Source organism: Centrocercus urophasianus, unplaced genomic scaffold, assembly GCF_019232065.1.
Source record: "Centrocercus urophasianus isolate 14NV4802_14NV808 unplaced genomic scaffold, USGS_Curo_1.0 seq_14, whole genome shotgun sequence".
Taxonomy (NCBI): domain Eukaryota; kingdom Metazoa; phylum Chordata; class Aves; order Galliformes; family Phasianidae; genus Centrocercus; species Centrocercus urophasianus.
Window position 1 is genome coordinate 14,811,210 of NW_024884586.1, and position 142,971 is coordinate 14,954,180.

The window sequence follows — 142,971 nt, forward strand, 5'->3', positions numbered from 1 at the left end:
TGAAGCCCTCCTGAAGCCTGGTCGGTTGCGTGAGAACAGCAGAGCTGACGGTGTTATTTGGGATTTTCCCATTAAAACATGCAGAGGATAGGATGTTACAGAAGGGCTGATGTGTTTGTTAGCTGGGGTGTGTGTTTCAGTTCACCTCGTATTAAAATGCAAAGTGAATTTGAAGTGGATGCTGTAGTTTGTGTTTGGTCAAAGACAGGGCTAAAAAGAAATAATTCTTTCTAATTGTTTGTGGCTTATTTTCTTGTGCTGACAAATATATTTGGTGTGGTCGCAATTAAAAATATTCTGTTTCGATTAAATTGAGGGACGGATACTTGTTTTGGAAGCATGCTGGTTAATTAAACAAGAGTTAGTAAATGGCAAAAAAGCTACAGGCAGGATGCTTTCTGACGATATGCAGTTCCTCGGGCTGAAATTAGTCACGAAGCAAAATTTTCTGATGAGGAAGGAGACGATATTTTGAAGATATTGTATACTTTGTGTGAACTTCTTATACACCAATAGAGAGAGGAGCTGTGTTAAAGTGTTGGTCGTGCTGTTGTGTTGCGTACGGTACCTCGCTTGTTCTTTCTGGTTTGGATTCCTTGTCCAACTCTGATAATTTAGACAAGACAGAAATGTAAATTCTGTTTACCAAATCAGATGTTTGCAGCATTGAAAAAAGAGAGAGATTAAAAATGGTTTGAAGTCTTTAAAATCTGTAATGTTGTTCTGTAGCCTTTCAAAAGGGGGAAAAAAAAATCAAAATAGCCAAATTTTCACTACCAAAATAATATACAATATCTAAAAACGATATAAATTGCTATTAGAAGGGCTTTGAAATAAACGATACGTTCAAACAGAAAGACAGGGCTTTGCAGTATTTTTCTTCCCAAATTCTCCCTCCTTTTTGGAAAGGCAAATTGGAAGATTTCTTTCAAATATCACATGAAAAAACAAATACAATTGAAATGAAACGTTACGCTCGGTATTTGGTGAAATTTGTTGTCTTCTAAGTATTTAGTTTTTTAACTGCAAGCGCTCTGGAACAGTTCATATCTCAAAGTTTGTGGGGAGAAAATGTTTCAGCATTTTTATTCATACCTGGGGAATCCATTTTAGAAGTCCATTTTCTCTATTTGCAAAATACATTTTTATTAGATCAATGTATTTGGGTTAAGACTTACTTAAAATTACTTAATTAGGTTACACTGAAATTCTAAGTGATTTAAAAAGAAGGATTATGGTAATATGACAAAACATAACACTATTTTCATTGAGATCCTTAAATAAAGCCCTTTTAACATGCCAATTTAAAAAATCTATAAATTTGGGGTGTTGAAACAGTACAAAATATAAAAAGGCCGAACTCGTAGTAAAATATATAATCCTGTACCAGTGCAGGGATTTTGGAACTATGTCTGGAATATGGGAGGAGGTCATTGACATCTTTGGTTTGTTCTGGGGCATTTCTCTCGCTGTATCATCCTCTGTAAGTCTTTGCTATATATATGTAAAATACTTACAAAATGTTTGTGGCTGTTTGGTAAGGAGAAAATGCAGAGAAAGAGATGACAGTGTAAGTGCGCTGAGCTAGATGGAATCGGCTGTGTTTTCCAAGGAAATTTTGGAAAATCTGCCCAAGTAAAAATTGCTACAACGAGGGATAAATTCTAAATAATTGTGTTTGTGCTATTTGGAATAGCGTGGCTGCAAATTGTCATTAAAAACCTTCTTGTAAGTCTCGGAAACAGGACAGCAGAAAAAGCCTTTCCAATTGTGCTTTCTGTGGATTAAGTTGTTGGCTCGTAGGCTGATTTTTGGGAGCAAGATATTAAAAAATACACTTTAAAAAAAAAAAAAAAGCTGTATATGAGGTTCTATTATCAGTGGGTTTGTTTTGTTTTTTTTGTTGTTGTTGTTTTTTGGGTTTTTTTTTTTTGTATTTTGAGAAAAGGAAAATCCGTGAGTGTTACTTTGCTCTGTATTGTTTATGGTCTAAGGCAAATAATAAATCTGTGGAGATATTTTTTTTTTTAAGCAATATTTATGCGAAAAGCCCAGCAGTCAGCTTCCTTTAGTTGGTGTCTTAATTTCGCAGACGTAGCAGAACATTTCTGGCTATTCGCGTTTGTTGCAGGGCCGGAGCAAGAGGCAGCCCTGTGTAGTCTGTCAGGCAGCACACGTCTGAGCATGTTACAGTTTGTAGCACTACGAATTAGAGCCGTTGGAGTTGTATTGCCGTACGGTGTTCTTTTAAAAATGCTGGTAGCCGGGAAGGTGTGCGGGACAGGGCTGGGGCACAGCAGGGGGTGCCGGGGCAGGTGACCCCGTGGCTGTCCCGGTGCGGTGCTGCCGGGAGGGGTCCTGCCGTCCCCTGCGCTGGGCCAACTCGGAGCTGGGTGCCGGGGGCGTGGGTGATTTTTGGCTGGCACCGGGCAGTTTGCGTGCTCGTACCCGGTGCTTGGCGTAAGGCAGGAGCTGGGAAGCGCTGCACGTGTGAACGGTACGTGTGCTGGGCACCTGTATGGAGCGTTTGGGAAAGGGGAGAGGGCACGACAGCTCGACGGAGCCTCGCGCTGCTCTCGCTGCAGGAAAACACAGCGTTCCTGATAACTTTGTTGCAAAGTTTTGGGGGGGCTCGCCTGGCTACTTCCGAGTTAATTCACTCAGCAGCATCAGTGTCGTGAAAACAGTTCGGAACAAAGCAAAAGATGCGGAGCAGGATCCGTCACCGGTCGTTCGCTAACCGGGGGGAGCGGGCAGTCACCGAGCCCGGCGCGGCCCGCACTGAGCGGCCGGGCTGCTAGGAGCAGAGCCGCGAGCAGAGCACAGCACAGCCGCCAGCGTGGCCGGGCCGGGCCGCTCGGAGCACGGACGGCGGGCCGCACAGCACAGCACCGGGCCGCGCCTCCAGGGCCCGCGGGGAGCAAGGCCCGGTGCCGGCGGCCCAGCCGAGAGGGAGCGGGGTCGGGGGGGGCGGCGAGAGGCCGGCCCGGCCGCGGGGCCAACCCGGCGCCGCAGAGGGTTAACGCGGGCGGCTGGGAGTTGTAGGCGCCGCGGCATGCCGGGAGCTGTCGTAAACGCCGCCGCCGCGCCGCGCCACCGGCATGGCGGCTCGGGAGCTCGGTGGAGGGGGAGCGGAGCCTTCCTTCCCTGTGCTGGGAGTGGGGCTGCCCGGCCCTTCCTCGGCGGCTGCCCGGATCTCGACCGGCTCCGCGGCGGGGCCGAGCGGGGGGCTGCGGGCGGCGGGCGGCGGGAGGACGGATCCGAGAAGCTGGCGGGACTCTGCAGTAGGGATGTTTGGTCTGAGGACGAGCTGAGGAGGGAAGCGGCTTGTAAACAAGAGGAGTTAGAGTGAGGAAATGCTGCAGCGCGAAGCTGGGAGACGGCATCTACAGAGGGGAGGCTCGGAACGTCCGTGTGCCGACAAGATGAAGTAAAGCTAAGATTAATGGGATTCGGTGATGCAAATAGAAGGCAACGGCGATCTGTTCAAGTAGAGCTCCCCGGCTTGGCAGTGGATTAGGGGTCGGAGCGGTAGGCAGCAGGATGGCAGCGTGCTGCTGCTGTGAGGGGCTCAGAAAGTACGTGAGTAAAAAGGCCGCCCTCTGGAATGTGCTGCGGGAGGGCCTCCGTCGGCTGTGCAAAATATGGATGTCGGAGTGCATGGCTGCCGAGTCCTTATCTGCAGCCCGGCTGATCGCCCACGTTCAGATAAACGGTTCTGAACAGATGCAGAATAGGGCTGTGGATGTTAAGAAGAATGAAGAGTCTGCTTGCTGGGAGACAGGAAAGTTGAAAGTTGTGTGGTTTTTATGTATGGGAGGAAAGGAACTTGCAAGCTCAAGGTTAGCATAAGCAAGCTTAAAGAAAGTGAATGCAGTTCACTGGAAATAGCAAGAAAAGTTCTCACTGTTGTTCTGTAAATGCTCTGGAGAGGTTTCAAATGGGCAAGAAAACTCAATTGCTTTTGAAATAAAGTTTGAAAAATTCAGAAAAGAAGATCAGTGTGTGGCTCTGCAGAGTAGTGGGGAGTTTGGCTCAGGAATCCTGAATTTCCCATCTATTAGTGCAGTGCTCTTGTGACCCAGCAAAATGGACTATGAGATGGATGAGTACTTCTGCAGTGGGCCCATTTTGATACAGCTGTTGTCATCATGCTTTCCTTTTCCATTATTCAAGCGTTTTTTTTTTTCCTTTGGGACCCTTACCAGAAGCAAAGTGCTTCAATTATATTCACTCCCAGATGCATCTCGTGTACGTTCGGCATTATGCTCACAGCAAGGAAGCTGTGTTCTTTACCTTGTTCACTTCAACGTGTGAAGTTTCTGTACATTTCCCCCCTTATATATCGAATAACTGTTGAGGTGTACTCACACAGCTCTGCAGGACTTTCTGTCCCTGGATGTGCTATTAGTAGAAGTCCTCATGGAACAGTTTTTAGGAAAACATTTAAATGAAAAACTTGAAGTCTTCTAGGGCAAGGCAATATTGCATTCATGAATGTGTATACAGTCAGCTCCCTTGTGATGTTACCTGAGACCTTATATCTTTCTTCTGCTTTTATTTTTAGTGTCTGTAGTTTTTACATTCCGCACTTACTGCAGCATCAAAAAGTTAACAGAAGAACGTTGGCATTACAGAATGTTGCTCTTCAGACCAAGCCTGCCATGGTTCAGGCAGACATTTTAGATTCCTTCCTGGCACCATTGCTATCCGGGAAATCTCCATAACACAGGAAATTAAACAATCATTGCTCAGCCGTCCTTTTTCATTTTTATCTTATAGTCCAAAACTGATCCAGGTTATTCAGAGAGAAAAAAAAAAAGTGTTATGGAGGTAACATCCCACTCGGTGGTCAGTAGAAAACTAAGTGATCGCATCACTCTCTTCATCAACGCATGTGTTAAGTGCTTCCAGTGGCTCTTTTTCTAGTTGCTGAAACCGAGTAGTGAATAGATTATAGGGATTAAACTTCTTTCATTCCCCTGGAGGTGAGCAAGTCATGTGAAAATGAAAGGCTTGTTTGGTAGGAGACAGTATGAAAGACTGGGAATACAAATATATATATATATTATCTCTAAATGGCTTCTTGCACACTTTGTCTTTAACAGACGGTAGTATGTGAGCTGCAGATAGAAACTTCAGGCTTACAGGGCAGAAATGTGACTGAACTAAATCTATGAGTATGGAATGAAACGTGCTTGGTCATTATTGAAACTGGGTTCCTGAAACGTTTTTCTTTTATCGTAAGTTTGATTTTTCTGAAGAAAAATATACCTGTCCATAGCATATGCTTTCTCTTCTCCTGACCTTTTTAAATTAGAAGGAAGTTGTTGTCTTTCCCGTTGTAATGCTGGGAACACAGTACAAGGGCTACAGCAAAGGAAGGTTTTCTGACTTGATGTGCTCAGATCATCCTACAAGGCATTCCACTGCAAAAGGAGGGACTTTCACTGGTGTCACCACTTACTGTCCTCCTCTTGTGCTGATGTTTCCAGGGGGATAGTGTTTCTTACCCCCTGAATAGGTGGCCTTCTGCATGGGAGCATTATTACGGTGTCTTTTGTCTTTTATGTAGTTTACTTCCTCATACTCCAAGAATGAAAAAACAGTCAAAGGAGAGAGGAAATGATAGGGTAGCTCCCTTAGAAGAGCCTCTCCTAGGAAAAAATAGCTCAGAACCCCTAAAATGATCATACAGTTGGTACAAAAGCTGCTGGTTGTTGTTGTTATAGCAGCATCTACAGGAATAGAAATAGCAAGAAGAGAAATAGGAAGGCTGGCATTCCCTCGCTTTCCAACTTGTGAAAATTTTAGGAAGGAAATTTACATATTTTGGAGCTACTATTTCTGCAGTGCCTTCTTATGCAGAAGCTTACCTCGAAATTTAATCAGGCTGTCTTATTAGGTGAAAATACTATCTGTACTCATTTAAGAGTGGGGGTGGTCGTTTCTGTCTCAGGTGTTTCTGTGGGAGGAGTTCAAATGATTGCCACCATTCTTAACTGTTGTTAAGGGAGATGGCAGTTTGATTTAAGCTATGAAGGTGTAATGAGTTTTGCTCTCCCACCATCTTGCACAAAGAAGCACTCAGAGAGGACAGACTTAAGCAGTTTGAGCCAGGCAGTGATCTGCTACCATAAATTCCCCAGCGTTGTATTGCCCTTTGATGCTTCAGTTACAGTCCATGAATGGAAGACTGGAACACGTGGATGACTTTTTGGCATCTGAAGCTTGCCTGCTTGGGATGTTGGAGAAAGGACCTCCTCCTGTTCCGGACCCCACATTTAACTGCCTCTTAAGGATGTGCAACAGATTTTCTCTTCTGTCCCTATTAGTGCTGTAGTTAATTCTGTGCCCTGCTGTTTCCTCACATCTAACCATGAGTGACACATCTTGCTTTATGGGCATTCTTTGAAGCATAATTCATGGTTGTGAAATACCGGCAGTGGCCAAGACAGAAAACTTTCTCAGATTCTGGAGGGGCATCCAGTATGTGAATGTTTGTATGTGAATGTCCTTTTCTAAAGGATCTGATGACAAAGCTACTCCGCTTGAATATGGGAAAAGGGTAGTAGTTATGTGGAAGAGATGAAGCGCTGTGTGATTCCTGCCCCAAAGATAGGATCCAGCTGGTGCTAGACAGAGTCTGTCAATGACAGCAGTTGGATTGGGTGGAGGTGGGTGGAGGGCTTGGGCACAGTTTCACACTCAGTACACTCCACAAAAGGATTCAGTGGAAGAGGGATGAGAGTGGCGAAAAGGTGGTCACAGATGAGGAGAAAAAGGTTTCTTACCAAACGTAGTCCACCATCTGGGTCTGAAAGTGACTTCATCATGCAAGATGACACTGCGTGCTGGTAGTGGCATGAGGAACACACATTCCTGAACTTTGTTCATTTTATATGGACAAATATCTGTATCCCTTATCTACAGTTACGAAACTAGATAGCAGAGACATCAAGGATTAAACAATGAGAACACAATATTTTGTTTCTACAGATGATATTTTCAGCTCAAAATCAATACAATTCAATGGGCTGTAGGATTGAGAAAGGTTAATCTTCTATTGCTTCAGCCTGTACTGTGTCTCTTTGTTGAAGACGCTCTGTGCTTGGATTTCTGCAGCATGCACAACTATTAGGGTTGTTTGGAAGAAATACTTGCTTGATTTTTAGCGCTGTTGGTGATTGAAAAAACAAACCACCAAACTTTCATATGTATGTTTTACTCAAAGTTTTTCCAGTTTTGCATGAGGAGTGGATCTGGAGCCTTGTAATAATCTCATTGTAATAATTTATGAGAACTCTGAACAGGGAATGGAAAAAAAAAAGGAATTATGAGGTTTAGCAAGAGACAGCAGAGCTCACTTGCTAACTAGGGTGGGAAGAAGTCAAAAATCCCTATATAAAGTACTAGAAGGTTATAGTGCTGTTAATGTTGTTGTTCTATTTAAAAAGAAATGGAGTGGACCTATTTATAAAGATCAGTGTTTACCTGTATGATGAATTACAAGCTGTAGACTTGACTAGTTAATATGCAAACAACTGTCTTGCTTTCATTTCTGATCAGCTTCCATTGGTACGTTTATCTGGCGTGATTAGTTGTTGAGAAATATGGGACTGTAATCCCTAAAGCATAAGGGTGTGCTGATGATGCCTCCATTTCTTTTAAGAAACAAGAAGATATGTGCATTTGTAGCACAGTGTGGTAACCTAAGAAGCCTCAATGATTTAGTTTGAAAGACTTGTGTTTCAGGCTTGTGTTTAAAGGTTCCTGTCCTTCTGATAGAAGCTATAGTCAAAGGTGTGAAAATGCAGGGTTAGAGAAACGTTCCAATGAGAAATTGTGCCTGTTTGCTGGTACAGGTGCTTTCAGGAAGGGAAAGGAATACTGATTTTTTGAGTTCTTTTTGCATGAGCCCTGTAAAAGGGATGGAGGAGGTGCCTAAGAAAAGTCTCAGGACTGGGAATCCCAAGCAAGTTAGCTTACTTCAACCTGGAGCTGGGATCCATGTATGAAGAGTCCTGAGAAATGTATTGAACTGTCCATCTTGGTTCCTGTAAAGAGTTTTTCACTTTAACTAGGCTTGTCAGATCCCATTCTTATATGCTCTTCTGCATTATACACTGAGGCAGGGTGTCTAATTTGGAGCTTTGGATTTGGGCAAAGAAAAAGTGCAGGGCTCAGCGGTGCAATAGCCGGGCCCTGTACTGGATCTGGCCTCACTGCAGTGTGTGTGAGTAATGGTAACGGAGTCATAAGAACAGAATGACTGTACAGGGGAGACAGCTGCACTTGACTTGCTAGGGTGAAAAACATATTTGTAAAGGGATTCAATTAGTGTTGGGTACAAGAATGCCACTTAGTGAAACAAGCGACTGTACCTCTTTTTCAGCGGCAGAGAAAAGTGACACATCCTGGATAACCAGCAGTCCCCGTTCCTATTCTCGGTGTCCCTGCAGAGCTGATGGCACCGCGGGCTGGGTTAGTCAGAGCCGAGCGAGGGATGAGTGCCAGCCCCAGTGTGCTGTGCTGCCTGGCCACCCGGCTGCGTGCCCAGCCTGCCAGTGCGGGGGATTCCCGGCTGTGGGCCCTGCAGGGAGGGGCCTTCAGTATTTTGGGAGCAAGGTGGGAGGGAGTGAGCACGTGTGAGGGGCCGCAGTGTGATCTCACCGAGATGTGGGGCTGCCTAGGAAGTACTTGCGTGCCAGCAAGGTCACAGGAGATCTTGAAAGTAACAGTTGGATATCTCTAGTGTTTGGCTGTGCCCTATTCATTCTGGTTTATTTCTCCTTTTCGTCTTCTTTAGACTTCTCCCTGCCTATAGCTCTGCCTCCCTATAGTTCATTTTTATTTGCTGTTTTACTCACACGTGTACTTACCCCTTTAGCTTTCCTAACTTCTTTCTCTGTTATCTCTCCTCTGATCTGCCACACAGTTGGGCCACCTTCCATGTGATGGAGCAATGTAGCTAAGCTGTAGGTTGCCTTACGCTTGCAACACTGCAACCCCGAGGGAGATTGCATCTGCAGAGATCTGCCTTCATGCCTGGATTGATAAGTGACGCTGGGGAAGCATCTTGGCAAGGTATTCCCATACATGTGTGTGCATGTTGCTGTGTGAGCTCATTCAAAATGTCCGTCAGCTCTATCAGCTCAGCTGACTGGAGGCTCTTTCAGGCTCTGCAGCAGCTGGGGGAAGTGAGAGCAGGGCTGCAGGGCTAGGGGAAGAGCTGAATGCACCCTCAGAAGGGAGATGCCTGTTCCTAGGAATGTATGATGACCTTAAGCCAGAGATCCAAACCCCCTCGCCTGACCTTTGTTTAATTCTTTCCCTTCCAGTGAGTCGCGCTCCCTGCCTGTGACTCATCCTTGTCTAAATGCAGCCTGCAAGCTCTCGGAGGACTGCCTTTCTCTCTGAACAGAGCAACATAAAAAATAGCAACGCTGTTGAATAACCAGTATTATTTTTTAACACAATTTTTTTGAGGACCGCCTTGCTGTATTTGTGCTTCTCTGTCAAGAGATTTATTGGTTCCCCGAGAGAACAGTGGAGCAGCTTCTGTCGTGACCCACAGCAAGAAGGTAGTTCAGGCACGGGCTCAGGGGCAGCACCATGGGCAACAGACATTAAAATAGAAGGTGGTAGGCTCTGACAAAGGCCAGAAAATCTTAGCACCCACGTACTTCCTTCCCCATTTCTGACCCACTGTCCGCATCCCTCTGGAAAATGCGGTGGCCATTATGTGGACATGCAGCTGTTCAGCAGGCTGCCCAGCTTCCTTCTTCGAGCTCATGCCTACACTGTGCTGCCCAATGGGCTGTTGTTCTCCACAGAGACCCTGTCTGTCCAATTACCTTCCATCCCGCGCCTGAGCTCTGGTTCTGTCTGTAACTGGGAGCAGATCTCTTACTGAGCCACAGTGGTTTCTCTTTCCAGATGCTGCTGCAGTATCCTGTCTCCTCATCACGTCGCCCTCTGGAAGACAGAAGTGACGATCAGCGGCGTGCTGCTGTCCTGCAGGCAGTTGAAGAACCGCTTTGACAGCTAGCAGGAGAAAACTATGCAGTGTAATCACAGCCTGTCTGTGCTCTTTCTAACAATGTACGGTAGCACCCTATTCCCAGTGAGGGGATGCTGTGTCCTCCCTCTGATGATCTGTATTCTTCTCCGTTACTGTAACTAAGCTGTTTCTTTCCCACAGCCATGTGTTCCTGCAGAAATAGCAAGGATACCCCACGCAGATTAAGGTTTACAAATTCAGGAGGGGCTTGGACAGAGCAAAAGGAGAATGAAGTAATTCCAAAATATTTGTACTCCGGCTAGCAGGAGAGCTAATGTTGTGTGGGGTTTGCTGTAGGGTAGAAGGAAACCCGGGGACAAACTGTCTCCTCTTAGACCTGCTGTAAGTGCTGTATGATAAAGGCGAATTTCCAAACTTAGCCATAAAGCTGCAGGTCAGCCAGCAGGACGGCGGCTTGTCCCAGTTCCCACTGCAGGCTGTATAGAAGCTGAGTGTTGGATCCGATGGGGTTTGAATCCTACCACAAAAACAATGGCTGTTCTCAAGGTCGGGAGCACAGCTTTCTGCTATGTGGTTTTGAATGGAAGAGTTATTGTGTATCTATTTATGTAAAATGGAAAATGTAAATATATATATATATATATATACACACACTTTTCTTTAATAAATCTACGAAACGAGTCAACCTTTGTTTCCGTTCAGTGTCTTCGGGTTTGGTCCCCTTTTCATTCAGCGACCCATCGCTGGAACCGCGCCAAGGCCACATTCTGCGCAGCGCAGCGCCCGTAGCGCATCGTGCCCGGCTCCGAAAAACGATCCCTGCCCTAAGGGCGCTCTTTGGGGTCCCGCGAAAGACGCGGTGGGTGGGGGGTGGTAAGTGGGAGAGACGCTGTGCGCGGGCAGGGAAGGGGGGGCCCCCCCACCAGGTGCGGAGGCAGCCCGCGAGCGCACGGAGGGGGAAGGGAGAGCCTGGGGACGCGCTCGGGCCCGAGGCGGGGCTACGGCATTTTATGAATGGGCTCATATGACGTCAGGAGGGGCGGGAGGAGAGGTTCCTCTTATCGCCAATCCCGCGGGGCCCTCGGAGCGGAGGGCCAACCGGAGCGCGTCCGCCGCGTGACGGCCATCTCCCGCGGCCAATGGCGGTAAGGGAGCGGTGCCGACCACGTGGGGCGCAGGCCGCAAGTAGTACGGGGGCGTGTGGCCGCGCGCTCCCTCCCCCCTCCCTTCCGGCCGCGCTAGAGGAGGGTGGGCGGGGCCGACCGCGTTGCCAGGTTACCGCGTGATCGAGCGGCCCTTCAGCCAACGGCAGCGCGGCGGGGGCGGGAGCGGCGGCGGCTGCGGGCCGGCGGTGGCCGGGAGGGTTCAGTCCCTTCACGGCCGCCTCCGCAGGCAGCATGCTGGCTCCCGCCGCGCTGCCGGCCGCCGGCCTGTTCTACTGGGTGGGCGCGTTGGGCGCCCTGTACGCGGCGGTGCTGGGCGCCTTCCGCCTGCTGAGCGGGCTGCGCGTCTGGGTGCTGGGCGGCGGCCGCGCCGTGGGGCCCCAGCTGGGCGCATGGGCAGGTGGGTGCGCTCCGCGGGGCGGGGGGGGGTCCGCGTTCTGTCCGTCTGCGCGTGGGGGAGGCGGTGTCGGGGCGTCGGGGGCGGGAGCGGGGCTTTGAGGGGCAGCGCCGGGACTCGGCGAGGCTGTGGGCGCGCTCGGGACCGCCCCGGTGTCCTCTTGCTCTCCGCTCCCCTGGCTCCGAAGCGCTGCTGAGCGGGGGCAGCCGGAGCGCTGTGGGTCCTCGGAGCCCGACCGACGGTTTCCTGCCGCCGCTCCGTCCCGGTGCTCCGGCGGCGCAGCTCCGGGCCGGGGTGCTGCGAGGAGCCGGCGCGGCCGTAACGCGCGGGGCAGCTCCTGTGCGTGGAGCTGGAAGGGGCCCTGCTCAGAACTCGCTTGTCTCTGTACGGCCCCTCCTGAGCGACCACAAGGAGTTGCGAAGTTCTGTGCCGCGGCACAGCGGCTCGGATCGAGGCCGCTCGTAAGCCGTCGGGCAGCGGGAAGGCTGGCGTGAGGTTTGTGCAGGCAGTGTGAGAAACTGCGAGCGGTGCCTCTCAGACGGAGTCCTTAGGAAGGCTCTGATATGAACTTTTTTCCTGCCCGGTAGGGCAGCGGGGCAGCCTGCGGGTGCTGATGCGCTGTGGGCCCGCAGCAGTGTGGTGGTGCGGGGCACAAAGGGCCCAGCCAGATCTTATCGTGGTCCCTGCGGCAGCCGAGGAGGATCCATACGTGGGTGGACATCGGGCAGTGAGCACCTGCTCCTGGGAGGCGTGAGCTGATGTTCTGGTCAGATTAGTTATGGTGTGACCGCAGCTAGCTAAGGCCCACGCCTTCCTTCCGGGTAGGGAAGTGGAGTGCTGGTTGGTAGTGTGGCTGGGAAGGGCCCCCAGCTCCTCTCTCTGCTGTGCACTGCTGTGCCAGCCCTGCGCCTTCGTGAGGCACATCATATGGAGCTATGTGCTTTGTTGTTCCCCAGCCACGTCTTCAACCAGTGTGGAGCCCTATGAGAGAGTTCTCTGTTAGTGCTGCACCCGATGGCTGCTGACAGAAACGCTTTCTTTCCCTTTGTCACAGTCACGATCTCTGAGCATGAAAGAAGAGGCACACTGGCACAGCTCAGTCCCCACTGCTGTCACTCCCCCTCAGAAGCTTTGTGACCACCGCTCACCCCTTCCTGCCTTCCGGCCCTTCTGTGCTTTTGGGACTGATTTATGAGTTCTTTCTTTGTTTTCTAAGCGGACTTGTGGTTGCATGCATGCAATTGGCTGTGTGCTGTGTCTGGTTGCTGGTGCTTAGGAAGAGGGGATGTGAGGAGGAGGAGCTACTTGAGCCGGTATTGTACTCGGGGAAAATGAAGTTTGTGCTTCTTTAAATAGCAACTGTAGTTACAAAAGGGTTGTTTCTCCACTATGACACAAATGTTTGAAGGTCTGTGTGGGGCTGTGCTTTTTTCTTCTCCCCTTGTAGCTCACACTGGCTTGGTTTTGGTTTCTCTTTAGTGACCTGGGTTGAGTGGATGTTGTCCCTGTATGGGATCTCTGGGTGCACCTTATGAGAATACACTGAACTTTGGGTCAGCTGCTCCACAGCTTTAATTTGCCTCATAAATCGATGGCAGAAGCTAAGAATAATATCTTCCTTCTTTGTAAAACAGTTTAGCTAAATAAACCTCGGTAGGAGTGTGGTGCCAGGGAGCGCTCTGGTGGATGCAGCACAATGAGGCCATTGCCCTCCCCTGCTCCAGCCAGGCAGGTCAGAAGGTGGAGGTTCTGAGTAAACGGTGCTGAGCTGGGTAGATGTAAATCATCAGCTTTAGGCATTCAAAATACTCCAGTACTCCAAGTCAGAGTGATCATTGATGCCATAAGATTTCTAAAATCTTGGTTTTGTCAATTACTTCATCTTTTTTTCCTCTCTTAAAGTGGCAAAGATTTTAATGAGGACTTTTAACTGGAAGCCAGGTTTGTTTCAGTGAGGCTCTGAGCACCCTGATCTAGCTGTAGGTGTCCCTGTTCATTGCAGGACAGTTGGGCTAGATGGCCTTTAGGGGTCCCTTCCCACTCAAATGATTCTATGATTCTAAAACCCCAGTTTTCTTTCAGGCCTCGTGATTCCTTAGGACAACGTGCTCTTCTTCCCCACTGCCTTTGGTACAAACGAGTACAAAATAACGAGCAGACATTTAGTGATTACAAAACGTCTGATAGCAATGATGCTTTCTCATGTGGTGAATACAGCTGTACAGTTGTATTGGGGCCAACAAATGTTTGCAAAGATGAGCTTGCCTTAATTAAGCTTCTTGGAGATTTTGCAAAAATAACCAAATGTGGGCAACTTGCACTAGATTTCTTAAAAAAGTATCTGTAAAAGGTCATTAATCAGAGTGGCGCACTCAGCTGCCTCCAATTTTGTATAGGTTGCTTTTAGCCAAAATCCCCACACTCAGCACTGACCCATTCTTTTCCTGCATAAATGCTGAGCAGTAACTTCCTCCATCAGCAGCAAGGATGGGTGAGCACTCTGCCTGCTCTTGCTGGTTTTTTCTTCTTAATGTAGTCCAGGCTTTGGTATGCATAGTCTGACATCTGAAAATAGCGACTTCTGGGGGATCACTAAGGAAGATGTGGAAGACAGAATTAACTGGGTGCCCAAGCAATGAAGTAGGTGTTGATCTCTCTTAGCAGTTGGGTTCAAGAGCCAAGACATGTCAGGTGATTCCCAAGCTCTGGTTGACAAGGAAGCAGAGCTAATAGCCAGCTCTAGAAAGACCTCAGCTGTCATCTTATTATCATTTCTAATACAATGAGATGCTTATGGGAAGATGAAGTGACAAGCTGGATACTGTGCTTGTCAAGAGTTTGAGTTTGATTCCATGTAGAGGAATTTGCTTCCTGTAGTCCCTGGAAACTGTGCACTATAAAACGGACCCCAATCCTAATGAGGATATTGGGGCAACCATAATGAAATCTCTCAGACGATAGATTATTTTAGTGGTAATTGAAGAGGTCTATGCAGAGGACATTGGCTGTAGTCCTGGCTGGAGTGCTCACCAAGTGCCAACTGGTTGGTACCTTTGAACAGCTTTCGCAAGCACTGTCATTTTCTCAAGCTCCTTAGCATTACGTGAAATAAAATTCTGCTACTGGAAGGGTGTTTTCCTTTGTTTGGTGAAGAGAAATTTAAATCACTGTTGCACAAGTGAGTGCAATCATGCTTTGCAGGCATTTGGTGCTACGCAACTAGTTGACAGACCACATCGTAAATCTGTTGCAGATGAAAGCAGCCAGTCCAGTACTGTGCGTGGGAAGGGTGTAGGTAGTGGTGAAATGAGGAGGGATTCAGCCCTCTGTTAGCCCTGCTCGCTGCAGGGTGGGAGAGGAGGGGCTTGGAAAACTCCTGGTTTTCTTGCACCTGAGTGCCTGGCTGCTGTGGGCAGAGCTTTGCGGCAGTTTTCTGTTCTGTCATTCTCTAGCAGAATCCTTTGCTCAGGGATTTGTCGTCTTCAGCACTTTAGATCTGTGGCAATATTATTATTTTTTAATGCTTGTGTTTCTGGACCCTGTGCAAACACTTCTACACTAGTTGAGATAAAGCATGGCACTTGTCAAGCCAAAAAGTAATGCTGAGAACATATGAAAATGCACCAGCTTACTTTTAACCCCTGGTTGTGACAGCTCAAGTCAAATTTTCAGACTGGAGCATGTACTGTTTTCTTGTATGGTTGTTTGCAAGATGTTTGTGTGGGGTTACTGCACTGAATGTGCCAGCGGCTTCCATGGGGCTCGATGAGTGCTGTGCTCCCAGTGAGGTCGGGCAGAGCTGGGTTCTCTGACCCTGTGGCTCCATCCTTTCCTGCCTGTGGAACCTTGACAGCTCCTGGCCTCTCAGAGAGGCTCTGGAGTCTTTAACATGGGCTGCTGCTTTCGTACACCGACGTCTGTCTGCTTCCTGGGCAGAATAAAGGAGTGAACTGTACTCTGTCATGTCTTCTACAGTTTTGCTGCCTCTCTGCTTTCAGCTTTTAGGTGTTTTACTCCACACTTGCTGTTACCGACCGTTTAAAATGTCTGCTTGGTAGCATTGCTCAATGCTTGTGAAACTCTCCTGCTTGCACACGGCTGTGGGAGGAGGAGAGGCAGAGCGAGCGCTGAGCACCAGGAGCGCACCATCCCATCCCCGAGCTGCTGCCTCCCTGTGGACGAGCTCCTGCAGATCGCTGCCGCTCTCATCTTGGCACCTGCTCAGCCTTTGTGCTGGTGTGCAGAGCCGCCTCCGCTCGCGGCATCAGCCAGCTCGTCGTCCCCAGCTCAGAGCTTAACCCGGTGCGATCGCTTCCCTTCTGCTGTTTTTTTCAGATACCATTTTTGTTTTTCAAGTGAAATTCTGGGTGCAATTTTTTCAGTAATGCGGATCTAGTGTCACTGAGGAAATTTAATCAGAATACGAGTGGGCTTTGCCTTATTTAGCAACAGTGAAGGACAGTAAAAAGCTCCTACTACAGCTCAGGCTGGAAAAGAGCCGTATGCACACTTCCTTGCAGAGATTCCAACTTACTCCTGTGCCCTCAGCAACAGGCAGTGACACCTGAAGTCCGGGGTTTGGAAGCCTCTGGTGTAGCAGCATAGAACTGGAGGTGAGAGGCGTCCAGCAAAGCAGAGGCTGAGGAAATGGTGCTGTTCTTTTGCTGCTTGTGCTTTTTTCGCTTTTGTAGAATCATAGAACGATTTGGGTTGGAAGGGACCTTTAAGATCATCTAATTTTAATGCCCATGTAACTCCCGCCCGTGCAACTCCCACCCAGCTTATCTTTTCCAGAGCCCTCTTGTTATTCACAGTTGCTTGTCCCAAAAAGGCTGGGAGATGCCCCTGTGGCTCAGGTTGAAGCACAGTCTCTGTGCAGTGGTTGCCTTCTAATTGATGATAAGCACCTTGGGTTTGAGAGCTTTATTTGTTGTTGGCGGTGGTTGTGTGTTTTTGTTGTTGCTTTTTTTCCTACCTCCTTTCTATTTGTCTCTTCTTGTGCAACTGTGAGTTAAGATGTTGTGGGAGCATATATCCCATCAGTCATGGCAGCTCCTGCGGACAGCTGTGCCTCTGCTTCTAGCAGGACGCTGTACTTACTGGGCAAGGGCAGGGCTGGGGAGCTGAGCTCTTGGGATGTTAGCCATATAGACTTCCCAAAGGATTTTCATGTGTGTTAGAAGACTGCCACCAGAGCGGAAGGGAGAAGTGCTGGAGTGAGGGTGGAGGAATGAAGAGCAGGATATTCTCAATGGGGTGAAGGCTTATTTTATTGAAGGAAGAAATTGGTGCAGTCTCTCCCATCTGCCCCAGCAGCTTTCAGCCTGCATAGCAGGGCGCAGTTCATTGCAGCTCTGGAGTCAGGTCTCTATCAGGAGGATAGGACAGCAGAGCGTCACTGAGCCTTTGGAAGAAGTGTCTGTCCCATCAGTAGCTGAACAAAACTGCAGTTGATTGCGTTTCTTGGTGTTCCTTTCTGTCCTCAGATAATCCAGCTGTATCCAACCCAGTCTCTGGCGCTCAAAAAGGAACCTGCACTCTGCTGAAGTTACGGCTGTGCTAAAAGCAATGTTAGCTGTTTTGATACCAAGTCTTTACATTAGCCTATTGTTTCAGTAGTGCTCATTCTGTCATTGCATCTCCATCGAACCTTTTGGTACTCCATACCTTTGTATTTCTTCCCAGATTCTCCTCGAAGATCTTCCATCCAGTGGGTTGTTTCTTCATCTTTGTTGATTTTTGCCAGCTCTAGCTTTTTTTTGGCTGTTTGCTCCAACCTTGAGGGCCTTGTTCATATTCCTTTGCACTTCCTGTCCTGTGTGATGGCAGCTCATAGGTGAGGTATCATCAGTCTCAAGAAGCCAGTGTGTGGTTTAACAGCATGCCTTTCTCATCTGTTTGGCACGGGGAGAGGAGACATTAGATAGAGAGCTTTTCTCCTCCTTGAGCTGGCACTGATGTTTGCACTGTTCTGTCCCGGCTGAGGAGTCTGCCCTGCAGAAAATTGCTTGGTTTTGGCTGCTTGTGGCCCTCAGGCTGCTTTGCTGTGGGTCAAATGAGCTCCAGTGCTGTGGCAAACTCAGCAGCATCATGAAACTGTGTTGAGGAAGTCACTTTGACTTAACTTCCTTGGTTCACCAAGAAAGAGGTGGATTTTTGAGCTGCCAGCTGTGCAGAATTGTGGCAGGATCTCACCCCAGCTGGAGCCTTCTGTTTCATGCTGTCTCTGGTTGTGGTTAAAAGTAAAGTGTGGAAGCTCTGATACAAAACACTGCCTTGCCAGTGTACGAAAATAATTTATTTGGTAAGGGAAATATTAGTGTGACATACAAATGTAGTCCAACTTGTTTCAATCGCCGTGGGTAAGCTTTGGATTGAAACTGTCTCTTATACAGTAATCCAGAATGAGTCGGTGGGAGCTGCAGCAGCTCAGGAGACTTGCTGGCAGCCTTGCTCCTATGGGAAAATCTGGGGAGGCTTCTGCCAGGGGAAGAAAATACTGTGAGTTTTCAAGGGCTCAGAGTGAAATATAGAAGGCATCTGTGGCTGTTTCTTTATTTAGAGATGGGAAGGAAAAGGGAATGTCGTCTGAGCTTTTCCTTGAGTCTTTAACACAAACACTTATTGCGAGACAGAGCCGATCCAAATAAAACACTCAAGTATTTCTAAAGCGCTTTAGCGTAAGTCTCCCCCTAATGTTTGATGCTAAGATATCAAGTAACCTTCTAAACTGATTAATTTGGGTATATTAACATCATTTAACATAATTCCCCCCCCCCCCACCCCCCCCGGGGGGGGTTGGAAAAAATGAAAGAAAATTTTATTAAGGGTATGAGGTGGAAGAGACGTCAGTAATCGCATTGTAGATTGAGCACTGTACGTATCCTAGGGCCAGAAAGCAGGCTGGCCTTCCCGCCTGGTTGGTCTGCACTGCTCTGCCTCTGTCTTTCAGCTCCGAGCAACCCCTTTTTATGAATGGCAGCTTTAGCTCGATTGAGCCAGCTCTGTGTTCCTGCTGGAAAATCTGCGGGTAGAGGGTGCTGGCGAGCACCTCAGTGATCCTTCTGACAATGCGGAGAGGAAAGACTTTTCCGAAAGGTGTGGTTTGAGCTTCTTTCAGCTTCTGCTCAAGAACTGCAGTGCACAAATGCAAGATAATCTGATGACTTCTAATTGGAACAAAGCTGCCGTTGCGTATCGGTTCCTAGAGCATAAGCTTAGATGTAAAACACAGGCTTTAAGCACAACACTGCAGAGAGTCTCTTGCTTTTAGTTGAAGGCAGGGTGTTTTTAGAAGATAAGTTTAATGGCTTTTCAACAACCTTAAACCCGGATTTTTTTGTATGAGCCGTCTGTGTGAATTGATCACTCCTCATCATCATTAGGTAACTTCTATTCTAAAGACTCAAGAAATTAAGATTCTACTTCTTTTACTTCTCTACATTTTTAAGACTTATCTCTGTAATATCTTGGCAGCTGAATAAAGGCTTGCCAGCTACATCAGCTTTATCTGTGGTTGCCATTGCATCTTTTTAACAGCACATTATCTCCTAAATATACTCTTAAGCCATCTTTGTCTATGATAACACGAGCAGCTATTTCCAGTGTGCCTGAGAGGGCTTTGCTTTTAGCAGGAGTAACAGCCGTGTTCAGAGGGAGAGATAGCAGCAGGCCGAGAGCTGTTACTGGGATAGCACAAAGATGCTCACCAGCCCCTCCTGGAATGCAGAGCATCTGCCAGTGCTTCCTTCTCCCTAGGAGCACTGCTGTAGTGGTTGGTGGCAGCAGGAGGGCATGAAGCTGCCTTTCTGGGCAGGGAGAAGTGAGCAGCCTTGTACCAGGCGTTGGTCTTGAGTAGCAACAGGCAGCTCAGGGGATCTCGTTTGCTCCTTTCTGTGTTTGGAAACTGGAAATGGGATGACCTGAAATGTTGGATCTTCCCACTCGGTGGGAATAGCAGCATTGCATTTTACTAGAAGATACAAAATCTCTTTCACAAGAAGATACCACTTAACATATGCTATTGTAAGTAACCATCTGGGCTAATTAGTGTTCTAAAGTCTTTGTTCTGTTGCCTCATTGATGTGCGAGAGACTTACCTGTAGTCATCAGACAAGTTTCAGTCCCACTTGTACTGGATAGGCTGCTGCAGTTTGATAGGTGTGCAGTGGGCTGGCCCTCCTGCTTGGGTGCTGCAGGTACTGCCAGGTCTGCGTTCCTGCCAAGCATTCACACTGCTGTGGTGTTTCCTGTCTCTGCATGCAAGGTTGTGTGAAATTCCCACGTACTGCTCCCATACAGCTCTTCGAAGGCTCTGCTTGTTGAAATTCCTGTGCTCCAACTTCCCGCTGGAGCAGGTTGTGTGGTTGAGGCACAATCTTTGTCATTGCTTGTGCTGTTCTGCAAGTCCTTATTTTCCTACCTCAGTGTCCCTAGAGCAATTGCAAACTTCTCAGTGTACAGCTTGTTTTAATGTTGCTCCTAGCCAAAATGAATAAAATATCACTGTCTTCCTGCCTCAATTTCTGCTCTACTTTTGAGCAGTTGGGATCTCCAAGAGAGCTAAACTCCCTGTTCTGCATATGGCTTCTGAATGAGGTTTGTCTGTAGCCACATTCCCTTTTCCCCAGGTAGCCTCCAGACTCTGAGTTCTACCTGAATCTGTGTCCCCACACATGTATTGGGTGGGGAGGAGGTTTGTGGCAAACCCAAAACCACCATTTTTGGAGATCAGAATTCAAACAGGAATAACTTCTGGTGTAGGTGAATACCTCCTGGCTTCAGGAATACCTCCACTTTTGGAAAGGGGCAGGTGGAGTTTTGATTTATGAGGGATTGGTGCAAAACCTACCAGGTTGCACGTTGTGTTATGCAGAGGTCCCTATGGCTACTGGGGAAACCTAAAGGGTGCCCAGATGAAGGACTGAAAAATCCTTGTTCTACTTCAGTACAACATTTTTTTTTTAAAAAAAGGCCATAGCATTTCTGGAACTCTTTCCATTTCGAGAATTTTTAGCTGTTGAAACAGTCACCCAGCAGCAATGTGTCTTAACGGTTGTCAGTTATACACGAGAAGGTTTTGAAAGATCTCTAAGAATGGAAATATCTTTTGGAAGGATTAAGCTTTGAATTAGCTTTGTGGGCTTTTCAAAGTCCTCACTGGAATTCAGCAAGGAACTCGAGCTGCTTCATGTTCCGACTGAAAATCAAGAGGTCAGAAAATCCCTGCACAGCATTGTGTAACTTCTTGTCATGCACAGTGCAGGGCAGGTGTGTGTGCTGAGAGATGTGCACACATTTTATCCCTCCGTGTATAAAATGTGATTCTTTTTTAGGGTATCTGACACGAGAAAGGGTTATTTCTGTGTGTAATGTGCTGGTGCAGAGTGGAAGGTGGCAACACGGGGTTATTATATTTCTTATAACGTGTTTTAATACGGCTTGAGCTCTCAAGTGAAAGGCTCTGGGAGAGCCCTTGCAGCTATTGCATCACTTGCCAAAAATAGAATCTGTGCTGCATAAGGCCGCTTGTCTGCAGTGTGGCTAGGCTTGAGAAATTAGTGCTTCTTGTGAATGATGTTCGGTCACTTCTGCTTCTCAGCTAAGCAGGTTTTTAGTCTAAATTTTGAGGCAAAATGAAATAAGAGCTTTTCTTTTTCTGTCCCTGGGGGTGGGGTAGGTGTGAAAGTAGCGGTGTCTACAGTTCTGTCTGCAGCTCGACTCTAAAAATACATTTTTAAGCTTACTAAAACTACAACCTAAAGGCTCTGGTAAATATATTATTATGCTGTAATTTTCTGAGGAAGGAGAGAAGAAGAATCTGCTTTGTGCAGCACAAAGTACTCTACCGCTCTCATTGAAATTTAGGAGTGTGTTTTGTTTTTTTTTAATTGCAATTATGCAATGCAAGCAAAGTATAAAACTAATCTAAATTCTTATGAAAAAACAAATCCAAGTCCTTTCCCCTGAAAATAGTAGATATGTTCTCTGGTGTTTTGTTCTGAAGTCTCAGTCAAGCTGTACCAGCAAGGGAGAGCGTTTGTATTCCGGTGGTGTTGCTGAACCAGACAGGTCTGCAGCACAGCGTTTTATTTTTAGACTCTGGGTTGCCATTTTTATCCTGTAAAAAATATTCATCAGCGTCTGGGTGACAGGCCATCAGTTTTTATAAATGTGTCAGACCACGTTTTCTCCACCTTTCTCTCTCTCCTTCTCCTTTTATGTCCTGATGTACACTATTCTTTTTCGAGGGGGGAAAGGAGAGGGGTTGCGGGTTTTAATTCATGCATTGGATTTTTCAATTCACAGATCTTTAGCGTCACCCGGTTCATTCATCTTCTGCACTTGGCTGCTTACGCAGCTTTGCTCATTGTCTGTCATGGGTGAAGTGCTCCGATGCACGGAGCCGAAGGTGCGGGCAGGGGGAAGCAGGGCCAGTGCTTCACTGATCTCCTTGGTTTCCCCCTCCCTCAGTGCACCCCAAACCACACTGGGGTGGCTGCAGTGATGCAACTGAGAAATGTCTCCAACATGTACCTAACGTCGTGTATGTGTATCTATATATCTACACACACATGATAAAGGTATAGAAAATTACTTCCTGGTTCTCCTTGCAGTATACCTGTAGAGATCAGGTGATTCTTAAACACAACTGGGGACACAATTCTTCTGGTTTGGGATGCGAGGAGGTAGCTGGTGCCTGCTGGAGGGAGCTCTGAGCCAAGAGGCTTTCGGAACATTAGGCAGCAGCTCTCACTGAGCCCAAACCTATAGCCCACGTTTTCGGTTGAAGTCAGAGTGCCGTGTGCTGCCGCTGCTTCCTTGTGTGCTGGATTTGGATCTTCCATAGCTTTATGAAGGAATTTCTTTTTGAGCCCTTGAAGAGCCTTCCAGGTTGGCAGGCAGCTTGAGACCCCAAAGTGGGACAGGAGCTTGGCTTTGAGTGGCTTTCAGCTGCTTACGTGTGCTCAGTGGAGGAATGGTTGCGTAGGAATGTGGCAGACAAGGATCAGCTTGCTGACCTGAGTTTGCTCACGGCCCAGTGGGACCTGCCTGGAATGGCTGTGGGTCGCACAACACTGAATACAAGCGCTGGGAGACCGACAGTGCTGGGTGAAACCAGGGAAAGTGGTGCCAGCATTCTGTCGATAACTGAAGATCTGAGTCAGCTCTGTCCTGATAAGTTTGGGTTTATTCATAGTTCTGAAAGCTTCTGAGATCCTGGGAGCACTGGTACCCAAGATGGCTTGTTGGGACAGGGGCAGGCTTTAGTGTTATACTGGTTAATGATAGGTAGTCACAAATGGGAGAGCAGTAAATGGGTTAGAGTGACTGGTCATGTATTTTCCAGCTTAAAAATGTGGATTTGGTATGCTTAGACTGTACATAAACACATTGGTAAGCTTTCTTAAGTAGTTGGGGGTAAGGACTGGATTTCCATCTTATTTTAAAAGCAGTGTACAATGAGACCTTCCTAGGGTGGTTCTTGGGTCCAGTAATGCATCTTTGGTGTATGGGCACATGATACACATAACATGTAGGACAGCTTAGATGATCACCTCCCTATGTATGTATGTATGTGTAACTAAAAGGTAGCTTACAGATTGGCTTTTTCAGTTTTCTGCTGCACAAGATAGTACTATGAATTTCTCAGGGTTAAAACTTGTCTTTGCTTCTACACAGATAGGTAGCTAAACTGATTTATGATGTTTGTTCCTAAAAATCAAATTTCCCCTTCTCATTTTGCATACTGTGAATTGTAAGCTTTAGGAAAGTGGCCTTGTGGGAGCAGGTAGAGCGATAGGTGGTATCCCAATGCAAATGAAGTAGCCCATGTATTTCAGATTTTGATCTTCTTTGGCTGAGTTTGAAATCACTTCTGTAAATAAGAGATTAAGAATATGGGCCATATGATGTGCTCTGACATGACTGGTCTGAGTATCATGTGCATACATCTGGCTGTTCTTGGGCAGAGATGAAGGTGCTGAGTGGGACACTGCAGCCGTGGCTGAATTTTTGATTACTCCAGAAGGCTGCGGAGCTCGGTGGGGAGGACCAAAGGGTTCTGCAGGGGATGGCATGAGGTCTGGATAGCAGGCTCAGCAGGCTGGTTGATGGGGGGGGATGAAGTGTCTGAGCAGCTCTGCAAGGTTGGAGGTCCAAAGGAGCTGGAAGTTTAAGGAAAGGAAAAAGCAAGTCTTGCCAATCACCTCCTACAGCGACACTTCTCTAGTGAGTGCTGTGCTTCCCAGTTTGCTTATTTTTGGTACATTGTTGACGTACTGATGTTTCTACTCTGACTTGCATTTGAAATGAAGATGTTAATCCTGAAGATGGAAAAGGAGCATAATTTTGGTATTTAAAATGTATTTAATGATTTTAAATTCATTTTTCTAACTGCAAATGTCTAGTCAAAAGACATTCTGATAGACAATAAGGAGTTGCCTCATGTGTCATATGTACCTGTTAAATAACTGAATTAAACTACTGGGAAGTCCATGACTTTGATTCGGAGGACAGAAGGAAAGTGAAATGATCTGCATCTTCTCACAGTGATTGGTAGCTGGTAGAGAAAGCGCCAAATCTACAACTAGAAGATCAGTTCTGAAGAGGAGGAAATGGTGCTGTTTTCTCTATGCAGACTGTAGGTAGCACCGTAACTTCCTGCCATAGTCGTGTTCCTCAGTGAATATGGAAGTGGTTGGGTAACGTGCTTTAAGTTATTGCCAGCATGAATGAATGGTGGTGGTATAACTTTGGTTTGCTCTGCTGTGTGTAGAATGTACACTTGGGAAAATGTAGCAGGATCCTATCCCTAGCAGTGTGCTTTCACTGCTTTCTGTGTGTGGGCTCTTATGTCTAGCTGTGATCTGTTGGCTAAGTCCAGTTCAGTGAAAAATTTTTCTGTGCATGCCTATCCGTGAAGCAATTGATAGAGATGTCAACAGCTACCCAATAGCTCTGCTTCGCCTGCTGCAGGTTGAGCTCAGTGCTAGGAGCTGCTCTCCACCTCTCGCCCTCTGCAGCATGCTTTCATTGAACTGGAGGAATATCTTTGCTGTACGTAGAATCATAGAATGGCTTAAGTTGGAGGGAATCTCAAAGATCATCCAGTTCCAACCTCCTTGCTGTGGCCAAGGTTGCCAACCACTAGATCAGGTTGCCCAGGGCCCAACCTGGCTTTGAGCCCCTCCAGGGCTGGGACGCCCACAACTTTGGGCAGCTTGTGCCTCACCAGCCCTAGAATAAAGAATTTCTTCCTAACATCTAATCTATATCTCTCCTCTTTTAGTTTAAAACTGTTCCCTCCTGTCCTATCACTGTCAGGCCATGTAGAAAGTCAGTCCTGCTCCTGCCTGTAAGCTCGTTTCACAACATGTAGCCTAGGAGCTGCACTTACCTTTCTTTAGGGACTCCTGAGGATTTTCCTTGGTTTTGAGAGGGAATGTAGGAAATGTTTGTGCTGCCTTCTTGCACTTGTTCAAATGCAGAATGGGTAGGTCACCTCTGTCATCAGCTGTTGTGTGATGGACACAAGTCCAGGAAGATAGGGAGAAACTTTTTTCTTCCTGTCTTCTGCCTGTAAAAGCTTCCACCAGCGTCCTGTTATAAATTTATGAACATGGCTATTTTCAAGGCTTTTGACCTAGGAAATTCTTCAATTGCAAGAAAGTTGCTCAGATTATGCTGTTCTTGAGAGAAGAGTGCTGGTTATCCAAACCCTTCCTGATTCGAATCTTGATCATGCTAACAAGCTCCAGAAGTCAATCCCAGTTCTGTTAGGGGCACTGTGCATTTGTCTCTTCTGTGTCTAGCTGCAGCTGGCCTCTTTTCTGAAGAGAGGAGCAGAGACACTCTGTAAGTCTAAATATACATTGAGATAGGTGGAATTTATTTATTTATTTTTTTCTGCTGTCTTCTGACAACACAAGGTAGTCTAAAAGCGTGGGATTAATATAATGTTTCAAAAACAATCAACAAACTGCGGTCAGGCTTGTTTTGTTTCCCATTTTCCCTTTGATACATGGAATTGGCCACTAATGAGCACACAGGTTTCTACTGCAAGTTTTTAGTTCTGTTTCCTGAACCATGTCTACCTTGCCCTGCATTGCTGTCTGTATCTCAGAGTTCCTTCAGCACTTCAGCTTCCTTAACTAGCATTCTTCGAATTAGGGAATTTTTCCTCTTTTGAGACCTCCTAATTTCCAGGCATGTTTATGATCAGCCTGTGTTGTCTTCCCAGTGTGAATCTGGGCTTTTTGTTTTCTGGTGATTATACTTTGTGAGCTTATGAAGAGCAAACCAAATGCTTTCAAACTCATCTCCCCAAACAGGTAACTCTTAATCATCTTAGCAGGCCTTTTTCAAAACTGTTCTTATTTAAATTACTTAAAATGTATTATTGCTTTCTGTTGCGATAGGAAGCACCTCATCAGTCCATTTTACATTTAGCCACTGCACCTCAGGTACCTCTCTACCATCACTTACAGTTGTCACCTCAACTTCAAGCAAAGTTAGTCTCAAGAGCATGGCTTGGCATCTGGTACTAATATGTCACCAGGCAATATCTGGTGGCATTATGTTTTTATTACTCAGGTCTATGAAATCATCTCATTCTATGGGATGGAGTGCTGTGATCCTTTTTCAGTGGTTAGGTTGCCTGCAAATTTCCTAAGCACGCTGGTCAGTAATGATGACACCAAACAAGATCTACGCTGTGGTCAGTCACTGAGGAGCCCACCTACGTAATTTTTTTTTAATCCTAATGAGTTACATTTTTTTTTTTTTTTAAGACACCTCCCTGCCAAGTTCCTGACGATATACTAAGATTCTTATGTTCAGTCTCAGTCACCTTCATGCTAGTAGTTTCCGATAGTCATAACATAAAATGATTTTCTTTTGCCCCATGTGTTTGGAGCATTATCCTTGTCTAAACTGATGACACTTTCTTGAAGCTTGACACAGATTGCCTTTTGATTAAAAATGGATCGCGTGTTGCATTTGATCCCAGTCCCTGCTATTTTCTGTGCTCTTGATTATTCCGAGAACTTGCACAGCTTTGAGTCCAATCAATCCATGCTTATTTCCAAGCAAACACGCAAAAGCCTTCAGCTGGTGCCAATTCTGAGCCATCTGATCTTCAAAATTTCACTGCGTTCATCCCCTGCTAGAGGCAGGAAGACCAACCAGCCTCCCTGTGTGTGCTTCCTTGGTGCAGTCATGCTTAGTGTGACAGTGAGCATCTGTCACGTATTTCTCAATGAAGAGCAAATGAGAGCTTGGTTTTACCTAATGCCAGCGATGTTCAGTAAGCCTTGCGATAAGCCTACGGAGCACAGAGCGGCTTTCGCGTATGCTTAGATTGACCAGCCCTGCTCAAGGTACCCTGCACAGCTCCCACACTGTTGCAGAACTGAAGTTCAAGGCAGTCCTGGCGTGCTCTTCATGGCACTTCCAAGATCCTTGCTTCCTAGCCTTGAAAGCAACATGGTTCCTGAATCTGTGGCAGGGTGCCGTGAGAGCTCTGCAAGCAGGAGAGAAGATGATGGAGTCCCCTGCCCCCATTGCGCAGCCCCAGGCGGTGGGCCCCGTGGTGGAGGTTTGAGGGCAGTGTGGGTGATAAGGGGCACCTGGAGCACTGGGAGGTGTTGTACGGGAGCAGTGGGAGCTGGTGGTGTGTAGGCATTGCCTGTGGCTTTCCTGAGTTGCTCTTTGTTCTGGTTGAGATTTCTAGATTGCTTCTAGCTCTAGAGTCTAAAGAAATCTGGGGAGTGCACTGCTTTCTTGCTGTAGTTCTAGATGAAGTGGGAACTTGTCAGTGCTGTGATATTTATAGAATATTTTTCTACCCACAATCCTAGCTCTTAGACACAAGCTGTTACCAAGTAAGTGTGTGGTTCTGGGAATTGAACCTCTTGCTGTAGCCTGTCTTTTCAGAGCCTGACCATTAGGCGTTAGCTGCTTTGTGCAGGAAAAAAAACCTTCATGTGAAAAAAATATCCAGAATTTTCATGATTTCAGATTAGATGCAGATGATCTTTATGACGAGGCTTCCTATTTCAGCAAATTAAATTGGGTACGGAATCAAAGTTTGTGTAATTCCTGCACCGAGTTTTCTGTTTTTGTTTAATAAAAATGCAGGGAGTTGCTGCCGTCTTATTAACTTGCAGCCGGCATGCTTATCTTCTTTGTTCTTTGTTAAATATGAGCTGGCATGTGTTAGACTGCGTTAGCGTTCACTCTTTGGGACTTCAGTGGTTTCTAAATTTGGCATTGCTAAGCCGGTGCCCTGTTTGCTCGAATCAATTGGGGCTGCTATTTTTAGCAACAAAAGGGAATTGAAATAGCAATTTTCTTTCCATGTAATAGATCCTCAGGAGGAATACTGATGCAAGCTCTCTGTCATCCCATATTCTCCCCCTCCCCAAAAGCACTCAGACGAAAGGCAGCTGTCACGGTTTGCGGCTGTATTAATCTTTAATCAATCGAGTGTTTTCTGCATTCAGGTGTTCAGGGAAAAAAGGGTCACGACGAGGATCTGCCTAGAATAACTGAGCACTCGTGCATGGTCTGTGCAGTCAGGACTCGGTGGGTAACGGCAGGGAATAGACAGAGTGGCTAAAAATAGGATTTGCTTCCAGTGTTTCTCCAGTCTATTTTTGATGCTTGATTTTGATAAGGTTGATTGGACTCTTACTAAAAATAGCCGTTCCTAGCAAGTTGAGGACAAAAAAGTAGAATATTTTTAACCAGCACAGGCTAAGTACTTTTGTTGGCTGGAGATAATCTAGAAGCTTGGTATTGGTCAATTGCCAGTGATTTATATAAATCTGTAATAGATGAAGCACTGCTTGATGCCAAGCAGGGATAGTCTCTTCTCCTCTTGCCAGCTTTTGTTTTCCCCAGGAGCTGTCATATTCTTAATATAGCCTCTGCGTTTCGTAGCAGAAGAATCTCGAGTCTTTAGTTATTTATGCAGTGTACTTCAAACCTATGCTAAGGTTAGCTATGCTGGGAAGTTTCTCTGAACTGTACTGCTTAAAAAAGCCACGTAGCTTCCTGGCTTATTCCTTATGTTGTTTCTGCTACAGGAGGATGTTTGCAGCGAAGAAAGAACCAGATGTCTTTGCAGGACAAGGGCTGTTCTCCTGTGTGAATGGAGAAATGACTGGGAAACTCCCTCTGCAGTGCCATTTTGACAACAAATTTGTCCATCTCTCAGTGGGCAGCAGGGGTTGCTATGCTGTTCTGCAGATCGGGTTGTTTGGCAAGTTTGGCTTAGTTTGTTGGCAAGAAGAGGGCACTTAGACCCAAACTGCAGCACTTGCATGTTCCTGGAAGAACCACTGTGGTTGGTGGCTCCAGCCCTCCTTAAGTGCATCTGCAGTACTTTGAAGGGTTAGCTAAAAATTCATGCTTTTCTTAATGAAGACAGGAAAATGGCTAAACTTAAATGAATTTGTAGTTCTGAGAGGCTAGTAGAGAACACAACTAACAGTCATTAGTGCAAGGATTATCCTTCGTGCCATTGGATGCTTTATCTCCACTAAGCATCTCTGAAAGCTTTTTTTGCTGTGGGAACTGTGTGTTTGTATCTGAAGGCAGGCTTGATCTCTAAGCTTTGTCTTCTCTGTTGTCTAACCTTGAGTTGGGGAGTCACGAATCTCTAATCTTGTTTCAGCGTGATTGCTCTGCAGAGCTGCAGTCAGATTCTCTGCGCCTGCTGCTGCTCGCTCTCCCTGTATAAATGCTGCTCCTTGCTCATGTTGTGAGGCAGGATTTCTGCATACCTGCCTCATGCCCTGCTGCACCATTCGCTGTTTTTGTTTTTAAGATATCTTCGCTGGATAAGGAACAAGTAAAAATGTTCTTTCAGGTCCTCAAATATTCACTTCCTCTGATGACCAGACTGCCATAGTCATGCTTTTGCTCACCTGTGAAACAGCAGTTACCTTTGTAAGAGCAGATAATGCTTACCTAGCGTGCATCCTGAGAGGAGGTGCAAGTTCCCTAAGTCACCTCTTCCTTGGAAAAGCAGTAACTGTTGGTTGTTGCAAACAGAAAAAACGTTTGAGCATAGGTTCATTGCCTGCACTGATGCCTGATCTTGAGCCATGGGGCTTCTGGGGGATGTAGATGCTACTGGCAGCATTCACATATGGGTGACCCTTTGTGGGCCTTCTGAGGAAAGTCTGGTCTTTAGTCCCTGAAGTTGTGTACCACTGGGCATATTCATCATCTTATGAACTGAAGTCACTGACTGCTTAAATGGTGTGTCTTGTAGACTTGGTCTGTGGTTTACAGCAACTGAGAAGTTCTTCCCTTTCAGTGCAATACCAGGCATGCCACCGACTGCTGAGGTCATTGATCTTTGATGCCTTTGTCAAGGGTTGCCTTGAGTTTGGCACCACCTAGGAGTTGACTCAGGTGCTTATGAACTGTGTGTGTTGTACATGTGATGAGCTGTGAAATGGGCCATGCGAAGCATGTGGGGCAAAGTCGTTTGATGGTGGTAGGGTTTAGAGAATGAACTGCATCTACTGACAACTAGTCTGGTAGGGGCAGCTATGGTGGATTCCTGTGCACCTCTGTCCTAAATTTAAGATATCCTTGTAAGAGCTCAAAGATATGTGAGCAAACTCATGGTGGAGGTTGTGATGTTTTCGCCACTCAAGAAGCAAAATTCTGGCATGGCCTTTTGGGAAAAGGTGCTATACTGACCTAAAGCAGAGATTCTGATTTACAGAAATGGTAAGTGGTAAGGATAACACTGCAACTGAAAATGTGAACTGATAATTTGAGTTCTTGTGCCACTGATTTGTTAGTATATATGCAGTGGTAACTGAGATGTCTTGAATCTGTTCTGTACTTCCCATAGTGTACTGAATAATGTGTTTTAGGACTTTTAGTTGCTTGTAGAATTCTGTAGTTAAATAACGATGATTTTATTTTTCTTCTGCCTTCTGAGGATATGCTGAACATGGCAAACAGTGCTCTAAAAGACACTGATACCTGTTAGGGAACAGTAAGGTTGAGGTTAGAAAGGCTTTCTCCTCCTCTCAAGGCTGGTGCTTTGGTGGGACTGTTGCACTTTCTGCTGTAACTTGTGTCAGAACACTTTCCCCTCTTGAAAAGAGCTAAGACCTAAGATCCTCCTGATTCTTTTTTTTTTATACTCTTCCTATGGCATTTCCTACAGTCAAAGGTTAGATGACAGAAACTTGTTGCATGCTTTGTTGTGTGGTGTGGATAGCAAATATTAAATGAATAGTGTTTGATTTCTGAGAGCTGGAGTTGATAACTAAAGTAATCTCTTTCACTTATTTGTTCTGATGAAGTAGGAGGCTTGATACAACACAAACAGAAATATGTCCATGTTCATTGTGCGAATTCATTTCAAGTTCCAGTGAGACCAGCCGTATCTTTGCATGTATTTCCCATCAATGTTTTGGCTGCCGCTGAAGCTAACAGTGTAAAATACAGAGCTGCTGAGTAACAGACAAAATGTGTTTGCTGCTTTTCTATGTAGTGCCTGCATGTGTTTTCTCCCTGATCCCCAGTTTTGCAAAAGACAGGCACTGTTGGATGATAGGAGCGTAGATCTGTGACTTTGGCTGCCAGTGGCTGTGGCGTTAGGAGCATGAGAGTAGAGATTAAAGCTTAGTAGATCCTATAGACAGGAAACGTTTGGATTGTCTGGAACCTCTGTGTTAAACATACCTGACTTTAGAATTGGAACTGTTATTAATCAGTTGCACCACGAAAATGTGTTGTGTAGGTATATTTAACCACAAGTAGGTATATTTAACTACAGAGCTTGGAAGAAGTTTTCATTTTCAAGATAAACACTTGAATACCCACAGTGCTTTTTGTTTGGGGACCTAGATACCACACTGGAAGTTCTTTGCCCATTTTTACCTTAGGCTATATTCAGTGCCGTGGTGGATTTTTAAGTCACTTATATTTGTGTGGTGCACACTGGTGACTGTCATAAGGGAAGATGACTTCTTTGCCTGAAATCAATGAGCGCCTTGCTACCAGCTTCCATTCAGACCAACTTCAATTCAGTCGACTCTCAAACAAGCTTCCTGGGCATTCTTCTCACTTTTCTTCAGGAAAGCACAGATGGCTGAAGTGGGAAGCTACTACAGCTCCTCTGACTACTGAGTAAATGTAGATAGTCACACTTAGGAGCTGGTGCAGCTTCCTTGTGCAGACAATAACTAATTCCTACTCTGCTTGCTTTGCCTTCTTTAAGCTCTGCCAACGGCAGTCTGTTTGTAACTTTGCTGGAAGGCAGTCTGCAGAAGAAACAGAATTTAAACAATTTATCTACACATGGAGTTAAACTGGCTTCAACACATCAAGGTGATAGTTAAAACTGAGTTAAACTAGTGCAGCTTCTGTATGTAGCTGGAGTAGTTAAAGCTGCAGCATTTGGCTTCAGAGTGGAAGACAGACGTGAGCATAATCACTGTGAAAACTGTAAGTGTGCAAGAGTTAACAAAACCTCTTTTTATCATTCTCCCCATCACACTTGTGGTGCAGATAATCCAAACTATGGAGGAGGATAAGATAGTTGAACCTTACCTTCTGTGGCGTTTGTCCCGCCAGTTGCCTTCACCCCACCTCTCTTTGTTGCTTTCAGAACATCAAGTGTAAGTATTGGTCTTTGCTCTAGGAAGTACCTGTTTGGACAGCCTTCCTGACCCTACCAGCTGCTTATAGGATCTTGGTCAGTGATTGGATGGTCTGTGGAGTTGCGCTTGGAGTTGTGTCACAATTTATCACGTTCCTCCAGTGCTGACCTCAATGCCAGTGTAACCCTTGGTGGGAAAATCACTTGCTTAGACTGAGTGACAGCTGAGCTAGGCTGTTTCTCTTGAAAGGCCGTAGGAAGGGAAGTGTGGCTTGAAAAAGTGCTTTCTAAATTATAGCACAGTGGAGAGCAGTCCTTGTGGTATGCTTTCTCTTCAAGACTGTACGGAAGCTGGAAAAGAAGACAATGTTATTCCTCTCAAACTGAATCCACCAATAAAGTGATAGTGTTAGTGCCTTCTTGTGAGAAGACAATTCCTTTATAGCTATGAAGAACTACCTGTATTCTTCATTTTTGTGTGTATGTCTTTGCCTACAGCAGAAGCAAAATCATCACGGGATGGTTTGGGTTGGAAGGGACCATAAAGACCAACAAATTCCAAACCCCACACCATACGCGCTTTTGTCACCCCCTGGTTCAGGTTACCCAGGGCCCTTCAACCTGGCCTTCAATTCCTCCAAGGATGGCACATCTGCATGATGCACATCAGCTGGATACATTTTTGTGTAGGTGATGGTCCAAATGTTTTTTTTTCTTTTTCCTGGTTGTATTTGTTGATGTTTTTCATCAGACTAGTTTACATTTCTTAAGTTCTGTTTTGGAGGCTACTTTAATCTCTGGGTTACAGATTCTTTCAGTATGAACTAGAACCTAACAGAGGAGGACATGTCCTGTTACTCACACGTCAGTTTGAAAACTCCGATCTCCAAATGCTTAAATCTCATGCTCCAGCCATTTCTTCTGCAGACTAATTAAGCAGTGGATCCAATAAGCAGAACAAATATCTGGGATTGCAATTGTGCTTGCATTCTTAGTATTAAGTATTAATTGTTATGAAACAACTCGTTTCAAAGAGTCACTGAAGTCAAATGTTATTCGGTCTGGGTCAACTTAAAATATGTCCAGTTATTGTTCTAAGAGTAACAGGCAGTGGTGCTGATACGTGTTTTCTCTGTGCTCTTGTTTATTCCGTTATTTTGCTGAAAACATACTGAACTGTGTGATAATGCATAATATGAAACCGAAGATCAGCAATGCTGAAATTGAAGCCTGATGGTCCTACAACTGAAAGGCTGACACCACCTTGCAGGGCTATAATTCTGTCTGGCTAAATGGGTGTCACAGTATTGACACAACTTGGATTACAGCAGGTGGGCTCCTGTAAATGTATTCTTGATTTTTTTCTCTGAGGCCTTTATCCATCGTTTGGACTACTGCTTTACCTTTCTAAATTTGGATTTCTATCTATAGCAAAGCTTACTCACACTTGTCTAATTATAGTTGAATAGGAATTGGCAAAAACAGTGTGACACGCTCACGTGGCCTTCTGAATACATTTTACAGGGGCTGACAATGCAGCATGTAGAACTGCTCACTAGCCATCACATCCTCTGCATTCAGTGTGTGCTATCATACTGGCAGCACAATTGTGTATCTTCATATTAGAGCTATGATGTCTTGCAAACAAACTTTGAAACTAAGGAAGGGATACATGTATGTGTGTATATCTTCATGTAGGGTCATCTGTAAATCTAGCTTCAGTCAGGGACATTACTGGATCTCATTCCTAGGCTGTTATTGCATTGTTGACTGGCCATTCGAGCTAGAATAGGACCTTTCCTGGCAGCTTCATCACTTGTTATTATGTCTGCTTATTTATAGCTAATGGCAGAGAAACTGAAATGGTTACAGCATTTCCTAGCTGTTATTACTCAAACAGAAGTATACTGGCTGCTGTTTGCATTCCAACTGTTTTGGGTGATCCGCAGTGACTAATCAAGCCATCTGCAAACATGTTTCCCTCTGTTGCACTGGGGGGAAGCTGCTGCTAGATGCAGTGCTGGCTGCACACCTCACTCGGCTGTGCGGGGCTAGCAGTGGGTTTGGGAATCAAACCAGCACTCCCAGTTCAGTTTTCTGAACCGTTAAACAAGCTCTGTTATTTGAGGCATGCCTCAGTTCAGGGCTAAGCGGTGGAAGCATTTAACAAGCTGTTCTGATCTGTCTGAGGGCAGCCGGATAAGTACGGTGTGTTCTGTAGCCACTTAAGAGAGAGCAGAGGTGGATGAAGGAGTGGTGAGCTGCAAGTGTAAGAATGTTGAGGTGTAGGAATTGGAACTGATGGGAATGAATAGTTGAGAGAAGGAAGTGATGCTGAATGTGCTTGCTCAAACAATAGTTTGGGAGAAGTGGATTGTAGATGAAGGAGTTGCTATTTAGTGAGTAAACTGAGATGATCAGCTACTGGTGTGGTGAGCCCCGGAATAATCTGTCAAACTAATGGCATGTTGAGTCACTCAGTGATTTTCAGTGTGTGGAAAAGAATCCTAGAAAGACTTGAGGCTTGACACAGATCCCAGTCCGCCCACAGGTGAAAAAACTCTAGACACATCTGGCTGCTTTGGTCAGTCAGACTTGCTGGTGGCAAGGCACCGCATTACAGGGATCTAAAAGCTCCTGGAGAGTCTTAAAAAGGTGTCATCTGCTTTGAGAATTTACATTCTGCCCATGTAATAAAATACTGAATTGTTACAGGCTTTAGGATGCTTTTTATTTTGCTGCGTACAATGTATGATTTTGAGAAATCTCCTAAGCCACAAACTTCAGAAGTAGCATAGCAGGCCAGAAAACTGGCATGAGAAGAGATGCTGAACACGATTCTTGAGGCAAGAATTTAGGCCCATAACTCTTTCTCTACGTGGAAAGGATATTGGGAGCTTCCTGAGAGACCTTTAATAAAATTTCAAGTTGTACACCTATCCCAGAGACATTGTGTCTCTTGGACAAGTACTTCAGTAGCCTGCTAATGAACACTTAGTGTACTTATTGCTGTGAAGTAGCTAATGGATATCCATCTTTCTTTCCTAGTGGTCACAGGAGCTACTGACGGGATTGGAAAAGCCTATGCAGAAGAGGTAAGAATTCTTGTTGTTTGGAGCTGTCCTGATCCTTGGCAAGCTGTCAGTAGCAGGCCTTGTCCCCTTCATCTTGTTTTAACATGTACGTGGAGATTGAGATGTTTTGTGTCGCTTCCCTCAGGTGGCTAGCTGCAAATCAAGTCTCCTTTCACTTATTTTGTGACTTCTTCTGTCTTCAGCGCTCACCTTGTCCTTCAGTTTCTACTTTTAACATTTTTAGTTACTGTAATTATTTTCACCTACCCCAAGCCTTGGAATTTTCATTTGGTATTTCCAGACACTGGCTACATGGCATTTCTAGCTGCCTGCACTGTGTTCCAATTATTCCCCATGGTTTATCAAGTCTCTGAAGCTGGTGCTTTATCTCTACCACTTTTACTGTGCTTTTGCTCTTGATGCATATTATGCGGATTCCACACGTGGTACTGCAGTGTATTGTTTTGAGAGAGAAAGTGCCTGTTAGTATGGGGCAGTTTAGCCTATGCGCCCAGAGAACATCATGACAAATATTGCTGACTGCAGCAACTTATAGCAAAAATAACTTTTAATTCCAGCATCAGTATCAAAGTGAGCCTGTTTGTATTCGTTTTTTGTTTTCTCCAAGACGCGACTGTGTGAGGTAATGATCTGTGAGGGGTTCTCTTTTCAGGAGTTTTCTTTTTTGCAGGGTGTTCAGGCCTTGTTGAGGGTAGTCCTCACCCTTCAGATTCCCCTTCCATCCTAGTGTGTCCCTGCACATACACTCCTTCCCCCCAGGCTCCTTGCTGTTTTGCAGATAGGAGCACCCACCCCTACTAAGGGGGGAGGCTGATGTCAAGAGCACCTGATTCTTCTGCAGGGCTGACAGCTCCTACATGCCAAATTATGCCAGTTACATGGCCCTGAAGCAAATTATGCAACACTTAAATAACTGCCTAGAGCAAGTGGAAGGAGGTTGTTGTGCCCAGGGCATACTGCTACTGGGAGGAAGCCCTCTGATATGCGAGGTGCTCCCTGAACATTGTGGGTTGTTGGTTTCAGGCTCTGTATGTTAGGTTATCGGGTGAGTGAAACTACAGTTTTGCTTTATGTTCTGCTGGTGTTGTGAAAGCTAGGCTGCCTTTGAACACAAATGTGTGCTGCTGGCAGATCCCTATTACATGTACAGCTAGTAGGAAAGCTGATTTGCAAGTATGAGGCCCTGATGGGAAACATGGGCTGTTTCAGCTTTTTTTTTTTTTGCTGGTGTTACTGTAGGCACAGAGCACTCCAGAGGGTGCAGCCATTCTTGAGCTATAAAAAAAGATGTACTTTCCCCTTTGAATGTTCAGGTGGATGGATGTTTAATTACATCAAGTGAATAGAGGTTGAAATATGAAATACCTTAAAAGATTTCTCTATCTTTCAGTTAACTCCAGGTTTGTCTGTCTTCCTAAGACTGCTAGCAGAGGCTTGACTTTATACCAGGAATTCCCTTCAGGTTACTATAAATGTCGCTGGCATATACAGCTGCTTGGGTACTCACAGCTGTGAATATAATCATGCAAATTATTTCTTTCTCTTTGGAGGAGTTAAAGTGAGAAATGCAAGTGTTGAGATCTCTTCAAAAGTTCAGTATCATCTCTGATTATTGGTGGGAGAATGTTAAAAATTAGTGAATTCCCTGGTTGTATTCTGCTGTGGTTGCTTTCCTTATTTTCCAAGCAATAAGCTGCTTTTACACTTTTCATTCCTGTAGTAACAAGATCTTTGTTCCTTGCTCAGCATTGATATCCTTTTCATGACAGGGCTACCCCTTCGTAAACAGTGCTCTGCCAAATGCACATGTTCTTCTCTGCCCAAGTAATGCTTGCCTTTGGTTCCAGAGGAACACGCTTTCTTTCTCCCTTGTTTTTTAATAAGGATATACTTAGGACTAGCTATTTATTGCCCCATTGTTGCTGTACTCCTGATTTGTAAAAGCAAACAGCAGAAATTTCGTCTTGGATGATAAACTACAGGTTGTGATACAGTTGAGTGCGTGATGATGTGTATCTGCATCTCTTTAGTACTGCTCTTGCTGTACTTGCTCTAACAAGAGCTCTAACTCTGCTTTTGGGAGAGCTGTCAATCACACCCATTCTTTGAGAGAGTTTTAAAAGCAGCTATGTTTTGCTATCAAAGTGGAAAATGTGGTAGTTACTAACATTGGATTTATGGAAATTAGACACCTACATCCACCAACTCAATTTAGAAGGATGACTTTTGCTTGCATCAATTAATCCTTTGCTGCAAGAGAATCTTCCCATTGTGCTACTCTAGATTAGTTTTTCTGATTATTTTTAGATCCTCTCATTGGGTGTTTTCATCTTGACGAGGTCATGGCCAAAGATCCAAGTTTAATGGCAAGTTATTTACAATGTAACTGGATCTTCCTCATTCCTTATACTGGAACCTCAGAGGATGATTTTTTTCCCTTTGGACAGCTGTGATTTTCTGTCGATTCACTAGGTCTCTATCAGTGAATATTCAGACACAGCAGAACTCTATCAGGTCACATGAGTCAGTATGCACTGTATCTTTTCTAAGACATATTATTTGTTTTAGTTGATACCCATTCCTAGTTACAAGTTGTTTCTAAGACATTTTTCATGCTCTGTACTTAGATGATTCTTCTTGCCATTTGGTTTCCATTTCTAGATTTGGGACGAGCTTCTCAGCGCAACTCTTCAGTGTCAACATGACAGCAATTTCTCTCAAGTTGCTTTTGCTGTGGAAGTTCTCAGATTTGCTGGGAGTCTGCTAATTTGATGTAGCAATGTGACTCTACTTGATCTGTTTTTGGGACTGGTACAGTTTGGCACTTTTCTGTAAGCTGAGGTACCTGCTTAAAGCAGTCTGTGAGCCCAGAGCTCACTGCTGACAGAAAGCAAGCTGTGTGTCAGCAGTCTAGAGTCTGCACCTACGAGGAGTAGCTGTAGGGCTTTCCTGCCCCTTGGTACCTCAGCTGTTTCACAGTAAGCAGATTATTGTCAGGTTGTCCTCAATATCACAGACAGAGATACTTTTAGGTAAACCTTTTGCCTTTGCTTTCTTGATCTTGTGGAATGGGAGAAAGCTATCTTAATCCCTTCTTCTCTTCCTGCCATCTCCAAAGCCCACTGCTTGACTTTATATAAAAAAAAAAAAACAAAAAAAACGGTTCCAGTAAGCTAGCTGCCTGTAACGATAGGATACATGTTTTTACTTTTCATTGGAATAGGCATTTGCAAAAGAAAGACTGTTTATTTTCCACTGCTGGTAATTCAGGTATGTAGCTGTCTTTCTGTGATCTGTTAAATTGTTAGATCCCATTACAAGCATGCAGAACTAGGTCTGACTTGATGACCAGGATATGTTGTGGACCCAGCTGAATTTACACAGATAACTTCTTTAAAAGAACTGCGTGAGTTAAGTTGACCTTTATTACCCATGAATAGGCAAAGTAAGAGTAGAGCCTAGGTTCTCCCGAAGTAAGCTGCTAAAAGAAAGAGGCATTGAGTGCAAGGGTAATTTTGCAACACAGGTGTTGAAGTGACCATGAATATCTTAACTGGGCATTTTGAGCTTAATTATAGACAGTAGCTTCTTTGGTGGGACTCAGAAGTGTGGAAAGACAGTAAAATACGTGCTGTTGGTTATCTGCTGTATACATGTGCTTATACACCTGTACGAGATGACAAAGATACGAAGTTTTCCATGAGGGAAATCAAGAAAGTGTGTGCAAGTACTTGTCCTGTTTTTCTCATCCGTATCTCTGTGTGAAACTGTAACTCTTCAAACTTGCTGGTCATTGTTAGAATATTTGACCAAGCCCTGCGATAACTGGTATGCTGATTTGGAAGTGATGTGTGACTGTCCTTATGTCTCCTGTTCTTTGTTTTTTCAGTTGGCAAGACGTGGAATGAAAGTGGTTCTAATCAGTCGGTCAAAAGAAAAGTTGGACCAAGTTGCTGGTGAAATAAGTGAGTTAAAAAATTCTTCATTACATTTCACATATGTGCTTATAAATAAAATAAATGTGATCGCATGTTAATTTCCTACAGGCTGATATATACAACTCTATATAAAAAATAAAAGTTTGTTCTTGTCCACAGCGCAAATATTACAGACGTAAGTGATAAAGGCCTTGCTGAATGATTTTGCAGTTGTCCCTCTGTATCTTCTGGGAACATTAGGGTTTAATTCTGGTGATGAGGCACTGGGGCAGGTTGGATGTAGCCCTCAACAGTCTAATCTACTGGGTGGCAACCCTGCTCAGGGCATGGGGGGGTTGGAATTGGATGATCCTAGGGTTCCTTCTAGGCTCTTTCTAACCCAAGCCATTCTGTGATAGGATTCTATGAATATGTACTTCTAAAACTGTTAGCATTGCATACCCGACCCATAGCAGTGATTGTCATTATAGGCGTCTTTGAATGGTAACGAGGAGAGAAACATGTAGCTGTTACTTCACTGGGGTATTACCTCAGCTTGAAGCAAGTATGATTTCATGGGTTTCAACCACAAAGGTGGTTTCTTTGTTTCTCATTTTATTCATTGTTTAACAAAGCACACAGATTTGTTGTGGATATGAGTGGTTATTTCCCTCCTGCTTCTCCAGTTTCATTTTGTTTTGGATAAACTACTCAAAGATCATTGTAAAGAGCTGTGAGCTCTATTAGGGTAACAAATGTTCATAGTCATAGGAATGTGGGCAATGAGTTGATGTGCAAGTTTAAGAGCTTATGCTAGGGATTGTTTCTTTAGTAAGCATCTAGTAAATAGCTATATATAAGCAAAAGGGAGTAACTTCAGTGTTCCAATCACAAATGTAAAATCGATATTTGCATGGGGTCATTTAGTTTCCTTATGTCTCTTGCAGACAAATGATTTTCCTACTAGAGCGAGGTATAACCATAATGCAGAAAAATTCTTCTTGTAATTTACATCTCTTTTATTAGGGCAGATTTAATGCAAGTTTATTAGTTTATGTGTAGTATGTCAAGATAAAAGAAGAAATGTAGCCTTGTGTGTAGAGCTTTTCGATGAGCAGGAGTGGGAGTCGTGTACTGTAAAGCATGTTTCTCAGCATAATGATGTTGGATAATGAAAGCTTTAAGATCCGTCTTCTGCGTTACTTGTTTTGCTTAGACTTTCCTAAAATGATCTGTGTGTATAATACAGGTAACTGTAAAAGCTGCTCTCTTTCAGAGGTCATAACAGACTTAAGCCAAAATAATGCAGTTTAAATTTCCACTGAATTTGTTAGTGGCACCATTTCACTACGAAGTGTAATCTAGAAAGAAGCGTACACAAACTATTTTGTACCATCGTAGTAAACTGCTAAGTATAATGATAACTAAATCACTAAAGAGCTTCAGCTGGCTTATTAATGACTATTTTACTAGTTTGCTGAGAAAAATAGGGCATACAGTTCTCTTTAAATTAGTTTAAATGCCACTGTATGTAACTTTCATGTCTGTCGCAAGACGACATATGAAACTGTTTTATAGAGACAAAAATCTTTGTGTGTATATTTAGATGGTAAAGAACATTCTTATTAGAACTCAGATGGCATCAAATCCTGGCTTCTAGTTTGGAAGTAATTGTCCCTGCTCGTTAGCATCCTGCATTTAAGAATGTCACGGCAGTGTCTGATCATACCTCTGATACACTAATCTTGTCAACGCAGCAGCAGGGTAAATCGGCTGTACAGGTATCACTGCTTGGGTAACCCATGTGAGTACTGAAGCTTTGCAATTGCAAATACTGAAGTTGCAGCTACAGTCTTTTTGGTGGTTAACTGCAGCAGCTGGGTAATAGCTTGCTGCATATGTGGGCATGCAGTCGCATTTCTTACTACACCGTACACAGGTATCTTCCTAAGTAAAAACTGAATTGCTGGAAGTTATCTGCAAATATCTTGCTCGAGAAACAAATGCTTTCTTAAGCATGAAGTGACAAGCTTCCTGAAAATGGTCATAACCCTTTCTGAACCAGTCAGGAAATATCTTTCTCCCTTGGACTTGAGTGTGATGCTGACAAGACAGACAAATCTACTGCTTTAAGCTTTCAACACCAAAATGATGGCTGCTGAGAGAGTTTTTCAAATTAGGAAGAAAAAAAAAGTACATCTACTTTTGTAGAGCCGCCTGTAATACATAATTACTGTTAGGCCTCACCCAAACATTTTTCTGCTTTCTTTCCTAAACGATTCTGAAGTGAGATGACTCATATTGGGTTTTCAGAACATTCTTTTGACAACGCTGAGCTACTGAAATGTATACTTTGTTCACTGTAGCATATGCTACAGGATTAGGATAGTCTGAATAATCAAGCAAATCAGAATAGTGCTTTCAGATCCTAATAGGCTTTAGCTAGACAACAGTTTCTCATGTGGTCTCTGCAGTCGGTTCGGATATTGCCATGTATAAGATGGGCATGTATGTTTTTTCTTCTTAAACTGTAATGCTGTAACTACTTGGATTTTTCCTTTTCAGGTTCTTCAGGTAGCTTTACACTTATTCATGATGGTCCTGCAGACCTGAGCTTGATCATTTCCTTCACTTGAAGGAAGAATGGCTGTTTAGCTCTGGATAATCACAGTTCTTTGTACTGTATGAGCTGTGTGTGTGTTTTCTGTTCCTTCCTTGTTTTCACTGATCACTGTCCTGCTGGTTCTAGCAAAGGGTTAGAAGCTCTCCATTACAATGGGAGGGTTTTTAAGGATCAGCTGCATTTATTCTGTTCAGATGAATCCTTTCTTGCACTCTTCAAATATACTTAGATTAGGAGTGACATGTGTGTACAAAATGCAAGTTGCATAAGCACCGTTTTAAGAGAAGTGCTGATAGGTCTTTTTGAATGGTAAATACCAGATGACCTGGATGTGATTTTTTTCTTGTGTGTGCGCGTGGTTGGACTGGTGTTACAAGACAGCCAGATGTTCTGAACTTATAACTCAATGTTCTGAACTTATAACTCAGTTTGAGCAACAAAAATTAGTGGATAACAAGCAGTTAAAGTCTCTAAATTTGTTTGTGGAATGCCCGTAGGATTTCCCTCAAAAAGGAAATTCTCTTTTGTGTTCTCACAGAATTAGGTCTAAAGTCACAGAATGAAGAAAGGATTTTGAAAATTATTTTCAATGATTGTGGACTGCCTCTCATGGAGCTGCACAGTTCTGTTAATCAAAAAGCATCATACACAAACACTCGACTTTCTAGATTTGCTCCACAAAGTTCCTGGTCTAGTTCACAGTACATCAGTATTTCACCATCTTTTTAAGATGTCTGTCGTATTGTACTGTTAAACACTTCTAAGTGTTCAGAAAGAAAACCTTTCTGTGAATGGAGTCAATCTTTTGAATACCTTATAATGGCTATTCCCTCGCTTGCTGTGTTCAGCAGTGTGTATGGCGCAAGCCATCTTGGGTGCTCAGTGCCAGCAGTTGATTCAAAAAGCATCACAGATTTGCAAGTAGAAAAACTTCACTTATTGCACTGTTGCCGGCAGGTACGTTCTGAGCAGGCTTGGGAAAGAGCTCCAAAGAAACTCACTTCTTAGAGGTTGAAATGTGAAGGATGTAGTGAAAACGAGCTGAGTGGGGAGAATGCTGTAAAGAGAGTTTTCCTTAATGGAAATTTGTCAAAAGAAGAGTTTGGTCTTGATGTATGTTATTAGCTGGTGGCAGACCAGGACAGGCAGTAGTGTTGTGTGTGAGCTGTGAGGAGGCAAGAAAAAAGCAACTCATTGTCAGTCTGTCTCTAACACTATTCACCAGTTACTGTCCAAAACATGTTGTCCAAAACATTACTGTTTTTGCTCCTTTAGTCAGTGTTTTTTAGAATTGTCTTGGCTCTGCTAGTTATGTCACTGCACAACCTTCTGTTAAAATTAAATCTGCACTTGATGACTATTTACTTAGCACATAGTGATCTTGAAGTTGCTTAACCTTCTTGAACTGCACTGATCCAGATACTTGAGCTGCATCATAAACTGAGAGCTTTCATCTTCAGACATGGGATCCATCATGCGCCTGCTACCCTTTGGTGTGACTGCAAGCATGCACAAGGAAGGAATGGGATGTGGTGCCAAAACCGGGAACGTTCCTTCTCCATTTCTTAGGCAGATAGCTCACACTGCTTTTTTTCGTGCTTTCTTGATAACAAAATTATGGGTGACACTGAAGCAGGCTTGATGCTGACAACTTTGCTCATGCCTGAGGTATTATTGTGGTCTCCCAGTGCAAATGGCCAATGACCTGCCATAGCAAATCTGTCCTCTACAGGGTTTCTCCCAGACAGCACCTCACATATACCTGCCTTGGAGTACTTAGTCTCATGATCTCTGCCCTGCCAGTTGAGTTTTCTCCCCCTGCTCCTGTGCATCTTACCCACCAGCTCTGAGATGCAAGGAAGAACATTTGAACTTAATAAAGGAGGCTGTAGAGCAGACACACTTGATCTGAGGAAGGGAACATCATTTTACTTTCCTTGCATGGGGATTGACAAGGTTCACTTTCCTGAGCTTAACTTGAAGGCTGACTGTGTCTGGCAGTTATTCTGACCTTTTGTGATCTACTTCAAGGTAAATTAATGTTTGCAGCCTTCCATCATTTGAGTTGGCTTTGGCTTGACATACTGTATCCTCTAATGTTTTTTTGGACTTGACAAAATTGCTTCAAATATTTTTAACTTGTTGTAATGCACCAAGCAACATTTAGCATGTTGTAGCGTAAGAGTCTTTGATTCAGAATGAACTTTTGGTCTTCATCTTTGGAGGAAGTTTCGCTGCGATGGAGTGAAAATAGTTTCCCATGAGTTTGCCTTGAATGGGACCAGATACTAACAGGGCAGTTGTTATGTAGCATAGAGAGCTGAAGGAGGATTCAAGCTGAAGTTGTTATTAATTTGTCAGTAAATAAAATGGATGAGCCCTGAATACAATCAACATATCATGAAAAGTTAGAGTGATCAGGAAGGGAACTTCTTTTTAACTGTTTTTGGTTTTTCTTTCCTTATGAAGCATTCTGCTTCTGTATTTTCTCCCACCAGACCATCTTTTTCTATGCACTTTTGTTGTTGTTGTGTTTTGTTGCTTTTTTTTTTTTTCCTCACTGAAACTTTGCAACATAGCTTATTGGTGGGGGAAAAGCTCACCTTTTCCTTAATGCACAAGAACTTAATGACTGTCTACTAAATAACCCCTGTTTGTTACGTACGCTTTAGTGGATGCCAAAAAGCAGAGCTCTTGTGCTGCTCTCCAGGCTGTTAGTCACCTTGCTAACGCAGAAGTTGCAATATATTGCTTATCACTTTCAGCATAATGTAAATTTAGTATCACATGGAAAATAAGGGCTAGATTGTTTTCACAAGTGCGAGTCTGCATTGCAAATCTATTGTAAGGCAATTGGTAGAAATCTGATTGCCTGAGAGATGTAAAACCAGGACTTCTAAGAAACTGACCCAAGGAGAGCACTGGATGATCCACACAGTGCTGTCTCCTTCTACAGGTTTGCTCTATAGGTGACATTTTTTAGTAAGTTGAATTCCATTACACCAAGCCCTTTGTGTCTGTAGAAGTTGTAAAAATCTCTAGCTCTGCTTAAGAAGTGCTGATGGTCACTTCCGTGTTTTCCAGGAATGTGCTGTGATGAGGAAAACAATTTATGCCAGTTACTAGTTCACAGAGAGAGGAGACTCGTCTGTTTTTCACCATGGATTCCTTAGAGAAAAAACAAAACAAAACATGAATATGAACAATAAATGATGTTGAGATGGTTCAGCTAATGACTACATGTGTGCTGTGCTTGCTGCAAGCTCTCTTAACATGCTTCCAGCACTCAACTGGACACTGTGCTGCTTTCTGTATTCTGTGCAATTACTGGGCTACTTAACAATGCATTTTCCCTTGCAGCTAACACTTTGGAGAACCCTGAAGACTGTGTTCCAAGTTACAGGCTTCTAATAGCACTTTTTTCAGTGGGTGCCAAACTCAGATGAAACTAGCAGATACTTAACAAATAATAATGAATGACTGTGAAGCTGCTGGTTGCGATTCATGTAGCAACTGGCTCAAATGTCCCAAAGCTGCCTTAAGAGCAAGGGCAGATTGTTTTGCATCTGGGGGCACATCTCCTGCATTACCCACAGATGCACTGTGGGGAGCTGGATGGAGGGCTGTGTGTGTTGAGCATTGGCCTGCCTGCAGACGTGGTGCTGCCAATGGGAAGTGCTGGCACAGCTCAGCTGCACAGCCCCAGCTGTTTGCGTGTGCAGCTGCTTCCAGGCTGCCTGGTGCTGTGCTTTTAGTTAGCTTGTATTTAGGATAAGCTTGATTTAGGAAAGCTTATAGTATTAAGCATAAAATTTGAGTGGATGGGTTCATTGATTGATCCTGTGTGTTGCTAAGAATGTTTTTTCTGACTTAATAAGTGTATCTTAGAGACAATAATATATAGTAGTAGTGGAGCCTGAGTTGCAAACAGAGGCAAATGTTAATAAAATGTGTTTCCTTTGTATGTTTTCTAGTAAAAGTACTGTTCACACAAATTAAAAGCTTAGATGTCCCACGTAGCTTGGAAGGGTTGTGGGCTATGGCTTTAGAGATCCATCTTCTGCTGTCTCTTTCAATGTTTGAAAGTGAAGAATCGATTTGTGCATATGTACTGAAACTTGAAGCTATTTAACACCTTTTTAACATTTTAAATGAGATCTGGCATTTCTTACCTGTTCTACACTTTTACATGACTAGATTTTTAAGTATTTACTGTTTTTGAAGGACATTGTATGCATATTGTGCAATTAGTGCGTTATAAGGAATTCCCTGGTAGTGCTGGTTCTGAAGTAGAATGAGAGGAGTCCAGATCTAGTCCTTAGTACTCGATCAGATGTGTATACATAAATGCTTATAAACTGTGTTTTAACATAGCAAATTATGTTAAATTGTAGATAGACATCTCATTATGCTCTGCAGAAATGGATACACTATGGTGTTCCTGCTAACAACTTCTGTTTGCACCCAGCTTTGCAGAACTTTCTTTTAGGTGTGGCTTAGTTTATTATTCCTTAGATGACCAGTACTTTGCTTCGGAGTTTTATAGAGATATCTGTGACTTACTGTAGGACTTTTGTTTGGATACCTAACTATTGCTGCTTATCTGCTGCCTTTCTGAATACCCACGTTCTCTTCCACTGGGTCTCTGTGGAATCCCTCTGGATTAGGGTCAGCAGTGATGACGCCCATCTTCTAGGCTGATCTTGTTGCCCCTTTCACAGAAATGGGTAGTGTGATCTATCCTTCAAGAAAAGGACTGACACAGCTGCACAAATAGGAAGTCTCTTCTGATTCATCCTTTTTGGTGTTCAGTATGTTAGTGGGCTTGGTAACTGAAACATGAATAAATGCAGGTGGCGAAAGAGCCCAGAGTCTTTGCTCTAGATCACCTTCTCTCTATCTTTGCTACTGTGGTCTCCTTTCTGAAAGCTGTTGCAGGTTCTTCAAGGCTTTTTGTTGTTTCTCCTGCCGTCACGGCGATGATGCAAAGAAACAGCCTGCAGAAGAGGTGTCACCTGGTCTTTAGCTTCTGAACGGCCAAAGAAGCAAGCAAAGCAGGAGAAGAAAAATAACTCTTCACTCTTCAACATGTCCCCATGTGCCTTTGGTAATCCTGTATTACATTGCAACTGATTTTTGCATCCCACTTCAAGACATCTTAATCAAGTCCTAGGTATTGAGAAACTTAGAGCCATAGTTAACAGCAGATTTCTTGCAATTTTAAGTTGCTACAAAATGATCAGAAAAAGTGAGTTCTTCTTATACTTGGCTGGTTTTAATAACCTTCTATATGATGCAAAGTATCAACAAATTGAACAGTAATCTGCTATTGCCTGTCAAAGTATTTGATGGTTCTTCTGGAAGACAGATTCAGTGCACATTTAACATTCTATGTGCTATGTCTGTAAATTTTGCAAGTCCTAAACGTGATGCATTCTGCAAATGAATGGGTGTCTCTTGCTAAACAACTAAACTGTAGAGCTGTCTGCAGCCATTCTCGTCTTTAATTCTTCCTATCTGCTCTGCATAGACATGGCACTAAAAAGCAGGAGTTTTTAGCTTTCATCTCTCTACTTATCTCAGTTTATCAAATTATTACAGACTGTTTCTAGAGGCTGGATCCTGGATCAGTGTGAGTCTTGCCACTTCCACGAAACTGAAAACATGAGGTCTTTATTTGTGAATACAGTTGAATTGATTTACTCTTAACCAAATTTTTCTTATCTGTATGTTGAAGAGTGGAGAGTTATTTTTCTTCTCCTGCTACTGCTTTGCTTGTTTCTTTGGCCATTCAGAAGCTAAAGACCAAGTGACACCTCTTCTGTGTTTTTGCAGGCTGTTTCTTTGCCTTGTTGTCGTGATGGCAATATTTCTATCAGGCTCTGAATATAAACACAAGAGATGTTTAAGTTCTAGCAAAAGGTTTTTAATGCACTTTCTCTGAGCTTGAAATAAGTGTTCCCCATTCCTTCTTGCAGTGTGGACCTCATGCGCCTCATCCTGAATCCTTTCTGTTGTAAAGCTGACTGGATTTGTTTCAATGTATGTAGCATAAATTCAAGCTGCTTTATCCAGCCATTTTGAAAGCAGCAGTGCAAGTATGAATGTTATTTTTAGGGAGTCACTTTTTAGTTTCTCTGTTTCTCTGTGGGATTTATGTCTACAGACCCTATTAACACTGACACTCCCTCTGTCATGCCACCAGAGCTGCTTCTCCTGACCACCAGGCTGCTGTCTCTTTTCATTTGCATCAACGTTCATGAGACTGCTTGTCTGGGAAAACCTTCTTTCAAGTCCAGCTTATTTGGGTGTCAAAACTTCACTTCCTTAGCATTTTCCAGCGTGTTAACCAAGATGTCAATTTGGTGGGGAGGGAAAGCTACTGCTTTGAGTTGCTTAAACTTCCATAACAGTGACATAGGAGGTAAGCCTTCCTCCAAGCCACTTTCAAATTCTTTATTAGCTGTATTTAGGGCATAGATCACTGTTAGAAACTACTAACTTCCATTTTTCAAATTCCAGTGTTATGCTTGCTTTTTAGTGCTCTAGGTGCAAGATGGTGCCACATTGCCTGACTTTTTCCATAATAAAGGTCTGCCCCAGTTTGTTTAATCATTTAGATGCATTTAGATTTCCCTGCATGGCAAGACACTGGATGCATTATCTGTAAATTACTCTGTCTGGCCTTTGGAGTTACCTAAAAATAGATAATAGCGTTTGCTTCTCCTAGTGAGGTTGTAACTAACTGTCCTGCAGATGAGAAACCAGACAGGCTGCGTGTCTTTCCAGATGCTATTCAGGATGATGCTGGTGCCATTCCTGCCACGGAGTTTTCCTTTCTCTACCTTCACTTCTGGGATGCCCTGGCTCTGTGCACTCTGTTCCCTCCGTTTGGGCAGTTTGTGGCTTCCAGCTCCATCACTCTCTTCCTTGAGTAGTACCCTCTTAAATGCTGGAGCTTTCCTCACTTTTGCTCTTGCTGGCTATGGATATGGATATAGGAGGTGCTGTTTCCATCAGAGGGTAGAACTGGGCCTCTTAGGTTTCATGGACTCTTCAGCAGTCTTTGCTCTCGTAGTTACATATGTTCATAAGTAAGCAGTAATGTCACCACTGTATGGGTGTAGAGGTTATTTTCCCTGTCAGCTAAGTTATGTCTTAAGTCATGTGAGAGTACACGAGTATCCTTTTAATGAACATTCTTAAATTGCCAGTTTACTTTCTGATTTTCATACATTGGACTAATTTCCCCCAAACATTTGTTTGCTAGAACTTCCTGGCAAATTTCAGTTTTGCATACAGACATTGTCTGAAAAGAAGGCTTTAGGAAGGCTGTTGAGATCTGGACACATAGTTAATGCACTGTTTCTTTGCAGACAGTGTGTGTATTTACCGTGTTGAAGGCATGGTGAGGATCACTTAGAGGGAACATGGAGGACAGATGCGGCGCTTGTTTTTGCTGTCTCCATCCTACCATCCTTAGGCTTGTGAAGTTCAATAAAGTTAGGATTTGTAAAAGCTGAAAGAGGCAGGTTCAAGTTCGGGAAAACCTGGATGATGTCACCAGGAAATCTGACATGCAGAGGAAACTGGGAAGGACAAGATAAAGGCAAGTACATTTTAACATCTTAATGTCTTCTGGCTCAAAATTTAGGAGTAAGAAAAGTGTGTTATCTCTTCAGTGATGCTACGCTGACGTGGTTGCTGTCAGCCAATCCGTAGTGACAGGAATGTGGAAGAAAAATATGGTCATGTGAATTGACTGAGAAAGAAGAGATGGCAGTTCATAAATTTAATATTGTGTATGGCAGTCATTATGAATCCAGGTACACTGCTTTGAAATTTGATCAGTTCTGCTCATGACAGGTTCGAAAACAAAACCATGGCAACTTTGCACATGGTGGTTTGTTTGTAATACTGCCTTTGTTAGCACTGCAACTGTTTTTCTGTAGGTATTGGTCTTGATGCCTACAACTTTGTAATCTGTCTGTTTTTGGATTACTATCTGCATCTTTTAATCCATACCAATATCTTCTACAAAATTTTGTCTTCCCTTTTTCCCCGTACAACATCTGTATCACCTGATCCAAGTAACAGGTACTTGCTCTGGCTCAGAAAGGTGTGCATGTCTGAGAAGTGCTATGCAGAAGCCTTCTTTCTGAACGTACTGTGCTGTCAGTTTGCTGTTAAACAGTATTACTAGCTGATGAGATTTAAAAGCTAGTTTTGGGCTTTCACATCAAGTAGGGAGGAGTTTCTGGATGGTCTGTCCAGAGGAAGATAATGTGATCTTTAGGTGTGCACTTGTCTCAAACATCTTTTGACTCACCATCTTTAACATTGTTCTCTGCTTTGAGTCTTTGCCTCCTATTTTGTATCCTTGAAATAGCTCGGCCAGCAAAGGTTTCATGTTAGAATAAGGCTTCATGTTATTAGGTACACATTAGGTACACAGTGGTGTTGTGGCTGGTGTTAGTTTGGAATGTGCCAAGATCACTCCTACAAGGTTAATCTGGTGTATGATGTCTCAGTGAGAACTGAGGCTGCTCCTTATTGCTTGCCTAGTTTGTAATCAGTTGCTTTGGTCATCTTGCCAGTGATGTTGTTAGAGCTTTTAATTATAGAATCATAGAATCATAGGATCACTCAGGTTGGAAAAGGCCTTAAAGATCGTCGAGTCCAATCACAACCTAACCATTCTACTGTAACAACCCTCCGCTAAGTAATGTTCCTGAGCACCACATCAAAATGGTTTTTAAACGCATCCTGGGATGGTGACTCCACCGCCTCTCTGGGGAGCCTATTCCAGTGCTTGACAACCCTTTCTGTAAACAAGTGTTTCCTGATATCCAACCTAAACTTACCCTGACCTGAGGCAACATGAGGCCATTTTCCCTCATCAATAGTGAGTAGGGACGAACCCCGCTCTTGCTGTCAGCACCTTTTAGATACTGGAAGAGAGCAATAATGTCTCCCCTCAGCCTCCTCTTCCCCAGACTGAACAGCCCCAGTTCCCTCAGTCACTCCTCATAGGATATATTCTCCAAGCCCTTCACAAGCCTTGCTGCCCTTCTCTGGACCTACTCCAGCACCTCAAAGCACCTTTCTGTACTGAGGTGCCCAAAACACAGTATTCAAGGCAAGGCTTCACCAGTGCTGAGTACAAGGGCAGGATTTCTTCTCTAGCCCTGCTCACTGCACCATTCCTGAAAGTATGCCTGTGTATACATGCTATTATATACATACTATAAAGTAACTATGAGTATATACATACAATTAATGTGGTTTCTTCTTGTAGTTCCTTCCAGTACGAGCTTGCCTACTGGACTACTCATCATATTTCCAGCAAAACAACAGACTGTTTTCAGATCTCTTGCTGTAGAGATTCCTTGTGAGTCTATATGTTAACCAGGAAGACAGTACTCATCACAGGAATCATGAACTTGTGTAAGATGGATTTGTTTCTTGATTCTGGGCTGACTTCTCAAAGGTTGCTTCATGTAATTTCTGCTCAGACCCTGCTCTGTCCCCCTCTATTGATTCATTCAGCTTTCCCACAGCCATGAAGGTATTTTGTTACACCTTCAGGTCAGCAGTTTACTTCCCAAATGACAGTGTTTACTGAAGTTCCTATGTACTCTTACCAGTTTACAGAGATACCATTGTGCTTTGTCAGTCTGTTACTAAATTAACAGAAGTCTTGGGCCCTACAAATCAGCTGGAGAAGTGCAAGTTTAGGCTAAAACCTTTCATTTGTAGGGTCAAGGTTGTTCTCACCTGAGATATTTAGCAAATGAGGAAGGAGAAAATTATTGTAACACTGATGTGTCATTGCTGAAAAACACAAAAAGACCTACTGAGCTACCTTTCCCATCCCTGAGACCATATGGCTGGGTGATGACTGCTGCTGTAATGTGATGGATTGTATTCAGTCTTTTGCTAAAAGTACCAAGTTTGAAGATGAAACGTCAGATTCACTTGTCAATAAATCATTGAGAATTCTGGACATGCAGGTACCTATTATCAGATGCTTCAAATGTTCTGATTGCCAACTGCAAAAAATGGTTTGCTATCCTCCTTTCATTCCTTGTGGCCCCTGAGTACCTCAGGGTCTTCAAGCTGGAAGCTCCAATACCAAGCTCAGTTTTTTCTTTTCCTGAATGGAGAAGAGTCCAGTTGCTGCTGGGCATCCTGGGTTAGAACTTTGCCTCCTGCTACTTTCTCTGTCACACTTTATCTCAGTCTCTTTGGGAGATAAAATGAAGTTCTATTGTCTTTTCTAGCTCAGCTGTTAGAGAGCATCGTAGTTCTGGGTAGGGTGAAGGAAGCTCCCTTTCCCACTGTTTGTACAGAGCAGAGCACACCTTTTCTCCCCAGCACCCTGTGCCCTGGCTGCTGGTATGAGCTTATGCAGAAGTGACCTAATGCTGTTTGCACTGCTGTTTGACAGAGTCATTTTATCAGATCTATCTGCTAGTCTTTTCTCTGGGCAAGCGGCTCATCCCGTCTGTTGCAGGTTGGGGGGCAGAGCATGGGCTTCTCCAAAGTTACACAATAGCCAGCTGCTGACACGGGGTGGGGAGGCAGAGTCAGGCCATTGCATGGGAGGCTGCTGGGAAGGGAAATCTGTGTGCTAGCAGTGAGAACTGCAGAGACCACGTCCTCTGGCCGTATGGGGAGACTTCTGTTCTTTGTGTTCTTCCATACATTCTGCTGCCTGCCAGCAGCACACAAAGGGTGCTGTGTGGTTTTGTACAGGGCTCTTGCTCAACTGCCTTACATGTAATGGCGTTACCTAGTGTTCTGAAGGGTGGAGGAACAGGTCTTACGTGAGCTGCAGTGTGAGCACTTCCTTTTTTCTATTTCCAGTATTAGGTCCTAAGATTATTTTTTTTGTTGTTTTAACCCTTCTCAGTATCTCTGCAGTAACTTCAGAAGGTTTAGAGGATAAATCGTTAACAATTCTAATGAGGAGTGCTTAGTTAGAAAGGTCATAACAGAACAGATCGGGGAGGGTGGTGTTTGGGCCCTTTAAACAACGTGCACGTTGCAAAGCATCTGAATGGCTGTGAAGACAGCTGCAGATACTGTACAACAGCTAAAAATGGCATGTGTGTGTGGATGTGTTCTGCTTTGGTTTTGCCTGACTGGTCCCCTCGTACATATTTGATACGCCTATAATGCTGCCTATAATTCGGTGTCCTGTAAGAATTTGAATGTGTATGTTAAATATTAGAACAGCTGTGCCTAAAAATAGACTCATTCGCCCCCTCCCCCCAGTGTTGAACTTGATTTTCTTCTGACGCGATCACAAGGCTGCTGCTGCAGTAGGGGCTTAATGCTATTTACGTCGTCATTTGACATAGCAACATCTCTCCGGGGATTTTCAAACAATGCAGCTGTTCACGAGAGATGAAGGGGCTGAGGGAGGGGAGAGGGAAAGGAGGAGAACTAATCCCATCTGCCATTAGGGATATTGCGGGGGGTGGGGAGCAGCCCGTGGAGTTCAGGGGATTCATGATTCTGCATGAATGGACGGCAGCATCACGGGAGCTGCGGCTTTCCCTGAATGGCAAAGAGCATCACGGGAAGCGGGCTGCTCCTAATCTTTTTGTGAATGATTCTTTTCCTTCAAATTGACACTACTTGTATGAATGGCCGTGGGGGCAAAATGCTGCAAGAGCCTTCTCTGGATGGATGCAGAGCACTTAAGGAACGGGTGGAATCTGGGCGCAGCAAACTTCTGAAACGCTTCACTGTTAAGCTGCCGTTTTGTCCTTTTGAAGTCCAAGAGGACATTGTACTGACGCTAATTAAGTGTAATTAATTTGGCTTGATGGAAATAGAATTGTTCCTTCTATGAGGCGTTTTTAGTACTTACTTCCCTTTTCTGTTTCAAAATGCAGTTGGTTATATGTATTTTTCCCATTCCATTAGGGAAGGAGATAAAAGCACATCAGAACGGTTTAAGAATGATTGAACTTGCAGTTCTCCTCTTATTCACCCACACGTTCCCTTTATGTTTGAAATACTGAATATTTAAAACATTTTATGGCATCAGAATTGAAAATGGAAATGAGGGGCAATAAAGAACTGGTTTGCTCGATCTGAAGCAACTCATTTACCATTTGCCTTAGGTGGGAAAGCAGTGTCCTTGTCAAGTTGTACTTGGATGCTGTTGTGTATGTGTGTTTCCTGATTTCAGCATTTTTTGCCTGCTGTGCAAACCTGTATAATTTGTTTTCTTGCCATCTTCATGGTCCTTACAAACAAAACGCGCTGAATCATTTGGGAATTAATGTTCTCACCAGAAGTAGCTTAACGTTGCAAACTTCTTGAGCAGGTTGCGTTAAAATTCAAGGATTCCTGTTGAAGAAGCAAAAATGTTTCTGTGTAATATTAGCTACTCAAAATGTTGTTTTACGAAGCCATAACTGACAGATTTGTAGTGTTTGAATGCTCATTCAGCTGCTTCCATTTTATTGTTTAACCCTTTTCTTTTTCTAGAGGAGAAGTACAAAGTGGAAACAAAAGTTATTGTGGCGGACTTTGGAGAGAGAGGAGACATTTACAACAGAATCAAAGCAGGACTGGAAGGCCTGGAGATCGGCGTTTTGGGTTTGTTTTTCATCTCTATAAATCCCTTACGCTGTGGTTTGTCCCAGTGTGTTTACTGACTTCTTCACATTTGGAAGTTTATTGAAAGCAATTCACAAAAGCTGATGGCTTGCCTAGCTAAAATTTTGTCCCTGTGTGCTCAGTATGCTTTCTTGGTATCCTGCTTGTCTGCTGCACAAGCCACTGCCTGCATGTGTGCTCAAGTTCTAGGAACAGAGGCTTATTGGGTGTCTTCAGTGCGTTATTATGCAATTGTTAAAAGGCTCCTTCAGCTCGTGACTGCATGCACAGTTTTTTGACCCTATGTCATCTCAGAATCTGAGCTAACTCCAGGTAGTTAGATTGAACTTCACAGCAGAGTCCTTTGGGAGGACAGTTAACTTTTAATTAAGAGCTGTGGAAATTCAATCATTAGAGTATAGCATCAAGTAAATGACTCCTGCTCCAAAAGTTCTGAGAGCATTCTGATAGTGATGGGGCGCTGCTGCTGGCACAGCCTGTGGTAGCACAGAGCTGTAGGGTGCTGCAGGAGTCCTTGAGAAGACATGGTGATCCCTCCAGGTGTATTGCATGGCATAGTACTGAAGTGCCACAAAACAACTGGCATAAAGCAATTTACCTTTTACTTGAACTGTGGAGCAAAGGCAGTTTCTTATCAGTTTTCTGGTTTATTCTGTAGAAGCGCGTATGTATGAGCGCATAACCTATATTTCTACAGTTCTTCTGAATGGGGATGAGAACCTGTGGTGCTCAACATAAGGCATGACATTTTTATCAAGTCTTGTGGCTCAGATGCCTGCCAGTATATGTCATCTGTTGAAGTCATTTTGGTGCTGCAAAACTAATTTTGTTCACCCAAAGTGCAGTCATTGGAACCAGATTTTTTTTTTTTAAAGCGTATTTCAAAATAAATTTGTCACGTGTGATGATACAGAAGCTGAGCTTTGCTTCTAATAGATGGGTCTTGTTTTATGATGCCTGTAAATAATGCCCCAAGAATAGTATTCATAAAAACTCAATGTAAAAACGCAGTTGTTAAATGATAAAGCACAGAACATTCCCGGATACTTCTGACAGATTTGAGTGTGTGCAATTCATGATGTCCAACATTTAATTGCTATAAAAATTCAAATCTACCTAAAATCGAGTAACAGTAGGTGCCAGCATCCCTACGACATATTGCATGTAGAGTGGTTGACTATGGATGCCTTGATTTTTCCCTTTCTGAAGGAAAAAAAAAATTTCCAAAGAAGCTTTGGGGATTAAAATTAATGTTTATTCTTATCTGTCCTTAAGTAATTGTTAGAGAATAGTGAACTATGTGAGGTACGTATCTGAACTAAAAGAGCTTCCGTTTGTTAGATGTGATAAAGTTTTGGTGAGGATGGAATCGTGGAAATTGGACTTTTTATAGACTTTGGGCACTAAAGCAGTGAATGTGTTTCAAGTTGTGTAAGCTTATTACAGGAAAACGACACTCCTGAAGCTGAGCTGCTTCTCTCTTCTATTTGCACAAGCACCTTGACTGGGAGCGTGGTAAAAATAGCACCAAAATGCTGGAGAGTTGTGTGCTCTCTAGCTGAGCTCTTTCACCATCTCCTTGCAGCGCTGGCCAGCACAGCTTTACAGACATGTTTTGTCTAACTAAGCAGGACGTTCACCACCAGTTTTAGTAGGTCTCATGCTCGAGATCATCAGATTATGTGATGCATAGGGTTTTTCTCTTTCTCTAGCTATAGCTGCATTAACCAAAACCACTCGTCAGTATCATTTTTTTCAGCACAGACTATGGGTGCTCTGGAAGGATGATATTTTAATTTCTCATGGCAATTGATTTCATGCTTTGTTGCCTTATATTTTAAATACTGTAGCTTCTTTGTGATCTGGAATACAGGCTTTACTACTCTGCATTCTGCTTTTTTTTTTTTTTTTTTTTTTTGTGAGGAAGGAGTGAGTTTCACTGAGAACAACCATGAGAGATGGGCTCTCAGGTTACACTGTATTTTCCTCTTTTGGTCTCCTCTGCAGCAATAGCTGTGAGAACCCTTGGTGCTGTAGCACTGTTGCTGGTGACCTACAGGAAATTATTTTTGAACCTTGCACTTAGACACAGGTGTCTCCACCTATACAGCTGGAGATGGAGCTTCTGATTATATAGTTGCACAGAGTTGAACTAAAGAACTTGCAGATTTGAATTCTTGCAAACTTCTTATTTGGAAGCTTCTTCTCACCCACGTATGGAGGCTAAAAGAGTTTGCATAATGTTTTTGCTGTGTGTTCAAAACAGCGTCTGTCAGTGACTTTGAACATGTGCTAGCTACAGCAATATGTTAAACAAGCAGAGGTGGGAAATCTTTCTTTCGCTCTTCTTAAATCTCTGTGAGTCTCAAAAGGAGTTAGAGCTGGGCAGTTATCATGCCCTGTTCTTATCCGGATCTTCTGAGGTAAAATATGCCTTCACAAACTGCCAATTGATCTTTTGTAAAAAATCAATAAATAAATCTGTTCCAAACTGCAGCAAAATACGACCTGGTAAAAAAAAAAAACATGATGGCTAAGGCTGTGAGGGTACCGTATCTGGGTGGCAGTTTCTAGTAGTTGGTGTGAATTTTGTGTGACTATCTCTGTAGCATGGATCATGTGCAGTGTGCTGGTTTTGGAAGGACCAACCAGGGGCAGTCCCAAAGCTCTGCCACAGTTCATGCAAAAATCCTTTTCAGAGGGAGAAACTGAAGAATAGCTTAATTTAGGATGAAAATTAGGAAAATACCTTCTGGCTTACTCTGGAAATGGCAAGATTGGACCTTCCTCCTTTTTAAAACTTTTCTCTCTAAATATAGCAAATGTCTGCTGGGAATTTGCCAAACTCCCTGTAAACCTTTGTAAAGGTCGTCCAAAAGTTAAAATTTTAATCACAACCTGACTAATCAGCTAAGGGTTTCCATAAATACATGAAGAGATCGGGGCTACAAGTGCTGTCCTTTGAGAGGATTCCTGAATGAAGCTGGCAGACTTCTGCCAGAGTCCCTTCTGTGTGTTGCCTGTATGTCCAGAATGTCTTGTGGTGTTTACATACCCTTCGGGTTGGGTGTTAAAATGAGGGCTGTTGGCAGAGGTGTAGGGGCTTAAAAAACAAGAACACCCCCAAACCAAAACCCAACTTGCCACACAAAAAGGGCATCAGTACCATCAAACCTTGTTTCTTACCCTGCTGCTGCCCTAGAGGTGAGCAGTGCTGCTGAGCTTATAGAGCACTTCAGGATTCTGTGGGGTGTAAGACACTATAGAAATGTAAAATGTTGCCACAGCAACCAAATGTCACAAGTTTCACTTGCGTAAGATGAACAACAGATACTCAAGAAACGGAGATCCCGTTTGCTTGGTTGTTTTTTGTTGTTTATTTTTTGGTCTCCATACCAATATGCTCTATTAAGTTTGAAGAAACTGAGACTGCAGAGCTGCATTGTTCTCTGATGATACCAGAAGTTTAGTGTTACTTGGGGTGAGCCTGGAGGATGAGCACCGGGTTCTGGTCCTAGAGTAAAACCTTGCCAGTTGCAAGCGTTGCTCAGGAAAAAATCAGGTTTCGGAAATTAATATATTCTCTCAGTTAATTTGAAATGCTGCCAGTGGGGACGGGTTGTGCAGATGTGAGGAGCATGAAGGTATGACTGAGAGAGTGGTGTGCTGCAGTTGGTCTCTGAGCTGCGAGCCCAGGGAAGGCAAACCAGGAACCATTTCTAAAGGCAGAGACTCTCTGTCAAAAACACAGGCTGCTTAATGTACGCAGCCTGTCATTAATGTGATTTCTCCTTGCTGTGAGCCGTGCCTCCTTCTTCCCGCAGCTTCTCGGGGAGCTCAGCCACGCCTGGGCTCTTGCTGCCACCTACTGTCCTCTGCTCGTCTTCTCCTGTCCTCTTTCGTCCTCTCCTTTTGGGCAGCAGGGTAGTTCCTTCCTAATGCTCTGCTGGGCCAAAAAACCCACCATGCAGGTTGTTTTTCTGCACTGCTGTAAGACTGAGGAAGGCCTTGGAGCATGTCCCTAGGCCATCCTGAACCTGCATACCTTGCAACACGTGGAGAAGGGGCCAATGTCCAAGATAAGTTTTGAGGGAACTTAGTGTTGGGATGTTTCTTTTACCTTATTTTTGCTTGTTTTTTGTCAAACAGCCCCGCTGACTGTCTTGCCAGCCCCTGGGAGCTCTTTGTGGGGCTGCGGGGTGTCAGGTTGCCAGTGCTCAAACCACCTGAGAAGTGACATTCACATGTTCAGAGTGGCTCCTGTTTTTGTTCTGGAGTTCTGCTTGTGTGTATGTATATAATTAGATACTTACAGCTAAGGGAACTTGACTAGAAGGGCTAAATGGTTCAAATGCAGCAGTTGTAGAGTGCTACAGAACATCAGTAGTCAACTATTTGAAACAATTTACATAAAAACTACTTGCTTTCATTTCAGTAAACAACGTGGGAATTTCATATTCTTATCCGGAATACTTTATTGATGTTCCAGACCTGGATAAAGTGAGTGATTTTTTCTTTTTCTTTTTTTCCTGTTACTTTGCAGTGTTCTCGATGTTTGCTCTCTCTGCTTCATGAATAAGGCAAAAGTATTTAGATTTGGTCAAAGTACCCCCAGAAAAGCAAAGTTTCCTGTTTAGAAAGCATTCTAGAAGGATTCTTAGAGGTTTACATAAGCAGCATGATCTGCTTTAGTAGGTGGGATGGTCTTTTCAGAGATTGAAGGGATGAGTGGAAGCTGCCTGTTCCAAAACACTGATTGTAAATTTAAGTAGGGCCAGAGGATACATTTTGTACTGTAGAAACAGTTGTGGTTGACTTGAGTACTTTGTAATCATTTGTTTTGAACACTTTCACCATGACTTTTTTTTCCAAACTCTCTGTAGCTCACTGTATCCACTGTAGGATTCTGCTCTCTGCTTCAGTGTTAGTGAACGTATCTCCTGGGGCTTTTGTTTTGTACATCATCCACTAAACTTTATAACACATGTAGCAAACAAATAAAATCAAATTAACCTGATGAATGAACGGAGTGACTGAAACAGTGTTATAAAATGGTGAAGAGCAAAATATAAACATAAATATGTGGGCATATGACTGAAATACCAGAAATTGCAAAAGGTGTGGAGAAATGTCAATGTGATGTATCTATGTTCTTTATTTGTGTGGAATAAAATTTGACTGAAGCGATTTGGAGAGTGCTTTGAAAGTCTGTTGCAGCTTTTGATACTGAAGCAAGAAGGCGTGGAGTAAAGCTGGATGTGGATGTAGAAGAGCGAGGTTCAATTTATCCCAGCAGTTGCAACGACAGGCAGTATGTAAATCTTGTTCAAATAACTTAAAACAGAACATAATGCAAATCCTTGTTTTCTTGCAGACGATTGACCAAATGATCAACGTTAACATCATGTCTGTCTGTAAGGTAAGAGCCCTGCTGCCAGCACTTATTCCTGAAATCCTAACTCAATTCAAGTTCACTTGTCCAAAGCATTACTTTCACCTACTGGACCACAGATTCACTTTTCATCTTAGTGTAACTCAGAATTTATGATTCTTGCAGCAGATTATTCAGATTGTTATTGAAATACAATTTGTTTCAAAGATAATTCTTAGCTATTTAGAAGAGCGTGATACGTACACAAAGCAGTGTTTATGTTTATTATTCTGGTCCTTCCTGTAAACCTTCTGTGTCTGTGTTCTTTGAGGTAAGTACCCTGATCAATGCACATGTAAGGCTTTCATACGCTGTTGTGAGAAAGCACAGTTATACTTACTGTGACATGGAAACCCAAATTTACAGAGCTGTGTCATAACTTCTGAAATAAAAAGCTTTCCCTTTTTGAGATATATATATATATATATATATATGTGTGTGTGTGTGTGTGTGTATAATTTTGTTGTTGTTGGGAAGAAATGAATAGCACTTCAGGCTAAAAAGTGTAACTGTTGCCTTTATTAAAATGAGGGCCATTCACAGAACAGTTTTTCATCCTGATATTTCAAAGCTGAACGGAGGCCAGAGCTAATGGCAGCTGCTTAACATGACATAAGGAGTTAATTACTGTGTTAGCAGACAGAGATGCAGAAATTCCTTGTGATTATTCACTGCTGAGCCTCAACTTTCTCTTCTGCATGATAAAAAGTTTGCATCCCCAATATCTGAGGGTTAACCTTTTCCCTCCAAGCCCAAATGTTAGGTGCTTCAAAGGTGACTTGAAAGATTTGACTTGCTTGCAGCTGTTCTGATGAGGTCAACTACTGAATCCATTTAGTATGGCGCTCTCAGGGAGTGGAAAATGTAGGTGTCTTGTTGCCATGTGAGTAGGCTCAGGACCTCTGAAAATAAGCCCTTAAGCCCTCTCTAGGATTTGTACACCTCGGTTGAACAACAGCACACAGTGAAAAGCGCAGCCCTCGCGTGACTGAAGGTATTGTTGATGTCAGTTTGTTGCTCTCACTTTGCTGTGTATTTATGTGGTACATTAGAACAACTTGTTATGAAGTTGGAAAAGTTATTAGAGGGGTTCTTCTCCAACTTTTCTGCTTAAGAACACAGCAAACCTGACAAACTCCAGTTTCTGTTAATTGAGGTTTGTGGCCCATGGGTCTTGCTGGGCACCTACAAGATTTGCACCAGGGAAGGCAATTGTTAGTGGGCACCTTTTACTGTTTCTCTTGTAGAAGCCATTTAGCAGACATCCCCCTCTCCCAGGTGTTAACACAGTTACACCAGGTATAATCAGCAAACTGCTACGGTGTGACACCTGTGCTGTGCCAGCAGAGGGAGTGCACTATTCAGTGAATAAAGGTTTTGGGGTGTTGATCCTCCTAGAAACATTTTGTCAGAACAGAAGAGTTACAGCTGAACTACTTTATTATGTTTTTCTGAAGATGATAGACTGCAATAATTTGAGGTCTACTTTGGTATGCTAAAATTCTAGAGAGACGCAGCCAGATTATCTTGGTTTCCAGAATGAACTAGTGCTGCTTTGTGGCTTGTTTCTCTGTGTTTATAATCAGTGATGTTCAACTGCAGTTAGCAAATGTATGATTTTGTTTCTGGTAAATTTTGTGTTGTGTCAGCCTCTTCACATTATAACGTGGTTGTTCCCACGCATGTAAAAATTTATTATCTGGTTCCTTGAGACCTAGTGTATGTTAGTGCTTTTCAGTTTGTTTGAAAACTTCCCTTGACCATGAGCAGCTCGTGCTACTGGGTATAATCGCAGGCTGAGCATCAGCTTCCACGCTTGAAAATGTTCCTCTTGCATGAGCCTGTTGTGTAATTAAACAGTAGGCATGCCAGATGCTTACTGTTTTGGGGAGAGGAGCACATTAGAGATATGTACCATCTGTAAGTCTTTTTTTTCTTTTCTTTCCTTTCCTTTTTTTTTTTTTTTTTTCTTGAGAAGAATCCATAAAAATAGAGGGAAAAGTAATTTTAGGAAAAATCTGTGTCCTTTCACTTATATTTTTGGGACAGAATCCCATAAGCATTTATTTTGGTGTGTAATGGAGATATCGCCATATCACCTCTTTTCCAAGTGCATATGTTTGTGTCTAGTTTTTAAAAATCTCCCTTCTTGCATGAGAAACTCACAAAGTTCACCTCACAGGATAAATTAACAGCCTGTTCAACCTTTTTTTTTTCAGCAGTAAAGTTTCTAATGCAGTGTAACTTCCCCTAATGTTTGAGAACGGGTATCCTGTCACAAGATACTAAGTATGTGAGAAACAAATAGCGAGTGTGTTGTCTCTGTTTGCAGGATCACAGTATGCTAATTGCACTGGGAGTGTGGCATGAACGTGTGCTCTGAAAAATGAGTGGGACTAAATAGCTGAGGGGGTGCTGGCTTGGCGCTTGATTAAGCAAGGAGCTGAATTGGTTTGAAAGCCATTATGTCGTAGGGGGAATGTGGTTTTCAGACTTACAGGCCAGTCTTCAGTTTGAAATTGGCATTATTGGAAGAAGGGGGAGAGTAAATTACATGCACCTACATGCCTTGGTGTCTGTGCTAATCTTTGCCTTCATCGCCTTATTTATGCTCTGTACTGAGTGTTAAATGTGAAAGGACAACAGCCCTACATGATCAAGATTTTTATTCATTACTGTATTTGAGAGTCTTATAATTTGCCAAAAACATAAAAAACAAACAAAAACATAAACATGCTGTGTTGAACTGAGATATGGTGTCAGCTGCCTCTTAGTAGAAGGGGAAGGTAAATTGCACCAAGTTGTGAACACCTGGCAAGACAAGCAACTCTAAGCAATGCCAGAGAAGTCTAAAATGGAGTTTAGGAGAGAAACAAATAGCAACCTATGCAAAACTGAAGTGAGGAGGAGAGCTAGCCTATCTGAGATAGGGGAAAAGTTCTTTTGTAGACTTGTGCATAAAAGGATTGCATTTGTTGTGTGTTGGAAAGGATAATTTCAAGCAGAACATATTTCTGAGGGAAGTGGCAACACTGGCTTTCGAGAAGAGGTGTGTGTGTGTGTGTGTGTGTGTGTACCGTACCTCTGGTCAAGGGATAGCTATCACATTTATATTCAAAGTCATAATGGAAGGGGGAGCTGATGACTTAGCCAAAAAGATAATGCAAGTTTGTAGCGGAGGAGAACAGTTGCCAGTACTTGGAAGGGAAGTAAGTGTACTGTGAAGGTGGTCATGAGTAGCAATGAAATGTTCCTCAGGGGGAAATTAGATGCTGCAGTTTCCCACCTTGCTGACTTTGAACCTAAGAGCATGATACACAGCCAAGTAGGACAAGGAAAATGTGACTGACAAGTACATTCCAGCAGTGGTGAAAGAAGCACTTAGGATTTTTCTTCTGAATACAAACAACAATGTGAAATTTAGGAAAATCTAGTTGTGTTGGTTACGGGTTTTTCTTGCCTTTTTTTTTTTTTTTTTTTTTTTTGTGGATTTGGGGTTAAACAAATACAGATTCCACATCTTGAAATTAGAAAGAGAGGGAAATGCTCAACTAGGGAACTGTACTTGGAAGCTGGAGCCTAAAAGTTTGAGATTCTAATTCAAAAAACTCTCCTAGAAATGTTGCTCAATGAAAGGTCACTGACAACGGACAGGTCTTGCAGCATATTAAGTTCACAGTTCCCTTTGTATATCCTTGTATGTGCCCCTTTTTGCTTATGAACTTTGCCACAAAGATTATCGCATTATTTTCTATAGAACAGACATTACCTTTTATCCAAAGCCAAACGAGAATGGTTTGTGTTTGTAAAAAGTGGCAGGTAGGTACAAGCTGCATTAAGAAATGACTTTTGAGATGCATTGTAAGAACCTAGCAGTAGATGCTGATAATAGCCTTCATGATCGATTTAACTAATAGTGCAGGAATACAGTTCCCTGCTTCTTTAACAGTAAGACTTGCGTGTGAGTTGTGCATGGTCACAGTGTCAGTTAGCTATTTGTGAGGTGGCTGAGTGCTTGTGTGAATCAGGGCTGCATTATTTTTATCTACCACAACAGAGGAATGAGACTCCAAACTTTTTGGTAATTTTACTGAGAGATTTACCTGTGTGTATGCGAAATTATTGAAAAACAAGCAGAAAAACACCAACTACTAGTATTTAACAGTTGTGTGCAATATGTTTTACCAATCTATACAAGCTGTAAAGTATTGACAGCTTCTGACACTAAGAAGTCTGTCTGGTGCAAATTTTTCTGGCACATACATGCATTCACACTCTTCTCTAATTCAAGCTTTCAGAAAGAAATAAGGAATTTGTATGAGTAGGCAGGTTTTCCATAGCTTAGTGTCTGGCTGCTCTGTCTGAAATTAGCCTAGCTTTCAGACTCTTGGAGCTTTCATGAGTTCAACCACAGCATGTGTATTTCTGTGAAAATTAGCATTTCATTCAGAAAGCTGGGGTGAGTTCAGTATCCACCAGCTGAAGGCAATCTTCTTAGGATAGTTCCCAACCTCTCCTTTAGGTCTCCTACCACTTTGTCCTTGATTAGATTGCTATCAGAGAAAGAAGTATTCACATAGAGTTCTCCCATGTCCTACACGTGAAGTCCTGTGGACTCAGACTTGTAATGCATTGGTATTTATTAAATTGACATTATTGCAGAACTGTATATCTATAAATCAGACCAAGCAAAACATTTGGATTCTTTATCTGGGACACGTGTATTCAATTATACATCTATTTGTTGTTGAACTTCTTGTTTTGGAATTCCATGTCTGTAGTTATAGCTGTTGAAGACAAGGATGTTAACCAGATTGGCTCTTTTGGATAAAGATCATGCAAGCAATTGGAAACAATCATGTATGGTAAAAATTCATTCTTGCTAAAGCTTGTTTTCTTTGAATTAGTGCTGGAGCCATTTTATGTATGTGTACAACATACAGATTTGCCAGATAATCTGAAAATGCCTACAGAATGCTTTGCCAGCATTTTTACAGTAGTGCTGTTGCATTACTGGAACAGCCTTAGTATGTTGGCTGGGTGAGGTGAGACTGACTCAACGGGCTGCCTTCTGTTAGTTACTTCTTTTCTTTAAAAAAAAAAAAAATAAATAAATTGTGGGGTTTTTGTTGGTTTTTTGGTTTTTTTTTTGCACAAAGATACTGAATATTCATGTATCTCTTTTGATATGTTGCAAGATGCAAATACAGACAGGAAAAACAGTTTTGCTTTTTTTGATAGATTTTTGAAGTTCTCTCAAAATACTCATTTTAATGGAGATAAATGGAGGTGATGTTGAGTATGAAATCTGGTTTTACCAGTGGTGTTTTCTGGGGGTGGGGATCCACTTGCCCTTCCAGCTGAACTTTGGACACAGATGGTGTCCAAAGCTACAGGGGAGAGCATTTGTTTATTTCCACTAGTGTCACGTACCTACTGCAATGTTTCTGCTGTCATTGGCTTCATCGTTTCTTAATTTGTATCAAACATTAATCATTGTAGCTTTTTTGTGTGTACTCTCTCATTGGGATATCAGTAGTGACCAGAAATTTTGTAATATGGTAAGTTAGAGCTGTTTGGTGACTTGCAGTTGGGACTGAGACCCTAAATGCAGAAGTTGGGACTTATCACTAAAGTTTTAAATGTGCTTCCCTCTGTGTTACAGTGGAGCTGCTGTACTAATTTTTCAAACCATTTTTGGGTTGCCTAAGGGGATGCAATTACAATCCTTGTCCCCATGTCTATCTCTGAGAAGTGTATGCAGCATTATCTTACCCTGATAGGCAAGATACAGTACTCCACTTTTTGCCAAGAGATCTGTGGTAGAGATCATAAAGCTTGTACCAGATAAAATATCTGCCATTCTTGAGCTAGCCTTCAAATCAGTCAGAATCACTCATTATCTTTTAATATTAAAGTGGTTATTTCCACATTTCTTTTGTAGTATTGGTGTGTGAGAAAGCTCCTGCATAGAGTTAGTTTTGAAGTTGCATTGAACCTGGTTAGCTCGGTGATGTTTACCACCTCAGGAAAAACTTAGTTTGACTTCTGCAGCAATGCTGGGAGTTGCATGTGCCAACAGCCCACGCTATGACTGTAGGGTCTGCTCAACCCCTGCTTGTGCAATGCCCTGCCATAGCTGTCATGCGGTGTATCTGATAGTCTGAGAGCTCACAACTAAAAAATAAAATCAAAACCAAATTCCACCCCATGTAAGTGTTCATGCAACAGTAATACTAACATATAGTACAGTAAGTCGGATTTTTTCTTTTAATAAAAGTGCTTACAGATGTTTTGTTCTCCTCTATATGCTGTTTTAGCTTCATGTTTTCACCTGTTGAGGTAATTTGGTGCTAGTGGGAATATTGCTATATTTTGGTGCCATCAAGCATTTTGTTTTGTTTGGAAAATATTTTTGTTTAAAGATGTGAGAAGTGATAATTTGTATTTCTGATGTCTTTGGTGTCAGTCACGATGCTTACAAACAGGGTTGGTTGGGAGCAGGGTAGTATTTGGCAGAAACTGAACTTTGACTATATGATTTTTATGATTTTTACAGGCAGCGATTTTGGAATCATTTCATAATTAAGGATAGTAACAGTATTAGAAGGGCTAGTTGTCTTGCAAATTCAAAATTCATCTAAGCTTGGGTCAGTGCTTTGTTTCCTTTGCCACAGCTGCTTGGTTTGTGGTTGGAAGCTTGTTTTTAGGATTACAGCTGTAGAGAATCTTTCAACTGGGTTATAGATGGATTGCTCACAGCCGTGGTGAAGGCAGAGTCTGCAGAGCAGTGGGGAAGTTTTCCTCAGCACGGGGAAAATGTTCTTACTGCAGACACCTGTGTAATCAGCAAAGTAAGGTTCTAGGCTCTTAAATGCTTTCTGTATGCAACATAATATTTATAGCAAGCTGCTGAAAAACTGGGGCTATTGAGAACTTGGTACCAAAGCTGCACCATAGAAGCTTATTTTTTGTTCTTGTTATAGTAATACTCTTACACAAAAGCAGCCCTTGTCAGAAGCAAACTAAACTTCTTTTGCCTGCCTTCTAACAGCAATGATTCTTACTATGTTAATGCTGGTAAGCTTTATATACTTTATTCTAAAATAAAGGAGATATGTTGGAGCAGTGAGTTGATTGACATGGTTACCAGAGCTAGAATGCTCCAGTGCTTTTGTCCAGTGCTCTTGCTGCTCCACAATTTATTGTTGTTGTGTTGGTGTTTTTTTAATTCAAAATCAGCAGTTTAGTAAGACTTGCTAAAATGCATTGGCATCGATGATAAATTTAGTCAATCATAAGAAATACAGATGCCTTTTCTGGGGAGAGAAAGATCATACACATATCATAGTACTCTGGTGTTTCCATCTTCTTTAGAAGGCATGGATGCTGCAGGGCGGTGGAGGCATTTTTATTTATTCTTATTGCACTTATTGTACTTATGCTGCTAGCTGGCTCGGTTCACCAGTTTCAGTACACACACTGCTTGACAGAGCCAAGTTATCCAGGTAGAATAAAAATAAACTGCCTACGCAAAGTATGGTCTCTGCTTCCCTGAGCTGTGGCCGGGGTGGAGGGGGTGGCAGCTGCTTCTGGGAGGAAGGGAGGCTTCCCTGTCGCTGGCTGTGTGGTGCCTGCATTCTCAGCCATCACGAATGTTTTCTTTTTGCAGATGACACGATTGGTGCTGCCCGGCATGCTGGAAAGGTGAGTCACACTACCACTATCCAGACAAAGTCATCATTATTTATAGGGGAGAATCCTTTCTTGAAAAATTCATTACTGTGACTAATCAGCCTGGTCTCCATGTTTTAATGGCAGAGTAATGCTGGGTGAGTCACGCTGATGGTGCATGAATCATCAGACGGTGGAAGCCTTTTCCACTCGATTCCCTTTTTATTTTTCCTCTCCCTTCTCCACTGTTGTGGTGATTCCTTTTAGAACAGAATTAAAAAGCCCGTCTGACTCATCAGCACTAACTCAACAACCTGCTATTCTGAGGGGGTGGTTACAGTTCCTGGGAATAACCTTCTTAAGGCTATTTCTCTAAGTCATTGTAAGTAAAATGGATGCAAAGAGTATGTTCTCATTATACAGTACGAGGTATATTGAGGAAAGTCTGTGATCATTTGGTGAAGTAGAATTGGAGACCAGCTCTTTAAAAAAGGAGTTAATGCACACCACTGTCATTGCTGGGAGACGTGTACTGACTTCCTAGGCAGCTCCCGGGTGAAACTAAAGGCACCCAGGTTTGATGTGGTCCCTCCAGGCTGTTCTCTAGCTGGTGTTGACTGCTGCAGGGTGTTTGCTGTCTGCTGCAGCGCTAACGCTGGCTCACTGGGGTTTGCTTTAGGTTAGAGTTGAGCTGCACTCATAAAAAAAAAAAAAAAAAAAAAAAAAAAAAGACTGGAGCAGTGGGGCCCAGGTAAACCTCATGAGGTTCAACAAATCCAAATGCAAGCTCTTGCAACCCTTACTACCGATACAAGCTGGGAGATGAAAGGGTTGAATGCAGCCCTGCCTAAAAAGACCTGAGGTAGTGGTGGATAGGAAGCTGGACATGAGCCAGCAACGTGCCCTTGGCACCCAGAAAGCCAACTGTATCCTGGGCTGCACAAAAGAAGCACGATCAACAGGTCAAGGGAGGTGATCTTCCCACACTGCACTGGTGAGGCCTCACCTGGAATACTGCATCCAGATGTGGAGTCCTCAGTACAGGACAACATAGACTTGTTGGAGGATGTCCGAGGAGGACCACAAAAATGATTCAGGGGATGGAACTCCTCTCCTGCAAGGTCAGGAGAGAGCTGGGGCTGTTCAGCCTGGAGAAGAGAAGGCCCTTAGGTGACCTGATAGTGGCCTTTCAGTATCTAAAGGTGAGCTACAGGAAAGAAGGAGACAGACCCTTCAGCAGTGTCTGTGGTGATAGAACGAAGGAAAATGGCTTCAGATTTCAAGAGGGTAGAAGTAGGTTGGATGTAAGGAAAAGGTCTTTTACAGTGAGGATGGTGGGGCACTGCAGCAGGTTGCCCAGAGATGTGGTTGATGCCTCATCCCTGGGGACTTTCAAGGCAAGGCTGGACAGGATCCTGGGCAGCCTGATCTAGCTATGCACGTTCATTGCAGGGGAGTTGCATTAGATGACTTTTAAAGATCCCTTTCAACTCTTAAGGATTCTATGATAATATTGAGTAAGGCTGCATAGGACTGTGCATGATACTCACTGTGGTATTACCTCCAACGTGGATACTGTAGTGAGTAATACAGTAGGAGCATATAGATGGGGCAAACCTCAAAATATGACTAATAAAGAGGGGGTAAAGATTTTTTTTCTTGTATTCTCTCACAATCTGGAAGTCTTCACTGCAGATCAGGGTTCAGTTATGCTAGTGTTGCACAGATGAAGAGCAAGTGTTTTGTATCTAACATGAAGCTTCTTCATGGGTACAGACTGTCACAGCTAGTGGCCACTCTGGGAGTTGGTACCTTGCACATCAGATTGATGGCAAGCTTAGACTCGTTAGTTGAGACAACTTGGAGATAAGAGTGGAAGCAAAAGAAGTTTATTTCATGTGAGAAAACTTGATTTAGAAAAGAAAATTCCAGAATCTGGGAGAGCTGGTTATTGAGAATCCTTGAGATTTCTTGAGAAAGATGGGGCCTAGACTGAAGATTGCACTGCAGTGATGGTAGTTAAGGTTCAGAAGACAAATGTTATGTCTTGCCCATGTCCTCCACGTGGCAGATAATGGCATGTGGCCTATGTGAAAACATTGTCCTTCTGAAGAGGGCAGCGTGACCAAAGCCATCCTGCCTTGTAGGGATTTAAGTACTCTCAATACGAGTTTTTGGAACTTTGGAACTCTAATGGCAACTTTTTGCCTCAGTTTCTTCTTTGTCTAAGGCAACATCATAGTTATCCATTTTGACTGAGATTGATCTCTTCCATTTCACAGAGCAAAGTGATCATATTCTGCCTGCAGAATGTCCGTCTTTCTGTTAGATATTACAGAAGCAGAGGTGGTTTGAATGAAAGTAGGGCCCAGGTTTGCTTCTGACTGTCTTTGAGCAAACAATCATGTTTCTTTGTCTCACAACTCCGATCTGCTGGCTCACCTTGGGAATCCTAAGGGCAGCAGTTTGAAAAGAAAGGGTGATCAAAATAATAGAAGGGTTTACACATTTGGAAAGCTTCCGCTTGTGTGGAGCCACTTCACATGGCAGATCAGTTTGAGTCGAAGCTGTGGATGCAAAATGTGCTGCATCCCACGTGTTCAGGGAGGGCAGTGTGCTGAGCACTCAGGGTCACGCAGTGCACCATTGCATCTTGCACCTGCACTGCATGCTTTGACTGGGGGTACTTGGGGGTTGGCTGGATGGCATTCCTCAGAGCTGAGCGGATGTGCTTTACATCCAGGTTTGTTAGCAGAAAACTTGATGTGTCCCTTACTTCTTATTTTTGATGAGTACCATAGCATCAGACGACTGCCATTTTTGGTAATGGCATTTGGACACTTCTGTGGCTCCTCTCCTGCGCTCTGGACTCTTACAGTGACCATTCATAATCTGCATCTTCCTGTCCACTTAAATGAGCAGTTCCTCTGTCAGCATCCCGGTGAGAGGGAACCGAACATCGAGCCTCGATGTCTTTGGGCACACAGCAGCAAACTCGGTTGACCATTTCTAGACTAACTCCCAACTCTGGTGTTTACTGCTGGGGAAGTAGCAAGTGTCTAATGACATTAGGGAGGAAGCGCTCCTTCCACGGCGTGCAGCTGGAGCGGGCGCTGGTTGCCGCGGCAACAGGACGGCTAAATATAACTGCAGCCGCGGGTTGCAGTGAGCAGGGTGGGCTGGGTGCGGCCTGCTGCCCTCGGGGTCCTCTCTGCAGCGCTGCTGCTGCGCTGGGTTGGAAGCGATGGGAAGTGTTTCCCCTGGGTGCCCATGCAGCCCTCCATGCATGCTTCTTGGCTTTACAGGGGAGTCTCGTTGACCCTAGAAATGCTTAATCGTCTTCGAGTCCCGTCAAGCTTCGTCCTCTGTTACGTGTTGTGGTGGTGGCTCCTCCAGCATGAGTGTGGGGAGAGCACTGCCTTCATCGGGTCTACATCACAGAATCACAGAATCACCCGGGTTGGAAGGGACCTCAAGGATCATGTAGTTCCAACCCCCCTGCCTAGCAGGGCCACCAAACACACACGTTTCACAGTCTTTCAGTTCGTGTCATCTTCCTATTTGCATCATGGGAGGATAAATGGAGATCTTGATCTTTGTTATTCATTAGTCTTTATACTCTTGTCATGGGCTCTTCTTAATAGTCTCTTAAATATCTATATTGAACCCTTTCGCCTCGCTCACTCACCAGTTTTTTTTCTTCCTCCTTTTCTCTCTTCTCAAACCATGAGGTTCTGTCCTGTGTTGGGCAGAGAAGCATTCTGCAGACTTGGCGGGACTTGGAATGTGACGGACGTGTTCCTGCCATTCCCTGCCCATCTCCCCTTGGGCTGCTCTTGGTGACAGTCGCACAAAAGAGAACCAATTCCTTGGTGACTTTAGTTGAATTCTAAAAGGGAATGAAGAGTTGATGTAGAATTCTGCAAAGACTGTGATTAATTCACATTATTTTCTTTAGCATGTGCGGTTGGTTTTGTTAATATTGATTTTTCAGCAGCCATTCCGTAGTCTGCTCACATAGCCTTCTGAGCTCTGTAAAAAGTTCCTTGTGGTATTCTCCGATCTGGTAATCTCTTAAAAACTGCACGAATACTCATTTCACTGCTAATCCTCATCTGAGCTCGTGGATAAATATCACAAGCACCACCTGCCTCGATATGAAAAACCTGTAGCATCCACTGGTAGCCTTCTGCTGTTGTAGAAATTCATGATGATTTTGTAGCCTTTTTTTCTTCATACCATATATTTGGATCCACGTTACTACTTTGTTTGACCAGCAGAACCTTGCAGGTAACTCTGGAACTCAAGAACTTCAGCAAAAGTGTTTGAAGACCTCAGTGACTGTGAAATGTTTATTTTCTGACATGTCAACTCTCATTTCTGGAATTAATTCCCACTTGTATCATGGCAGAGGCCATGAATCTGTTGTCACAAAGAATCAAAAAAATTTATTTTTTTTTAATTGTTGCTTAATCTCAGCTGTTTGTTTTTAAGATGGTTTCTTAATTCATTGTGGCAGCAGTGGCATAGGCTATGCGTAGGTGAACAAATGTGATAAGAAACTTGTGAATCTACAGCAGCTGAGCTGTGTGATGACCTGTGTGCATGTTCTTTCTTTGCACGGCACACAGAAAACCTTATGGTATGTTCAGGCAAACTGGCTGAGGTCTGCTGTAGGGTAGGAATAAGCAGAGGCAGCTTCCCCTGTATTGGGCAGTCTGCAATCATCCTCTAATAGCTTACTTGCCCTAAATTTTTTAATTCTGATTTCTACATGGCGCTAAGTAACAGGTCTGCTTTTGTACATAGAACTAGTCATAGAAATGGACATACTCAAAATAGTGGACTGGCAAATCCAGGAGTCCTAGTGTCTGTCCTCATGGCAAATGCTTTATAAGTGCTTGACGGAGCTGGTGGTAGCTAGTTTCAGGTACTCTTAGCTAACTACTATAGTGGAATACCTGACATATTACTGTAACACACCTCTAAATTAACTCTTCTGTAGTCATCCACTGCATATTTTCTACACTGTATTAAAATGCTGCTGTATTTAAGTAGTAGATTCAAATGCTTGCTATCTTAAAGATCCGTCATGAAGGTAACACTTGGAAGATGTGTAGACTTACGACAAAAGGCGTTATCGAAGTGTAATCCGTGTTACAAACTTGTCATTTCTGCCACCTTAACCCAAGGCTTAAAAGTTGCCTTCTGAATTCATGCCAAATTCTCTTGATTGATTTTGGCATAGTTGAGCTCAATAAACATATACTGGAGCTGGATTCTCTTGCTGTATTGACCTTGGAGTTATTCCTGATTTATACCAGCTACTTGAATATTTACATTGTGCTTGAAGGGATATTAGTAAATTTCAGTTTAGAATTTGATTGAAGTTTTTAAACACGTCTTAATTATCTCAGTTGCATCCTAAAGACTTTCTTAGGGCTTGCAGTAATTTTATGAAACATGAAAGGGTGGGGTTTTTTTTTTTTTTTTTTTTTATTGTTGCTGCTTATGTCATTGGAATTTATCTTCACTTTCAGATCAAAAGGGGTAATCTTGAACATCTCATCAGCTGCTGGGATGTATCCAACTCCACTGCTCACTCTTTATTCTGCAACCAAGGTAAATATTCTTTTGTACGCTGAAATCAAGTGTCAAATGTGAGCTAACTCTACAGAAATAAATGTTTTGGTGTCCATCTAGTGGTGCTTTCATGAACTAAAAGTTCTAACTTAAAATTTGCAAATAGTGGAAACTGGAAGGTCAGTATAAAAATGAATGCAGAGGCTTGTTGGTGTGGAAACTACTATTTTATATATTACATCACATGACAATTTTATATACTGCATCACACACAACAAAGGGTGTTACTGTACCAAGCAGTCTTGATGTGAGGCTGAGGAAGGATGCTGACAGAGTTTAGTACAACTTCTTATTTTGAGACTTTGAAGCAAGTGTCATTGTCTAGTCTTAAAGAAGATAAATACATATGATAAGGATGTATATACGTATGTATTTAAGTAGGATTCTTCTGGTGCTTGCAGGAAGCAGAGATTTTTCTTCATTTTTGATTATTTGCTTTAAGTTTAGTGCTTCATTTAAGAGAAGAAATAGAGTTCTAGTGCACTGCCAGTACCAAATAATTATTTTCTCTTGAGCTGCTGGTCATATGTCCTGCTAATGTAGCCTAGTATGTAGTTTGTTTGTCTTGCAGTGGGTGGGTTATTGGCTTACCTTCTCCCTAGCAGCCACCATAAATTCCAGGTTCTTTGCAACAGCACTGATACTTAGCCAACATTAAGACATGGACTATCCTACTTGGTATGCAGAACTTTGCACTTCACTCTGTGCCTGTCAAGAAATCTCATGAAGTTTAACAATCATCAAGTTGAACGGGGTCCCTCTGGACTGAAGCTCTGTCGTGTCAGCCACTCCATCTAATTTTGTCATCTGCAAATGTGCTGAGAATGTAGTATGTGCCATCATCTAGGTTGCTGATGGCAGATATTGAAGAATATGGGCCTTGGTATTGATCTGTGAGGTTCTGTGCTTGTTACCAGCCAGATGTCAAGCCATTAATCACGGCCCTTTGAGCCAGGTGGTCCAGACAATTTTCTATCTATCCAGCAGTTTGTCCTTTCAGCACGTATCTGCTCAACTTCCAAATGAGAACGCCGAAGAAGATGATATCAAATATATGCTCTCAAGACATACAGTATATTATTACTCTAAATCTACATTTCATGTTAAATTTATTGCTCCGGTTTCTCGTTGTGTCATCTGGAACAGTTTTGTCTTTCTGCAGCCAGGGTTAGTTTTATTCCCAAGGTATCTGTACGAGCTTCTGAAACGTTCAACTAAAACATCTCCTTTTAACACCCAAAGGCAAAACATGGCTTCACAGTATACATAACAAAAATAAATGCAAGAGGTATATATGACATGATATTCAAACAGTATAGCACTGTGGTTTTATTTAGATACAACCAGCAATTGCTTTCAATACTTAAAGAATTTCAGAGTTTAATCAGAACCTTGATGGAACATAGGTGCTTTCAGTCAGTGGTATTCATGTCAGAACAGACCTGTGTTTCCTTTAAACTCTCAGCTAAATTTTCATATATCAAAAGAAAAAGCATGCTTTTTTTATTTACACTGAAGAAATATTAGTGTGAGTAAGGGATATTTAAGTTCAGAAATTGTGAAAGCCTGAATTAGCAATAGCTGATGAAATTTGCTCTTGAAATAGCTATTTTCTGACAGCGTGCTTCTGCTTTAATGTGAAAGGTCACTTCTGTTGTGGCATTGCCTTCAGCTTTATCAAATGATGTGAGCTTCTGATTTTAGAGATAATATACCTTAGGCTGCTTTGCCTAGTCTTTTTTTCAATTAGAATCTCAAATATTCCTCCCTTCCTCCTAAGAAACTCAATTACAGGCTAAGTAATCTGCCTATTCTCAGCACTGCTCGTCTTCTACCACAGAAAGATTAGTAAGCATGAAAGTGACTCCACTAATGTAGCTGTAGAAAGACTGTATCTGCAGTTTCTAGGGTTTTTTCCTCATCTATATAGAGGGGTTTTAAAGTATAGTATCCTCCGGATCTAAGTCAATGGCTTTGGCTAATTGTCAGGAACATAAGCAGTCCGAGTCTTTAACCTTCATGTGGAGAATTCCCTATTAGATGCTTTAAAAGGAATCATACTCCTGCTTTTTGACAGGCTTCCCTATCTACCTGCATTAATACCAAGGCAAAGTGAAAGATGTTTGTTTTTTATTTCCCCACCATTTCACGCAAATCAAGTATTTGGATTTGTTACTAGATATCCAAGGAGAGGAAATTGGCTCTTGTGTGCTGCATTTATCTGCTTATTCGGAGGGTTCTTATTTGGAGATCATTCTTAGGACTTTTTAAAGTCATAGGCTATTGTCATGGTTTTATGTTTTTTGGTTTTCAGTATTCCACATCATAACATCATGAAGTGCACTGGGAGTTAAAGTGTTAATGCTCCAGTTCCAGGTACCTATCCCTCTACATTAGGGATACATAGGAAGTCATGGGATCTGGCCCTTCCAGGTGGGGCAATCTCGTACTGCCTGGCAGTGGGTGCTGGAGGCTGCTTTCCTAGCCATTCCAAGCTTTTCAAGTTTGACTCAGTCTCAGGAACTCTCCTATCTTATTTGATTTATCAGTCTCAATCTCAATTAGATTGTATTATATTGTGTTATCTTGCATTCTGGTATCATAGTTAGTAAAATAGATTTTCCTCCATAGATCATTTCCGCTGTTTTTTCCTTCCTTCCTTGAGCCCAGCTCCCATCTTCCTATCCCTTTTCCTTTTCCCTTCCCATTTTGTGGGGCCAGGAGGGTTGGGGGACCATGGGCCTACTGCCCCCCTGTCATGGGCTTAGATTGATCTAGTTAACTCTGTGACAGTTTTTGGAGCACTTTTGAGCATCTGGAGGTTTTAAAAAAAAAAAAAAAAAAAAAAAAAAAAAAAAAAAAAAAAAAAACAGCTCTTCTTGAAATGAATTCTTGAAGAAGGAAAAAATGCAGTGTTTATTTGGAAACTGGAAGTTGCTTGTTCCTTCTCATGTAAAACAAACATTTTCTTTATTGCAAAGCTCGCGCTGAGCTGTAGAGACGACTCTCTTTATACGGTCTCTCCGTATTTGAAGCAGTAACTGATTTCAGGACTGTCATGTGGAAGCAGCTAGAACTTTGAATTATCAGAGCACTTTGTGATTAACAGAATATAGTTTGTTTTGTTTATTCTTAATAGGTTACTGATATACTCTGCTGTGTGGTTATCACACATACATCTGGAAACAGCATTCAGAGCCTGCACCAAACCATTTGTGCAAACATACAAGTTCCTCATATTGTTGCAGTAGCATTGCTAGCTCACACTAATCCTTGCTGTTATGTGTGATTTTCAGAGACTTGATGCTGAGTACTGTCTTTCATTAAGAACTTACACTGGTGAGGAAAAGAGAAAAAGAATAGTTGTGCAGAAGATAAGCTTATTTGATTTAATGAGCCTACTTCTAGCTGGTACATGTAACTTGAAGATGAAGAATAAAAAGACATATCTGCTACACAGCAAAATCTATTTTTCTTTCACATCTTGTGTATGCTTAGAAAAGTATAGAAATAGTCCAGCAGCGTGGGAGTGTTTCTTTGCTTTGTGCATTGGCTGAGTACAGTAGGATGGTCTTAATAGGGAAAACACTGGACACTGCAAACTTTAAGCACTGGTTTCAGGTAGAACTTGTGCTAATCCACTAATGACATGGCCAGCAAAAAAAGATGGTAAAGTAGGTGCAGTATTAGAGCTTTGCTGCTTGTTCTGGCACTGGTCTGAAGCAAAAGCTGCTATTTTTAATAGCCTTCTTTTCTCTAGAGCTACATCTTCCAAGTAGTCTTTTTCACCCTTAATGATTCTGTGATTCTCTGCTGTTCTTAAATACGTGAACTGGTTTATTTTGTATTTATTTTTGCTTCAGTTACGGGTGTAACAGTTTACTTCCTTCAGCCGAGGGCACTGTTTATCCTACTGAGCCATATCATTATTCTAAAACAAGAAATGATAGTAGAACATAACATTTTGTTTCATTTGACTTGGGGAGAGAAGATGGTTTAGAAGGAAGGGAGAGGGAATCTGCGCTGGTTTGAACTGCTGAGTAGCCTTGGATTATTAGGTCAGTACTTTTGTATCGAGGTGTGAGGTGTGCATCTTGGAGTAAGTGGTGAGGGAGAGGGCAGCAAGTGGGCCTCCAGTTATGGTGGTGGTGTATCAGATGTGACAGCAGGTTCACGTATCCAACTTTCAGCCCTTTTGCTTCCTTCTTTAAATATTTGGTCTTGAAAATTCTAAAAACTTCCAGGTGTTTGGAAGACAGTTTATGGTAGTGGACAGTTTATGGGTAGAGACTTGGAAAAAATATCATCATAGAATGTTCTTAATATTCTTAAATATTAAAAGGAAAAAGGTGGGGTATTTAAACACGTTTTAAAACATTCTTGCATAGGAGAAATTTAAATTGCTCTTTTTAAAAAAATCTAAGGAGATGACACGCACAATGAATAATGTGAACTCAGTATTATTTTCCTTTTTTAACTGGACTTTATGTAACAAATGTAGTTCATCTTCCTTGTAAATTAAAAAGGGTTATATTTGTTTAGATAGTCTCATTTCTGTAAAAATGCTTCGTAAGCGTGAGGTTTCTATTGAGATGACATTGCTGTAATCTGCAAAGTTTCTTTGAAAGCCTGAGGTTTTTCACTTTGAAAACAGGAGCTATAAATAGTAAATCAAATATGCTTACATAAAGCTCCAAACGATAGCTTCCATTTTAATGCACAGCATACTGCATATTTCTCTTTTCTCTGTAGGCTTTTGTGGATTACTTCTCTCGAGGCCTCCATGCAGAATACAAGAGCAAGGGCATCATTGTGCAGGTGAGTAGCTTCTCATGTAAGCGTGGTTACCACAGCAACATCGGTGTCTTGGTAACAAAAGGAAATCAGCATATTCTTTTATTCATGAACATGACACAAATTAGGGATGAGGATTTCCTTTGATCCTATTAGCGGCTTTCTTAAGTTACCTGAAACAATGCATCTTGAAATAACAAATATATATATATATATATATATCTTACCTAAAGTTGGTGATCACACTTTTAGGTATAATGCATTCCAGAAGATTGTGTGCTACTCTTTAAGATACACCTGTGCAGCTTAATTTTTCTGGAATCTACTTTTGAACTGCTTTCATACAGAGACTGAATAAGTAAAAGACTGAAATAGTAGCAGTCCCTTCCCTACGTGTCAGTGAGCCAACTGCTAGTATAAGCATAATAACAAGAACAAAAACCTTAGACTCCTAGTATGCAATAGGCTGATACAGATTTTCTGCAGTACTTGATTTCCATGTTTCTAGTGAGTTTTGTTTTGTCCCACTTGTTCACATTCCATGTGGTTTTTGGGGCTTTTTTTTTTTTCCTTTGTAGATATATATAAGAGCAAAGTTTCTTGGCTTTATAGGGATTTTGCATTAGTATTAGTGTTTGCTTCCCAAGTGCTGCTGAAGTTTCCAGACTCCGTTATGGATCACAGCTGCTGAGTTCTTCATTAGTAATTACATCTGTTGCTCTCAAGAGCAATGATCAGCTGTGATAAAAGTGGTGGAAGATTTTACCTGTACTGCAGAGACAGTTGTGAATCTTTTAATATTCAGTTAGGGTTCATACGAACAGTATTAGCCCACGTCCATTCCTTTGTCTTTGCTTCCCTCCTATTCTGTACAGTGATTTTCAAAGCCACCCGAGTCCAGGGGCACTGTGAGAGTAAGGAGCAAAGATGCTTGTCTAATTTCTGCAGTCATTAAGCGTGAGAGTGCAGTTCTTCTTGTTGGTATTGAAACACAAGGTCTTAAAACTCAAGGCTATATTACTGTTTGACTTACTGGATTTTTTTTTCCTTTCAACTGTATTTATTGAAAAGAACTCATCACTAGGAAATGTCCTGTCCCAGTTCCTGAGAGGATTGTGTTAGCCTGTTAAGAAAGTTACCGGCTGAGCTATTCCCACGCAGTCTCTGACCATTCAATGGCAGCCCTATTTAAACCTCTATCAAACACCTTAAAGGCTGCTGTTTATTTTGGGGCCTGTTAGCAAAAGGGTGAGAGTAAGCTAGCGAAAAAAAGCTCCTGAGAGCATTCTAACCACTGTTGTTCTAGAACTTCTTGACGTCAGATAAGATGGCATTAGCATTGTGTGGGTAACAAGTTACACCTTGCTCTAGAGCTCTCAAAGCATAACTTTTCGGAGTGCTTGACACTGCAGTAGCACCCTGAGATGTTCCTTCAGCCAAATCAATTTTCTCTCGTCAACAGTGGATGCATAAAAACTTGACGCTCTGATCAGATTCACATTCAGTTTACATAGTGGTTTGTGTGCTTTCCTGTCTTGAAACAGATTGAACTAGAGCTTCTTATGTTGTCTTGTCTACTCATTTCCTTTACTCAGAAGGCTTTCCAGGCCTTTCCTGTCTTCAGCTCCAGACCCCCCTGCAACAATTTTACCTTAGTGCAAGTTCTTTAGCGTTATTACTTTTACTCTGTATGTATTACATGTTATCCCTCTCCCCTGAGGGATTCAATTTCTATATCGTAGATTTATCTTCATGTAACACAGCTGTCCTTCCAGTTGCTTCTTCAGTGCACAATATGGCCCTCTTTTAATCTGTGCTCAGAGTGTCTCAGACTGAAGGAACTGGTGGTGTTGGTTTGCTGTGCTGACCTCTTTGTGAGAAGTCTCACATGGGTAAGAGCAACGCCTCATTTGCATGGGGAGAATGTCCTCTGAGTGTGGCTTATGTAATAATATTATAGAGTTTGAGGCAGCCTGGAAAGCGTAGCTGCCTGCTTGCTACTGTGTATGGTACCATTGCATATGGGTGAAAATGAACATCATGCAGTATCTTTAAACAACAGCCTGCACGGAAGGAAGCTTATCAATGAAACTGAACTACTGAGTATCTCTGTGTATCGTGACTTTCTTAAATAAGCATGTCAGACAGGTGGAGCTCAAGTGGGATGGGTGACATTCTTAACTGTCTTCTGGACTTGTACTTACACAGTTTTAGACTCTGCTTTGAGTTATTAGCAAAGAATGTGTTTCTGGGATTCTTACTGCATTTGTCTTTGATTCTGGAGATGGGAAGATCCAGCCTTTTGCTAATCCTATCTTGTTCAATCATCTAAAATCTAAAATAAGATGCAGGACCTCTTGGTACTTCTTCCACAAACGGTAGCAGGTCCTGGCTTGTCTAATTCTAGAACTCGTTGCCCTCAGCCCAGATCAGGACATTCAGCTGAGTCTTCTGTATTTTGAAGTACAAACATCAGGTAGCTCTTTGTTTTGAAAACACCTTGTTCTCCTAATAAAGCATACTGATTCTCTTTTCTACATTAATAAGATCAGTAAGTCATCTAATAGGATTTCTTTCCTGCTCAAACATACTTACCGGCACACAGCTCCCGTGGCAATCAAGCTGGGTGTGATTTCCCCCTCCCACCCTTCCATGAGGTCTGTGGCTTTTTGCTGCTACTGAGAGTACCTGCTACTTACAGGCGTGCTGAAACAAGCTCTGGCAACATAAGTGGTTTCTGTGGAAGGTGTGTCCATCCTTGAAAAGCCTTCCAGATCAGCCTCGAGGAGTTTGATTCAGATACTGTTTCATTCGGGAAAATCCCTCCTTAAGTTAGGATGTCTGATCTTTATTTTCTGCTCTCTTCACAAGCATAAGCGTGCTGATAATGACCTCAGTGTGAGAGTATTTAGAGATGAGTGCTTGGAGGAGAAGGAAGTGTTGTACCTTTGAGATGTGCTATACCTACCTGTGTTTGTAACCAGGCGGTATCATCCTCCCAGAACTTTTTCTAACTGGTGTTGTTGCTTTAAGAGGAGAATGAAGAAGGAGCTGCTCATTTATGACTCAGCTTATTACAGAATATCTATGCATACTGAAAAGATGAAGGGGGAAAAAATACAACCAAAAAAACCTCAGTAGGACATGCTGTTCTAATGGTGTTAAACGCAGTATGAACACACACAGTACGGGGAGGAACTACTTTTGAGATTAGGATATAAAAAAGCTATGAAAATATTTTCAGTACCTTACATTATTAACATAAATGAAGATTAAATCTGGCTTTCTGTATCAACAAATATGCTTTTCCTTCAGAAAGCTTGATGGGTGATGGTAAGCTGTAACTCGCTTGTTGGCTAAGAGTGCTGAGTTCCAGATAGCATGTCCCTAAATGTAGGCAGTGCTTTGCTTTTCTGGGTTAGGTGAGCCTGATGACCAATAGCTGTCACAACTTCAATTTGTTATGCTAATTTTATTGCAGTCTGTGTCCTTGTCTTCTCATTCCTAAGCTCCTATAAACCACTAATGAATATTACAAGTGCGTTCCTGTGAAGATTAGCTGACGAATCTTCTTGGAGCCATTAGGAAAACTGCACTCACTTTGGACTGTTTGAAATTCATCGCTTTGACCTTCAGAAATGTAGTGCTTTTAGTTTCAGACTTGTGCTTCCAGTTGGGCTTACCGTATGAAAGGGTTAATTCTGTGTTTGTTTACATCTGTATGGGAGGGATGTGGAACTGTAGCAAGAATCAGGTGAAAAGGAGTGGGAAGGACTGCAAGGATTTCTCCTGATCATCTTTTGGAAAAATCTCTGCGTGGAAAGTTTCTGCAGACTTTCTGAAACTTTCTTTGAGTGTTGGAAAACATTGCTTGGTTCTTTAACCCTTTATTTTACTGATAACTCTTTAAATTCCTGTTAATATCAGCATTTTGCATCTAAATTTGGTTACTGCGCATAGCAGAAGTGGAACAGTGAAAACTTTTGTTACCTGCTTTCTTCAACTATATTCACTATGTTAAAGTGTTAGATGCTGCTGGGGAAACACATGGGAATTCAGATCTTTCTTTTTAAAACTGAAATGGAAATGCATAAACAAGCTATTCTGACTTCTGGTTTGTTCATGTGCTTGTAGCATAATTAGAAGAAACTTCTGCTCAGGGCCTGAAATCATTCTTGTTGGATCCATATGACGTTGAATACAATTCCAAGGGCTGGCCACTTTTAATAGATAAATAATAGATTCAATTTAGAAACGTAACAAAAAGTGGACGAAACTTAAACTAGACACCTACTGATATTACAGTGTCCGACTCCATTGGTTTATGTACCAAGGTTTTGGGGGGGGGGGTGCCACAAGGATGGCTGCTGTGAGCAGAGTGCAGAAAAGCTGCCCCATGTGAACTAAGAGCCAGCTCCATCTGGCTCCAAAAGGAACAAGCTGCTGGCCAGAGCTGAGCCATGAGCAATGCTCATTCTGCCTCCGGGAGAGCAGATTTAAGGAAAGAAAAAAAAAAAAAGCTGAGAAACTGCAGTTGGGAAGGAAAAGTGAGAAAATGGAGAGAAACGGTCCTTCAGGCACTGAAGTCAGTGCAGAAGGAGAGCAGGAGGTGCTCCAGGCACAGAGCAGCTGTTCCCTACAGTCAGAAAGAGGCCCACAGTGGAGCAGGCTGCATCCCAGCCTGTGTGCACTACGTGGAGCAGATCTCCATGTGCACCCATGGAGGAGTGGAAGAGGATGAGTGGGAGGAAGGTGTCTTTAGTTTGTAATTTCACTCTCTAGTCTGTTAGTAATAGGCAATAAATTATTGGATATCTCCCTAGGTTGAATCTGTTCTGCCCATAATGGTCAGCAATCTTGTCCCTACCTCAACCTCAGTGCCCTTGTTCTCCTTTCTTCAAGGAGATGAAGTGAGGAAGCACTGTGATGGAGCTTAGCAATGTGTATAGGCAAAACCACCACAAAGACTGAAAGCTTTCTTATCAAAGCTTTTGGTGACTTTAAAGTCAGTGGTGAATGCTTACGCTTCTGAAATTCAGGTATCCAAGTTTTTCTCTCAATTTGAATATGGAATCTTTCAGTATGTTATCTGTATTCTCAGTCCCGTTTGTGGAGAGAGGCACACTTTCTTTAAGCTGCTAGCATAGTACTGCTTCCTCTTCGTGGTGGTCGAATTCCTATATTCCTATATATATTCCTATATATATTACTATAAAGCTGTGGTTTCAGATCTACTGAGGCTTGTAGTTGTTCCTTTCACTCACGTTATGCTCTTCAGAGCTGGGGAAGGTGATGTTTCTGAGATCAGATGGGCACTGTTCTTTTAAAGACTAAGTATTTTGACACAAGTTTCTGGAGTGTAACTTGCCCAAGTATGCTGAGTTTAGAGATGATGTTCTTATTCTGAGATCTGCTAGTGCAGCAGAAGGGGAAGGATGCTTTTCAGATACCTGCTATAAAGGTTTGCAACTCATGGTGCTCACTGTTGTGGCAAACTGTGGCAAATGCAGGTACTGAATCACCGGTATAGCTGTAGGACTGTGCTTGTCTTCAGATATCCTTCTCAAAGTGCTGGTAAGGTTCCAATGTTTGTAAGATTGCGAGATCTCTGGGATATTAATACCTGATTGAACAGCTTTAGTTTGTGGCATTCTGACTACTTCAGAGGCCAAGGTTGAGAAGTTGAAAGTAAGCATGCGAAAAGCATGGCTTGTGGGCCCATTATGAGGTGTGTCACAGGATAGCTGATGGAAAATGTTAGTACTGTACACTGGGATGTTGTAATCAGAATTAAAAAGAAGTCTAGTTTTAGCTAGTGTGTTTCAAAATTCAGTGTGTAGGTTACCTGATTGCCAGTGATTTGTGTTCCTTATCGAATCTGTAAGTTAATTTGAAAGTGTTCTGTGCCTATTGTGATCTTTCCTACTTGCAGAGTGTTCTCCCATATTACGTGGCAACAAAACTGTCCAAAATCCGCAAGCCAACCTTCAGTAAGCCCAGTCCTGAAACTTTCGTGCGAGCTGCCATAGGCACAGTAGGCCTGCAGTCCCAGACCAACGGGTGCCTGCCCCATGCCATCATGGTAAGTTACCTCGGGAGGCACAAGGATCTGATATGTTCTATCTGCCTGATAGAAGAGCAGTTGAGAATAGTAAAGAACAAAAATGGATTTCATTTAACTTGTAATCATAATTTTGTAACGTTTACAAGTACTGGTGTTGATTTAGCCTTGTACAGCCTGTAAAAACTGAGCCTTTTCTCCTTTGATTTCTAGGCCTGGATCTTCTCTATTCTACCTACACCTGCTGCCAAGAGTTTAGTCATGAAAACAAACAAACAAATACGGGCTCGTTTTTTGAAGAAGCTGAAGGAGAAGTAAATAGCAAGCAGCTAGATCTCAGAAGCCTGGAACTCCTGCAGGTTCCATGCCTGCACCTCAGCACTGTGTAGACCTAATGTTTTAAACAACTGCAGTTGTAAGTGTGCTTTCTAATAAGCAAAACTGTATTGTTTAGAGAATACAGACAAATTCTTGACTTCTAATACTGATTTCAAAATAGGCTTTATCTGTTTATAGGTTTATTGGGTTGGGAGGTGTTTTGGACTAAAATTACGCTGTGCTTTAAGAAATACTTAAATGGACTTGATCAGACACTGCACTGCTGAAGAACAGCTTGGTCATATAGCATCCATCACATCTGAGTCTTATGACTGTGGGTGATGGGCAGAACAGTAGTTCTCTGGCATATTCAGAGGTAGGGATGTGTGGGAAGGAAGTGTATTTCTTTGAAAAGGAAGCCTGGTTCTGTTCAGAGTGTAACTTTTCCCAGCTTGGGTTTAAGATACTTGCAAGGATTCATCATTGTCAGCCAGCTAGCAAGTGCTCCCTTGCCACATGGCCCAGTCAAAGGAACTGGGACACCATGGGCAGGGGGGGACAGAGTCGGGCTATGGTGAAGTCATCTCTCTGTAAAACAAGAGTACCTCCACTTCAGACTTCTGTGTAACTTAGAAAGGATCACCACTTGGGAAGGATGACCACAAAATGGTCCTTAACGTGATGTTTTCAGAAGTCTGCTCATGGATTGGTACTGTCTTGAAATGGATTCTTGCACCAAAACCTGAGCAGTCATTTATGTGAACTTCAAGGGTTCAGTGTGGCTTTTGGTTATGAATTTGAGGGAAGTGAGCCAAAAAACCCCCAGCAAACCCAAATGAGTGTGATTGCTCATCTACAGATATATACATAAAATAACATTTCAGTAAGTATTTAAATTCTTGCTTCTTGAATATGAAGTCAACTCTTCAGTTGTATGTAGCTTCGATTTGTAAAGGTTTTACAAGTTCAGTGCCTGCTGTCTGTAATAGAGGATGATAGCACAGCGTGGCTAAATGTCGAGTTAGGTGTTACTTGCTAGTTGCTATGTAAGAGACCACTGGCACTTCAAAAGCAGAGCTTGAAATGAGTTACTTTCCTTTAGCACTCATGGCTACATTCTTTCTGCAGTACATCAGTCCGTCTTTTGGTGAGGCCATTCAGAATGTGATTCCTGACTTACTTACAAACGAGAACCAGTAAACTTTAAACATGGAACTTTTCTGTTTTCAATGTACTTGATTTGTTCTATAGAAGCTCTGAGATGGGTCAGAGTACATGAGAGGTCTGCACTGCTGTTGTCTATTACCTGATCTCTAAAGATGTGGTTCCTATCATTCCTTTCTGTGTGAAATGCACCACAACTTCCAAGCCACATTGAATGGCAAGTGGTACCAGTGTTTTCAGTGGTGAGTGGCTGCAGGTTGGTTTCGGTCCCTGAGGAACAGTTCCAAGCTCTGGTTTTGAAGTGTTGCACTGAGACACGATTTGGGGCTGACATTCCTGTACAGTGAAGAAAACCTGAATACCGATGCAATGGTGCTGCTCAGATCTGAGCTGAAAATCCTGTCCCATAGTTTTCTTCATTACTACTTTTTTGGAGCAGCAATGGAGAGACTGGTGGTACCAGTTCTGTAAGCCTGGAGGTGACATGGAAGCATTGGACTAACTGATCTGTGTGTGTTTTCACTTGGCCAAACAAATAAAATGACATTCACTCTGAATCTTTGGCGTGTCGGTTTCCTTCTTAAAACCGGTCACTGAAGCAGCGCGTTGAGCCCTTAGCTGGAGCTACTCGGTTACGTCCCCGGCCGGCCCCCCTGCGCCCAGCCGCAGCCCTGCAGGCTCCGCTGCAGCCACCAGAGGGAGACAGGAGCTCGGCCACGCGGCTCAGCTCGCCGCCCGGCGGAGGAGCGGCTCAGGGAGGAGCCCGGGGAGGGGTCGGGCCGGGCCGGCGGCGCCATGGCGGAGAGGCGGCGGCAGGCCCGCGTGCAGGGCGCCTGGGCCGGCGGTGCGGCGGGGCGGCTGGCAGGCAAGGCGGGGCGGCGGCTGGGGCCGACGGGCGCAGCCGGGGGCGGTGGCCGCGCTGGGGTGCCGAGCACCGGAGCCGCTCTTCGGCAGGGCTCCCTTCTTCCGGTGCCCAACGGAGGGCTCCGCGAGCGCCCGCTTGGAGAAGCGCTGCGCTTTCCGTGCGTTGGAGCGCAGTTTCACGTGATTTGTTTTGCCCTTTGCCGCAGCACCGAAGGCGCCCGAGGCCGGCAGCCGTTCCAGCGCAGGTGGCGGGCAGGCGTGGGGGAGGAGAGATCGGCTCCGCTCTCAGAAGCAGTTTGTCTTTGAAAAGCCGTCAGAGGTAAAAGCGAAGCGGTTTCTAGCCAAGCTTTCTGAAACTTTCAACAATAAACCGAAAAACTGCGGGCTTTGAGATTGCGGTCTGACGTTTGAAAACAAATGAGAAGCTGAGCTGAGCTGAACGTCCGGAGATGTTTACCAAGCAGAGTTTGAAATCGTGTAGCCCATCCGTTTGGCTTCAGTCTGGACAGAGATACCGCGAAGCCGTTTGGAGGTGCTCTGGGAGGGTCCTTTCTTCAGGCAGAGCCCTGGCTCCTCCGTGGTGCTGTGTGCTGCTTCTCGCTGTCAGAACCACCTCGTGTCTCGGTACTGAGCTCGGGGAAGAGAAGCATTCATCCCCGGGGCGGCCAGAATGCTCATCTAGGCTGGATTAAACAACTGGCCTTTAAGAACGGCCATCCCACGGTGCCTTTTAAGCCGCTGACTCCTGTGGTCTGATCTGCCTTATGTTGTGCTCGTTCACTGTGGCTGAGATTTGTTTGTTTCTCCTCCCCTTGCTCTGTAGTTTTACTTCTGAATGTAAAGCTAAAATTTACTTCAGAATGTAAGGCTAAAATGTTTTAAATTGAAATTCAGTATTGCAGTGATCCAAATAGTTTATTAATGGGTGTCCTTTCAAGGGGCGTTTGGTTGTTAAAGTCAGTCTGGAAGGTTGGCTGCATGTGAGGGTTTGGAGGGGAGAGGTTATACTGCAGCTTAGCAGCTGTGCAGTGGTGTTTTTCTCATCGGCGCTACAGTGTTCATCTATGTAGAGTCACCACAAGTGGCAGTGGGCTTTGTTTGGCTGAGGTGTGTCAGGTATGTGAACGTTTAGTCCTCACCCTGTGTTGTCTGATTACCTTTCAGGTAGAACGCAGAGTTCCAGAGGCAGGCGTGATAGAGTGAGTACGCAGCAGACTTAACGGCCCTTCTGCAGCTTTTCTGCCCTGCTCAACGGGGGGAGTTTGCTAAAAAGGCATTCCTTTTCCACTTATAACATTCATACCTTTGAAAGAGATTTCAGTATGAAATGTGAACCTTTTTGTCTGGAGCTGAGGCAAGAGTTAGGAGAATTCATATCTGTCTTAGTAGTTACTGCAGCTTTCATATAGAATGAAACAGTAGGGGATTCTTGAATAAGAACCACTAACACGTCTGCTTTGGTTAACAGTGTACGTTTTCCTAGAAAACTGCCAGGTAAACTGTGCTGGAAATGATGTGCTGGTATATAGGTATGTAGCTGGCATGGCAACTCAAGCAGCACTTCCTTTGAAGGTTTAAAAAGTACGTGCTAATGTCATAGTGAAGCTAGATTCTCAAGTGGTGTGGGTCACTTTTCCTTTGTGTAAAAATGGGGATCTTCCCAGAGTAGAACTGTTATGAAGTGTGGCAAGGTGTGGTGGTCCATGGTGAAGTTAAAGGCTTTCAAAATTAAATTTGCTTCAGTTTGCTTATCGTGAGAGAATTTTCTTAATGAGTAGTTCCTGGGAGGCAGGCTACAGATCCAGCTGTTCAGATCCAGCATTTATGTGCTGAGGGATCCACTTCAGGTATGATGCTTGGTGGGTATCCATGCAGAGCAGACACAATTCAGATGAGATGTTCTGCAAAGCCCTCACACTACTGGTGTGGCAGTGAACAGTCCCTTAAGTAGAGCTATTTCTTGAGAGAGGTGTTTCTGTCAGGAGTCACAAAAATATTTGTGGAAATAGCAACTGAATTCCCCAGAAGCTCTTAGATGTTGTAACAGTTATTCTCATGATTTAACTTTCCATCTTAATATGATGTTACAACCATATGTTCTTTTGTTTTATTTGTTTGCTAGTAGCAGTAACGTAGCCTCTATGTACTAAGCAAATTCAGTGTGTTAAAACATGCAGAGATGATTCACTGACCTTCGATTTGTTGGTTTTTTTGTTGATTGATTTTTTACAAATTAAGAAATACACAGGAATCAGAACTGAGATGCTGTTGTCATTAAGACAATGTGCTGTAGGTAGTATTGTAAGGTTTATGCTCTGATTGTATGTGCAGGACAGAGGAGGTCACAGAATTCTGTTTTTTCAACTTTCTGGAATACAGCACGATGTAAAACAGGTTGTGATGATTGAGAGAGCTGGTCAGCTGTTTTGACAGAGGAGCAGTGCTGGACAGTGACTAACTTATGGGATGTTTAGGCAAAAAGGGATATAAAGTATGGAGCTAGATTAGTAGAAAAATGAGGTAGTGGCAGAAACAAGCAGCTCATTTGAGAGTAAGTAATACTTCACAGTAGCATCACCTGCAACAGAGGAAAGAACTGCTCTACTCCCTTTTTCAGTGGTTAAAAAGTTGTTTCCATACATTTGGTTTGGTTTCCCTGTGTCTTGCAGGCAGATGAATGCTTTGCTATTGGCAGGACGATGGTATCTGTCTTCTGATTGATACCTGTGTACTTTGCATCTACAGCTGAACTCATGCTCTTGATGTAGCCATAACTGTAAGGATAGTGGTCAGACTACAGTCCCGTTGGTGTCTCATTTCCTGGTGGGATCTCTCATTTACTCGCCTCTAGAGCCCTAAAACCGTGTATTGAGCCTGGACAAGAGTGGGAGTGAGGAGCAGGAAGCAGGCACAAACTCATTTGTTTCTGCTGCATCCTTTGCTGCCTCATTCTGATCACCCCTTCAGAACACTTTTGCTTCCCTTAGCAACACAAACCTTTTTGGTGTTTTTTGAAGAAGGCTCTCCTAGCACAAGATTACAGCAGTTACAGTCTGTGCTGTTCGGTGTGAGATCTCTTCTTGCTGGCTGGTCTGATGGCTCTTTCTTTTCTATACCCCCAGCAAGCCCGGTGTGTATGAGCTCAGCAAAGGTCCAACCGGTGTTTCTAGGTGAGTGGAGAACACACCTTCAGAAACCTGTTCTGTGCTTGTGTTGAACCGTGAGGTGTTGAGGCAGCTCTCTGCAGTCTGGTCCTGCATAGTTCCGGCTGTAGGAGGCGCGCGTTGCCCTTCTGTGCTCATCTGCTCAGAGCACCTCCGCAAGCAATTTGCTTCTCAAGCAGCAGGCACTCGTGTAGTTCTGAGCAGCACCAAAAAGAAGAACGCAGCTCTAATGTCTGCTGCGTAGGACATCTAGTGCTCCTGGACATGGGGAATAAAGGGGAATTACTGTGTTGATGGCAGTACTGTAATTGGAGATATCTAATTTATCGAGTGTGATAAGAATGCTGTTCTTTGCTCAGCACATGGCTGACTGTGGCTTATTGTCATCATGTTTTGTAGGTTTGAAAAACAATTAGACATATTTGGTTAGAGGAAGATCCAGCAGGAGCTCTTGCTGACTTCTCTGTTTGTGTTATAGGCATTCTTACCTTCTTTGGGAATCCTGTAAATTAGAATATTTTATCGAGGCATATATAGAAGCCTTTATTCCTTTGTTTTCTTATACATGTTCTTCCTTAGGATTCATTTGGTTCCTGGCTTCATTGATTCGGAACAGGCAGACTGGATGTTTGAACAACTCCTCCAAGACATACCATGGGGTCAGAGAACTCACACCAGGCAGGGTAAGGTGTGTAGCTTGACTTTTCAGGTCATCTCCATACCATTTCTGCACCAAAATCCGCACATTGCCTGTTTTTCATTTATGTATTGCCTTTGCACATTGCCTTCCAGGTCTTCGGTGCATACCTGAGGTGTACTGCTGCTTATTTTTCAGATCTACATCACCATGTTCCTATACACAATTGTATCAGATCTTTTCAAATTGAAGAGAAAGTAAGGGTGCCTTTCTATCTTAAAACCCTGAAGGATTTTCTTTTCTGTGCTGTCTCCAGCTCTTTTTCCTGTTCTTTTTTTCCTTTTAAGTCTGTGCTCCATTTCTTCTTACCATCTCCCAGTGATGATGTAAAAACTGTGTTCTTTGTGTTCTGTTACCAATTATATTTTTTTCCACTTTCACTTAAAATCCCAGAAGAGCACATTTATTTTCCCTTGTCTTTGACTTTCGGTGGCAGTACTCGGTAAGTAAGAGTCTGCTATTCTGGATTTGTTCACTAAGGGGCACTAGTTCTATCTAGATTTCTCTTTCCAATCAGCAATGGATATAAAAGAATATATCGGAGCAGTTACTGAACACAGCTGGAAAATTTCTTCAACGTCTGTGTTTATTAGCTGGTAATAAAGGTACTGCTTAATGGAGAATGCCACCTATCAAACATGAGAAATAGCAACCAAGGTAGTCTTTTCAGAAGCTGAAAATACCTGGTGTTTATATTACACCACGAAATGCACATGCAGTTAACAAAAACATGACAGCTTGTCCAGCTTTGCTGCTTCCTGCTTCTGTAAAATCCCACTGATGTGGCAGTCCTTTCCACTTCATGCTTTGCTGTGGTTATACATTGCAGCTGAGGTCAGTGTATTGGGTGCTGGAACTGGGAGAATCCAAAGCAACTTATGATTATAAGTGAAATTTCAGTGTAATTTTACCTTTAATTTCACAGAACCACAGAATGGCCCGGGTTGGAAAGGACCTCAAGGATCATGAATCTCCAACCCCCCTGCCACATGCAGGGCCACCATCCTCCCCATTTAATACCAGACCAGGCTGCCCAGGGCCCCATCCAACCTGGCCTTGAACATCTCTAGGGACGGGGTACCCACAGCCCCTCTCTGGGCAGCTGTTCCAGCAGCTCACCGCTCTCTCTGTAAAGAACTTCCCTCTTACATCCAACCTAATCCCTCCGTCAACTTAAAACCATTTCTCCTTGTCCTGCTGTTATCTACTATCTAATATGTCCTGTCTGGCATAGGGATGAGAAAATTGATGCGGTTCCAAGATTTTTGCAAGATGATCCCTTTTGCATGGGATCGAAATTGTAGCACAAGGCCTGCTCTTGAGTAATACTCCTTCTCTTGGGTTCATTATGTAAGGCTCAGGGATTTCTAAGGGGTGACTTTTAAATTTAAGGAGTGTGGATGGTCATTCCTTTTTGATGAAGTTTCTGTGGCAGAATTGCATCTTTCTATTTCCAAGGCCTGTGATAGAGCAACTGAGAAGGCCTTCCTTTTTCTTTTTTCAGAAGGATCTTTTGAGGAGCCACGGCTTACCTCCTGGTATGGGGAACTTCCCTACACTTACTCCAGGATAACAATGCAGCCAAACCCACATGTATGTATCTGTGCACAGTTTCCTTTTACTGTTGTCTGCAAAATAAAAACACTGCAGAGACCGAGAGTCAATCACTCTCTTCTGTCTTCTTTTAACTAGAACATATCAGAATTTCTTTGTGATCAGCCTGTAGTGGAATGTGGACAACTATGTAGAATAAGTGTTATGAGTGGACTGGTTGAGAGAAACATGATAGAGTGACTAAAAGTTGGGAAAAGGGAATTATTTCTCTGATTTAGTTCAAAGTTTGGGATTTGGGTTGCTATGTAGTTTTGGACAAAACTCCTAACTGTTGTGTGTGATTACGCATCGTAATGTTGAAGTCTGTAGCATACATGTAGCATGTAGCATACTGAGTTCACAGCATATGCAGTCATACTGAGTTTTTTTACTGTAAAGACGTGATAATATCAACTGAATACTGAAATATTTGCATTTAGAAACACTTCAATACAATTCAACACAGCTGAAATGAGAATGTAGGCATGTTGTTGATTCCTGTGTGAACGTTATGAAATTCAGCACATCACGTGCTTGCTCAGCAGCTTCAGATGGTTCATGATTTCCCATGCTATTTTGGAGTGGTCAGAAACCTTCCAAGTGACATGTTGATGCTTTGTTCCTGTTCGGTTACTCTCTCTGGCTTCCAGCATGTTGTCCTATCAGCTTATTTCTTGGTATTGCTTTGCTTCACAGCTCCAAGACAGTAGTCTGTTGTGTTCTGAACCATAAATTGTGACTGTTGAAGGCTGTATGGCATGCAAAAAGTGTCCTGAGTCCCAGAGCTGCTGTTGGTGGGAACATTTCCCCAGCAAAGCTCAGTTTGAGGGCAGGAAAGTGTTACTTAACAAGATGAGTTATGAAGATTTTGTAGTCTCAGAAATTCCATAATTGGAAGCCTGTGGAATTTGTGGTGGGATAACAGGCATTTTTTTGCTTACTCACTGCGTATTATTTTAATTGGACTCTTCTAGAAGCAGAATGACTTTAGGGCTTTGAAGTGCATTAACAAAATCAGTCTGTTGTATGCTAATGATTTAAATCTAGTTCAGAGTTGCCTGTTGTGGAAGCTGTTGCTGCTTAGAGCTTAGATAGAGCCCATGTGCCCTGAAGTTCAGTGTCTCAGTCTCGTTTATGTGAAGCTGAGAATTAGCACTCAGTGGAACACTGATTAGTTTTTTTTATCCCGGAGATGCAAAGACCAAATAAGTCATACATGCTGACCTAGTCTTTGATCCCTGAATCATTCTCCTTTTTGCTGTGAAAAGGAAAGTGACCTGCACCAGCAAATTTACTTAAGTGGCAACCAGCCCTGCTGCTGTCTGGAAACTGCGCATGGGAACAGCCATGGACAGATATGTGGGTAGACTGCATGTGGTCACTCTGATGTCTTATTCAGCTTTGTAGGTGCAAGTTCCTGCAGCCTGAAGAAGCTGTGGATGGTGTACATAGCACTGCCCTTACCTGTGGAGTAGCATTTATGGCACAGAAATATCCTGAGTAAAAGCAAATGTAATTTGATATGCAGCTTGGCCAAAGCCAGTTATGTGCCTTGATCTTCTGGTCCATAGGAGTAATTAGTTTTGTGACCCTCCTTTTTTGTTTGGTAAGAATGAGTGTGATGGCAGCACTGCTAAGTATGATGCAGTGCTAGTGCTTAAGTGAATTTTGGTATTTGGGGAACAATTCTTTATAAGCAGAGATGTAGTTAGAGAAGCAGTAATGTTTCATAATAGCATGACTTCCACAGCTGCTGGTTTATAGTGAAGTTTCCACTTAACAGTAAAATTGACTATATAACATTTTCACCCATACCACTTTTGTGGTAGGAATTGAAGGAACCTGGTGCAGTGGGTCACTAAAAAGTGCTTTCAATAATTCTCATTGCTTTCTTCTGTCATTGCATTGCATGTTCACCACATACTGCAGTACTTGAGATCCAGTGGATTTCCTTTAGGCAACCCAACTAAGTACAAGCTGTAGCATTTTTGACATCTGCTACTGATTTCCCTATGTCTCATAGCTACAAGCCATGTTCAAGTATAGTTAATTATTCATAGGATGCTTAGTCACTGTAGGGGTGACTTAGCTAGAAAAACCCCAAACAGAAAGATGACATGTTGAAGGTTCCTGCAGTGTAGCCAATAGGTTAAAAACCCCCAAATGTGGGGGAGCATGGAAGGAAGGGGGTTCATACCTGCTTATTTGAGGTTGGTACTGGGAATTAATTCTTGCTGCCTGTTCTTCTTCCTTCCAGTGTTCACTCAGAGGTTTGGAGTCAGTTCTTTGTCCTCTCTTGATCTGCTTATGTAATGGGCAAAGATTCTGGCCTACATTGCTTTAAGCCTTTTTTTCTTTTAGCTTATATCGTGCTTAAAAGCACTCTGACAGATGAAAGCCATGATGTAAGTTTATAACATTGAGTAATGATTCACTGGGCTGAGTTGTAATGGAATGTGCATAGCTGCCATAGGCTATGGACACAGTAAGATATCAGCAAAGGAAAGGCTGGAATTCAGGGCCCGTGATACTCTTTTTGTGAACCACTGAAAAGTTACAGTGCTGAAGTCAAAACCCCAAGAGAAGATGAGCTGGGCTCAGCAAGCAGTGCCAATAGACCTGGAACAGAAGGCTGTGCTGTGCCAGTGTTTGGCCAACTGTTGTCTCTGGATCTGTGTCAGCTGCGGGGAGCTGAGTGTCATTTAGTCACCAAGTCCACCTTTTTTCTAGCAGTGCTTAAGTCAGTCAGATGCTGTCAGACCCATATGTTAAACTGTTCTGGCTTGGACAGAAAATTTGAAAAGAGAGGTATGAATGGGAGAAGTTGTATAGCTTTTGTTTTAGTTCAGAGCTGTCACTGTTTGCTTATGGTCAGATCAAACAGGTTTTACTCTGTTGAGTTTCTCACCTTTCAGTTAATTGAGGCAGCTGCCAACATCAGTGTGAAAAGCAGACTGGCTTCATATTTTTGATTTAGTATTGAGCCATAGGGTAACATAAGCATGTTTTGCAGAAAGCTTTGCTAAAATTTCAGTGAGGTTTGTGCAGAGGTATTTGTTCAGCTTCAAGTTTCTTGTGGTGAAAGTGCAGTGTGTTTTGTTTCTTATCCAAGAGTAGTTTTCCTCTCATGTCTAATACCGGCCTGCTTTCGTTGCGTTTATCTTACTTCCCCTGTGCCGATTGCAGTGGCATCCTGTGATGACCATGCTAAAGGAGCACATAGAGGAGTTCACTGGCCATACCTTCAACTCCCTTCTCTGCAACCTGTACCGAAATGAGAAGGACAGTGTGGACTGGCACAGTGATGATGAGCCATCGCTGGGAAAAAATCCCGTCATTGCCTCGCTCAGCTTTGGTGCCACCCGGATCTTTGAGATGAGGAAGAAACCCTCCCCTGTGAGTACACTCAACGGTGTCATTTCTTCAGTGCTTTCCCTCTGTTTATATAATTTAATAACTGGAAACATTTGGTAACGTTAGTAATTAGTGAAAGCGCATTCATAAAGTTCTGTGGAATAAGTACAGGAAGCAAAAAGTCCATCGCGTGGAATGTGACAATTTCAAGGTGGGAATGGAATGGCTCTGAAATAATGCACAGCAGTGTAATTGCAGCCTGGGTATTGCTTTGCCACAAGCAGGTCCTTTCCCTTTCCCTGTCATCAGTAATGTTAGAAGGGTGCTTTCACTGTGTAAACAAACCATAGATTTGATACCATTTTGTTAAACTCCTGTAAGCGTTGTGTAATTCATAGTAGGCGTGGGATGCAGAGTAGCTCTGGCTGCTCTTGTAAGTAAAAATCCCCTTTGCATTGTTAGCATTCTGACTTGTGTATGTTCAGGTTGAGAGAGAGAGAACAGCAGGAAGGAACTGCTCATTTCTTTCCCCTAAGATACCAAACTCTGGTATCACACTTCACAGAATAAACAGGGATCATTACTTGGATGGGAAGCATGTGTGGAACATCCTCTCGGGGGTTAGTTGCTGGTTCTGTAAGGAATACTTTTTCTAGATGAAATGCTTTGTTACAGGCCAGCTTCACACACTAGTTCTGCAATGCGTGTTGATTGAAGTAAAGGAATCACACATTCCTTTGTTGAGAACCCAAGCCTTACTTTAGGGTATGTTGCTTCAGATGTCTTTTTTGCGTGTCTTCTTTTATGCGGCAGTATGCTTGCAGTGAGCTTTGGTTAGAGTAATTATTATTTTTTAAATATGTGTGTACGTAGTCTGGGAAGCACTTTGGATCTTAGGGAAGAAGTTTGCTCTTATGTCATTATTAATTCTGAATAAACTAGTTCAGAAAGCAGAGCTGGAGATGATCAATGTGTAAGAAAACTGTGCGCTGAGGTACTGAAATCTGCCTCTCGTGGGTGACCCAGCTGAGCAGAACGGATCACAATTTCAATTGGAAAGCTAAATAACTTGTGTTTTTCACCAGTTCTCTAGTTTGTAGATCCCGTATTGTGTGAAAGGAGTTTAATCCAGTGGTCCTTGATCAGGAGATCACATAACCAGTGCGTTGTATCACTGGGCATAGCATGAGGAAGTGTCTTGGATGCTGTGATGTTAACAAAATGTCAGCTGGCAAGTTCAGTCTTCTGGGAAGCTGTAAATAGTGCTTGAGTTCGTTTCTAGATTGCATGTGTTCCCTTTCAATGGATCAGAATCTAAGCCACCTAGGTTTCAGTATAAACTCTGCAATTTATGCTTAAAAACTAGGCACAGTTCTTAGGCAAGATGTCTGTTGTTTCATTTTCTTTTTGTTCAAAAGACATCCACTATGAGTAAAGGGGGAATTCAGTCTATCCCAGTCTTAATTGACCAGCTTCTTTGGTCTGTAATAGATAGCTTCTTCCTTTCTTTTTTCTGAGCTGGATCATTTTCCATACATGTACTCATCAGGTCTCCTCATTTTTTTTCTTTAGTGTCTCTGATCTGTTCTTTCTGGCTAGCTTACTCTTGTTATATCTGAAGTATTCCTTTTGCAATTGTGACATACCTGTTTCTGAAGTAAGATGCCCACATGCAGAGTGATGTTTGAACATGCTGCTATTAGCTGTATATCCTGTGCCTAAGGGAATTTGTAGTTACATTATATGTCATGTTACGTATTCTTTGTGCGTTCCAAAAGCCTGCAATTTTCTGAGCATCCTATGGCACGAGGTGCTCTACCAAGTGGGAGTTACTAGAGTCTCTGATAGAAATTACCACCTTTCAGGCTGTACCAGCAAAGAAGTAATATTTTTGCTCTATTGTAATGTAGCACTCTCACTTTAATTAAGAGAAAGTTAAAGTTGACCGCAGACAATTGAAGTTTGATCATTGCTTCGTTCAAAAGCAAATTATATCAGTAGGGATGTAGTCTAAGGAAGGGTGAATCTGCACTAGCAGTCATTGCAAGCATTTCAGGCTCTTATCTGGCTTGAAATCTGCCATTAGTTGTACATCAGGTTTTCTGGAGGCAGTGTCCTCTTGGGAGGCAAAGAGGAAGTAATTCCTTTTCCTCCCCATGTTAAAACTCTTTGAGACCAGCATTCTAGTAATGTTGACCTTAGCATTTCAAAGGCCGTCATTTCTCTTTGTTCAGGTAAGTGCTTTTAAGTATTCTGAGATGGAAGACATAATGAAAATACAGGGTGAGAAGTACTATGGTAGAATCTCGCTGTGGTAAGTGATGCTGGAAAAAGAGCAAAAGCAATTGCCTGTTGTGTGATTGTGTACTGGGTACAAAACAACATGTACCAGAAGTCAGTAACACTTTGTATTGCCATTGGGGAACAACACAGCAGGGCCTTTGCAGACTTTGCTTTGTATTAGAGTGCATCTGTACAAGCATATTTCCTCCTGAAACATCGATGGACTTATTAGAGAATAAAAACCTATTTTCCTAAATCACCTATGGAGAAGACAAGTCACGTTGGTGTCTGTTTGAGTTGGTTGTTTTGCATTTGCTGTTACTGCGTGTTTGTGTGAGATTTTTACATGTGCACCAGAGAGATTTGATGGAGTTTACGTAGGCCACTCTGAAGCTGCCACAAAAGGAAATCTTTATGTCCTTTGAGGTGGGGTGGAAGGAAAGGGGGAAGCTATTTAGCTTCAGGTGTTATTATTTTCTATTCGAAAATGATTCCAGAGTGAGCTTAAGGAAAGGTCCAGTCCTCTGTTTTTTTCCTTTTTGGTGCCTGCTGTACTGGATGAATAAGTGCTCACCATGTAATAGGTGGGGAAGGAGTGCAGGGAGGCATGCAGAGCCTGCCTGTATCCGCATCGCCTCCCCTCTGAGTAAGCAGAAGATAATTCCTACTCAGATTTCAGCCCAGCACATGTAGAAGGAGAAAAGCCTCATCTGTTTTTTTGGAAGCAAATGTCTTACTAGAGTCGCTACAGGGACTTTTCATGGAAATTAACACGATGCCAGACACTGTTTATCTTTACCCACTGGAGTTTTTTAAGCGTTGTTTCTCTAAAATACAGCCCTTTCTGTTCATTTGGACCGCTTCACTGTTGCTCATCACTTCTCAATTCAGGCAGTGCCAGGGTACCTGATGGGGTCCTTGTGGGAACCATGAGAGGTTTCAGCCAAAGGGCACTACTGATGCTGCAGGAGCCCCCTGTGCCCACAGCTGAGGGCACAGAGGCCTGGGCTAAGTCACTGCCAGCTGTGGGCCTTGGTAACCATGGCAACTGGGGGGTGCTGGGTACTGCAGGAAGTTCTGTGCATGTTAGGTAACAGCGTTGGTGGCATTCTGAGATCCTGCCTTCACGTGGCTCTGTCCTTCAGGTGAAACGCTAAGATAAGGTCCTGCTGCCCTTGTGTAGCTGTTCTAGTGGAAGTCAGCTACTTCAGTAAACAGCAGAAAAATAAGCTTTGGTGTCCTTGCAGCCATTGAAGACTGACATGGGAGTGCATGGAGCGCAGTAGAAACCAAGGCTTGGATTAGGATGAGTGGATTAGCAGGAAGGAGACTTGTGGGCAACAGCAGCTGTAGAGGAGGTGCCTTTCTCTGCTGGTATTGGCAGGGCTTGAGCAGCTATAGACAAGCAGAGAGGAAGAGGCAATTAACTTCAGGCTGCCGCAATTGCAGAAAGCGAGGTCAGCAGCAGGAGTTTAAAGATAGTCCTGTGTAGGAGGGCAGGGGGATTACATGAGGAAACAGCAATAGCACTGATACTCTTTCTCATTGAATGCACAAAAGAGCTGCATTGAGGACGTCAGCAAGGTGGTGAGAATAAACAGGCAAAAATGCAAAATGATTGATGCATAGAGCGCTCTGAAAGTAATGCTTTCTGTTTGTTTCTGTGGAAACCACAACAGATACAAGAAGCATAACAACGCTATTTGATAGAGTAAAATCTCAGCTACAAAACACTGTTTTTCAACCGTCACCACCGTTAGCTGTGCATTTTCACCAGCAATGAGCAATGAACACTCGTGATGGTCTGCACTAGCAGAGGTGGCCCACTGTCACTACTGCTGAAATGCACCACGCGCTGCCTCACTGTGCTCGCATCCACTGTTTGGTCTCCAAAAATGTTCAGGAATCATCAGTGAGTGCCTATGGGTGCCATGTTTTCCACAAGGAGGAATTCAGTGGCACACCTTTGCTTCGTACACACTTTCAAGTCCAACGTCATTCTGTCAGAGTGCCCCTCTGCTGCCATCTGTCACACGGCACCACATGTAATGGGATATTGGTGGGAAGGTTCAACCTCTGCTGCAATCTGCCTCTGAACATCGTGGGCCAACATAATAATATGGGAGGCATTACTTTTGGAGCAGCCCTCATAGATGAGCCCAGTTTGTTGTGGAGATACAAATGGAGCTTCCACAATTGGTGGTAGAGAAGGAAACTGGAAAAGAGGGATGGGAATCTGAAATATAAAAGATTTGAAGTTTGTAAGGATAATTATCATGATCAAGATAGCAGGAAAAGCAGAAGTCCAGGAGCCAGCACTCTGGCTTCCAGATCTTTTCTCTATCTTTCCTTTTTGATTTTGTAATTGCTGCTTTTACATACTGGTTTTCCTAAGCCAAAAGAACGTTTTCTCCTGAATCTTAAAAGATTAATTTTAATTATGATCAGCAGACAAGAGACGTTAAAAATAAGTCCACTGTTGTCCTTTGAAATGGTGCAATCCTGTGAAATGAAAAAGCAGCCGTGCAGTGATATTTCACTGCTTTTCATCAGCAGTCATGTTTATGAAATCTGTTCTTGAAATTCTTTCCTTGTTTCCTCAGATGTTTAAGAAAAAAAATAAATGGCATTGTGCAGTACTTCTAATAGAGTGAGATAAATGCCTAATAATTCCAGAAGCTCGGCAATATATTTTGCAAATGGACGTTGTCCTTCTGAAAAAGAAAATACTACAAGTGGTTCTCAGTGCCCTCAGCACTGATGTTGGAGGTTTAATGAGCATAACTAACTGCTGGAATAGCCTCAGGCCTGCGGGTATCACCAAGAGAGGCACAAACATGGAGCTGCCAGCCAGCACTGCCCCTTGCACCAGAGGTAGTGAATAACCACGTTCTGTCACACTGAGCCTAACTTCCAGTCCTAGGATGAACAGGAAGTTGCAAAATCAGTTATGTCAGATGATGCTTTTTGTTACTGGGATTTGAGTTTACCTCAATCAAGGTTTTTTTTTTGCATGAAGAAAAAACTAATTTGGTGATCTGTTTGGAAAAAGCCCGTGTTTCTGCTTCCAGAGATGCAGTAGTGTACAAATTTTCCCCTCCCTCTCCCTGTATTTTGAAAGCAATTTTCTATCTGAAACCTCTGAATTCCTCATTTCAGAGAGTTGCTTTCCACTCTTCCTAAGCAGCGTTCTAAATTGGCAGCAGACATCTTCAGTGTGCCGACTGTGTACTTAGATTCTGTACTGGGGGAAAAATAGTGTTTTTCCTACTCAGTACTTTAATGCAGATGAGTAATTAAAGTGCCAGGGGTAAGTAGGCAAGATGCTGAATAGAAGTTGCTTAAGGTTTGTAGCAGATTTTTGCAACTGTTGAAGGCTAACACCAGAAAATATTAGAAGAGTACATGGAGTGTTGTACCTGCCCATGGGGCATGGGAGACAGTTGGTGCCAGGCACAGCGTGGTTTCGTGAGGGGGTAACTGTGGTGATTGACCAAGACAAGTATGTTAGTGTAATTGGCTTCCCTGAGCCATGTGCCAATGGCCCTGTGTAGGTCTGATGCAAAATTGGAAATGAGGAGTTCCTGTTCTGAATGATGTCATGTGTGTCAGGCCAGGGCTGTGGTGCAGCTTCATTTAGTTGAAGTGTTCATCCTTTAAAACTCTCATATGTCATCTGAGAGCTCAGTAGAAGTCTTGCGCTTGATGGATGTCTTCTAGTTTAGCAATCTGATTTGCTTAATGATAATGAAGTTTTAAGGAACTTGTTTTACAAACTACTACAGGAAAAAGATTTTTGTAATGGGAAAGAACTCTTCATGTAGCAGATAGCACTGTACCAGCAAGTGTCTGGAATCAGAAACAGGACCAATTCAGAATAAAAGGAGGATGTTCATTTTTGATGAAGTACTTAACCATTGGCATTGCCATTATGGTTGCAGAATGTTTCCACACAGAACTGTTTAATTTGTGTGGATGTCTCCAAAAGAGTCACAGCCAGGATTTTGCACTGGATGTAGGAAGCAGTTGTTGAACTGTGTTGTACAGACAGTGAGATGTAATATGGCTTTCTTTCATCCTTAAAATGCTCAGCTCCTGAACTCTCTATGAAATATGGTTGCAGAGAAGTTTAGTTAGACTTCCTGATCCTGCAGAAGCTTCCTTTCTTCCTCCCATGTCCCTGTTTTTTAAGCTGTGCTACGGAGGTCTGGTTTTCTGCCAAATGCACTCATCTACTTCAGTGTGCACTGTTTCTTTTTAGGAAGAGAATGGAGACTATACTTATGTAGAGAGACTAAGAATCCCGCTTGATCATGGGACTCTGCTGATGATGGAAGGAGCTACCCAGGAGGACTGGCAGGTAAGAATTCGTTGGCACTGCTTATTGCGCTTTACTTCCAGTGCAGTTCTCTAAATACGTGCAAGACATTCCTGTAAAGATGTGGAATACACGTTTTCTACTGGAACAGATATTTCAGTATGTGCTAATATTACTTCAGAATTTCAGAGTACCCCCCAAAAAAAGTTATGGGTTTTTATTCAGCTGCTAAGTGATAATAAGAACTGTCTCACCATGTAGGTGTTCATTGCAGGTCTTCAGTGAAAGTTACAGCCTGCAGATGAAAGAGTACAATCAGTTTAGGAATTTAGAATACATAAAAAAGAATGGCAGTTTAGTTTAACAACCCACAGTAATCTGCAAAGACCTTTTTTTTTTTTTCTCAGTGGCTCAGTAGTCAGAATGTGGATATCTTGTCTTACTGGAATGTTTAGAAAGGTAAATAAAGAGCCATCACAGAATATTAAAATTCTTTATGTTGAATACCTGTATTTTAGATGCACAAGCTCATGGATGTTTGTTTGTTTTTCCATAATGCTGCTCACAGCATCGAGTACCTAAGGAGTACCATTCCAGAGATGCACGTATAAACTTGACCTTTAGGATCATTTATCCGGAACCTGATGGAGTTTGGAAGTGAAGAGGCACTTTGGGCATTGTTGAATGTGAACCGCAGGAGATCAAGAGCCTCAGATTCAAAAGAAGCCTACAGGAAGGAGTTCTGAGAAATGTCTGATGGGGAAGAGAACTGATGTCACGAAGATCTTTGACAATCAGAAGTTACGTGTTATGCAAGCTGTGCTGTTTTGTTTTCAGAAGTGGTGTGCTTTCGGGTGATATTCAATCATACACTTGGTTTGCAAAAGGATAATTATCCTTAACATGGAAGCTCTGAGAGGTACTGACCAGAGCAGTCAGCAGCTCAGAATTGGCTCTAGATTGCTGTACCAGAGTTTGCCTGGCCTACCTGTTGTTAAGAACCAGTAAGCTGGCAATTGCTTACCTCGATGTTAAGCCAGGTACCCTGTGTGCCTGGTTCTTGCTGCAGCTGAATGGAACCTGCTGTACTGACCTAGAACATTGGTTTGGTGTGTCTTCATGTTCTGTTTCAAGTAGGATCCAAGCATGAGTAAATACTCAATGCTGTGTAACACGTTAGAAAACCTCTTTCAAGAGTAAGTTGGTGTTGGAAAAATGTCTGTCCTCTCTTAGTCAGCATTTTCTGTACTTTAAGGTTGTTACTTGACAAGAGTGGTCAGATTGTCAATATTCAGTTATGCCCAAATGTTAAGGTGTCAATGACCTACAGGACAGGCTGTTAAGCTCTTTAATTCTCTGTGTATCAGCCACATTTGTTAACTTCTTTACCAAACAGCTTTAGACATAGCTTATTCTTCTAAAAGGAATGAATGTTGTTAGAAAACCTTCTTTGTTATCTAATAATGTCTCCTCTTTCATCCCAGTTCATACAGAAATATGTTTTTAGAAATATATTTTCAATTTGATGTTAATTCCTTCAATTTGAACCTAAGTTCTAGGCTCTGTGATGCACCTCCTGAGAACGAGCATTGAAGCAGGCGGCCATTTCCTTTAATGTTTATTTTGTTCAGGTAACTGATATTTTGTTTATTACCCCATATGCATGCCCAGTTTTGGCAGTTCTTACAGAGAGTGTTTTCCCTTAACCAAGGAGCTCTGCAGACTTCTCCAGGTATTCTGAAAAGGTAACATTTCAGCATCTGTCAGCTCAGACAAGCTACCTTTGTAGCTTGTGTTACTGTGTTACACAACTGTGTTACCTGTAGTCATGCTGCTAGAACGAGTAGGAGGTGGGGACTGCTGGGAACCTTTAAATCCCCAAACTTCAGCCTATGGAAATGGCAACTGGTTTGAATTCAATGAAGCCCTGGTGCGTGACTTATGGCAGGGCTGTGCTGAGGAAAAAAAGTTTTTTGCTTACTTTCTCAGCTTCAGTTTATGATGTTGGCAAATTGTGGTTTAGTTTATTTGCTCTGAGCTGTGAGAAGACAAAGGTTTACCCCAAAATAAAACAGTTTACAAGAGAATTTCTGTATTCCATATTTCTCTCCTGGGGTGATGTCGTTTTATTGCTGCTGTCTCCTCTGTGCTGCTCTCTTTCCACACCAGTGGCAGTGGGGAGAAGGCGTGTGGCGTCCTTCCTCCCCTGTCCTGCAAGGGGAACAGTTGGCATAGAGGTCAGGTTTCTTCACGCCAGATGGGGTGTTGGGTGTTGTGGGTCCTTCCTTCCTCCCCCCCACCTCCTCCCAAAATGTCCCCTAGCCAGGTGGCAGCAGATTGCAGCCTCCTGCCTGCCGGAACAGCAGGAAATGGCTTAAAGCAGAGGAGATTTCAGCCCACATCTCCTCAGGAGGTCTTTCTGCAGGGACATTTTCTTTGTAGAGATTTGTTCCTTAATGCTGCGAGCACTCTTGTGGTTCTCAAAGTGAACGTGTGCAGAAGTAGCATTTAAAAGATTCCTGCTCCTGGTGTTGTTTTGTGATACCAAAAGGCTTGATTTTTCATGGGAAATCAGCCAGCCTGAAAATTTCAGGTGGTACATCTGGATGTTTCTGCCATTGGAATCAAGTGCACAGCGTGATGTTCGTTTAAGATGGTAAATGTGTAGAGTGTCCAACTTATAGATAGCTGGAGGAAATTTTTCCCTCGTTACGTGGATTTGAAAGCAGTGCCTCTAAAAGCACTATCCAGAGGTTTATTTTCCAGTCACGAGGCTTTACTTCCTTCCTAGAATTGTTTTGACAGTACGGCATTCCCAGCCAAAAGCTTATTGAAAAAGTTTTAAACTCAGAATTCGTGACAGTAATTTAAAGTAGAATGTATTGCAGGGCTGTTGGGTTTATCCAGAACCGAATGTTTTTACGTACACAAAGGATTCAGAGAGGGGATTTTTCCTGGGCAGTTTTGTTTTTGCTGTTCTCCCCAGAATCCACCAGCAGTGGAGCAGATGTTAGGAGCCGCTTTGCCTACAGAGCACTCTTGGATTTTGTTTTCCTTATTTCCCCGTATTCTTGCCATCTCTCCCAAACTGCCTTTTGTAGCCATTTGCTGTCCCAGTCCCACTGCTACGTTGTTTGTTCATGTTTAGCTCTAGTTGTTTCTCATACGCTCCCTGCAGCAGGTGTGTGATGCAGCAGGTATCAACTGCGCTTCTACTTTTTTCCTGTTTCTTCATTGTGACGTGTTGTTTTTCAGCAGAGTATGGATGTCTTTTCCATGAAAAGCTGAAAAATTGCATTCCTCAAAACCATTCATTCCCTGTGGTTTTCCAACAGATTGCCTTTTCCAAGTAACTGCCACGTTTTCCAAAATACAACTCTCATTCCTGATGGTAAGGAGTAGGTGAATAGAAGCTGTCTTTGGTAAGGATGGAGTGTTGTCTTTTGCCCCTAGAGAATATGCAGAATGGAGCTGTTCTTAACAAAGAAACAGAAAACAAGAAACAAAAACAAGCCAGCCAAAAAAAACCAACCTCCTTGTGACTGGTGCACAGGGTTGTTCCATCAATAATATATAACCCTTTGTTCATTTAACACATACATAAGCAGTGGCATTATTAATAAACCACAGTGGTATCAGGAATCTATGTCACCCCACTACTTGCAGTAAACATCTAATCATGGGATACTTGAACGTTCAAGCATAAGCTCTTGATGAGGCTGGAGTACAGCTGAATAAATACTGTGCTGTTGGGCCATACCTGCTTGATCTGAGCACGTTCTGTTTAAAAACAACAGCAATGTTCACCACTTCTTTCAGGAAAAAAAATATTACGTTTTATAGTTTTCATTGACTTCAAAGCAATCCATAATTTTATTTCTCCTGCATCAGATTTATCCAGCTATGTATTTTCTATTCGTCGTGACTGACAGGTTGAGTTACCTGCAATCTGCTTCTGCCAGTGGCAATTCAGAGAGAGATGGGGTGCCAGGAAGGAGTTAAGGAGCCAGAAGATTCATACTGCAGCACTGGCTGAGTGCAGAAGATTGTTCTCCTGGGGAGTTCAGATAGGAGCTCTGGGATGGGTGCTGCAAATCCATAATGCCTCCTTGTCAAGTACTGCTGCTATTGACTTAGCTAAAAAGCATTTAACACCCGCTTTGCCTTTTCTGGTCATAAACATTTCCAGATCAGATATGAAATCTGCCTCACTGTGTTTTGTTTTTGAAGTGCTTTTTGTAAATGCTCAAGGTTTCCATAGCAACTGGTGCCATTTGTTTAAACTGGAGCTCACCGGCCTGTCCTCCTGCACCTCACTGCTGCTGGGATCCTGCAGCTATCACTCGTTTTCTTGGCATACCTGGGAGTGACTCGTGAGTACTGCATAGTGGCTCACCAGCAGGTCTCTGTAAAAACATGGGCCCTTCCCAGAGGGCCATCGCTCAGTAGGATGACAGATGTGGGCTTCCTCGCTTGCTGACCTGTTTGATTTACCTCCTCTTCCTGTGCAGCATTCTGTGCAGCTTTAGATGGCTGTGTGATCTCCCTGTGAGAGCAGCACCCAGGCTGGCTGGCAGCTCTCTGGCTGCACACACGATGAGGATGTGTCTCTGTGCATTAGAAGATGGGTTTGGTGCATCTTTCCTTTGCTTTAAGTGAAGGAAGTGGGGAGTAAATTGAAGGCTGTTACCAGAAAACTGAGCACAGAGGTCCGTCACACAAGACTGCCACTTGGCTTAGTTTCCCCAAGAGGAACAGAGCCAGCTTGTGCTCCTATTGCTCAGGAGGGTTTTCTATGGCTGAGCAAGACTTCAGGGATCACCCAGTCAGATGGTACTCAACCAAGAGCAATTCCTGCCTGTGCAACATGTGCTGGTGTTTTTATCCTTAGAATGGAGCTGGTTTTTGTCTTAATTACTTACAAACAGGCTTAAAAGGAGAGGGGAGAGGAAAGGACGAGAGGGGAGAGGAAAGGACAAGTTTGTTCTGCTGAAGTACGTGGGTTCTCTGCAGTGGCTGTAGCCACAGAAGGAACTGGGAGTTGATAGTTGGAAAGGCGGATCCCAGCTTAGGGTTTTTAACCTGAAGTGTTTAAAACATGAGAGAAGCAGCAGATCCCCCCAAATATCAGCTCCTGTTGTCAAGCCGTGCTCCCATCGTGTATCCCCACACACCGCTTGCTGCTGCGTCTGCGGCAGTGCTGGAGGAGCTGCAGCCTGCCCTGACCCCGTCAGCCCAAACAGAGGAAACTCACATAGCAGTTTCCGTCAGGGAACATTTTGCAGCTCTTCTTGAAAACAATGAGCTGTATTACCCCATTAATTAGAAGTAGAGTGATGACAGCCAAACGCTGTTATCCTGTGGCTGCTACTGAAGTACTGGCTTCATTTCAGCTACGGCTTTATAACTAAAATAATTCAAAGCAAAGAATAACGCGGTGTATTTCTGTGAGGAGCATTAATGCATTCAAACTTTCTGGTCTCTACGTTGTCCAGTGGGTAGAAGGAAGCATTACAAGTTACGGTGGCACAAAGCACATGAGAAGTCAGGCTGGGCTGCAGGCTGGCTGAGGGAGCAGCAGGGTCAGTGCGCTGGGACTCAGCACAGCCAGGGTGCTGCTGCCTGCTTGCCACAGATGACAGTGGCTGTGCACTTCCAGCCGACAGGCTCTAATCAGGCTTCCAAAGGGCCTTGTGTGGCCTGCACACCTCATCAGAGATGAGCAGCACTGGGCCCTGTGCACAAGGATGACCTCAGCTCTGCACTATGTGACAGAACCACCCCACCATGGGAGCCCCCTGGCAGCAGGCTCTGCCATCCCGGCGGCGAGGTCGCGTTTCAGCACCAGGAGCACCCAGACAGATTAAAGGCATGATTTAAGCCGCCGGAATAAATATAGTTGTTACATTAGCGCATTGCAGGCCTAACTTGGGGGATTATGTCACAGGATATTTTTTTTCAAATTGTCTCAACTAAAAACTTCAGGCTTCTTGGTTATTGCCATGGTGATGTTGCTCCCAACACAACACTGAAATTTCCCGGAACCGTTTATAATCCCGCCTGCTCAGGTACCTGAAAGGTTTTACCTGAAAGGAAACTTTTGTGTTTGTGCTGAACAAACTTGGAGGGCAGCTGGGGCTGCTAGTGCTGAATTTCTCAGCAAGGCCTGGGATCCTCTGGTGCTGAGTTTGTTGCTAGCACAGATGCATTCACCAGGCTTGGTGTGGGTGTGAGGTGTCCTGCCTCACCACCGGGACATCTGGGTTGCTGTAGAGAAGCGCTCAGCCCCAGAGTCCCCTGGACGAAGGCCCTGGCCCTGGTGTGGTTGTGATGGCAGAGCCGAGATCCAGGGATGGGCCTACTCTAAGCCTTGTTGTGCACATTGGGCTCAGGGGATGCATTTAGCCACTGAGATCAACCAAAAGCTTTTTCTCTTATTAAGTTAATTCTATCTCCCAGTACAAAGGCTTCAGACTAAGCCTGGCCTTGAGGCTACTGCAAGCAGCCAAGGAACATGCTTGCAGCCAGATGTCTCCTCACATCGAGGCTGGAGTGTTGCTGGCAGTGCTGCCCTATGTTGCCCATACCTCGCTCCCAGCCCCATGTTCTGGAGCCAGGCTGCAGTGGGACTGCCCTTGCTCAGCTCCTTACCAGGCCTCAGCAATATTCTGTGTGGGTGAAGCTGCCAGAGGGTGTCTGAGTGGACTGTTCTCACATTCGCCCTGCATAGGGAACAGCTGAGCCACGTCAAGTTCTGTCTCCCTCCTTCTTTCCTTCTCTGCTTCTACCTAGCTCTGTCCCCATCGCTGCCCTATGCGACCCTATACTATGCTGCCCCATGCCCTATGCTGCTGGCTTATTCTGTGACCCCTTGGCTTGAGCGGCTCTGAGGTGTGGTTGCAGCCTCTGCTCATTTATAGCATTTATTTCAGCTCAGTGCTACGTGTATGCCATTTCTTGTCTGTGGCTCTGTTTGTGCATCACCAGTGTGGCCGAGACTGCGGGGAATGGAAAATTTTAGGATCCCTCGGATAAGTGGACATAGAGTCAACTGAAGCAGGTACTTAACCCTGCTTAAACGCATCAAAAGGGGCAGAAGTGGGAGGAGATCTGGGCGATGGTCGCGGAATGGTGGTGCTGCGCGGTCTCCATAGTTTATTGTGGCGTTGGGGTGCCTTATCCCGGCACGGAGCTGGGCTTGTCCCGAGCGCAGCGCTGCGGGGCTGAGCGCCGGACCCGCGGCTCTCAGCCGGGGGGCAGCGGGAGGTGCGGTGCGGATCGGGGCGCGCCGCCCCGAGCTCTCGCAGCGCCCCGTTCCCCGCGGCCGGGGGGCGGTGGAGGAGAGGCGGCGCCGGGGGCGGGGGGCCGGGGCGGTGCCAGGCGGCGGGGCCGCGGGTGGGCTCCGCCGCCGCCGAGCGTGCTCCCGCGTGGGCACCGCCGCTCTATATAACGGCAGCGGGCGCAGCCGGCTCTGCTGAGGCAGGCGGGACGCGCTCCGGCCGCATCGCGTCGCACCGCATCGGATCGCCCGGCACCGCGCCGCTTTCCGCACCGCGCCGCTCGTCGACCGCTCCTCGGCTCCGCGGCGCTCCCGCTTCCTCTCCGCTCCGGCACCGTCGCCCGGTACGGCCGAGGCAGCTCCCCCCGCTCCGCCGGCCCCGGCCCCCGCGGCGGGCGGCCCCGCGGGCGGCAGGATGGCCGCCAAACCCGCCGAGCTGCTGGGGGTCTGCTCTAGCTACCAGGCGGTGATGCCGCACTTCGTCTGCGTGGCCGAGGAGTTCCCGCCGCCCGCCCGGCCGGCCCGGCCCGCCCGCGGCAAGGCACGGCGGCCGCGGCAGTCGCGCTTCAAGACGCAGCCGGTGACTTTCGACGAGATTCAGGAGGTGGAGGAGGAGGGGGTGTCCCCCATGGAGGAGGAGAAGGCCAAGAAGTCCTTCCTGCAGTCGCTGGAGTGCCTGCGGCGCAGCACCCAGAACCTCAGCCTGCAGCGGGACCGCCTGGGCAGCTGCCGCCTGCGCAACAGCCTCGACTCCAGCGACTCGGACTCGGCCCTTTGAGGGGCGGCTCGGCTGGGCTCGGCTCGGCGGGACCCGGCCCGGCCCGCGGACTGCACCCGGCGGCGGCGGGGACCCGGCGGTGGGAGGTTCCGCTGCCTGCCGGGTCGCGGTGTTTTCTGAGAAAGCGCTTGTACCTTCGTTTCTATTTGATTGTATGAAACTCTCCGTAAAAAAAAAAAAAAAAAAAAAGAAAAAAAAAAATCTTTTCTATCCGTTAGAAGAAATGAGCTGTTTTAGATGCATTGAGCTGCCGGACTTTATATTTATTTTTGCATTTAGACTGTCGACTGCATTAATTTAATATGTTTCTACCTGAATGTCTGTTATTATTTCCATAAAAGAGTAATAAAATCCGATATATTTGCACAGTACCCCCGGGCCGTCCTTATTGCGGTGCCCTGCCCCCCTGCTGCTGCTGCCGCTCGCGGAGTGCCGATGGGACGGAGATGGGCTGCGGAGTGACCTTACGCAACTTCGTTTGCTTTGTTAAGATGGTCGTGTTTGATTGGATTGATGCTTAAGGACTGCTTGGAACTGGCTGTGCCCAAAAGCTTTGCCGCAGACGGGCAGGTGTAGTTCGTGGCTCGGTGCATTGACTTTCTGCTCTTACCCGAGGGTTCCCGCCCCTCTTCCCTGCCCACAGCTGCATAGTGCTGCGCACGGGTTCAGTACCCGGGGCCGATGTGGGCTCCTATAGCTGCCATCTAGTAGTGAGGGGTGAGATTCACCTGGAGCTGATGGGCAAAGGGTTTTAGTGCGGGACAAGTGAATTCTTTGGCACTTTGGGGTGCATGTGTGTTTGTGAGGCTTCCCAGTCTCTGATCATGTATTTCTCTGCAGAGCGAGAGGCAAATCACAGAGCTGGGAATCTCCGTGCCATAATTTCTCAGTCCAGTGGCAGCATCCCTGTGCTGACAGCTCCCCTGGGGCCCTGCAATCATCCATTACCGGGGTTACCCCAGGTGGTTATTGGGAGCTTCTGACCAATATCACTACAGTGAGAGGTGGAGAGGAGGTTCCTTGCATCCTACCTTCAGGTGCTGCCATACTGATGCACCCCACTCTGCCACTCCTCGGTGGCAGAGGTGCAGGTGAGTGTGACAGATGGGCCGGGAGCAGCCTGGTGTGGTGTAATGATCCATACAGCACGGGGAGCCATGCTCAGAGCTGCCTCTGCCTGGGAACTGAGGGACAGCAGTGGTGTGGGGAAGATTCCTTTGGGCCGGTCCTGCCACAAGTTCTCTGAGTACCAGAAGAGTCTTACAGTATCCTGTGCAATGCGAGAGCCAGCCTGGCTGGGCAGGAGGGGTAAACTGTAAGCAGTAAGCTGTGCCCACAGTGTGTAAGCTCCAGCTTGCTCCCTCATCAGCCTGTGACCTCCAGCTGCCCTCAGTGCCCAACCCAGGACTGCTCTCTGCGCCTGTAGATCCAGCTTCAAGAAGCAGGGCGGTCAGAAACAATGCTTTTGAGAGACAGAACGGGCTGGATGTTAATACAGAGGTAAGAACGCCATCCCAGTGGCTAGGCTGAATAAGTTCCTCTTCAGCAGTTCCTTGTTAACAACTTCCTGCTGCTTCTCAAAGCAAATGACATGCAAACAGGAGATGCCCAGGTGCAGGCTGGTGTTTCCCTTCCCAGCACTGCCCTGTGCAGCAGAGAAGCACAAAGTGCTTTAGCTCTGTCCCAGAGAGGCCATGCAGAGTGCCTGACCGCCTCGCTGTGAATTAAGAAGGTTCCTCTTGCATGGTTTTTAGGACCGTGGACATCCATCCTGCAAGGGCTGCGAAACCACTGCATTAAATTCACTTCACTGAGACTGCTTCAAAGGCTGCTGAGGCTGCCACCCGCTGCCCAGGCTGCAGACGTGGGCTGAGCGTTCCGTTCCGTTCCATAGGCACACAGCCTAAAGCACTCAGAGGTGCTGTGTGGTAGAGCTGGGATGCAGCCAATGGGCACTGGCAGGCTGCGTGTGTGTGGGAGGGAGCGGGGAGCATGAGAAGAGAAAGAGCAGAGCAGAGCGCGTGGCCCTGGGCTTTCTGAGCTACACCAGCAAGGCCCTGAGCACAGCTCTGGTGCTGCCTCCAGCCGGCTTTGTGCCTCAGCGCCAGCTGCCTGAGCCTGTGAGCATGGAGCACAGCACCTCTGGGTATTTAATGAGTGCAATTAGTGTAACCGGTGCCAGGGGACAGGGAACTGTGCCTTAAAGCTGCACAGCTCCTAATTGTGGTGTCAGAGTCACATCGGTGCTTCTACTGTTGGAGAACCATCTTCAGGGCTATTGAGCTTGTGACCTGGGTCATTTTACCCTGGTGTTAGCATAGAGTCAGCTCCTGATTTCGGCTGTGGTGGTGCCAGCCTGGCTCTGGTCCCTTCTCCTTAGCAGCTTGAGCTTTGTGCTGATGTTTCTGAGCACGTTCACATGCTGGCATGAAATTCCGCAATGTCCAGGGCACCTCTCAGCTTTGTATGGCCCTGCAAATGTCTCTCAGGTGCACTGGGGAGCAGAGCCCCTGGAAGGACATGGGAAAGGGCTTTTCCTCTGCCACAGAGCACTGGTAGAGAGCAGCAGAAGACCTTTGAAGCAGAAGACTGCTTTGGAACACAAATGAGTAAAGTACGCCTGAGTCTGATTTCAAACAAAACAAGATTGGCTGCAGTAATTTACAGCTCTGTCTTGAACAGGGATTCTTTGTTTGGAAATACTTGCATCGAAGATGTTGAAGTTATTTATTAGGAGTTGGTGAAAGGGAAGTTTTCTTCCTTGGCTTGATTTAAAACCCTGTTGTTGTGGAAGATTTCCCTGCCTGTGAAGAAAATGACCTTTCTTGGGCAGGAGGGAAGGGGACTGGCAAAAAGGCAGTGAGGGAGGGGGAGAACACAGCTCACTTGTGGAATGGCTCTTGGCTAGCGCAGAGCTGCATGAATGATGTTTATGTGCTTGTTACTTTTAGTCCTGGCTTCTGGCAAGTCTGTGTTTTCCCTTTGAGAAATGCTTGGAGGTCCTGACCGTGCTTGTTAAGGACCCATTTCTGCCTCTTTTCACAGCAGCCTTGAATGGCTGAGGGAACTTGAGCTTTGCTGTCCAGCCAGCTCCAGGGAAAAGCAGCAAGGCAGAACAGCTTTTTCACTGTATCTGAAGTAAAGGCAAACTAAAGTGTGGGGAGAGGAAGCATGGGAGGGAAGAACGTAGAATCATAGAAAGGCTTGGATTGGAAGGGACCTTAAAGATTATGTAGACCCAACCCCCTGCCACGTGCAGGGCTGCCTCCCACCAGATCAGGCTGCCGATCCAAGCTGGCTTTGAATGTCTCCAGAGATCAGGCACCCACAACCTCTCTAGGCAACCTGTGCCTCACCACTCTCTGAGTAAAGAATTTCCCCCTAACATCTAAGCTAAATTTCTGCTCTTTTAGTTTAAAACCATCCCTATCACTATTAGACCATGCAAAAAGTAGTCTGTCCTCCTTCTGGGTATAAGCTGGTTCCATATTTCCTCCACCAGAAATCCAAGTTCCTCCCCACAGTGTTGTTCTCAAAGAGCATTTCTCCCAGTCTGTGCTAATAATTGGTATTGCTCCAACCCAAGTGCAGCACCTTGCACTTGGCCTTGTTAAACCCCATTAGGTTCACATGGATTCACTTTTCAAGCTTGTCCAGTTCCCTCTGGATTAAATCCCTTCCTTCTATTGTATCGACTGCACCACTAGGCTTGGCAGCGAAAATACCCAGCCTCTGAGAGAAGCTGCATGTGGCCATTCTGCTATGGGACAGCCAGCCCTGGGTGACCTGCCATGGGGAGCACCCAGGGATCCAGGGAAACGAGTTGCAGTGTTGCCTGCTTATTCTAATTAGGAAGCGTATCAACATTTTTCTGTGGCATTTTTGTTTGCTTCCCAAAACAAACATTAGACTTACCAATCAGCTCCTCCCTTTCCCAGAAAACCAGTCCCAAATAACCAATCTGCTAGCTTTAGGAGTTCAGCTATTAATTTTATGACTATGTCTACGTTGGTAAAGTGTCCCTGTGTATTTTTATCATACAGATAAAGCAGGGAAGAGACAAAACTGCCCAGATTTCTGCCTGGCTTTAGATGCAGCACTAGGTTTAGGATTGCAGGCTGGGAGAGCTGATGAGGTAGACAGCAAACTAATGAGAATTGTCACTGAACTTCATACAGATTTGGCAAATGACTGCAAGGGGGCATGGATGCTAATGCTATGGGCTAGAATCTGCTGCTGGAAACTAGTCTGAACGTGTTGAATGAAGGAAGCCCACTGGGAAGTCTTTGGCCATTCTTCGGAATGGGGAAGAAAACGAACCCTCAGGGAGGATAAGGCAGTATCAGAAAAACTGTTTTTCTGTGTTGGTTCACTTAGTTCCAAGAAAAGGTACATCAACAAAGGCATCTGTGTTTCCTACTGCAGGGTGGAGATGTAATAGTGTGGGGCCTTACAGTTCAGAAAATTAAATGAGGGTAGGAGAGAGTTGCAGAAATTCTTGAACAGTTTGAGAAGATGAGGAACTTGTTCATGATTTCTGAGAATACGGGGCTGGAGCACCATATGAGTTAGCAGACAGCAGGTTTAGGGCAAACAAAAGGAAAGACTTTTCTTTCACAGTGAACAGTGGAATCATACTCCACTCCTCATCCTCCCATGTCTGTGTCCCTATGGATGTGTGCTCCATCTCTTGCCCTCTGCTCGATTTGGGGGCTTATCTCAAAGTGAGCATCAGCGTCATCTCCAGAACGCAGCCAGATAATGCAGGAGAAGTTGGGTGCCAGCATACAATTCCTTTCCAAATGCGGTGTTAGCTCTGCTGCAGAAAATGGCTCTTTCTGGAGGCGGCAGGGTTAGCATTTCAGGGGGCACGGTTATGAAAATAAGACGAATGTCCAAATAAAAATAATTGGGCCGAATTTTGCAATGACTAAATAACTCCACTCAGTAAATGGAATTATACTGAGCAAAGAATAAATCACTCCAGCATTTGGCTCCAGGTCCACTGCTGGAGCCCGGACAATAATAACAGGTAGACTGGGATTATGCATGAAAAGCCAGGGTTGTGCTTTTCCCTGCTGTTACCAAGTGTGCGGTGCCTATTTTTGTTGAGTATGTCTCCAGCTCACGTACAGCGAGCTGGAAGCTCCTGTCGCCATGTGATGCCCCCACTTCCCGCACAAATGAACCCATGCACGTACACAAGGCCGTGGCTGGGCCTCGCAATGGCCTGACGTATTTCCTGCTGCTTATCTGCAGGCTGGGCCAGGCCTGCCAGGCATTAAAGCTCCAACGGTGCTCATGCTCTGGGTTTCCAGGTCCCGTTGCTCAGCTCACACAGGCACTGCCCCTGCCTGAGCCTCCAGGCAGTTCTTTTAGGGCGCTGTTGGGAATTTTATTTAATGCTGTCACAGTAAGGAAATGCCAGGGCTCCCTTGTCAGTCCCCTGGTATTTGGGAGGTTTCTGCTTCCCACTTGCCCTCAAGGCTTCTGTGGCCTCGCTGTGCTGGGAGTGGGGCTGCTGGAGGTGGAAAGCAGCCTCTTTGGGCTGTGCTCCTCAGGATAGAAATATGGTTGAGAAGCTGCTTAGCTCAGCCCTCCCCCAGTGCATTTTTGTTGTGAAGCGGTTTTGTTGGAGCTCCCAGCTCTGGCCCAAAGAAGCCGAGTGCTGCTCCCCACCGCAGTACTCTCTGTCCATCACACCCTGTTCTGCTCTTCTGCCATTGCCCCAAGGTGAACAAACTGCAAAGAAAGCCATAACTCCACTTAATGCTCACGCTGCCTGCCCCAGCCCTCCTTGCACTCACAGCTCTGATCTATCACACGGAGCTGCCTGCCTTCATAACCCCAGCACACTCACATTTTCCATTTTGCTATCTCTCCTTTGACCCAATACATGCTCAAGCAGGACTGCGTGTCAGACCCAGCAAGTACATCCCCACTTCCAAAACAGTTGTTATTTTTACCATCTGCCCCTGCTTGCTGGTAGGATGGGTCTGAAGGCAGAGCTCATGGCTGCATCCCACATCCTGCACTGTTTGGCCACAGCATCTGTCCTGCATCAGAGTGGGGGCACCATGTGAGCTGTCTGAGTGAGGGACCCCTCTGAAGTCAGATTTTGAAATTTTGGTTGTTTTTTTTTTTTTTTTGCCAGGAGGACAACCATTTTCCAGAAGGGGACTTCTTTCTTCTCTTCCTGTCAGGCTCCAAAAGCTGCTGCTGGTTTCAGCCAAGTGCCCACACGTGGGTATGAGGGCAGAAGCACAGGAGGAGATGCATGATGCTGCACACCAGCACAAGCAGCTGTCAGGGGTAACCTTTTAAACTGCTCACGTAAAAATCGTTCCAGTGCCTCTGTCAGAGTTTTCAGGCTTCTTATGTGCATTGGTAAGACGTCTTATTTAATGCTGTTATGATAAGGAAGTGGCAGGGCCCCTTGTGGGCAGGAGGATGATTGCATGCGAGCCTCTGGTCTTGGCACGGGGCACCGGTGGCGTGAGCCCAACTCCATCCTCTCTGTACCCCTTTCAGGTGTTACAGACATTGACGAGATCCCCCTGAGCCTTCTCTTCTACAGGCCAAAGTCCCAGCTCTTTCAGCCTCTCCTATAGGAGAACTGATTTTTTTGCACCCTATTACAAGGCCAGCACCACCTTGGCTGAGACTTCATACTGCTGCCTCTGCCAGTTTTGGGGCTGCCTGGCTGCTGCACCGTGCAATTTTGCTCTTTCAACTCTTTGTCAGCATTGCAGGATGTCTTTGCCCCTGTGCTGCCTTGCTGCCAGGCAGTGCACGTATAGACCTGGCTATATATAAACGAGCAGGGTTAGAAATCTATTTTTAGCCTTTCTCAGAATATTCCCCTTGCTATGCATTTCTTGCCACTCACTTCTCATCCTGCCTCCTTGATGCAGGAGCCCTCTGAGGTGAGAGCTGCCAGCCCAGGGGCCAGGGCAGAGACACAGAGACACAGAGTGCAGAGGTACGGGACAGTTACCTGGTATGTCTGTCAACCGCAGCTCAATTGCCCTATGCCGGTGCATATGGTGAGATGTATCCTGTTATGCCTCAAACATTTTAGGAGAGCCATCACAGCAGTGAAGAATGAAGTGCTTCCCCGTGGGTGGTACAGCAGGCAAGTTGTGAGCATTGCCTCTTGCATTGGTTTTCCACCTTGGAAGAGTTGGCTGCGTCAATGCTGCTGCATGAGCTGCCTGCACATGGACATGCAGGGGTTGGCCTGGAGAGGACATTTGTTTGCGAGGTTCTCCTTCCCACTTCAGTCACTTGCTCTGGTCTCTGGTGGCAAAGCTGTGCCTCAGGGATGTTCTGCCTTGAAGGACCCCCCTGGCTGGCACCCTGGCCAGTCCTGTGTGCAGGGAGGGCTGCCATCATGCAGGTACTTGTGATGATTCATGGCACAGTAATGCCTGCATTCCTGGTTCTGCAGCGGAACTGTAAATCTCCTGCTATTTGTTGTTTGTTTTTATTTGTTTGTTTTTTATTGTTACTGTTTTTGAGGGGTTTTGTTGTTGTTGTTGTTTTTCTTTACTATCTTGGCTCCTGAAAGCCTCTGGTCTGGCAAGAATCTCTGCTTTTGCTTTTATAACACTTCCCACTCTTCCTGTCTATGGCAAGAAGAAGCTTGGAAATGGTATTCCAGTATTCTCCATAGGCTAGGGGAAAGAGAGGGGACATGCATCAACTATTAGGACCTAAGTATAACTTTTCAGCACTTATCTTGGAGGGAGTCCGTGTGGGAACATGGGGGCCTCACTGGAGGAGAGCAATCGTAGCTCTTTTCTCACAGTGACGATGGATGGTCTGAAGGGGGAACTGCTCTGCCTGTTGAAGGTTGGGGAATATTTGTAGGATTCTTTTTGTTTGTAATGCATGATAATCTTGTCCTTGAGAAGCTTTTCCTAGAAGCTCAATCATGAAAATTGTGTGACCCAGTAACAGGCTAGTTTGTCTGCCTATTACCAGTGCACTTATTTACACAACCTCTGATAATTTTTGTGCCACTTGCAAGACAAAGATTATTACTGCTGCCATGGAACCTCAATGTCACACAGCTTTTGAGCTAAGCAGCAAGGAGCATCATCAGCTGGTCCTGTCCCCCAGCAGCAGAATATGCATGCAGGGATCATGCAGCCCCGGTAGGTCCAATGGCCATAGCAGCATCCCCTGATGAATCCATGAGAATGTGCATCTTTGGAGTGGATGGCTCTGAGAGCTGCCCAGGTGGAAAAACCTTTTGCCAGATGAAAAACTTTTTGATTACAGCCCCTTCAGAAGACAAGTTTCAGCGTATCATCAGTATTTTTAACAATAGGTGTCAAACAGGTTTTGTAACAACAGAATCACAGAATCACAGAATGGCCAGGGTTGGAAGGGACCTCAAGGATCATGAATCTCCAACCCCCTGCCACATGCAGGGCCACAACCTCCCCATTTAATGCTAGACCAGGCTGCCCAGGGCCCCATCCAACCTGGCCTTGAACACCTCCAGGGACGGGGCATCCACAGCCTCTCTGAGCAGCTGTTCCAGCACCTCATTGCTCTCATAATAAAGAACTTCCCCCTGACATCCAACCTAAATCTTCCCTCTGTCAACTTAAAACCATTTCCCCTTGTCCTGCTGTTATCTACCCTTTCAAACAACCGTTTGCCGTTATCTACCCCTTTCAACAACCCTTTGTATCTACCCATCTTATGAACGTTGCATCTCTGTGACTTTATTGCAGTTAGCTAAAAGGAAATGGAAAACCAACTGCATTCCATATTCCTTCTTCTTTACAGGAGTCATTGTGGCTTTCACAGTGACATCTGCATTTTATCTGTTCTGTCGTCTCTGGGATTCCAAGTACCCATGTGGCAGTACTGGATTTTAATTCTCACCTGTCTGCACCCATCATTTAGAAAGGGAGATTTCAATTCCTGTTTGGAAGGGCTGCAGTATATCAGCAGATGAATGTGAGTCCAGTGCAGTGATCCACAAGCTGCAAATCTGTGCCAAAAGGAGGACTCCACATGAGATGGTTGTGTTGCTTTTCCATGGTCAGCAGTGAACCCATGCTACTGGTGCCAAAGCCCAGGCTCCCTGGCTCCATTTTGTGGGAGGAAGGGGCAAAGAACTGGAGAAGCCTTGAGTCTGAATTTTGGCCAGGACTTGTTCGCTGCTCCCACCAAGAGCGCCCCAAGTGCTAATTATAGACCTCTCATTCTGCTTCGGTCAGGGCAAATGACAAAGTGGGGTGAAACCCAAAATAAGCAGCCCTCAGAATAGTTCTCTCCACCTCTTCCTGCTAGTGGCATTGCTGAACAAGACTGCTTGCTCCCCTTCAGACAAGCTCTCAGAGGTTATTTTAATCCATCTTTTAGTTGCAAATAGAGTTTATCAGAATAAGCTTGGGCTGGATGCCAACTCCTTCAGATTTTTGACTGCCCAGAGGGGAAGGTCTCTGAAAAATAACTGACTGTGCTCCTACTGCGTGTTCTTCCCCGGCCCCCCCCCCCTGCGGCCGACCCCGGCCCCCCCCGCTCTCCCCGGGAGGCTTTGGGGACATAATAAGGAAAGATTCCTCTGATGGAACAGAGCTCGGGAACCAGGCTTTGCTTACAGCTAGTGATTCCCCTGTCATCAGCACTTGTTCCCAGGAATCAGAACTCCTGCTCCTGTCACCAGTGTCAGTGTTTTCAAATTCAGCTTAGTAGTCATTAGGAGGCAGGATGGGGGTGGGAAAAAGGTTACAGAGCCACTCATTTTCTGGTCACTGGTGGGAGTGTGACCCTGGCTGGCTGGATCCCATGGCCACTCAATGGTCTGCAGTGCCTTTGCAGTCTTTACTGAGTTCACAAACTGTACAAAGTTACGTTTTAGAAAACATTGAGCACTAATTGGCATTCCCAGGAAAGCAGCCAGGAGTGGGCCATGAAGATTGAACTCCCAGTTTCACTGAGGGCATTTTGATAATGGGCAGCATATGGGCAGCTTGCCCTACTGCTTCAGCTCAGTGCTCTGGCTTGGGCTCTGGGGCTGTGATCTTTCACCAGTACTAAATCAGTTTCAAAATATCCTGAAAGTAGTATGCGGGTGGTGGCCTACTGCCTGCTGTCTCTGGACAGGAGGAGACAGGCAAAGGAAAAGAGCTGACAGGAGGATGGAGATACCACCAGAGGTCTGGGGACAGAGAGAGGTTGGCACAGGAGAAATTAAGGAATGTACTGATACATTTGCAATGTCTTGTTGTCCTGCACCATTTGCTGGAATGACTCTGAAGACCGTTTGGACTGATCTTGACCTGCTGATATCTCAGTATGCAAGACCAGGACTTCGAAATGCAGGTCAAAAGAGCACTGTGAGAAACCTCTGTGCAGAAGGCCTGTTGAGGGTGTGATATTTAATGTGGAACAGCAGCAGGCTGCGCTGAGGGAAACTGCTGTACTCCAAGAATACAGTGGTACCTTCCATTTCGCTCTCTCACCTGCTACCTAAGATCCAACTGCATATTGCATCAGATGTGTTAATATGTAGACAGAAGCCAGCCTTCAAACAGCCAGACTTTTTCCCATTGGCTGTAGCCAAAAGAGAGGAAGGGACACGGGGCTGGAGGTGAGCAGCCAGCATGCGTGCCAGTATTCTGAGCTGAAGGCTGACTGGGCCATCCATGTGCCTTCTGCTCGCCTTCACCAGTGTGCCACCAGCATAGTGTGACCTGGGCACTGCTGTCTGAAAAATGCCTGTAGATGCGTCCCACTGGTTGTGTGACATCCTCTCAGCTCCAGCAGGGCGGTTATGCTTCTAAGTGAAATGCTTCACCTTATTTGTGTGAGGCTCCCAGCGAAAACTGAATGTTGGCCTCATTCCCCAGCTCCTGTCAGCTCTGCTTCACTCGTTGTTCCCGCAGACATCTCTGGATGCCGAGTGGGAAGCCTTCAGGCACTGCTGAGGGAAGAGTGCAGGCTGACTCACACTGGGGTGCTCCTGCTCACTGCTTGAGCACTGATTTGTTTATCATGAGGATGGAAGAGTTTTGCTCTGCTGAGCGGCACCGTGCTTGCCTTCCCTGCCTGTGCTCCCTGCAGTGCTTCTGGATGGATCTTTAACAGAAAAACCTGATCTGCATCCTGCAAGTGGCTCTGCAGTGATGCTGCAGCCTCAAGTGGGAAACCCTGATAGCGCTTCCTCCTGGCATGGGACACAGCAGCTGTCCCAGTCCATGGCTGCATCACTGAAGGCAGCGGGGATGCAGTCCCTATCTTTGGATCCAGCCCCATCCTTGGGGACACCAGCACCAAGGTTCAACAAACAGCAGAGGGGAGGGCATCTCCCCGCAGGTGTGGCAGGGAGCTGGAGGGAGCAGAGGACACCCTTCTGTCTCGAGCTCTCGAACATGCTGTCCTGGCTGTAGGCACAGCACAGAGGCTGGGGGCAAAGTTTGTTCTCTCCCTGCCAGCCCTGAGCTTCACTTGGCATTTGCTTTCCCACAGCCTCCTCCTTCACCCTCTTGTGTAAGGCACTTGGACCGAGCACTCTTTTGGATGGGCTTCAAGAGACCTTTTAAGGCTGTGGAGTTTTTGCTTTATAGCTGCAATTTACTGGTAAAAGTTGCCTGAATTATGCAGGCTTCACACAGTGAAACAGGTTCAAGTGCCTCTATTTTTAGTACAGTTCAAGACAAGTGCAAGGATTGCTGTCTGCTCCTCACTGTCACCTCACCACCTCCACCAGCACTCTGCCCATCAGGCTGCTCGGTGGCACTACTGGGTCTCAAAGAGACCATAACCTGCTTCTTCAGAACCACACTGAGCTAATCACTTCTCCTGGTTTGTCACAAGGAGCTGAGGAGCCATTACCTGCAAGTCCTGGCTGCTGTGGCACAGCACGGGCCTTTAGCAGACTGATGGCTGAGCATGTGAGAGGCAAATGTAATGTGTGAGTACTGAGGGCGTGTGTGCTGTTTATGTAGCCATGTGCTTATGCATAATGCTTTGCAAATACTTAAAACACAAATTCCTGGATGTGAAGAGCTGTAATTGAAAAGCCATTTGCAATCATAACAACAACTACAGCTGACCTGAGGATATGTTAACTGTGGTAGAGTTCCTCACACCGACAGCTGTTTATATAAAGCGTGTATATGCTCTCCCTCTGTTTTATATACAAATTCATGTGGCATCCATCCCAGGAAGCTCGTGAGAGAAGTTTGGCCCTGCAGGATGCCGGCTGCAACACAGTGGGAATGGCTGTGCGACCTCTCTAAAGACAGTGACTATCCTGCTGTGATAGCCCCTACCTGAAGGCTTCTCCTCATTTGACTCTGGTTCTGCAGATGTGAAATAACCCCATGGTGCCCTGGGAAGAGGCAGGAATGGTAAGCCAGGCTTCAGGATGTCAAGCGCACACACACAGGTGTCCCCATCCCAGCCTCAGCCCACCTGCTGCTACCTGCTCGTAGGCTGAAAGGAAGGAACCACTAATTGGCCACCTTGTAAGCCTCTGCTCAGAGGGAAGTGTTTGCAGGCTCAGCAACAGCTGTAAGAGAGGGTAAGTCCTTGTGCTTCCAGACCAGTGCCATGCTGCTTCCTCACGTCTTGATTCTTTCTCTGTGTTAGGTCACCTTGGGGCACTGCAGCTGCCTACGGGGCTCTGGAGAACTGGAGGGTCCTCTCATGGCCAGCACTGGGTGGGCTGTGGATGGTCTCACCCTGACCTTCACAACCTCAGAGGGTTCCAGGAGCCCTTGGCTTGGCTGACAGAGTGGGGGCCAATCCTCCACATGCCCCTGCCATTGTTCCCAAGGGACAGTGGGCCCCCAGCCCACACAGCAGTGCGTGAGAGCAGAGCCGGCCCAGCGCCTGCTCAGCCTGAGTCTGAACGTCCTGCAGAGCAACGTCCAGGCATCTGCTGCTGGTTTTCAGCTGGAAATCTGCTCGTTTGTGGGCTGAAATGAGAACCAGATGGTAGTTGTTTGGGATTTGTTTTAGAAAAAAAACCATCTTCTGTAAAGAATTTTTCTGTTTTGAGTTCCTGCTTCCTTTCCCATCTGTCTGAGGAACCAGGTCTGTAAATTTTCTCCTACCCATGTGCCCCCCCTCACAGCATGGTGCTCAGCCCTGGGTCCCAGCACAGGCACAACCAGGGCACATCCCTCCTCGGGCCGTACACTGGGCTCTTGCGTGAGCTGCTTTGTTCGCTAACTGTGTTTGGTTTTGTCTGCTTATACTTCGCCTCCTCCTGAGTTTTCTGGATGTGAGTGAAAAGCAAACCACCACCGAGACACCATCTGGTTTCACATCACAACCGTGTGCTTCTCTGCAGCTGTGAGCTAGCACTGGCACCTCATGCCTGCCTTAGTGCTGCTCTGCTGCGCGGCACCCGCAGCCCCTGTGCAGATGGCGGCACAAGGCCAGCTTCCAGCAACCAGGCACAGCATGGCCCACAGCGTGCAGCAGCCTCCCAATGGGAATTTTTGCACCTTCCTGTTTGATTTCATGAGAGTATCTATCTGTGTCTTCTTCAGTGAAGAGCCTTGGTTCTGCTCTCCATTGCACCAAAATAAATCTGAATTTACTTTGTTTTGGATGTGTGATTAACTTCCACAGAAGGGAATGCCGCTCTGCATCCCCCTCCTTTTTTTTTTCCTAGAAATGGCTTTTCTCTCTCCTTCAGTTCTCAGCAGCTGCAAGAGGGATCTCATTGGATTTTTCACCTTTATTAAGGTGAACATGGTTTCATAAAGAAGATTCCACCTTCTCTAACAGTAACTTTTAATAATGGAGAAATCTACAGCAGCAGAGTTTGCTGCGGTGCCCTTCAGCACTTTCAGCAGCCTTGGCCATTCTTCCTGGGCGCTTTTCGTGTTCTTCAGAGCAGAGAGAACTTTACGATTATCTGTTCTGACAATGAATCTCACCTAATAATTTCTGCTTCAACATCTCTTGAGCTACAACGTACCTTAAAAAAGACTGTAGAGACTTCAGTTGGAGACTTCAGATTATGGAAAGTCTGTGACATCCCTAGGTAAATTGTCCTATAGGTGAACAGTTTCATCAAACAGTACACCCTGAATTTCATCTGAATTTGCTTGGCTTCTGTTTCCAGCCACCACAACAAATTATATTTCTGTTATGTTCTCTCTCTGCCTGATTAGAGAGCCCTATTATTAATCATTTATTCTTGCACTGATAATTACTAACAGTGCTTGAGACATCTTCTGACCTTCTGCTGGATAAACTTGGATTGACCTTCCTAAGTTTTTTTTGCAAGAAATATGTTTTCCAGATGCTGAATCTTTCTTGCAGTTCTCTTTTGACCCCATTACAATTTGTGTTGTTAAGGGGCTGTATTTATCTGGCTGTGTGCCATGAAGTGCCCTGAAGCAGAGCCAGGTTCGTAATCAGCCTTCCCAGAGCTGCTTCACAAGACTTTGTCATCCGTGGTGCACCTATAGCCATTACCATCCTTTGCTGCTACGTGAATGAACCCTCTTTGGATTTTGGTGTATGAACAGCCTCACTGCAGAAATGAATTTGTCGTGCTGGATGGGTTTGTACAGCTGAGCGTGCTCCTTGTCTTTCCAAGCCCACCCATTTTGTACTGCTCTCAAATGACACCTCTTTCCTGTGAGCAATACTGATTTTGCAGAATGCTGTTGTTACGTGAGAGTAATAAGTGAGGCTGTAGAATGCTTCTTGAGGTAAACATTTTGATATAGTGAGCCTCGTCACAAAGACTGTGTGGCCTCATCAAGTATGGGACCATGTGTGTTTTAACAAGGCCTGCTTCCCATTGAAAACCATGCAGACTTCCTGGAGAGAAGGGAGAACCCCTGTCTCCAGAGATCTCAGAGCTAAACTGGACAAATCCCCGAGCAGACAAATCTAATCAGCCCTGTTTGGGAAGGAGCTTGGACAAGCTGACTTCCAGAGGTCTCTTCCAACCCAAATTATTCTGTAATTATGTAATTACGTGGCTAATTATCTTGCTATTTTTAATGCTTGTCACTGTCCTTTATGTTCACCTTCCTGCATTTCACCCTGCTCCACTGACAGGTTAACTGAGTCAACTCTGCAAATGTAAATGTTTTATATACCAGCATATGCCTAAAGAACTCCATGGGTAGAAGAGAAAGGAGTTTGTTATCAGATGACCCAGCTCTTGCCAAGTACAAACCCAGTGAAAAATATTTCCTTCTCCTGCCAGTGAAGGCTGGCAGCTCTGCCGAGGGTGCCTGCTGTGAGATGATGGGCTCAGTGGGGGATGAGATTTGCCAGGGTTTTCTGTAACAGTCTGGCAAAGAGGAGGTGACCCAAGCCTGTGGGTGGCTGCTGCAGGTCTCAGGAGTGGGACTGCAGGGCTGGCAGTCTCCAGGAGAGGTCACTCCTGTGCCCAGCTGTCCTGGCCTCTGAGGTGGTGGGGAACAGGAGGGTTGACTCTGGGCACTGAATCTTCCTGCCTTTGATTTCTTCAGCTTCATCAAATGCTCCCTTCCTAAATACCCATCTTTATGTTTCTGTTTTATTCCAATGCTTAACGGTAACTTCTGATCATGTACCATTATAGAGCCCAATTTAGATTGGGAGGGATTACTGAGGATCACCTGGTCCTCCCCTACATTCAAAGCAGGGCAAACTTCAAAGTTATATTGTGTTGTTCGAGCCTGTATCCAGAGGATCACCTCAAGAGTGATCCCATGGTCTCTCCAGGTGCCTGATTGCACTACTTGGCCACCCGTATCTGTTGTCTTCTGGCTTAATAGCCAGGGGAAATTCCCTTGGTGCATGTTGCAACAGTGACATCACATCCTGCTGTTGAATCTGTTATTGAGATCTACCTTATTCTAGTCCAATGTTTCCCTTCCATTTCCTTCATTCATCTTGCTGCCAGTCCTAAAGTCCTTAAATTAGCAGGATCCAAGCATGCACTCACTGAAATGAAGGGAGGCTGGGATGCACTGCAGCACTGTGAGCATGCTTCTGTTTGTGCTACATGTTGGGAAATGTGCTTTGGAGCTGGAGGTGAGAAGCCCAACAGAGGCAGGAGGCCGCTGCTCCCTGCTTTCCCTGTGGTAATGACCTTACTGGGGCACGTAGGCATGATGGGCATCAGTGGGTCTCACTTTCAGCAGCTGCTGCAGGAGCTGAAGCCCACCATCTCCCCAAGTGGTTTCTGGGGGTGAGGGGTAGGACCGTGCAGCCAGGACAGTGTTTGTGCAACCCTTTGGCCACCTCTGCATGACCACTGTGTCTTCAACTGCTATCCCTGCTTGTTTTGCTTCCTGTGTTGTTTTGCATCTGCAAGGTTGAGTGGGTGGTTTGGAGGTTTCTGTACTCTCTGTTCTTTTAGAGGCTTAGCTTAGTCTGTGCATTTAAATGCAGGTTGTGCCTCACAAAAGGGACGTTATTTTGAATGAATGGCATCATCTATCTCAGTATTTGGTTCAGCTTTTACACCAGAAAAATCTGATGAGATACAAGCTGACATCTCATTTTCTTCATCTGGTTAGAGGAAGTCACGATGTTTTTTCAGTGAAATCTTTATTCTAAGATCTGAAAAAGTATAAACAAATAGAAACTTCCTCTGCTTTCCTTTTGTCAGGCTGTCAAAATGTTCCCAGGCCACCCCGGTTTATGGTTTTCGCTTGTTATTCCTTCTTTCAGATGACAGCAGAGAGATGAGTTGACAGCCACTGGTGTCAGGGGCAGGGAATTGCTCCAGGGAGAGAAGCTCTACAGCTTTAAAGAGAGCTTTGCTGTGGGTGTGGTAAGGCTGGGTCAGGGACCCTGCTGCAGAGATGGTGACTTTTTTCCAAGGATATTCCTGTTGCGGAAGGAAACAAAGTGACTGCAGTAACTGCTCTCTGGAACTGTTGTTTGGGGCTGGGAGTTGCATGAGTTTCATCCAAGGGATGTAGGCTATATTCTACCCTGGATACACAAGAACGTACTGACTTGTTCATGAAGTCAGTCTTCTGCCAATAGTATAAACAACATGTAGCTTTCCAGGCACAGAAGTGTGTGTCTAAACCTTTCTTTTGCTTACATTTACGCTTTCCATTTCAGCCCCTTCTACTCACTCTTTAGTTTCTGCCTTTTGGAGCCAATTAGCAAGGAGATGGAGAGAGACTTGACTGAGGTGTAACCAGGCCATGTGGTTCAAACAACCACGGGTTGAGGTGGAAGAAAGGATCCCGGGGAGAGGGGAGGGGGGGCTATGAGAGGACGTGGCATCGCTGTGAGTCATATGGGAGCGCAGGTGAATCTCACAGGCTCCAGTCCTTCCACACGTGCAGGCACCTCCCGTTGCAGGCTCAGCCTGCTGCAGGCACCATGTGCGTCAGCCTGTTCTTGTTGTGACAGTGCTCATGTATTTCCTCCTCTCACCCATCCTCTTTCTGAAGGGAAGCTAAGATAATGACAGGACTCCTCGTTCTTTGTCACAGAAATCGGGTATAATTGCTCCATTTCAGCTGCTTTCAGAAGTGCAGCGAGGGAACAGGCTGGTTTCTTTCTTAAGGCATCAGTCATCTGAAGCATTTGGTAGATGGCACATCAGGGCTGGGAAATGACTCAACTGTCTTTGTTAAAAGCAGTCCTTGGACTCTGGGAGTAAAATCAGAAGGGAAGAGCTGGGGCGGCGGAGAGAGGCTTCAGCAGCAGATGCTCCATTCTGCTCTGGTAGGATGAGCACAGCCCTCACCAGAACTGCCTCAAATCATCCCCACAGCCAAAAAGACATTCCTCAGCCCGACCTCGCTTCAAGGGCTGGGGTGTCCACGTGGGGAGAGCCAGCTCCATGGGTGGCCCCGGCTGTAGCTTCCTGTGCGTGGCTGTGTCATTTCTGCCCTTGAGCTGGGCAAACCCTGGTTCCCTTAGAGAAGAGTGTAGCAGGGAGCACTGAGACACCTATGTAAATCCCCAGTGTCTCGTGTTCAACACGGTGCCGAGCTCCCAGCAGAAGGAGCCAATCTGCACACCACGAGCTGAGGCTGAGGTGGGTTCTCAGTGGAGGAAAGCGTGCTGAGAACTGTGATCCTGCCAGGTCCAGCTGAACAGGCTCCTTGTCCTCAGCTGACACTACCTGCCTGCCTTTGGCACGGGAGTTGGGGTGGCCTCCAGGTGAGAGCCAGGGGCTTCTCTCCATGCCAAACTAGCTGGCTTTGGTGGGTGCAGCCTTGCACTGTCTCAATGCTGGGAACATCGAACCTGAGATCACCCAACCGACAGCCCTTTCTCTTCCTGGCAGGGCTTGGAGAAACCTCCTTGAGTTGGTCTTGTCTGTCTGTGAATCTTTGCAGGTCTTATGTGACAAGCTGCTGATGGCAAAACAGGCTGCTTTGAGGTGGGTGTAGCAGGGATTGGCTTTTGTTTGTTTTTCCTGCTGCCAAGGCTTTGCTTATCTAACCTCCATTTCAGCCCTGTTCTGCATGGAAATACTTTTATTTATGCAGCTGGGACAGAGGCCCTTTCTCCCTTAACTCTTGTAAGTTTGAACTTGTAGAAGAGAAAATATCTCATGGCAGTTGTCTTCCTGCTGTGGAATGAAGTGCAGTGCCTCAAATGGGCTGCACCAGTGTGTGTGGTTGGAGCTTGCTATCCTGTCAGGCAATGATACCATGGTGATGGTTTTTAGGCCACTGCAACCAGGCTGGGGCTGTCTGTGAGAGATCATTAGGGCAGGTTGTGCTCACAGGTGCTCTCACACCATCTGAAGGTGTAGCCGTGCATCTGGGAGGCCTCACCACTCTGTCCTGCCTTTCTCTGGGTCCCAACATCCCCGGCTGCCAGCAATGACAGTTGACAGTTGTGACGGTGGGGACCTGCCTATCTTTTCCCACTGATGTGACCCTTCTGAATGTAGAAAATAGGGTGCCTACTTTTAATAAGCGATAAGAGAATTCAGCCATTGCTCAGGACCTTCTGCCTCCTCGGACACTTCAAGCTGAGAGCTCAATGGCCTTGAAACCGTGGCTGTACCAAGTACTCTGTGTTCCTAGATGATACTGCAAAAGGATAGAGAAATGAGGCTTTTTATGCACTGCCTCCTTTCATAGCTTCTCATTGTGCTGGGTTGTGTTTTTGTTTAAATGCTCCAGCCTCTGGGCTATGCTTTGCTCAGCATAATACATCCAACACCATGGAAATAAGTTGTTAGCTGTTCCTTTAAATGTATCTGTCTGTCTTAGCTTTTATGGACCATTCAGGTGCCTTTTTCAAAGCAAAGCTGGCCTCTGTATACCCTCTCCCTACCTACACTGGGTCCACAGTCATCACACAGAGCTGGCTGATGCCATCTATTCACTGTGGCCCAGTGTGTTTCTAAATGCTGTCACAAATCGGTGAAGGAAGCACGTGTATGATTTGCTACAGCTGATGCTACTGGTGACAGAATTAGACTGTCCATCTGTGTACTCAAAGAATCTGCATTGACAGTGTCCTAATGACAGTCCTTGTGTTGTCTGTTTGGGGAGTAATTGTAATTTCTGGAGCAAGAAGATCTGAATAGAGCTTGTTAAGAATGTTTCAGCAAAGATGATACAGATAGAAAATGTGTATGTTGTAAAGCAGAAATGTTTTGTGGAAACATACGTGGTTTGACTAATCTTAATCGTCAGTATTCTGCTGCTAGACAGCTCACTTGTACCATATGTGTGAGCTACGTGTGCACAGAAACATAGCTTCCAGGGTTTGCCCCTCTGTTACTGCCCTGTGGTCCTGGCATTTTCTAGCTGGCTAAGATAGAACTCGTCCTGGTCCAGGGAAGCTGGAAGCTTGGCTCTTCAATAACGTTGATAAAACTTCAGTTCTGTTGCTGCTCACTCCCAAATCAATTTGCTGTCTTTATTTGCACTAAGCTGCAGTGATACCGGGGAAAAAAAACAACTGGCAATTTTGTTTAACAGCTACTGATGGCTGGAGCTACCTCTTATATTTCGTAAATACCACACATCAGCGTTTTTGAAATTAAATTTCGCAGAACTTATGTTTCATAGGAAACTTGCAAACCTTTTATTATGCCTGTTTGAAATTGCGTTCCAAGCAATTGTAAATTTCTACAGGAGGGAATCCTGAGATCAAACACCCGCCCCCTTGGAACTGAGATTTTGACTGGAGCTGTGGGGACAACCACTCTGCTCCTAGATAGCAGTGGCTGTTATGTATGTTATGTATTGCAGCATAAATAACACTCTGAGCCTTTTTTGCACGCAGGCTCTGGAGGCTCGTCGAGTGGAAAATAGGTTCGGCTGTTTCTAGAACTCTGTCTAAGGATACAATAATAACTCCTCAGAGCCTGTAAAATCATTTTCTCTGTTCTGCATCTACAGAACAAACCTGAAGATCAACAGCAAGAAATGTTAGCGCTTTCTTGTGCAGGAGATGTTACTCTCTTGGGAATTTGGTCACAGGTATGTTTAAAGTTTGGAAAAAAACAACACCCACAAGAACCCAAATCTTTTGAGGATTTTGAGTATTACCTTCGGAGACCCAATGTCACAAGTTTACACAATTTTACCCTATTACAGTCTAGAATAAGATCTGAAATATTACATCTCTAAAGCCATGGCATGCATACCACATCCATTTCCAAGTGTCTTTATGAGGTATTGAAATTGCACAGCTGTGAGATGCTTAGTTTCTCCGTGCAGCAATTTTGTTGTAAACAAAGAGATATCTTGGAGAGGTAAGTTCCAAGAAGTGCAATTGCACAAGAGAAAAGAAGAACTCACCCACAGCCCTTAGTATTTACCTTCTAGATTAAATTGTCATGCTGGGAGGAGAGAGCTAAGGATTGAAGACGTGGCCTGGGGACAGACCAGCTGGGCTCGTGTCAGCTGCTCTGCTGCTGGCTTTATGTGCTGGTCAGGTGGTTGGTGTTAGTTTGGAAGTACAACAGATCCACCTGTTTTCCTGCAGAGCCAAGGCAGGGATCCAGCTTTATCTGGAGCTGTGCAAGAAATTACAAGCTGGTTGGTCAAGACTGGGAATGGTGTGTTTTGCATTGGCCATCCTGCTGCTTTCCTCTGGGCTTGGCACACTGGGGTGCTGTGAGGTTCACCGACAGAGGTGAAACACTCAGGTTTCTCTCCTTCATCCACTGCCATTATGCCTGGCTTTGTTTCTTGCTAGCTCAGTTCTTTGAATCTCTAATTTATCTAGGAGAGGTTTGTTTTTGCTTTCGTGCACTGACAGCATGCTGATGCTTGTCACTTGACTTGGCTGCGTAGCACTTCCCATGACCCTGGTAAGATATTTTGGAAAAATATTAAAACAAGTACAAACTGACCCAGGAGGAGAGCGTGTTCGGTAAGCGTGTGTTGCAAGCATTTACGTCAAGGAAGCTAGAAAGCAGTGCTGAGCTCCTCTCCCCAAAATCCTTGGCGCGAGGTAATTTTCTGAGGCGCTGGCTGCTGGTACAAAAGGACCTTGATGCTGTTTCTGCAGGGCATGGTTGGCCTTCCTTCTCGGGTTTGCAGCACCCTTGCCTGGTACCAGATCTCACAGCCTTATCTTAGCAGATTTGTTTTCCTTTTGAGTAGCATCCATTTGCCAAAAATTGCAGCATCCATTTACTCAAAGCTATTGATTAGTTTTGGTGAAAATAATTTAGTTTAGATAAAAACACTGTTTTAGCCATCTGTGGCGTGAGGTGCACACTGATTGATTTGTGGTGTTTCTGTAACAAAATGTTCCAGATTTCGTCTGGGACCCTGAGAGAAACTGTCTCCTTTTTACTGCAGGGTTACCATCTGCTCCCTAGGCAGAAGAAGCCTCTGGTGTATGAGAGCCATGCCCAAGCCTCCCTCTGAGAGAGCTGACATCTGGGTGCTTCAACCACCTGATGCCGTGCTCTGTTGTCTCTGTTGGGTTTTGTTGTAGAAATGGTGGAATGACTCCAAAAGATGTGACTGAAAAGCACAGGCAGCACGTTCTCCACTTTGATGAGGGAATCTCCAATGAGAAGAGTAATGAGAGATGTAAGCCAATAAAATTGCACGTTCTGGCTCACAAACATCAGATTTGGAAAAGGGTTCCTCCATCTGTAGTGCACAACGAGCACCAGGGCTACACCAGTGTATCAGTGAATATCTGCTGAAGGGGCCCTTGCTCTGCCCCACAGCACTCTCTGGGTCTGGGTAGACGAGGCTTTTGAGACAGGCTTTGCAGCACCTCCTTTTCTCCAGCCCCGAGGATTGTGTCTGTTCCCCAGAGCTGGAGAAACTACAGCCATTTCTTCTCATTCCTCTGGCAGAAAATGCCCCCCCAGAAGGGAAACCACTTGTTTCCCACCTAATCAACCACTTCACTTCATCTGAAGCCAAATGTTTTCAATCTGCCTTACATTCCAAAATACGTCAATCTCAGAGGGACTCGCAACAACATTTGCATTTTTTTTCAATTCCACAAGGGAACAAAATGAATTAATCATCTCCTGGGCCCACCCCCTCTCTTGCTGCGGGCATGGTGGAAGAGCATCACAGTGCTGCCTCCGTCAAAGCCCTTCCTCTGGAGCATGACTGCAGTCTCAGCTTCCAGGGCAGCCTTGGGAAGACTGGCAGGGGGATGTATGGCACTGCTGAAAGAGCTGAAGGAAGGCCGTAGTGAAGGTCTGCCCTTGATTGCTTTCCTCCTCCCACGGCTGCTGCCCTTGGCTCTCCAGTTGCCCTGTGGCTGTGATGAGCACGTTACAGGGATGCTCTCACCTCTGCTGTGAATGTCAAATCTGTGCTTTTACTCATCCATCCTTCCTCCCCTCATCTGCTATTCAGCCCATGACAAAGCTCTTCTCAGAATGGATAGATGTGGAAGGAGGAACAAACTGTCCTCTAACAAGCGAGGCACGTAAAGCTGTGACTGCAGCTAATAAGCGCATGAAAGACGTAATTTCTCTGCCAGCACACAGTCCCCATGCAGGGACAATGCCTCTGCAAAGCCTGCTGGCAGACACTCCAGCCAGAGACAGCTGCACAGAACATCCTTATGGGGTGTGGAGAGGAGGGAATGACACGTCTCTGCTCTGCAATTAGGGCTCTCATTTTGTCATTTCTCTTCCCTCTTGGTGGAAGCTGGCACAGTGCTTTGCTTGTTCCCGTCTCCCATCCCCACAGTAGGGTTGCACAGTATGTGACGGCCTCTGCAGGACTGGGGAACCCACCACCCTGCCTGCTCTCTTGTGATGTGGGTCCCGTTTTCCCAAACACTGCTTCTGGGATGCCTGTACTTTCAGCCCTGTGCCAAGGATTCCTTGTTTTTGTTTGCTCCGTGGTCTCAGCAGGGCTGCCCAAGCCTTCCCCCATTCATTATTTAATGATTTAATTTTATTTTATTATGATACTCTCGTCTGACCTGTGTGATTTAATATACTCTGCTGGAGGCCCTGTACTGTAACCCATATTTCCCAGGTCTTTTCCTTTTTCAGCCTCTTGCTATCTGGGTTCTCCAAAGCCCCAGACTTTGAACATATGGGGTTTGCACTGCTCTGCAGTGACTCTGAGTGCAGGCTTCTGGATGTGACTGAGCTGGTATGATGCACAGCGCAGCAGATTTCACAGAGATTAAAACCCTGCTAAGAAATCACATCATACAAACTTTCCTATCCCATTATATGGACATGCTGCAGGTTTTCTCTGTGCTTCCGTGAGATGCTATAACACATCATTTCTCCTAAAGCATTCACACGCAAAGATCATCTGAAGGCAGTACTGCACTGTTCGTGTCCTAACCAAGGAGTCACTTAGCTGAGTCAGTCAGTAGCACAGTCTGACATGCTTCCATCTGAACTTTTAGGTCCCAGTTGTTGTTTGAACTGAGTGGTTTCTTCCTGTATGCTGAAATCAGCAGGATTACTTGTGTTGTTTGGTTGGAAGATCTTAAAAAACAACACCACAGGTTATGGCAGGTCAGGATTCAATCAGAGGATTGAAGTGCAGGAAGAAGTGCTGGGCATGCAAACAGAGCTGGTGATGAAAGATGCCTTCACACAACCTTTCCTTGGTCATGTGTGCTTCCACATTATTAGAGCCCTAGAGCAGGCCAGTGACCCCAAGCTGGAGTGGGACACAGGCTGGGCTGGAGAGAGGGCATCCACTGGGCACCTAGGGAATGGGAGAACACACAGATTTTGGAGAGCAGGAAGCTGGATACAGTGCTGGTCTTACATTTTCTTTCCCATAATGAAACTTTCAGAATTACTGTATTCATAGTTTTTCTTTGTTTTTTTGTTGTTTTTTTTTGTTTGTTTGTTTGTTTCCTTTCTTTCTACGTAAGTTCTTTTCACGTGTATAAAAATTCTTCTGCCATATTTGCAAGCTTACCAGCACACTTGCTTTGTCTCTCAGCCAAGTGGCAGGAACAACTCAGCTCTGACTGCTCGGATCTCTCTTGTGTGGGTTTTTCCCTTTTTCCTGAATTCCCTCTTTAGCAACATCTTCCTGGTGATGTGCTGCCTGTTACTGAGCGGCGTCCCAGAGGTCATCATCCACAGACCTCAGCCAGAAGGACTGCCCCCTCTCTCCATCAGACCATGGTGTATTTTGTTAGAGTAGCGCTCTTCGCTATGCTGACATAGATCTGACATTTTTGAGGAGTAGTTCAGGAAGGCTTTAACCTGGCCAGATCCAGGACAAGAGACCCCTGGGGACAGCAGACTGGGCCCCAGACCTCTGATGCACTTGTGCCAAAGCAGTGGCAAGGCAGGTTGGCTACTGTGCTCCCCTGTGATCTCTGTTCTACTTCTCCTTCCTTTTTCCCTTTTCTCTATTCATTTTCTCATGGAAAAAGCAGCTCAGTCCCTCTTTTCTAGAGTCAGTAATTTTTTTTTTTTTTTTTTAATTCAGCTCGATCTTCCCACGCTGCAGAGATTTTTTCCCATATTGGCTGGGATGTCACTTTCTATATACAGAGGCCTTTCTTTCACTGTAACTTCTGAAAGTGTGGGTGAAAACTATAGCACTATATTTTGTGCAATATTTGGAGAGCATTGCAAATGATTACAAAGGCTGCAATGTTCTAATTTCCGAGCAATTAGATAATACAGTAGGTCAAGTACATGCCTGTCCCACTTTTTCATTTTTCACTTCTTTTACGTCCTATTTCTCGTGTTTTGAATCCTCACAATAACCATTCCTCTTGGTTTAAGTACAAATCCCTTTGAAACTGGTGTACTTGGAAGATCTAGAGTAGCTTCTGCCGTTGCAAGCTCCAGCTTTGCCCAACTACATAGTGTGTGTGAATATTCTCTGGAAGTTTGTGTATCATTTGCAGAAGAAATTGTTGAGCTTAAAGTCAGCACCTCAGATAGCACAAGTCTCTGTTGCTAAACTGAGGTGCACATGCATAAGCATTGCCTGTGCACATCTCTGCTGCTTGAGAGCATGAATCTATGCATGCTGTGGGGCAGCAGAACATCTGGGTGATGTCCAAAGCAGAGGAGAGGGGAAGGAGAACAGAAATGAGACAGGAGAGGCTGGGCTATTGAGAAAGGACTAGAAGAGGGAGAATTTCCCAACCTGTCCATCCCACAGGGCAAAGGTTGAGCGCTGTGGGCTGAGCTCCTCTTCCCAGGTCCCCAGGTTCTCGGAGTAGTGGTGACAGGGCTGTGGCAGGTCTCCTGGGGACAGCAGCTTCACTGCTTCCTCTTTGGCTCCCATGGACTGCCAGCTGGAAGAGTCTCATGGGCACCCCAGGCTCCAGCTGCTTTCTGTTTATTCTGTGGTAAGCTCTGCAGAGCCCTGCATGCAATGCACTCAACAGAATTCAGTCTCTGCAGAGATAATATCCCCTGTGACTTTAGTGCTGTGGTAAAGTTGCCACCTCCCGCAGGGTGTGGGCTAGCTGACACCAGAACCTAGAGGTGGTGCTGAGCTTGCTGAGTTCAAACCCTTCTCCAAAGGCTCTGTTGCCACCCTGATGCAGGCTTTTCTGGAAGGGGACTTTGGATGGATTCTCTTCAATTGCTCTGGTCAAAATGCAGTACTAAGATCAAAGCACAGCCCAGACTGACAAGGCATTGATGAACTCGAGCAGACTTGGCCTTTGCTGCCCAAAGCAGCAAAGCTTCAGCTGGCTCTGTTCTGCTCCGCTGCTGTGTTCAGAGCAGCACAGTCTGGTTGTGCCTAATTGCTGTGGGAGAGGGAATCTGTGCAAGAGGACACAAAGCAGAGAACGGCCTTTTACAGTCTTCTAACATGAGAGGCTAGCGATTGGGGTGGGTGTCACGGGGAATTTGCAGAGGGAATTGTGATGGTGGTGGGCCTGTATGGGGGTCAGAAGCAGTCCTGTGCATCCCTGGTGACATTAGCTCCCCACTCCTCATTTGCTCTCCCATTCCTGCCTGAAGTTTCCTCCTGAGTTCATGTGGCCTGGCATCTGGTATGTGCTTTTATTACTGCAGCTGCTCACTGCTCTGAGTTTTTCCATAATTCCCAGTTCCTGGAATACATCCCCACCACCATCCCAGAGCTCTGCGATTGCTCTGACAAGCACACGTGTCCCAGATTGGCTCCCTCTCCCTAGACACACTCATCTGACTAATTACCCCCTTCACTAGTGCTAGTTTGTCATGAATGCAGAAATTCAATCATTACAATTTGTTCTATTCTTGACAATCCCGAAGTTGCTGGATAATGATGAATAGAGAAGTCCTTTCGTTGATTCAAATCCAGCAGTGAATGGTGGCAGCCCCTCCCTCCAATGGAGCTGCTGTATAAGGCAGTATCTCCTGAAAATGTGAGGCTGTGGCAGCAGAGATCCAGCAGCTCAGGCAACGAGCTGTCTTCCACAGTGTAGCACACCTTCTCAATGTAGGCTCTGCCTAACAGGAACCAAGCATGGGAATCAGCTTTCAGCTTGGAGCTGTTCCGAATGTTCCATGGTTCTTAAATTGCATACTGAGGGAACTAGGTACACTCGAGTGATCTCTTTCACAAATATTCCTGCATCTGCCCTCCCGTATCCCTGCTCACCTGCCTTCTTTATCTTCTGGAACCGTTTCTTTGCAGCCCTCTCTGTGATTTTGTATAGACATATATTTCTGTGTTTCCCAGACTTGCTCATGCTTCCTTGGTTCTTTTCTATTTTAGTTGACTGTTTCTGTTGAAAGAGAAAATTGAAGACATTTGTTACACAGGACGGACTGCTATCATTTCTATAATTACATTGTATTTGTGGTAGCATTTTGTGATCTTTTCAACATGCCTTGAGATTGATTGTTTTTGGCTGCTGCCGAACCAAACAACATTGTTTTTTCTCCTGGATTACTCACAAGTGATTTAATTTTGTTTTTAAATTGCCACTCGAGACATCTTGCCTAGCCACCCATTGCACAGCTCTCTCTTCAGCTGAGATCTTCTGAGACTCTTACTGGTGGCTTGTTTGGGTGTTGAGTAAATTACACCAGCTCTAGTTGACCTGTTTCCATGCTGAAAATGACTGCTTTTTCTAGAGGCCCACGTCGCCTTCTTGCTGAAATGGGTATTTTGAACGTATCTGGATTTGCATTCCCATTCCAGTATTCACCTAATTATGGGGAAACCAAAAAAAAATTATCATCATCAATTTACAGGAGCAGCAGCAGCAGCAGCAGCAACTCCTCAACATCCCATCCCTGCTCTCTAGTAGGAATATGGCAACAGTTGTCTTAGTCTCTTTAAAAAAGTAAAATAAAATAAAATAGAGCTGTAACTGCCTGAAAGAACATAACACATTGTCTCAAAGTCCATGAAAGCATTGTTATCTTAGGACAGCTGTGAAGTGAAACCAGATCCTTTTTCTTCTGTCATGTCTTTGACTGTTGCATTGAGGTGATGGCAATCATGTTATCTGCTGATACTTTTGAGTGTCAAATGTTCCACCCAAAACCACAAGCTGCTGTCTCTTCACCACATCAGAATGAAAAGTGAAGTTCGAAAGACAGATGCAACCAATTCCCCTTTGACCTGTGGATGAGCAGCTCTATCGTTTTCCACTTGCTTTAAGCACGCTGGTTTAAAACAGATCATTTTATTCTTAAAATGAATCTAATAGCTCTGAGTTTTTTCCTGGTAGTCCTGTCTTAGGTTTCTTCTGCAGTGTTGTGTGAGATGCAAAATTACTCTTATTAATTGTGGTTAGTTGTAGACAGGATCTGTGAATCCAGAATCAGCCAATGTTGGGGGAAAGACCAGGTAGACACGGCCATACAGAAAGTAAGAGAATTCCTACAAATGGAAGATTTCTCATTAAAAGTAACACAACACTGTTACCTGTTCATTCTTGATGGTCTTCCTGGCAAGTATGAGATTGTGCTGGAACACAGAGCTTCTTCATATTATTGCCTGTGTATCATTTTCTCTTTTTCCCACTCTAGTATTTACGTTTGAGTTGAAGCTGGACACAGCAGAAGAAAGATTTGGGTTTCCCATTCCTCCTCCCTTCTGATCTCTCATCTTTCATTTACGTCTGAAAATGTTTTATTTGATGTACATCTGCCAGAGAAACGTTGGGCTCAGCTCCAGACAGGCTTATTTCCCTCTTCCATCTTGAGATGTTCCGGAGCTGAACGTGAGCTTGCACAGCTAAATATTTAGGAGAAAGCAATGAAGATGCGTCACCAAAAAGCTCAGAGCATCTCTGAGAACAGAATGAGATGAACTTAGTTTGTGCAGTCTTGGAGCAGGCTAAGAAAGGCCTATACTTAAACCATCAACTTTTGTGATCAACGTATCGTCTCAGTTATGCTCATTCCAGGTAAGGTGCCACCATCCTATTCAACTCATTTCTAACCCCAGACCACTCTGAAAAATTTCCCAGAGTTTTTTGGGTTAGTCTCTAAAGCCTGTTGATACACAAACATATATTCCCAGTGAATGAGAGAGAGGGAAAGAACAAGATTGAAGTCAACAGTCTGACTGAACACAAGCAGGAAAGGAAGCAGGCCTATTCTGGGTTGCCAAAGACTGGATTTTTCCATCATCCTTGTGATTGTTGCCACTTTTCTTAATGCCCCCATTCCGTAGACATATCAGTGTGTATTAATTTACATTTATGATAGTGCCTTCCTAGTTCTGGTATTTGCAGCATGAAGGTAGAAGTTGAGTGAGCCTAAAATCACTAACATCCTGAGTTAAAAACCCAACTTTATTATCATTTCCCACCCGCCCCCCAAAAAAGGGAAATTTAAAGCAAGTCTTCTGGAAAAGGGTGGGTCAAGATGACTGTTTCGAAACATCTGCTAATTCAATAATACTGATAATAAAATCTTCGGTGGAAAACAGGCTGGTTTTAATTTCTGGTTTTATGAATCAGACTGGATGATACCCAGACCTCAGGGAATGACATATTTTTGTGTGTGTTAATATCTGCTGTTTTCATTTTAATAGTGGAGGTGATAAAAATCTGCAAAAAGCTATAAGTAAAACTTGGTTCTCTCCTCCCTTCTTGGAAATTGTTCCATAAATAACTACGATTGGTTTTGGACCAGAGGCTAGACCTTGACTGCGTACTCAGCAGATCACCTGTGCTTTTTCCCCAGCATCACTTGGGGAGCATCTGGTGTGTTCTCCACATGGGACAGCCACGTGGCTTGGACCTGACTTCAGGAGGGAAACTGCTCTCTCTCACTCTTCCCCAGTGGCTTGGAGCAAAAGCCAACATGGCTGGGAGGTGACTCCAGCGTGACGGGAGGTTTGCCACCCCAGTGCCCTCTGAAGACATGTAAGCAAGAGACAACACTGCCTCCTGAGCACCAAGCAACTACTGACGTTCCTTCAGCAAAGACTCCTGCCTCAAAGGTTGGTGATGCAAATGGGGTTTGGAGTGGTCTATAACTGGCTACAGCTAATCAAAGCAGATTGCTGGTAGCTTAAACAGACTCTGACGCTTCCTGAAAAATGTGTCCATCTGTCTGCAAAGAGGTTCAAAGTATGCTAGCGAGGAGAGTTGGCTTGAAAAACACTGTTGTCTCTCTGAACATAATTATACTCTGATTTCTCTGTTTTCACATGTTGTAATACAGTGAACTGTAAGGAATTTCATGGAGACTGAGTTAGTAAAATCCCATCCATCAGACTGAAGGAGTGTGGGCACAGGCAGGATACCTTTCCATGTATGATGCCTCTGCTTGCCAAAATAGTTTTTGCTTCCAGTGGGAAAAAAACAGGTTTCCTTGTGGGACAAACAGCCTGTTTCAGTCACGACCTCTGGCCCAGAAACAGTCTTAATGGTTCTTCTGTGTGGTATTCATCATTTCTAAATAGCTGGCTTGCAATGTAACTAATTTCTTTCATGAAAGTTACTGTAATCTTGGTCCCTTCTGAACTAAAGCAGTTCCAGCCAAACTGAAACATGGGAAAACAGAGGAAAGCAAGATGGTGATAACACACACATTTCAAAGGGAAGGTCTGCAGGTGTAATTACCCTATTGATAACTGTACTTTTCAGCCTGTTGCAATGCACTCAAAACCACAGGTGACAGGATGAAGGGAAATGAACTAAGTCTAGCCAGCAAGGGATCTTTTAAGGGCAATTTGAATGTGAGTTATGTTCAAGCAAGGTCTCCTAAAGGTAGGGAGTACACTCCTGATGTGCACAGGTCTGACCAAAGGATTTGAAGGTGGGAATGTGATGTAAGGCTTTTGTTTGCAAGGCTTTGATAGGAGCGTGAGTCAGACTGTTTTTTCTCCTCACCTGTCCTTAATTTAGGAAGGATGAAGTCCTGTGAGGACAGGCTTAGCTATAGACACCTGCCCCATGTTGAGGCCACTCAGCTCACCTCTTAACACTGGTGTTCTCTTTTCCCTCTTCTGGGCCAGTGAAGTTGGTGGTGATCTTGGCCACCTCCTGGTGGCCCAGACAGGGGATTTGAGTGGAGCTGACCTCTGCTCCATGCCCACTGTGCAACTCTTGTGGCACAAAAGCCTCTCAGAAGCTTTGCCAGATGCACTGAAGACTGAAATAGAGACCGAAAATGTTCTTTCGTCTCTCGCAGTCACCTACCCGTACCAAGATGAGCAGCAATGACAGGGGAAAGTTTCCATTTGCTTCTGAGCATTGCACACCTCCTCTGGGTGTATTTGGGGCATGATGACCCTGACTCACTAACAGAAAAACTATTTTTAAAAATCACTTACAAAAACAGCAGATTCTTTTGCCACCATGTACTGCACTGGAAAAACAGTGTCAGCATGTCAGCAGTGAGGACTGGTTTTCAGCAGGCTTCAGAGTCCCTGCAAAGAAGCCTCAACTTGCACTGGAAGCCAGGGTCTCAAACATTGCTTCAACCTCTGGAACAGCAATTTGCTTGGGGCAGTCTGAGGCTAGGAAGAGATTTCTACAGAAACCCTCAGATCGCTGCAAATCTGAATGTTGGGGTGGCAAGCAGAGTGTGTGCTGGAGTTCCTCAGGACACTGATGTCTGATTGCTGTCGATGTCTGGACCAGAGAACAGCTCAACTGCCTTTCACTTGAAAATCTAGAAATGTTTTCTTAAATGTTTTTAGAACTTTTCTGAAGTTCTTCAGAATGAATCACTGCTTGAGAACAGCTCAGTAAACATCATCCAGTTAAAATGTCTGAAGACAGTACAGCTTGAACTGAAACAGAGTTCTTAAAGGGAAGGTTTGCCAAAAGCAGTAACGCAAACTCTGTCCTCTTAATGCAATAAAACCCCCTGTCAGCCTGGGAAGAATCATTTTCAGAAATTTCTAGCAATAGCTGTAATTTCCATGTGTTCCCTTCACCCCAGGAAGCTTGTGCCCATTGATTGATAACTAATGCACATACTGCTCTTTAATAGGGCAAGGCACATACTAGCTGAGGGCACAAGGACATGCCCTCTGGTTGGGAAAAGCCTGCGAGGGGGGTGTGATTCTCCCACATGCTTTCCTGGGAGCTCCTTGATGCAATCCAGGTCTAATGAGCACACCTGACAAAGTAAACAGCTATGAAAAAGAGCATTTCCTCAGCCTTTTTGCTAGAGATACAACAGGAGCTGTGCCTAGGATCCTAGGGGAGCATCTGACTGACTTACTGACAGCCTATTTTTGCTGGCTAAGTCCACAGGTAAGAGCAAAATGTTACTCCAGCTGTGTTTTGCTTCAGCTATAAGGTTTGGGAAATGTTTTGGTTTGCTTTAGACAACAAATTAGCAAATGTTTACAAACGTTCACCCTGACCTCATCTTTTCTAGGAGACTTGCTTTAGAGCTCCAATTGTTAAGAAATATTAATAAAGTTAGGTTTAGATAACAGGTCTGGCTCATTTCTGGGGTAGCCTGGATCTTCATAACTGAGTCTGCTGTAGTTGGGGCAGTGAACTTGGCCAAAACAACGAGCATTTTCTATCAGCATTTCTTTGTATATGTCCTTTTTGGAAAGTGATTGAATTGCTCCATGCCTCTCTTATAGTAGTAAGCTGGGAACCAGCTGCACAGCTGTGTTGTTGGGTTACATTCATAAGTACTCATGAGGTATTTCCAAGTAGAAGTCAATACTGGGATGACTAGCTAGATTTTTGAGTCAGTATTTTCTTCTTTTTGGAACTGTACCGTGCAGTCAGATGACTGTTAATCAGCTCACCATGATCTGGCTGGTGGGGGAGAACACACTGGGTATTGGGGTGCAGGAGCTGCCTGTTGGATCAGCAGAACTTTGTGAGAACCTCCTGCTTGGGTTTGCACCACTATAATGCAAAGTCTTTGCTTGCTAATCAGTGCGTGCTGCTTCTTCAGTGCAAGTGTGAAGGAACAGTGGTGTCTGGAAAAGGTAACGAGGTCAGACCCAACATGTGTGGTGTTCTGCTTTGAGGAATGGGTTGGCTCAGAAGCAGCACTGGGGAGAACAATCTCTGACAGATTGGAGTTTGCTGAGATATTTCATATTCACTGAACCTGATGAAGTCCAGTGTTTAGGGAACTAACTGGCTGAGACATCAGCATAAGTGTTAGGAATTATTGCTGAGATATAATGGGAAATGAATGAGATTCCAAAATGTAGGGAAAGGATGCACATAATAACTGCCTTTGAAGAAAAGAGAGAGAAAGAGGTAAAAGGAACCTAACAGAAGTCATCCCAGTTCCTGGAA

At 44.5% G+C, this 142,971-nt stretch overlaps 3 protein-coding genes across 3 annotated transcripts; all 3 read left to right on the top strand.

The window, feature by feature from the left end:
- Nucleotides 1-11,163: 11,163 nt before the first annotated feature.
- On the top strand, nt 11,164-86,138 carry HSD17B12 (hydroxysteroid 17-beta dehydrogenase 12). Its single transcript, XM_042814097.1, is given in 11 exon segments — nt 11,164-11,587; nt 35,271-35,317; nt 39,207-39,282; nt 54,365-54,475; nt 58,932-58,996; nt 59,871-59,915; nt 67,600-67,634; nt 73,142-73,223; nt 77,997-78,062; nt 83,971-84,120; nt 84,313-86,138. Coding segments are annotated over 11 exon segments (1,206 nt in total). The 3' UTR covers nt 84,418-86,138.
- A 238-nt stretch (nt 86,139-86,376) lies between these two features.
- ALKBH3 (alkB homolog 3, alpha-ketoglutarate dependent dioxygenase) lies at nt 86,377-103,941 on the top strand. Its single transcript, XM_042815126.1, has 9 exons — nt 86,377-86,505; nt 86,630-86,764; nt 87,610-87,644; nt 89,568-89,615; nt 90,189-90,292; nt 91,811-91,899; nt 95,086-95,295; nt 101,798-101,896; nt 102,423-103,941. The coding sequence occupies exons 1-9, from the start codon at nt 86,377-86,379 to the stop codon at nt 102,513-102,515; spliced, it is 942 nt and encodes a 313-aa protein (XP_042671060.1). The 3' UTR covers nt 102,516-103,941.
- Nucleotides 103,942-109,548: 5,607 nt separating this feature from the next.
- CUNH11orf96 (chromosome unknown C11orf96 homolog) lies at nt 109,549-110,282 on the top strand. The gene has a single exon (XM_042814526.1). The coding sequence runs from the start codon at nt 109,549-109,551 to the stop codon at nt 109,909-109,911; it is 363 nt and encodes a 120-aa protein (XP_042670460.1). The 3' UTR covers nt 109,912-110,282.
- The last annotated feature ends 32,689 nt before the right edge of the window (nt 110,283-142,971 follow it).

Excerpts from the sequence above, each read along its gene's own strand:
- ALKBH3 (XM_042815126.1), top strand. The coding sequence starts at position 86,377 with ATGGCGGAGAGGCGGCGGCAGGCCCGCGTGCAGGGCGCCTGGGCCGGC. Across the intron at positions 87,645-89,567 it reads CCAGAGGCAGGCGTGATAGA|CAAGCCCGGTGTGTATGAGC; the intron begins GTGAGTACGCAG and ends CTATACCCCCAG. Across the intron at positions 95,296-101,797 it reads TGAGGAAGAAACCCTCCCCT|GAAGAGAATGGAGACTATAC; the intron begins GTGAGTACACTC and ends GTTTCTTTTTAG.
- CUNH11orf96 (XM_042814526.1), top strand. The coding sequence starts at position 109,549 with ATGGCCGCCAAACCCGCCGAGCTGCTGGGGGTCTGCTCTAGCTACCAG.